The sequence below is a fragment of the Pituophis catenifer genome, unplaced genomic scaffold (genome assembly GCF_029215685.1).
Source record: "Pituophis catenifer annectens isolate HBS135680 unplaced genomic scaffold, rPitCat1.0.hap2 SCAF_4, whole genome shotgun sequence".
In the NCBI taxonomy this organism is placed as follows: Eukaryota; Metazoa; Chordata; class Lepidosauria; order Squamata; family Colubridae; genus Pituophis; species Pituophis catenifer.
The window spans coordinates 25,022,999-25,167,177 of NW_027256884.1; the positions used below are offsets into that span (position 1 = coordinate 25,022,999).

Below are 144,179 nucleotides of genomic sequence, written 5' to 3' on the forward strand. Positions count from 1 at the left end.
ATACTTGTTTGGATAGTGCCCCATTCACAGTGAATATCTTCATCCTCAGGGAGAAACCCCCATTTTCCCATATAATCTTTAGTTCTAGCCAGACTAGTACATTTTATTATGTACACTACCCAGTGTCATTTGTTGACATGGGGCGACTACAGAAACCAATTCAATCAATCATTCTGTTAACTTTATAACATTACTCCAAAAGGGGATATAAAGAACATGATCAAAACATGTGAGTTAAGATGCTCTTGAATTTCTTCTAATGTTAACAAATGATAATCCATCCTTTACCAATATTCTACATATTGTCCCATAGATATTAATATTTTGATGGATTAATTTCTGCTTTAATTCATAGGGCATAAACTTTGTATTTTCAAAACATGAATCCATTGAGTCCTTTGACAGGACCAGAGTTTCCAGTTCTTGATTCTGAGCTTCTTGTTGTACATATTTTAAACTACTTCTTTAACTTTTGACAAAAGAAAGAAGTTTGGATTCTGAAATTAATTCTTTAGTATTAATAACATATTGAGTATTTTAGAAGTTGCTAAAGCATCAGATCCATGTTGAGAGGTCAAGCATATTTTAACTGGATATACTGTTATCTCCATTGTTGCATTGATAGTAAGGAAAATATGTCACAATTGCTGAAAAGATTTACAGTAATAATTCAATAATTGATCTCTTAAAATTATACACTTTTGCCCCCATGTTTTACCCTGTTATGCTAGAGTTGATTATTCATGAGATTTCATATCAAATTTAAACTCTAACTGAGATGACCGAGATTCTGCTTAAGAAACAGTCAGATAGGAGACAGTGTGGCCTGCAACTGGAAAATGGATGAGGAAATAGGCTTAGCAGGGACCCTTCTAAAGAGAGTTGTACATTCAGACTTGCAAGACTCTATTAATGTAGCTTTACTATAAAGTAGAATTAGGTCATCTGTCTGTTCTAATTGGTAAGGACACCCTTTCTGCCTCAAATTTCTCTTTTTATTTGTGGATGCATTAAAATAGCCCCAAAGTATATTTCAGTTTGGTGCTGGCTGTTACATAAAAGTTTTGCTCATCTCTAGAAAGGAGCTGTATCTATTCAGAAATATTAAAGCTGAGTGCAATAGGAATGGGTTATTTAAGATGTATGCTAAAACTAGATACGCTTTAGAATAAACAGGTGATGAATGGAAGTGGACTAAATACAATATCAGCCAGTGTAGGAAATATGTATTTCAAGACAGTTTGCTCATACAGAGACATTGAACATCATTTCAAGAGAAAGGTATGACGAATGAGTATGCTGAATAGAGTTGTTGAGATCTAAAAACAAAAAGGTGAGAACTTTGAAAAAAAAGACATGTGCATTGTGAAAGTTGTCCAATTTAATCCACTATCCTCTATTTTCAACACACATCAGTACATACTTATGGGCGCAAACGGAGCCAAAACATAGCTCTATCTTTGCATTCTCTCTAGTTAACATTTGGCGAGAAACTAATTTGTTACTTTTCTTTTGAATGCATCTGAAACAGCCCTTAATCTTCATTATCCAACACTATAATTTTGAACTACAAGTGTATTTTCTATTGTATGCTCCATTGGGACACTCATCTTGAGAAGCTTTTTTGCTTTTTACTCTCTGACCCTGTTCCAGGTAAACTTGTGCTCTAACTGAGAAAATCAGTGTCACCATCTCATTTTTATACCCAAAGAATTCCCTCAGACCAGAGGGACAAACTGCTTCTACAAGTCTCAGCAGGAGGAAAAAATAACCCTCTTTCCCTAAAATTAGCTCAGTCTGGGCAGAAGAAAGCACAACTGGGATTACTCACTGCCTTTCAACCATGTAGGATTCCCTATGTCCCTGATCAGAATGGACAATCAAGGTAGAACTTTCCTTATAAGCAGCACAAAAACATTTTTAAGGCTGACTTTGCCTTTCCATGCAGTTATAGAAACAATAGATGGCCCTGTCTGCTGATTGGAAGCTTTGGAAAAGGCCAGAATTCTTTTTTGGATTGGTGCTAGTCTTGATAGATTTATTCACCGACTTCTAACACTTCAGGAGAACCAGTCCAGTGCTATCCACCCTGCACCAGCATTAATATGCTCTGGGTCATTGGTCTGCTATCAAAGTTTAATGTGAGTGGAGATTCTCAGCCAGGTCATAGTTGTCCCAAAAGTGCTTTTTCAAAGGCAACTGGACTATTTTTCTTTGACAAAGAAAATGTGTAGATACTGATAGGATGATGGGTGGGGGTGGAAGTATTTATTTGCAGTCATCTGCTTGTTAGTACTCTCTCTCTCTCAGAGTTGTTGAGGCCACTTGGGGGTTTATTTGTGCCCTCAGGGTCACCTGAATCAGAGTGCAATTGGTTGTGGAATCTTCTTGGAACTGCTGAAAGGGCTGCCTTGTAGACTGGAGATAGGTGCTGTCTGATTCCTCTTCTCTGTTGAAGGAGGACTGTGCAGTGCACATTAAGGAAGACAAAAGCCTTAACATTGAAGTTTAGAGAGTCCCCCCGTCCCTCCCCCCCCCAGATCAGTATTTACTATTTGATTCCCACCACCCCTAGGAGCACAAAATGGGAGTGATCAGAACCTTAAACCACCAAGCTGAAACTTTGCCTACCAGGGAAAAGAAAAAGAACTAAAGTATGTCAGAACTTGTGATTATCCTAACTGGGCCTTCATCAAATCCAAAAAAAGATCCAACTCTTCCATTATAGATAGAAAGAAAAGAACAATAAACATAGCAACATTCCATACATCGCAGGACTATCTGAAAAGCTCAGGAGGATTTTCAACCAACACATCGTACATGTACACCTTACACCCAAGAATACACTAATGCAGAAGCTTGTCCACCCCAAGGATAAAACACCCAAACACAAACTGAGCAATGTGACATATGCAATACAATGCAGTGAGATGTGCAGATCTGTACATTGATAAAACAAAACTACTTCACGAGTACATGGCAGGACAAGATTCAGCTGTCCATCTCCGTTTGAAAGACAAAGGTCACTCTTTTGAAGACAGCAAAGTCCACATTTCGGATAGAGAGGACCACTGGTTTGAAAGAAGAATAAAAGAATCCATCCATCTTAGAACCGAACAACCCTCCCTCAACAGAGGGGGAGGAATAAGACATCACCTACCTCTAGTCTACAATGCAGCCCTTTCAGCAGTTCCAAGAAGATTCCACAACCAATTGCACTCTGATTCAGGTCACCCCGAGGGAACAGATAAACCCCCCAAGTGGCCTCAACGGCTCTCAGAAAGAATGATAACAACCAGATGACTGCAAAGAAATACAATCCTTCCATCCCCACCCACCATCTTGTCAGAATCTATTCTTCCATCACCCCACCATCAGAACTGATGAAGCTTCTTGGATACGAAGCAAAATATTTTTCTTCTTCCTCAAGGAAAAACAGTCCAGTTCCCTTTTGAAAAAGCACCTTTTGGATAGCAAGCCTTAAGCATTTTTTATATTCGTCCAATTGCCAGCATGCTGTAAAACAGCAAGTCACTTACTCTACTTATTACATAAAAAAGCATTTTCTTTTTTTATAACAATATCTGAAACAGTGTTGTAAGATCTTTAAAAAAACACAAATCACAAAAATTAAAGTGTCTTCTATTTAATAACAAGAAAATCCTTCCTTTGTTTTTGCTTTTTAATCTGCCAGATAAGAATAATGATCTAACATGATATGTTACTTCCAGAACAGAAACATGGTTTTCAGCTGGTTTGATGGACTACAAGACCCTTCACTATGAGAAAGTTGGCCTAGTACAATGAAACCTCCATACTAAAAAACTAAAAGAACGTATTTGAAAACCAAGGGATTATAAGACATTTTCAATACAGAACCCTGTCAAGTCTCATTATAATATGTCTCTTTGTGTGTGTGCATACACACACACAGACACCCATACATATATATCTGTATGTATGTATGTATTCTAAAGTGCATCTTTTAAGACTTGACTAGTGAAAGGACATTTTCAATTATAAAATACTTAACACAAGATATATAATAATTGTTAAATCAGAATGTACATTTTTAAAAACTAATGTTTAAATTTTGATTCACTAAAGAATAAAAGATGTCATTTACAAGAGTGTTACATCATTCTTCAGAATTATAGAGCTTTGGATGATCTTGTTACTTGCCAATCTTTAGATTTGAAATACAGTAAAGAAAAACAGTTCAGTCACGGACCATAAAATTATGCTTAGATTTTGGGAAGCTTTGGTGCACTGACAACAGGATTGGAGTCCTGCAAGAATCTCCTTCCTGCATTCTTGTAGTCATAAGTACAGGTGTGAGTCTCTGCATAGCGATGAGTTGCGCAGAAGTTGTTTCCACATCTGAAGAAAAAAACAAAGGCTTAGAAAATATCAAGACAAAAACTAAAAGACTTTAAAAAAAGAATCTTCAAAAAAAAGAATTAAAAAAGAGCAACTCGAACTATGAGCATCAATATAAGAGGGTACGTAAGTATACAATTATAAGAACATTTTAACATTTCAAACACTCATATTCAATCCTTCTGTCTAGAACATATAATTTACTAGGAAACAATTGTTTAATAAAGCAATAGAGACCACATTTCAATAGATTATTTTCCATTGTCAATTTTTTCAAATCTTTGTTCTGTGACTTTCTTGCCCAAGCAATTCCTCACTTTTTAAATATACTAAACATTTTCTAATGTTTGAAACAAAAAACCTGTCAGATAAGAGAAACTGTAAACAAAGATTTTTAAATACTGTATTTTACTCTTAAAATGAGATTTACAAAATGTAGGCATTCTTCTTTAGCTTTTATTATGTAATCTCATCTTCATTTAAGAGGACTTTGTTATGTTGGAAAACTGGAGCAAGAAGCACCAGTTAATGGAGGTATTTTATCAATAAAGATCATGAATATTTATTTACAATTAACTTTTCCCCTGAAAATCAAAAATGATCTCTAGCTGAATTTTTGTTTGTGAAATCTATGAGCATTCTCTATGATTCTGAACATCCTAAATACAGCATGATATTTCCAGATGAAAATGGTTTTAGGAAATGATTGGCAGATTATAGCCATATTACCTGGCTATATTATATGGCAGAATATAGCCATATTACCTGGAATTTTTGTTCTGTCAAACAAGGAGAAATAATATCATTTTTGTAATTTTTTTTCTTTTCTTTGAACAGAATAAAGTGCTATTTGTACTACTCAGGTGACCCTGAGGACAGATAAACCTCCAAATGGCCTTAACATCTCTCTAAAAGGATGCAAATGACCAGCCATCTACAAAGAATATAAATCTTTCCATTCCCCACCATCCAGTCAGAGCCGAAGAAGCTTCTTGGATGAGAAGCGAAACATCTTCAAAGAAAAAAAACAAGAAACTCCAGTTGCCTCCTGAAAAAGCACCTTTGGGAGAACCATGACCTGGACGACTGAGATTCTCCATAGACTTTTTGCTATTCCAGAAATCTAGCTAAGATTGGTTTTTAAAAATTGGAATCTATTGAGATTTTCATTAAGAGAGGTTTAAATCTAGATTCATTCTGTAATAAATTACAATGAGTGAAATTGAGTTTTTAATTGTCTAGGAGAGTAACATTAAAGAAAGAATATTTATTTATTTATTTATTTCTCTCTCAACCGCCCCTCTCCCTACTCACACAATGGGGAAAAAACTGATGTTTCACTGTACCTAAGGATCCTGAAGGCAAAATTCAGTAGTTCTATCAGGAACACAAATCTAATATAGAAACCAGGCTGCCTTCCCCAAGAGCACTGGGGAACCCTGTGGACTGGAAAAGAGATGATTGGTTCCCATCTTCCAAAAAAAAAAAAAAAAAAAAAAAAAAGAGATCCAGGAAATTACAACCAATCAACCTGGCATCAAAACCTGGGAAGATCTTGGAAAGATAATAAAGCAACAAATCTGCAAACCCTAAATGCAAAAAAAGTTATAACCAGAAGCCAAAATGGCTTCATCCAAACCAAATCATGCCAAACAAATCTTATTTCATTATTTGACAGAGTGATTAAATTAATGGATCAGAGAAATGCTGTGGAAATAATGTACTTAGATTTCAGTAAGGCATTTGACAAAGTAGACCACAACCTATTTCTTGGTAAGCTAGTAAAAGTGGAATAGACAACATCATCACCAGATGGATTTGTAACTGGCTGACAAACAGTACTCAACATGTAGTCCTTAATGAACTATATCCACATGGAAGAAACTAAGGTTCCATTTTAAGCCCAGTATTCTTCAATATTTTCATAAATGATTTAGATGAGGAATCAGAAGGGGAACTCATCAAATTTGTAGATAACACTAAGCTGGCAAGAAGAATCAACAACACAAAATTCACAACACAAAAACTGACAATGACAGAAAAAACAAAATAGAGAAGTAATGCTAAAATTAGTTGGAGTGGTTGTTGCAAAAATGGCAAGAGGTGGCTCTATGTATGCCACTATCCTGAATAAAAGGCAAAATATATAACTAATAATATAGAATATAAATCCCATGACAAAAGCAATTGTGGAATTAAAAAACAAATCAAATTTACTATTATACAAACAGGCAGTCAACTCCAAACATATGACCCAAAATTATTGAATTCTGAATTAGGTAAAAATTCAAGATTTAACTGAGGACCATAGATAATAATGTTAGTGTGGTTAGTTACAGTTACAGTTAAGGATTAGGAGCAGGAAACCCCAGATTCTTCTCCTCCTGTAGGCATGGGAGCTTGTTAAGTGACCTGGGGCCAGATCCTTCCTCTGAGCTCTTATCGGTAGCAATGACAAGCCAATTGTTAAAAAACTAAAATAAAAATTGTCTCACTGCACCAGGCTGAACTCCATGGGAAGAACCGAGTGGATGAATGATAAAATAAGCAGACTCTGCATCACAAACGCCAAGAAAAACAATCTGCTAAAATTGTTGCTGTTAATGTTTACATCTCAAAACTCTTAATTAATCCTCTATTTCTTTTAATCCCTCAATTTGTTGCTGTTCTTTATTCACCATTTTATTAATTCAAAATATATGCTATCTTTTTATTTACACCACTCTGCTGGTTTCATCTCATCTCATTTATTTATAATAGTTCTCTATTTGGAAACAGTTATTATTTTAGAGGGATAAAATCCAATTCGTAAGAAAAACAGGACATTTCTTGATGTAAATTTAGTTCATGGAATTAGCAGTGAATACAATAATCCTTCAATTATAGTCCAAGCACTGCTAAATTTAAGGTCACCTTCATATTTACATACAGACAATGAAAGAGAATGATGGAGAAGAAACCTGCTTGTTAATTTTTAAATAGGCAAGCAAATTTTACAGATTGAGTTTCTTTTATTTTAGAATCTACTGGCTGAAAAGTGAAAGATTGGTCTTGGCAGTATTATTTATCTCAATACTTATTTAGCATTTATCCCAACTAATCTCTTTGTTTCACTTGAATAATGGTAAATGGTTTTAGGATGCAAATTCAACCTACCTACATTCATAGCTAGTTGCTAATCCAGTTTTCTTTCCACATAGGAAGCAATGTTTTGCAATTTTCTTTTTATGCTGAATAGAACAATTCACAGGTGGAAGATGAGTTGTATCACCTGCTTTCAAAAAAGTAAAATGTTCATAATTATTTTATACATTTGCTATGAAATAAATGATACAAGGGAAAAGCAGCTGCCAAGAAACATGGTTTTTTTAAAAAATGGCATGTTACTGATTTTTCTCAGGCAGCAGTAAATGCTTAATTTACATTTTTTAAAACAAGTTAATGTAGTATTTCAGGATGTCAAACTCGCTTTCATTGAGGGCTGCATCAGGGTTGTTTTTGACCTCGGGGGCTGGGGTGGACATGGCCAGCTTGACATCACTCATGTCAGGGGCGCCTGGGGTGGCCCGAGCGCTCTGCCAGTGAAAATGGGCTCCTGAGCTCCATTTTCGGATGCCACAACCTCCTGCAACCCTATGCCAGTGAAAATGGAGGCACCATAGGCTGGTCCTTTACTGTTTCCAGGACGGCCCCACAGGCCAGATCTAAGCGACCTGCGGGCCGCATTCAGCCCCTGGCCCTTGAGTTTGAGACCCCTGTATATTAAACAACTGTAAAGTTAAATTGCATATCTATTGGAACTATGCCTGTTAATTAAAACCTGTTCATTTAAAAAACTTGCTAAATTATTGTACTGAGAATTCTTCTACATCAATATGGATAATAGTATAGTGCTAATTTGCTAATTCAAAACCATCAACATTCAGAGTGGCTAGTAAATCGATTGATCAATATTTGATTTTTTATGAAAGTGAAACAGCATTATCTGACAGCATTATCTATTTTTGTGCACTACTTGTGGTTTTTGAGAAATCACAGAATTATACTCGAGTTTAAAAAGGCTATAAAGCATCAAAAGGTTACTTCTCCAACTTCATTCAGTTCTTCTGAATTAAGTAATAAAAAAGAGAATTAGATGGAATGTTTCCATTCATAAAGACAAGATACAGATAGAGATGGGGATAAAAGAGATAGGTAAACTGCTTCTTGCTTAGGATTTGTATTGTTAAATATGTAATTTCAGCCTGGCAGATAGTGTAGTATTATAAAAAATAAAAATTATGCTTTAAGCATTCTAAGAACAAAAACCAGGATGGGGGTTGTTGGAAACTACTATGTGAATCAAAGTTTACTGAGTGTAATATTTATGAATATTTAGTTTATCTTAATGTACTTAAAAGTTTGTGACTGCTTTTTTAATATTCATTTTTAATATTTCTGTATAAATATGAGCTAAAATGTGTCATGTGCTCCATACAAATCCTAAAACTAGATAAAGTTGTAATTAAACAAATGAGTCAAAAACAAACTGGTTCATTTATTTATTAAGAAAAATGATACAAAGCTAGATGTTTATATGTGGTGAAAGTATGAGAACTGCTAGGATTATCAGTTCACTTAAATTTAGAGTTTTTCAACAATGGGATGATAATCAGCTATAAGTGTGGAAGATTCTGCCTTATTTAAAAAAATAGAATCCTGAATATTTTAACCTTGATAAAATAAACCAATTTTATATTATTTCATTTTACTTCTAACCATCTTAATATTTAGTTCGTTCAAATCCTATCATCTAATTTGTTTTATCTTCATTTCTTAGTTGTCCCATTTAGCAAGCCTTTTTTGTAAATCCAGCAGGAAAAAATTTAACCAAAACACTCCCTCGGTTTGTCATTTGTAGATCTAGTTAATACCCTTTTCTAAATAATTCTCTTGGTCAATCAATTGTAAATCAATTTTCAATAATATTTCTATCTTGTCAGATAAAATTTGTTCTACATCTAACATTTCATAAACAATATTTTTTCCCAAAGGTCTATTCACAGCAGATATCACTACTAACACTGTTATTTTGACTACTATTTTCTGCTTCTATTGTTCAAAAGTTTATTTCAGTATTTTTACTGTCACAACATTTTGCATTATCTTAGTTTGTACATCTTTCTTCTACTTAAAATTTTTAATCTACTCTAGTTTCCATTTTTTGAACTCATGAACTTATCTATCTACAGGTAGTTCTCTACTTGTGATCAGTTGTTCAATGACTATTTGAAATTACTATGGTCAGGGAAAGGATGGTCCATAAAGCACTTCCAGCTGTCATAAAACATTATGCTACTCCACCAGTGGTCACACAATCACAATCTGGGTACTTGGCAACCTGTTTGCAGTTACAACTGGTTGACAAGCCCTCTGAAATAGTATGATCGCCATCTGCAATCTTCTCTGCCGACTTCCAGGGAATCAGTGGGGAAGCTGGCATGGAAGGTTGAAAGCACCTGCTAAGAGGACTCCTTCTTGTCCCTGAAGATCTGAATTCTGTTCCTGCACCTCACCAAAGGAGTTCCCGTCTACACATGAAGGAGAGCTGACATCCTCCTATTGGGTGGAGAAGCAGAACTGAAAAATCTGAGCTATGTTCCTGCACCCAGCTGAAGGTTTCCCTTCTTTGTGAGATAAACTTCTTTGGCAGGATAGAGAAACTGAGCTCAGAAAGATCTGAGGTTTGTTTGTACATCCCGCTAAAGGCATTTGCTTCTGCATGTGGAGAAGAGCTGAAGTCCTGCTGTGGGGGTGGAGAAATGGAGCTCAGATTAGTATTATCAATACCACTTCTCAGAAGCCAGACAGAATTCTGTTATTATGTACCAGATAGCAAACCTAAATTATTTAAATTGATAAAATGTCATAGTAATTTTAAAACTGCTTTAAGAGTATCTGACTGCTTCTCCAAAGCAGTCTAATGGTGCTTTTCTCACAGACTTCAAGAGCTATCTTTAAAGCTTTATTCTGAGTTTTATAATGACTTACCCTTAAATCATATATTATACTAGCCAACCCATGATCCTCTAAGTCATTGTTTCATAGAGATTTCCTTACCAGATTTCTCAATGCCTTCAACAGTAACAGAATTTCTAAGGTACTGTCTTCACTGGAAAAGTTGGGATAGATTCAGAGATGTATCTGCCTTGAACATAGCTCATGTTCAACTGTATAGCAAAGTCAAACATCAGCACAGGAAATGTTTTATGACATTTTGTATGTCATAAAATGTCATAGTACTTTATAAAACCTTAGTAAGACTATACCAGGAATACTGCATCCAGTTTTGGTCACCATATTACAAAAAAAGATATTGAGACTTTGGAAAAAGTGCAGAGAAGAGCAACTTCAGCACCGCAGGCTTCGTGGACGGTCTTTTTAGACCACCAGCCCTGCGTCTTCGTAAAAGCCGCTTTGACAGCGCAAACCGGCTGTCTGGTGGCTGAAAAAGCTCCCCTTCGGGAAAAGAAGGAGAGGAGAGCCGGTGGGCGAGAGTAGAGCTCCCCGAAAGCCCTCTGGAATATTTCCAGAAGCTTGGAGGGTGAGAGCTCCCCAGCCAGCCCGCCAAGAAGCTCCGAAGCCAGGACGACTCTGAGAAAGCAGAGCGAGAAGCCGTGATCCGATCCTGCTGTCAAAAGTGAGTTTGACTGATTACAAGCGCAGGCAGAACGGAAACAGGAGAACAAGCTTTAAAAGTACAGAGCTTAACTCCGGAGTTACTTTGTTTCAAACTGAATTTCATTGAGCTGGAGGCTGAAGATGGTGTCTTTGTTATGGTTTTGAAAGTGAAAGCCAGAAACGAAAGTGCTTATTGAGAACTTTGCGCTGGGAGAATGGATTAGCTGCTTATTAACTGCTGGGAAGTGAGAGCTTGTGGAGGAAAAAAAACTATCCTGCCTGATAAATTAGAGACTATAAATTACAAACATTTTAAAGTTGTTTAAGAGACTTTGTGGGGACTATTTAGTTTTTAAGCATCACTGAATATGCTTTGTCCACAGCTTGACTCCTCAGTTATCAGTTGGGAGATGAAGTAAAACTCCCTCATGTTGTCAAGATGCAGGAGCTTTGCCTGATGAGGAAAATGTACTCATCCCGCTTTTTGTCTTATCAGCAGTACATGCTCCTAATCCAATGTATGATTTTGATGCAATCTTATATATCCAAAAAAGTATGTTTCCCATAAATTGAATATATTAGAAAACTAAGTTAAAAAGAACTCAGCACAGAAGAAAAGGCAATGAACAAGACAGAGAAGGTGGTCAAAACCCAAACTTAAAAAAAGATGCATCTGCTACGGAGGATGAGAAACTGATGGGACTCCTTTGCGGTGCGTTATGAAACTGATACGGCTGAGAAGGAATGGATTCCTACTTAAAGTCTCAGCTCTACAACCTGATGAATAGGTGAGGAGCTGATAAATGATGTTTTATCTTTTATTGGTTTTATTGTATTTATTCGTTTGGTTGCTATGAGCTGCCCAGAAGAGCCAGTGTACAAGTTTAATAATTTATCATTATTCCCTGTGTTATTAATAAATTATGGATGGTCACACAGACAGATGTTTAGAATGGATGTGGCATTTTTATCCACTTATTGCGTCCTTCCCAAAGACCTGGGATATCCAGATAGTATTGTTTGATTGCAATGTCCACTATGCAGAATTTGTTCTCTTTCCTATTGACAATTGTTAAGGTGCTTTTCTGTTTGAATTCTAATGTCTCAGAACACTTTAGCTTTTTCAATTATTTTATTTTGTGGTTCCACCAGCTTGCTTGCAAGCAAATAGTATTTCTTGCAGATACCCAATGCACCATTGTTACTATTTTGTCATGTCACTGTTTATAGTCAATCTATGCAATCTTTTTGCAACAGCTAAGCAGATGATCCACTGTTTCTTCAGCTTCTTTGTAGAGGCAGCTTTTACTATCTGTTGCTCTCTTCTCGATTCTGGCTTTGTATGCATTTGTTAAGGCTTGGTCGTGCATAGCCAGAATTAACTCATCTGTCTTTTCAACTTTCCTGATTTTAGCCATTGCAGGATTATGTTATTTATCTGCTTTGCCTGCTAGTTTTCTTTTTTAAATGTACCAGCCATGTAGTACTTTGTCTTGCCATGTGACTCTTTTCTATTTTTCATTTGTCTTTCCTGTGGGCCAGTTTGGTCTTTCCTATTAGACTTCATGTTGTACTAACTCCAATGCATCTTCTTCACTGTCAGATAAAGAAGAGATTTAAAAAGATCCCTTTTTCTTCTTTAAGAATCTGGTATACTTGCAACATTCCATGCCCACTTGTGATTCTTAATAAGTAGATCTGTCAATGTTACTGCATGGATAAAAGGTATGATTTATTGTCATTGTATTTCTGGTTTTCCTATCCAGGGCACTTAGTTCACTGAGTCCAACCCTCTATTCCAGCTGTGTATCTAATGATTGGGATTGTCCTGGTTTATTGCCTTGATGGCATTTCTTCCACTGAATTTGAACTTTAAGATTTTCTTTAGTATCAAGATGTATTCACTACTAACCTTCTTTTTAAATTTTATTTTATATAAAATTTGATTTACTTTGAAAAATAGAAACTTAAAATATAAAAATTATAGCAAAAAGGGAAAGTGGGGAAAAGGATCAATAGATAATTTATAAAGTGACATCCCCCCACAAAACAAGAGTTATTTCTAATTCTCCTCAACAGTAGTTATGATAGTAAGCTTTTGTGAAAGATGCATCTCTCAATAGTAAGCTTTCCCAGTCTATCACCATTGATCAGCTAGTGTGTCTTCCATTGTGCCACTAATCTTTACTCTTTTTAAAAAATATTTCTACTGACTCCTGTTATTTCTAGCTACTTGATTATCCAATCATGTAGCAGGAGGTCAAATGCCTTCCTTTAATCAATCTAAGCTACATTAAAGTTGGTCTTCCTTCTCTTGTAGTTTTCCAAAACTATCCAGTCAATTAGGAGCAAATCTTTTGTACCTCTGCTGTTTGGACAGTTTCTTTTCTACTTAGGTGGAAAGAGTTTGTTTTCAGAATAATAGAGTTGGAAGGGACCTTGGAGATCTTCTAGTCCAACCCCCTGCTCAAGCAAGAGACCCTATGCCGTTCCTTATCAGTGGCTATCCAAGTATCTTTGTGTGAAGACAGATGCAAAGAATGGATTAAGCAGCTCTGCTTTCTCTCTACTGCCCATTACTTCCTTGCCATCTTCTCTCATTAGTGGACTAACCGTATTCTGTTATTTTTGTATTATTTTAGATGCTCAGGTATTCTTTGTTTTAACTGTTTCTCTTTTTCAGAGGGCTTTATTCTTTCTGAGAAGGCAGAGGAAAGGATGCCTTGTTTGGGAATGAAAACAATTCAACAGCTATGCTGGTTTTTTCCATTGCTGACTCCCCCAGATTTGTCTCTAAATACTCAGCTACTTTTGACAAGAATTTTATTTCTTTGCCCTGTGTAGACTTTTGCAGTTCTTCCAATTCTGCTTCTATGAATATTTCATATTATAAATCAACTTTGGTCTGCTAGTCTCTGTTCTGTAACTTTTGGGTGTTTTTTCCCCCCAGAACTGGTGCCTTCTTTGCAGATATTCTTGTTGGATTTGATTTGTAATAGATCATTATTGCTTTGCTTTTAGTTTTTGTATATTTGTGATAGGCAAGCCACCTTTCTTCCAGTGGTCTTGCAGCTGCTGGCCCTGATTCCTCAGTCAATAGTTTTGAGTCTTATAGCCTCATTTGTCACCAGATGTCCAGGAACTCCAACACCTAATGCGGAGCTTGTTGACCTGGGTGATGAGTGATCTGGTATGGGTATCTGTACACTTATATTATATTGTATATTATATTGTATATTGTTTATGGAGAGAGACACTTCATCTGGCTCAGTATGGTTGAACCTCTGGTATGTCTCATTTTCTTAAAACTTCTCATCTCTCTCTCACACACATACTCTTTCCTGGGCCTCCCTGCACTTTCATGCACTTTGTGCCTTTACAAAGATAACGGGACTGCTTGGATTGCCTTATTAAGTGATGCGATCACTTGACATCAAACACATTGCTTAGCAATAGCAATATTGAACCTAATTGCAACTGTAACTCTATAGGCTTACACTGGCTAGTTATGGAGACTGTTTTTCACACTGAATAATGAGAATTGAAAACCACGTATCTGCACTTGATGCATAGCAGCAGCTAACTGAAGGAGTCTCTACACTTGCAGATATCTGACATTTGATAAATCTATGATTTACAGAAAGTCTTTATAGTGCTTTCCTATTTAAATAAACACAGAAAGGAGAATTGTATAATTCTCATTTCTGTGTTTATTTAAATAGGAAAGCACTATAAATGGCAATTTCTGAAGATTCCAGATTGGTTACTCACCCATTCTTTTTCCTGAAGCCACAATATTTCCATTCAATCCAACTCCAGGAGACTAAAATATAAAGGGTGGAAAGAATAATGAATGTGAACATAAGTAATGAATATATGAATTAAAATCTTTTAAATAAATTTCTTCTACAAATCTGAGTCTTAAATTTTTGGTTGCAAACAACTGTATTCTAATACTAAAAAAAAAAAAAGAAATGCAAATGTATTGTGTACACAACTTAATAAAGTTCATTGTATAACATGTATGGTATAATTGTATAATACAATACTAAAATAGAGAATACAATTGGATAGGATATCACACTTTCAGCATAGCATGAAGGATTTTTAAAAACTAACACTTATATCTCACTTGTTTTTTTTTTCACAACTCAAGCTGCCTTCTACCATGGTACCTCAGTACTTATCATTAATTGGTTCTGGGAGGCGCAAGAGTACCAAAAACGATTTGTAAAATTATTTGTTATTTATAATCGTGATAATTTCTGCTAAGCAACTTATTATTTTCACAAACTCAATCTGTTCCAGAGTTTTGTCCATTATCAGCTGCAATTATCCAGATCCTCTTTTTCCCCCCCTTTCTTGGAAAAGAGGTACAATATTTGCCTTTACGCTCGACTGCTATGATTTGTCTTTATAGTTGACTGCTATGATTTGTCAAAGATGTGAAAGGTTCTCAGAAATGAATCTTCAGAAATTCTTAGATGTAATTGATCTGGTATTGAAGTCTTCAGTTCCTTTGATGTTCCTAACAATCTCCTTACTTACCTTGGATTGCCACTTCCTCCTTAATTGGTCTTCTTAGGTTCATTTGAACAGTTTTCCCTTTAGAAAGAAGACCGAAGCAAAGTAGTCGTTGAGAAGCTCTGCCATCTCATCACTTGTTACCATCTTATTTTTCCAGACAGTGGCCCCACCCCTTCCTTTTTTTCATTACTGACAGTTGACTTTAGCTTCTCTTGTGAGCCTAAATTCCTGTTGCATTCCAGCCTTTATGACTTGATATCTGCAAGTATTAACTACTTGCTATACCTTTTCTTGACAATTGTGTCAGTCTTCCATTTCCTTAAGCACATATGAGCACTTTCCATTGTTTCCTAGTTTATGCCTAGTTTTTCTTCCCAGAGGATTCATATGAGATTGTACAATTCTACACACAAAATCACAGAATCATAGGGATGGAAGAAATCTTGGAGGTCTTCTAGTCCAACCCCTTGCCCAAGTCAGAAGTCCTTATTCCATGCTGGAAAACTGATTATTCAAACATTTTTCTTGTGAAAAATGTTTGAATAACCATTTTTTTTCATTTCATTTTCCAGATTTTCATGTATGTATACCTTCATTCAGATCTTTTAGTTTTCTCTTGTTCCTCCATAACCCTTGCTATTTCATTCATTCCATCTTCCATAATCATGGCCAGACAGGTCCACAGATATTACCTTGGCATTGGTCAATCAAGGTTTTCATTTGAATCTATCCTAAGCCAAAAGAGCTTTTATTTCTATGAGTTATTTAATCAATATTTACCATATTAAAATGAATACTGATGTATTAGCTCTCACAATTGTTTGATGGGATTTTAATATTGTATTATTTTTTAACATAGGCTGGCAAATAATTTCAATTTTGTGGATCGCCAGGGAACCTCAGACCACATTTTGCTATAGTGAATGGAGTGGCCTCTTATTATTACTCTCTGGTATATAATGGCATTATCAAACAATGTGAAGGGAAATCAGCTTGATTGAGTAAAGCATTTTTAAAGCCAAATAAGGGGAAAGCCTGACTCATTATCATCTATAGTTATCCAACTTCCTTGTAATTACAGGATGTGAAACTGTTCAACATGATCACATTCTGGTGAATATGCCACAAGCATTACTAGAACTCATCTGAAATCCAGAAACTATGTTCATTGTATTCTTTGCAAGTTAAGATCATTGATCGCGGCCCTCCCAAGGTCCATTTTCACTGGCAAAGGCACTGTGGGCCAGTCCTTCACTGTTTTCAGGGTGGCCCCACAGGCCAGATACAAGCATGCCGCGGGCTTGAGTGTGACACCCCTGACATACACGATACATGAGTATCTTCAGGTAGTGGCATTATACCAAGAGGTTTTTATGTGAGCTAAAAAAACTAATAACAAAGAGTTACAGTTCTGCATGTAAAATTGTGTTATGTACTTCTTGCAGATGTGCTACAGTCATAGGCAGCTAAGAGATGGCGCATATATTATTAGTATCATATATTTTTCATGGTACTATACAGCAAGTCAACTTATGATTGCTTGTTCAGTGATCATTCAAAATTATGGTGAATGGAGTTACGACCCCTTCCTGAAATTATGGCTGTTGCAGCACCCCCACAGTTACATGATCAAAATTACAATCACCTGCAGAGGTGCTGCAACTCCTCACACTTGCCTATCTCTCTCCCCCCTCCCCAATCTATGCATTTAAAAATGCTAGGAATGCTTTATTGGCACAAGTCAAAGCATAGACACGTACACATACACACGCGCACACACACACACAAAGAGCCAAGCTTCAGAAGTCTCCACAGTGGGTCACAAAGCAGCTGCTCTGCAGGAAGTTCCAAACACCCTAGAGACTCCCACACAAACACACATGAACCCTCAAACACCTGGGAAACTCTAGCCCAGCACAGATGCATGCAATCTTCTATGTCAATTGACCTTCACCACTTTCATCTCACTATTTACCGAGGCATGTCCAGCCTGGCCCTTTCCGGAAAAAATAATAATAATAATAATTGAGGAAGGCAGCCATTCATTTGCAATGTCTTAAAATGCCCCTTTCCTCTGCTCCCAGGTGGGGTGGAACACTGGAGATGGTTTCAAGCATTCTAGCTCTGCCCTCAAAGCATGAGGCAAAAGTGGGACTGTTGTAGAGGGCCACAAGCCCTGGCACTGTGCTTTGCTTTGCTGACACTGCCCTATCCCCCCCCCCACGCCCCTGCTGATACCCCATCTGCTGCCACATTACAATCTGATCTTCGTGGGGCTTCCCTTGAGAATAAAGAATCACCTGCAGAATGTCACAGTGCCATATACTGTGTGACATGCAATGCATTCTCTCTCTCTCTAGTCTCTCTCTTTTGAGATTTATTTGGCACCCTCTGAATTTCAATCTTACTAATTACTGTGGTTCATTCTCATCTATCATTTACATCACTGTTTCCCAACCTTGGCAACTTCTAGGTTTGTGGACTTCAATTCCTAGAGTTTTCATTAATGCCCATGTTGGTGGTGGAATTCTGGGAATTGAAGTCCGCACACCTGCAAACTGCCAAGATTAGGAAACAGTGGTTTATACAGATTGGGATTTATAGAGATTTCCTGTACTTTCTTATTCCTCACCAACATTTTTTTGAGATGATACAATGAACATACACAGGAAAGACTTTTGATTTCCAACAGAAATATTTTTATTATTTAAATACTCTTTTTTAATAAATGTGTAATTGATTGTATGAATCTATTCTGTCAACATTGTGTATCTCTACCCACCATTAACCTATCAATAATTTGTATGATAATCCTATAATCCAAAGCTCCCCAACTTTTCTGGCGGAGACAAGCGAGAGGGGAGAGGGATGGTCTGGACAAGCGGTGGGCACACACACTTGTCGCTCACACAAATGGAGCTTTGCGTTCGTGCACTTGCTTGCTGCTCACGCAATGGAGCTGCGCATACATGTGCCATTTGCTTGCCACTTCCGCAGCCCAGTTCTGAATGGGCCACAGCCAGGGCATTGTGGACCTCTGCTATAGTCTAGTCCTATAAACACTTCTATCCACTATTATTATTTATTCTAAGTTTTGTTTGAGTACCTTCTCCTTCTGCTTCCCTTTCTTTTTCCAACATCCTTTACAACCTCTTGTTGATTCAGCCCAAACTTTGGGAATGAGAGAGCAGAATCTTCTCAGGTTCAATTCAAATAACTTTTGGTCAACCTTCCTTTGGATAGGCGCTGCTATTGGATGGTCTTTTATTGCCTGTTGGTACCACTGGGCCCCCTGCCAGACTTTCCAGGGCTTTCTGGCATTGTCAGAGGTTTACTGCTACAGACAGTGTTTGACTGCTGCTGCAGAAGCCAATCTTGTTGACTTGTGGCTCTGGCTGTTGCTGGATTGGCACTTCCATTCCTGGGACGATGCAGCTGCTCTTTGTATTGCTGGCTTGAATAGACTGGCTTAACTACCATGGCTGCCACTGATTGAAGGGGGCTGCTGATACTATCCATGGCTTTTCACTTTTTCCTGGACTTTCATGTCTCCCTATCTGCAGTCATGCCATTGCTTATCCTTTCTCTAATTCACATATCCTCCACTTCATCACCCAACATAATTACAAGTACCACACCGTCCTTTTTATCAGTAGCTGTGCTGCAAGCCATAAAGGAAAAAGGTAGGAAATGATGCAGGAATGCATTTTCTGCATTGTGTTTCTTCCTGCCTTGTGGCTTTTCATTGTAATTTAAAAAAATTGCTCCGCAAAATCAATAATGTAAACTTAACTGACCTCTTGCACTTACCTCACTGACAATCAGGATTATTTTATTGTGGAACGATCCTTAATATCGTTGGCTTGTAATTATGAGTAATCTGAACTCCTAGTTTTTAATGATGAAGTCATTTCTATCTCCCATTGAAGTTCTATTTGTACAATTTGTATGTTCGCACAAGAAAAAAACCCTTTCTGCTTTATTGCTTCTTAAAAATTGTTCTATCTGTGCCCTTTTTGTCTGATGCATTCTTGGGGGAAAATAGGGCAGAAGACCGTCCCCTTTCTCACAATTTACGAGTTCCTTCTTTTCACATTGGGGGCGAGGTCATATGAATTTTGCAGGCTTTTTTTTTTTTTTTTTTTTACAGATTTTGTGCCAATGGATGAATAGTGAAGGCAAGTACTAAAAAATACTGGTAGTCTTCAATTTACAACAGTTCACTCAGTGACTGTCTGAAGTTACAACAACACTGAAAAAGTGACTTATGACTATTTTTCACACTTATGACCATTGCAGTATCCCCATGGTCACGAGATTTACATTCAAATGATTGACAACTGACTCACATTTATGACGGTTGTAACATCCCAGGGTCATGTGATCCCCGTTTGCAAACCTTCTGACAAGCAAAGTCAATGGGGAAGCCAGATTCAATTAACAACCGTGTTACTAATTTAACAACTGCATGATTGACTTAACAAATGTGGCAACAAAAGTTTTAAAATGGGATATAATTCACTTAACAAATTTCTTACTTACCGTGTTTTCCCCAAAATAAGACCCTGTCTTATATTTTTTTTGAACCCTGAAATAAATGCTTGGCCTTATTGCCATGCGCTCAAAAGCCTGATTGGGCTTATTATGAGGGGATGTCTTATTTTGGGGGAAAACAGGGTAACAACATAAATTTTGGGCTCAATTGTGGTAGTAAATGGAGGACTAACTAGTTATTCTGATCAGAGGACCTCTCTGCTCTCTTACATGTGATCACCAATCACATAAATGGAAAATATATGAATAGGTTCTGTAAAATGATTCTTCCATTCAAGTCTAAGGTCAGATTATATATGAAGAAAAAACAAATTTGTGCTTTTGTTTCTTTTCATCTTCCCCCTCAAGGTGTGAGAGAGCATTATCTGGAAATTGTTACTGAATGACATCTGAACAATGTCTGTTTATCTTATAATTGGGAAGTAAATGCCAAATATTTCAACCTCAATGAAACACGTCTGAGAAACATGATTGAGACAAATGTTCAGGACATATGCATTGGCTAAATATAGGATAAATATACAAAACATATTATCAACATGTTAAAATATAAAACTCACAGTTAATGAATATGTGCAAAACATTTGAATGTAAAGCACTTTGAAAACAGAGTGTTCTAATACAAAAAATCTAAAATTGGCTTCTCAATCATTTTGGAAATGTATTACGATTCTTCTAAGGGAAGGAATATTTATATAGTAACTTCACAGTAAACTACAGTGTTTACTAATAAACCAGACATAATTTACAAATCTGTCTGTAAAAATAAAACATGACTAAATCTGCCTCAGAAAAATGGCCATTGTTTAAAAAAACTAACACATCCAAGAATGGAACATTTATTGAATGGTAACTTTTAAATTTTGAAAGCCAAAACCCAATCTTATTTAAATAGTATTGATATACATTGATGTTTTCCAATTTAACAAGTTGCCAGTTTTGATTCTTGACCAATAAATAGGGAATAAACCCTACAAGTACAAATCTCATCTTTGTAAAAAAAATAAATAAAGTATGAGTACTTACTAAAAAATATCCAGGCATCTCATTGGGAGGAGAAGCTGTTCTAAAACTTTCTTCTTGAAAATGTTGAAAGTTGGTAGTTAATGAAATACCAGAAGTCCGAAACCTGCTTGTGCCACAGGAATTCGGTAAGCCATCTCTATTTGTGCCTCGGGTAAATGAACTTAGCAAACTTATGTTATTTACAGAAACAACAGGGTCTTTGGAAGCCTTAATTGCTACTTCTGTGATATCCCTTGCCTCCACTTTAGAATGGGGATCAGGTCTTTTGCTAGGTAAATCTAAACCAATGCCATGAAATCTAGATGTTCTTGAATAAGAGGAATCTGCTAAACTGTGCACCTCCAATGACTGTAGAATATTTGGAGAAATAGTGGGCCTCAAGCCAGCTTCTTCAAAATATTTGGAGTGAGCTTGAGATTTCTGAGGACTGTAATGTGCCATCTGTGATGAACAATGAAGAGGTGACAGGCGTGTTTTCTTAAGACTAAACTCATGAGAGTTAAAAATACTATTATCTGCTGTTGCAAAAGTCAAAGTTTTTGCGATGGATTTGTTTTGATGTTCCTGTGGTAACTGAAGCGTGGTATTCCCTTCTTCTGATCCAGACATTTTGCTGTATGAGTCACTGCAAGTTGCTTCTGATACCAAGGCAAGAGGCTCTTTGTTTGGTAGAACATTTTTTTCTGCAGTGTACAGATTTACATTGGTGAGATCTGGATACAAGAAAGGACATCTTTCATTGGATGATGTACCACTTTGTGCATTTTTTTCCAAATTTGCAAGTGCAGTTGTCACTTGAGGAACTACACAGTTTTCAGAAAGTTTTGCCTCTCCCTTTTCCACAGATGATACCTTGGAAGACAGTGCCATGCTGTTAATTGAGTGAGATGGTGAAATACTCTCCCATTTATCTTTTTCTTTAAGAAAGTTTCTAGTAATAGATGACACTTTTTTATCAGTATGTGCTAGGGTTGAAAAGGCATTCGGAGATGTTCCTGAGTTATGTAAATTTTCAGGAGGCAGACAGGATTGCCCAATATGAGGAAGTGCTCGTAGAAAATTATGACGAACAGCTGCAAGCGAGCCACTAGATGGATGAAGGACCACTGGAGAATGGGGATTCACTTTGATCTTAGGCTGTGGGAAAAAATGGAAAAGTGGTTAGTTTTAACTATAGTATAGTGCAGAGATAGCTAACCTTTTTGTCGTCATGTGCTGAAAGCGTGTGTGCGTCACAGTGCATGAGCATGCCAGCACCCATAATGCAATGTGCGCCCCCAGTGCACATGCGTGCATGACCCTCGCTCCCGTGCATGCACATGCAACCCCCCCACGCTCCCCATGTGCATGCGCAGGTGACACCTCCCGTCCGTTTTTGGCCTAGCAGGCCTCCCTGCAGCCTTCTGGGCCCAAAAACGGGCCATGCATGCTCTGCCCCGCCCATGTGCACGCAACTCCATGCATCCCGAAAATCAGCTGACTGGCAGGAGGCACTCAAGCACGTGACGACTTGTGTGCCCAGAGAGGGCTCTGTGTGCCAGCTGTGGAATGTGTGCCATAGGTTCGCCATTATGGTTATAGAGCAACTACAGAACCCCAATGTATTTCATCACCAGTTTTGCACAGTAGCATTAACTCTCTTTTATATTTCAATTTGAAGAATTTCATAATACTTAAATATTATTCAATATACAGACTCAAAAAACAACTTGCTTTCCTTTCAATAGTAATTCTAATCAGTAATCTCTATCCAATTAGAGCAGGTTTTTTTCAAATTTTCTCAGGCTGTTAAAATCTATTTGGTAAAAAAAAAATATGAATCAAAAGGCAAACGTCTAGTGGTAGAAAATAGACTGATTTCAAGTGAACTATTTTTTGTCCTTGGCTCCTTGTCCAAAGTACTTGTCCAAATGGTTCTACAGATCATTTGGAAAAATACTGGATTGGAATGATGAAAATATCACAATATTTAGTACTCTTTAGGCTAAAAATGACATATGATAATAAACCAAAAATGATAGCTTCCTGACACATTGTAATTTCATGACACACTCATGGTTTTTTTAAAAGGAAAAGTACATTACATTGGTAAAATATGGCACATGGATTCTGTACAGCTTATGTAAATTAATTTTGGATATTCTACTGTATATTGAGTAAGATCTGTTATGGAACAAGTTATTTAAAGAGGTTTTTAATAGTTCTTTACTGATATCTAGAGATGATCTTATATTTTATGACTTTACCTTTTTATTAAGATTCATGTTTTCCATCTTTGCCTTTAGCATCTTCATTTTATTCATTGTAATGGAGTTCTCAATAATCTGTTGCCCAGAAGGAGATATTTCTGTATCTTCATCATCATCAGCATACAAATTATAAACAGAACCACCACTGTGGCAAGAAGAAAATTCAGATGTGTCCTAGTACTGTACATGTTAACACTTTGTAAGTCAGAATTATAAAAATATAGCAAAAGTGTTTCTGAAACAAAACAGTGATATTTTTATATTTCAAAAGCATTTTTTACATCAAATATCTTTTAGATCTAATTTTTACTTGAGAACTGTCCTTATATGTGCCAAATGAAATAGCACTTAATAAAAAAAGGGGACTCTCGATATGTGACTATATACACGTGTAGGAAAAACATGTAGAGATTGTTAAGGAATGTAACAATCTCCTTTTCTCTTTTCCTTCAGATACCATTCACTGGTCATTTTTCATTGCAAGCATATGGAGAGAGTATTTCCTGCTTTAGTTTTGATACAGAAAAAAGGCAATACCTCTGTATTAATATAATCTAATTAAAGTTACTCCTCTCTGAAACTAGACGCTGTGAATGGGGAAATACATCAGTCATGAACTGGAAATTTTACTGAAGTTACATGTAGTCAGGTAACCCCAGAAGCTATTTTTTCATTGAATTATAGGGCTGGAAGGGATCTTCTAGTCCAACTCCCTACCCAAGGCAGGATACCCTTATTGCATCATGGACAAATGGTTATCCAATCTTTTCTTGAAGACCTCCAGAAAAGGAATACCCACAACTCTGGAAGGTAAGCTGTTCTGTTGATTAAATCAGTGCTGTGGAGTCGGAGTCGGAGTCGAGGAGTCGGAGTCGGAGGAAATTTTGGGTACCTGGAGTCGGAGTCGGAGTCGGCAAACAATGCACCGACTCCGACTCCGACTCCTACTAAATTTAGATTGGAATTTTAAAAAAAGCAAGTTTAAATGTCCCAATTCACAAAAAGTTATAATTAATGACTTCTCTACTGTAAGAATAAAGACCAATGCATGCAGTGCCTCACGTAACCGCAAAATGAACACGTTAAGTGACCGTGAAGAAGCATGCTTTTCATGTGCTTCACTATAAGGCACGCAACGCACAATTAGGAGTGGCAATACTTATACTTTCCATAGTGTTGTGTTCTGCTGTTACAGGGAACGCAGCGCCCATGGGTAACCTAGCCTCTAATTATTGTTATTTATTCATATTTGTTCTCTTTTATTCTTTAAAGTTTAACAATTCATTCTTTATCTTAATATCTTTATATTTGTTTGGGGTTGGCTTTCTTCCCTTTCATCTTTTTTATTGTACAGCAATCTTTCTCCTCAAACCTACCACCTCTCTCTTTTCTTTCCTTCTTACTTTCTCTTCCTCACCCTCTTCTTCTCCTCCCTACTTCCTCTTCCTTTCTCCTTCTCCTCCTCTCTTCCTCCCTCTCTTACCCTCACTCCTACTCTAATTTCCCTTCCCTTCCTTCATCCCTCTCTATTGCTGTATCCTTTTATGTATATGGACTACTCAGAGGGCTGAAAAAGTTATTTCTGACTGGTCCTCTCCCTTTTGACCAGTCCTCGAACTTACGACTGTCCTCACATTTTACGTTTTTGCCCTATCTTGTCACCATGGTGAAGAGAAGCAGTTGTGAAATGAGTGACATGGTTGTTAAAAATGCTGCACGGGCATAAATGTGAGGATGGTCATAAGTGTGAGGACCAGTCAAAAGTGCGAGGACCTGTCAGAAATGACTTTTTTCAGCCCTCTATACACATAGCCATGGCCACCCGGTCACATGACCAGCTAGCCACACCCACCCAGTCACATAACCTCCAAGCCATGCCCACAAAATAAGCCACGCCCACAGAACCGGTAGTAAAAAAATTTAGAACCCACCCCTGGTTGGGGGTCACCACAACATGAGGAACTGTATTAAAGGGTCGTGGCATTAGGAAAGTTGAGAACCACTGGCTTAGAAGAACTTGGTGGAACAGCTTCTTGGATTCAACTGTAAGTGTTTATATTGTATAGGACAAATCATGTCTAGGTTTAGTGCTGGGATATATAGCTTATTTGTTTGTATAAAGCCATGTACGTACAACTTACAAGACTGTGTATGTTGATATTAAAAATCTAATTATATGCCAGTTAGTATAACATATTTTATATTTTAGGGAAAGAGGCATCCTAAACAATGGCAAAAAGACTGCTAACAACAAACACAACAAAGTCTACTGTTTATGAGCACTTTGCATTATCAAGTGATGGAAAACATTACGTGTGCCAATGTATTAGAAAAGATGATGATGGTGAAAAACAATGTGATGCAAAAATTAGCAGTTTCAGTGGGCCTGATAAAAATGCACCTACAAGAGCATCAAATTTGAAAAGACACTTACAGCGTTTTCATCCCAAAGTGTTAGAAGCCGTGAATGAGAAAGATAGCAATGAAAACATTGCATCTACTTCTGTGACAAAAAACGTTCAGAAATCTACTGGAGAACAATCACAAATAAGAAAATTCTTTATATCTGACAAAGTTACCATAAGGATGACACCAGAAAAATTCAAACACCACATTATTGAAATGGTAGTAAAGAATAGTGTACCACTATCCTTCTTTTCACAGACAGCCTTTTTAGGCCTAAATGGAGAAATGGCAAAAAAACTTGGTGTTTCTCTGGAAAGAGAAAGTATAAGGAAACTTATAATTGAGGAGGCCAAATGTAAAAAGGAAGAACTACAGAAAGTTATGAAAGGACGTTTTGTCTTCCTTAAAATGGATGCATGCACACGTCACAGAGTCAATTATTTCGCTATTAATGTTAGATTTGTGGATGAAAATAACAAAACAATAACACGGACCCTCGGAGTAAAGGACACTCAGGCACATCACACCAGTGATTACCTTCAGAAGTTAGTGGAGGGTGTTCTAGAAGATTTTGAAATTAAAAAGGAACAGATTTTATGTGTTGTGACAGATAACGCTTCTAACATGTTGAGCACAATTGAGAAGATGAAGGCAGATGAAGAAGGTATCAAACAGATATTAGACTTAGAGGAAGACAGCTCTGCAAGTATTAGAGAAAGTTTAGAAACTGAAGAGAATGCTGACATTTTTTTAGACAACTTTGTTGAAGAAGCATTGAAGCTTGCTACTATTCATCATATGCGATGTGCTGTTCATACACTGCAACTTGCCATAAGAGATGGATTAAAAGATCGCCATGCAGCTACATTAATTGGCAAATTACGGCAAGTAACTGTTGCAGCCAGGGCCCCAAAAACAGATGCAATTTTGAAAAGACGTGCAGGAAAAGGAGCCATTTTGGATCAAACAACTCGCTGGGGAAGCACTTATTTAATGGTGAAGCGTTTGCTTGAACTTAAAGACTTCATAGAAGAAATGGACAATGAAAATCTTGCATTAACTGCAAGCCAGTGGACACAAACAAAAGAGCTGGAGAACCTTCTTTCTCACCCCTTCACTGTCACCAAGAGGTTGCAATGTGATGATCTAACCCCGGGTAAATTCCTCTTGGAATGGAAGAGCCTGTTATATCGCCTGAACAAAAATGGAGGGTTAATAGCTGAGGGCATTGCATCTTCAATGATGAAAAGAGAGAGTCTTTTGCTGGAAAATGAAATCTTGTTAGCGGCTATTTATGTCGACCCAATGAGCCGACTTTTATTGAACAGTAAACAGATTGCTACTGGGAAAAAGGCCCTCTATGATGTAGCAGTTCGCATGAAGGGATTACGACCTGAAATACCTCCACAGGAGGATGGAGTTCTTTTAAGCAATAGTGGTAACTCAGAATCATCTTCTTCAAACGAAGAATTAGACTTTGATTCCTTCTTAGACAAAATGGAAGTTGCTAAAGGAAAGCGACGTCGCATAAGCGTTACAGAACCAGTAAATGTCCAAATAAAAAAATTCCAACAGGAGTTTTATAAAGCACTAAAAGAAGTTGAAAAGTATGATCGCTCATCAAAACTTACTGTTGAAGAAGCCATCCTTGTTTATCCAGAGATCGTTAGTGATGTGGCCAGAATAGTTACTGCAATGCCACCCACCCAAGTCAGTGTCGAAAGATTATTTTCAGCCCTAAAAATAATAAAGTCTGACTTAAGAGCCTCTATGAAAGAGGATCTGGCAGAGGCAATTCTCTTCCTTAGAACTCTACATTGAATTGATTTGCATTTGCTAAGCCTATAACTACATTTCAAGATTAATATAAACCATTTCTAGGTTTTACAGATTTTGTTTTTGGTTCATATAGATAAGCTTTGTTTTTGTTCTAAAACAACCAAATAATGTGGTTTGTATTTTTGAACTGGTAAAGTTCCTGTTCCTGATGTTTATGCCTGCTGCTACTATCCAGCAACTTGATTAATTAAATTAATAAAAAAAAATTAATAAAACTTTGTTGTTTTCATTGTGTTTGTCTTTTGCTTAAACTGTTCAATACAGTAGACTGTTGGCTTCCCAGCCAGTAGTCCTGTGGTAATGACATGTATGTTGCCTTTCTTTCCTTCAAGGAATGTATAAAATACATTCGCATATTAATACAGAGGAGTCGGAGTCGGAGTCGGAGTCGGAAGTACAAAAAACTGAGGAGTCGGAGTCGGAGTCGGAACATTTATCTCCCGACTCCACAGCTCTGGATTAAATGTTCTTATTCTTAGAAATTTCTCATTAGTTCCAAATTGGAATTTAATGACTGAGTTGCTGGTCTCAATTGTGATTCAGGTAGAACAGTTCAGTTTTAAACTCAAATGAGAAGCAGGATTCAGAAAAATGTATCCCCATACTCTTGTTTAGTTAATACTGAAACTATCTTTAATGCCTTTGTTTTTGACCAGATTGGGATGAAATATAAACTAGAATTTTGTAAGAGAATGACTACTATATTTAATATAAGCAAAATGTGTTTATGACAGAATATGATGAAATCTGAAGCAATGAAAGGTATAAGTAAGGTATACTTATGACAAATTTTAGTCAAATATATTGGGATGAATTTTCTGTAAACAGAAAAAATTTAAGAAATAAGAAAAAATAATTCCTCTTTCTACAAACAGAGCTGAGGAAATGAAACAGAAAGACCCATTAAATGTTATTGGTGCCCTGTGGTATGACAAATGTTTCAATCACCGATTCACTATAGCATTTGGTCTAAATAATAAAATATTTTTGACCACATCTGCTATGGTGCAGTTTTTTGCAGCATTTATTCAAAATTATCCCATTCCTTCTTATGATCCAATATACTGGTCTCATGTTTTTATAACTGCAAATTAAATCATTACTTAGTTGTAAGATTTGTTATTTGAGAACATGGCCTCTTCAACATCTGCAGAAAATGGGATTGAACTTTTGATGTTTATCACCCACCCCGAGCCTGGGTTTTTTTTTTTTTTGCATATATCAAAAGGTATACGCAAAAAAACCATCAGCTGCCGCTATTCCATGAGCTCATTACTATATATTTTCAAAAATCAATTTCTCTTATTTAATCACAAATTTAATGCATTTTATAAGGTTAATCAGTATAAAATTATTGGGTGATCTTTAAAAGTCTTTAGTCATTTATTTGAATCTCAATTATTTCGTGTTTAGTCAATACAAATATATTAAAAATCAAGCAGGACCAGATATTGTTATCACACAATTGGCATTAAACAATTTTTGAGAATACATGTTCACCAGCAACTAAAAACATTTTTATCCCTATGGGCTTTTACACTTTAAGATAACATTAAGCAAGCTTTAGTATATAAGAGATCGTTCTCATTCTAACAATGCTAATTGGGACCAGCTAGTTTTCAAATTTAAACATTTGCTGAACAAGTGGTTATTAAACAAGGGCCACCTATATTCGTCTTATATTTATATGCTTTATTTATTGTTTGAATTTTTATTTTATGTTTTAACTATAATTCTGCATTGTATTTTTCTTCTATTTCTACTATTTTTCTTAATGTCAGCCCATCTGATCATTATTTTTGATGCCAATATCATACATTTAATAAATACAATACCCTCTTTTAAATTTAATACACCAGCAAATGTCTTAAGTTTCACTCTGCCCTAATGTGATTAATCTCTCATTTATCATAGCAACATTTTTATTCTTTATTATGTACTTTGTTTTCTTCATTTTATATTATGCTTTTATGACTATTTTTAATAGATAAACATATAATGGCTCTGAAAACTCTTCCAGGAGCAGAATGCACTGGAACCTAACTTAATTGTAAGTGTGCTTAGATTTTTCAATAACATTTGACTATCCTTAACATTACAAATAACATACCTTAAAGATTCAGATAATGGTGTTAAAGTTCCATCTCCCCTGTCCACAACTCGAAAAAAATTCAGCTGGTCTCCTTCCTGGTAGACCAAGAATGTAACATGTTTACTGGATGGAACCTTTTCCCAGACATCATCTCGACAGGGCCCCATATATTCTGCTATTTCTTTAATTGGGTCTTCCAAAGGAACTACCAAGAAAAGAAACATGAAGAAAAAAGATGGTTTGAAAGGGACGTTTTCATCTGAATGAAAACATTCAGCTGGCATGAAGGACATGTTTACAGAAACTCTTGTTTGTAATGAACCAAGTAAAGCATTATGCAATCTTATTAAATAAATCAGATTTAGTCACAAAACCCTATTTTAAAATAGAAATAAAACTGGCTTTAGGTTGTTGAATATCAACAAACATCTCTACTGTTTTACAAAATTTAAAGTTTTCTTTTTATAATTGGAAGATCATTAACATCAAAAGCATCATGGAGCATATAAAATCTCAGGTACAGACCAACAGCATCAACGCCCTTTCCATAATTGCATAACTCTCTGGAAAAGTGTTAGCTATAATCTTCAGAGCCTGGTATTTTCTCCAAATCTCTGCTGATGTACTATAATCCACAATTCACAAGTTAGGTGTTTCCATTCAAGCATAAAAGTGACATAGTAAAATAAACAAGAACAAATTTGTTGTCACAGCCGTGAAAACATGTGGTAAAATTGTGTACAGGTAGTCCTTGACGTACAATTGTAATAACTGAGACATTAAGTTGAGCAATACGTGACTGCACTTGATTTTATAATCATTTTTGTGGTGGTGGTAATGGGTGTTTTTTGCCAGAAACCAGTGTACACCTAAAATACCCAAAAAATTGCCAAAAATCAGTACTGGGTGACTGAGATCACTTGACCATAGGTGTAGGTGTTTGTGACCACTTAAATTTTGAAAACAAAGTAGCTGTGGTACAGCTGTAACTTCAATAGTTGCTAAGTGACCAGTCATTAAGGACTGCCTGTACTACTTTCTCCTATCAATCTTGATGAGATATAACAATGTTTCATTAATGTTCACTAAAACACGTTCTCAGTATATCGGTTTCAGACATATGGTGTGAAATCTTTAGCAAAGAACTAAACCAGATTCAGAGGATGTAATAGGTTGTAAGAATAACCCTTGAGAAAGAGGAGGAAGAGCTGCAACCAAGACAATGGTCAGATAAAAAATGTAAGTAGAAGACAAAAATGCAATTTAAGAAAATTTCTCAGAAATAACCTTCCCTAGTTTTCTTAAAAATAAAGGGGAGGCACTTTCTGGTTTGCAAAATTCTGTTACTGTAATCCTAAAAGTAAAATAAATTTAAAAAATAAAATAAAAGCAGTACTAGCATTCAGAACTTTGATTTTTCTACTCTTGTCTATCATGAAGGGTTGACAGACAGAACAGATATTTATATTTGCTAAATTAGTCATTTTGAAATTCACCAGCACTGTAATATTTAATGATAAAACATCAGGGTGCTCTACCGGTACTTTTTGTTATAATTTATAAATTGCAACTTATTTAGATTAGGCTCATAGCTTGAATGGTATATTACAGAAAATACTTCAATAATGAATGGAGTAAGGGCAAAAATTAAATCTGATATTATCAATTTTAATTACACAGGAGTTGCAACTTTCCACGTGAAGAAATGATCTCAAAAATTGTCTATGCAATGATTTAAGTCTTTAAGACGTGGAGCAGGCTAAAAAAACCTTGTTGGATGGGAAGAGGTATTTTTACAATGGTTGCAGCATCTGATGAGATCACCTGATCATAATCTGTAACCTGCCCAACTGGCTTCTGACAAGCAAGGTCAATTGAGGAAGCTTAACAACTATATGATCCCCTTACCTGTGGTAAAAAAGGTTTGCAAAATTGGGTCTGATTACATGATGATTGCTTAATATCTACATCAGTGACCAAAATTCCAGAACCAATTGGGGTGGTAAGTAAGGACTACTTGTAATTATCTTCCTTGCAGCTCCTTCTTGAAACTGACAAGACCCTAATGTTTCACCCCTGTAGCTAGCATGTTAGGCCAATGTCAGCACATTACTTTGGATGTATATTACCCACTGTGTGGCCGCTTTCAAGAGTAATTCCTTCCTCTCCAATTAAAATTAACAAACATTAATTTTCTTAATAAATCATCATCATCCCAGTGCTGGGGTGAATTAGCCAACTATCGTCCAGTCTCCAACCTTCGTTTTGTGGCGAAGGTTGTTGAGAGCGTGGTGGCACGACAACTTCCCCGGCACCTGGATGAAGCTATCTATCTAGACCCGTACCAGTCGGGCTTCAGGCAGGGGTACAGCACTGAAACGGCATTGGTCGCGTTGGTGGATGATCTCTGGAGGGCTCGGGACAGGGGCTGCTCCTCTGTCCTAGTCCTATTAGACCTCTCGGCGGCTTTTGATACCATCGACCATGGTATCATGCTGCAGCGGTTGAGGGGGTTAGGAATAGGGGGCACCGTTTTGCGGTGGTTCTCCTCCTTCCTCTCCGACCGCTCGCAGTTTGTGTTGGCAGGGGGACAGAGGTCGACCTCGAGGCATCTCGCATGGGGAGTGCCGCAAGGGTCGGTCCTCTCGCCTCTCCTGTTCAACATTTATGTGAAGCCGCTGGGTGAGATCATCCGTGGTTTCGGGGTGAAGTGTCATCTGTACGCTGATGATACTCAGCTGTACATCTCCACCCCAGACCACCCCAACGATGCCCTTGATGTGATGTCCCGCTGCCTGGAGGCTGGGGTGAACATTCCACCATGAGGGAATAGAGGAAAAAATGCTAATAAGATTTGCCTTTTACCTGGCTTCCTCAAGTTCTGAAAAACTTTCTTGTAGTTTGGCCTTACCCATCTGTTTGAAGTTGTATCCTTCTATCATTCTAAAACATAGGAAAACTAAAGTACAATCATAAGTACTGTCATGGTCAGGCTTTTTTCCACTTAGTGACCACTTTGCTTATTGACTAAACTGCTGGTCCCAAATGTGGTAGCTAAATGAGAATTATCTTTATAGTGAATACAGTAGTATGTTATTAAATTAAAACAGAAGGGGAGATAAATCATATACTAGCCCCAACCTCTTTGCATTCATTAGGAAATGATAAGGATAATTTTAGATAGTTTATGCTCTCTATAAAAACACAAAGATTAAATATAAAAAAGCCTACCTCTTTTTGTATTAATAGGGCCACCACGCATTGCTAAGATCAGCTTCAAAGTACATCCTTCTGAAATGCTGTAAACAATCAATCAGACATATTTTGTAAGTTTTTCTTCTAGAAAGAGCGCAGACAAAAGATGATTAGGAGTCTGGAGGCTAAAACATATGATGAATGGTTGCAGGAACTGGGTATGTCTAATCTAACAAAAAGAAGGACTAGAGGTGACAAGATAGCAGTCTTCCAATATTTGAGAAGCTGTCACAAAGAAGAGAGGGACAATTTATTCTCTAAAGTACTCGAAGGCAAGACAAGAAGTTAGCGGGTGGAAACTTATCAAAGAGAAAAATCCTAGATCTAAGGAGAAATTTCCTGTTAGTGGGAACAATTAATCAGTGGAATGGCTTGCCCCCAGAAACTGTGGGTGCTCCATCACTGGAGGTTTTTAAGAAGAGAGTGGACAACCACTTGTTCAGAATGATATAGGGTCTCTTGCTTGGACAGGATTAGAGCACCTCCAAGGTCACTTCCAACTCTTTTTTAATATATTCAAGAAATATTCAGAAACACTTGAATAATCACATTTGAATACTCACTGGTAATCATTCAAAGAATAGTCATCCTCCAACTCCACATTATTCCAGATTAAATGCTGCTGAGATACAGGGATACCTTGAAATATTAGTAAAATTGAATCGATATATTTACTTTGCAAAACTATGACTAAAATTACTAAAATTGTTATTCATTTGGATATATATTCCTCTGAAATTAGCATATTCTAAATGAAAAACATTATTTTAATTTGTATCATGCAAAACATTCCTGATTTAAACTCCTTATTTTTAGTGCCAGGATTAAATCCAAATAATAGGAAAAATTGTCTTTAAGTAAGGCAGTTAATACCAGTTGATTAGTAGTAAGAAGTAACAGCAATCTTACATTACCTCACCAACATCAGGGTTAATTTCATTAACTACTGCCCTACAATTCCTCAAGTTGGTATATGATTGTTCCTTTCATTTTATCCTTGTAGCTCGATGAAGTGGATTAGGCTGCAAGTATTGTAAGACATTTGGTAAAATTCTCTGGGAATTAAGGATTTGAAAATATTTTTTCCAAGTCAGAATAATCCACATTAATCCCAAGTAAGGGCTTGTTAAATTAGTCCTTAGTCATTGTATTTACAATGACATGCAGTTTGTAAGTGAGGCATGAAGACAACGATCAGGTTAATGGTCAATATGCAATATTCTGAGAGAAAATACAGTAATGCTTCTCCTCACTTAATGAAGTAATTTGCAAAATACCAGAATTTTATTCTGCTTTCATTTAATAACATGAGAATACTTAAAAGAACTGTCATAAACCAAGATTGTTATACAATTCATGTACTATAGTATTTGATTGATCACTGCTGTTTTCTAACCTCCTTTCTCATTGATAAGGTAAAAATTTTGTATTTCAACGTCGCTTTGGATTCATTACATAGGAGAGCTAAAGCTGACAATGAGCTGGTGTGGGTGAAAAATGCTAAGAAATTTCTTTGCATAAGTTGGTATATGTTTAAAACAAAAGAACAGCAATCAGTTTACTAGCTGTCCAACAGGCTGCAAAAAGCAATTGTTGAAAAAAAAAGTTGAAAAAACACGACTGGTGCTTGAGAGTAACAGTAACTCAGTGAATAATATTTATTTTGCATATTATGATACTAACTGTACTTGCTGAATCCTTATCTCTAAGAAATAGTGAACAACTAGGGAAGAGGCAGATGACCTAAAACTGTCCCTATATTTAAAAGGTTAAAAATAGGATCCAGGGAATGAAGATCAACTCTACAATAAGCTTGGAAAAATCTAGAGTAGAAAATAGAGCAGTATCTTTACAAGCAGTCCTCAACTTGTGATGGAAATTGATATTGGGATTGCTGATGCTAAGTGATACAATCATAAAGTGTGACTTCATGTGGCCACATTGTTTAGCAATACAATCCAGGCAGCCCTGATTTTGGCTGTAACCTTAAGAAACACAAGATATTAAGCAAGAAACAGAGGGAGTCCCAGATAAAGTGTGGGAATGCCACACTTGTGTGGGAAGAGTGAGAGAGGAGTCCCAATGTAGGTTATGCACAAATTGGTATTGGTATTGGTGTGTGTGTGTGTGTGTGTGTGTGTGCCTCAGTGCAGCACAAACTCAAAGAAGCTGGGGAAAGAGGGTGCTGGGATGCCTATGTACGAGTGCAGTGAGGACGAGGGAAGGAAGGTGCTGGGGGTGCATTCCTGTGTGCAAACACTGGGAGGTCCAGGGAAGAAGAATGTTGGTGGATGCATGCCTGTGTGTGGGTACAGGGAGGCCAGGAAGGAGGCTGCTGGTGGGTGTGAGTATGCAAAGGGTGAAAGAGGGTGCTGGTGCATGCAAAGAAAGGATGGGCGGTAGAGGACACGTTTACCTGGGCAATTTGTCACATTCCCTGCCAGCTTCCCATTAATTTTGTTAATGGGAAGCTGGTGCAGAAAATCAGCAACAGCAATCATGTGACTGTAGGATGCTGCAACCAATCATAACTGCAAGCTGGTTGCCAAGCACTCAAAATATTGTTCATGTGACTGTGGGAGCATGCAACAGCTTGAATTTTGAGGGCTCGTCATTAGTCCCTTTGTTAAGCACCACTGTAATTCCAAACAATTGCTGAACGAATAATTGTAACTTGAGGACTACCTGCATTTCTTGGTTAATTAATTTTCTGGTGTATTGTGGAATTCTGTAGACATAATATGCAGGTAGCTCTTAGGTAATAACCATTGGGACTGGGAACTGTCACTAAGTGACAGTCATAAAGTTAAAAAAAAAATGACACAATGCAATGGATAAAAGAAATAAAATAAAAAATACTCTGTAATAATTACTTATAAATCTATGGTGATGATAAGTGCCTCACTAGAATGGAATGGTGAAATTTAGTTCATTTTCATTATATTATCTCACATTTCATGAAAGGTGGCATTTCAAAAATGAATCGATATGATCCATTGCAAGAAAGTTTTTGAGAAGGCTATTTGAAGAAGAAACATTACAGATGGATCTCGCTTATGAATTGCGAGTGATCAGTTATAATGATGCTGAAAATATAACTCTGCAACAAGGTGTACACTCAGGACCTTTGCAGCATCTTTAAATCACCTATCTGCCATTAGTTAGTTCATATACTGAGCCTGGTCTGTTTTTTCTCCCCTTCCCTCACAGAACAGAGAGGTTGGAGAGAAAGAGATTGTAAAATAGTAAGCAGGTATACAATCAGGTACACACTGAAATGAATGTGCTAGTCTGGCTGTTTGCCTAGTATGCTCGGGCCTGGGAGCATGCTGATGCTAGAACATTCCTTTGGATCTGTATTTCCTACTATGTGCCTGCTTATACTGCTGTATTCCCTTTCTTTCCAATGAATCTAAATACAAACATTAATTTCCTTTTTGCTAATTATCCCAATGAGCATCTAAAAGGGTGGGGGGGGGGGAGAAGGGAAAACGGAGATAAAATCATAAAGACAGTTGCGGTCAGTTTCCTTTAGCGACTGCATCACTTAGCAACCAAGTTGCTGGTCTCAGTTGTGATCATTAAATGAGGACTACCTGATGATGATATTCTACACAGAACAGTCATTCATCATCCTTACCTCATATTGTTGACAAATATTATAATTTGAGCTTTAATAAAAATACAAATATTTTTTGCATATTTTGACCCAAGCAATTATATATTTGTTACATCTCCATCCAAATTTATTTCTAGCTCAATATAATTAAAATATTTTATGTTCAAATTTTTGACCAGACATTTAATTCTGTTGGTATTCCTTCTAAAATATCTGAACTTTCAAATTTCAAAACTAAACTCTGATGTAAAAAGAGCATGTACCTTCCAGTCTCTGGATTTTAGCTTTCACAGAAATAACTGTTTCGAAAGGAGACACTCGCAATTCAAAGCATGTTCCTGTAAGAGTTTCAATGAAGAGCTCCATGGTCTCATAGAAAGTAAGTTTGCAGTGACATGATCCAACATTATCCTCATTGAAGAAAGGAGGTTCCTTCTTGCTGGCCATTCTAGTGTTCCTTGTGAAAAAAATCAGTTGGGCGTTATATCTCAATTTTAACTCAAGTGAGCTCTAAACAGGAAAAACTATGCTTTTGTTCATGTTTCAAGGTTAAGACCAATGGTGGGTTGCCCCTGGTTTGCACCGATTCTATAGAACCGGTAGTAAAACCGGCGGGAGGCTCCGCCCACCGACCCCAACGTCATCCAAATGCTTCTGCATATGCAGCCCCATTGCGAACTGGTAGTAAAGATAAATAGAACCCACCCCTGGTTAAGATCTGTTGTCATAACATTTAGGAAATAATATTAACATCTATTAAAGCATTCCTTAGTAACTACTAAATAAAGCAAGAAAACAAATTTCAATTAAAGGCAAAAAATGTAAATACCTGTAAATAAATGACTTCTTTCACTGTATTATTAATTTATTATAACAGAATGAGTACACTAAATTTAAAAATTGTCTATGGAGATTCTCAATCATCCAGGTCATGGTTGTATTCAAAAGGCTACTGGACTTTCTTGGTTTTTTTCCCTTGAAAACATTTTGCTTCTCATCTGAGAAGCTTCTTCAGTTTTGGCTGAATGGTGGGGAAATGATGGATTTATATTCCGATTCAGAGCAATTCTTTGCATGAAAATGAGTCTCACTGAAGATAGTTAAGATTTTCCTTACAAAAAAAGACCACTTTGGTGCAAGCAACTAAGTAGATGGAAATCTACATTATACTAACGATTGAGGAAACTGAGATCAATTTTGTAAAAGATATCTTAAAAACATTTTCTATCCCCAAATTCCTACATGTGTGAAGAACCTAGAAATTTGTAAGATTAGAATACTGCTCCTGGGAAAAGCATTTCCATTAATGTCAACAGCCAATTCCCAAGCAATGAAAATAATCAAGATTGTGTGCTGTAATGATCTATTACAATTGGCAATTCTACAACCACAGAAGATATAAAACTATTAGGTGAACCCTCTAATATTACAAATGGAAGATGTTTGTACTCCTACCAGCTGTGTACTCAGAACATTCTACCTATCCTGAATAGTACAAATTGTTTCCTGTATGCTTTTGCAAAAGCTCTTATTGCAAAATAAGATGCAGAACTGTACTAAAATGTTTGAAACACAGCCAGAATTCAGTTACTGAGCTACAATTGCCTATTTTGGTCTTGCTGATCAATCCCATGCTAAGCACTCTGGAAAATCACATACGTGATTTCACAAACAGTCAAGTAGTAGAAAACTGTTATTGTTTCCATGGAACCAAAGAAATTGATATGCTCTTTTGATCTTTCTGCCTTAAGTTAATATATAGGTTTCTGGCATTTTTAGGTGGATTATGACAATCTTATCAGTTGTGTCAAAATGATTCTTGCCCTCCACCATGCATAATCATTATTGCATATATTGCATATATTACCCAAAGGTATTGGGTATTGTCCATTACCCAAAGTTACTTATGTCCTTTACCTAATCACTAGATAGTCCTCGACTTACGACCACAATAGAGTCCAACATTTCTGTTAAGTGAGGCATTTGTTAAGTGATTTTTGCCCCATTTTATGACCTTTCTTGCCACAGTTGTTAAGTGAAACACTGCAGTTGATATATTAGTAACCTGATTGTTAAGTGAATCTAGTTTCCATTAACTTTGCTGGTCAGAAGGTCACAAAAGATGATTTAGATGACCTTGGGACACAGCAACTGACATAAACATGAACCAGTTGCCAAGCATCTGAATTTTGATCACCCAATCATGGGGATGGCTGCAAAAGTCGTAACTGTGAACAATGGTCATAAGTCACTTTTTCAAGCCCCGTTGTAACTTTGAACGGTCACTAAATGAACTGTTGTAACTCGAGGATTACCTGTATATTAACCCTGTGTGCTACCAAAAGTTACTTATGTTCTTTATCGCTAATCCTCACTACTGTGTACGCCACACTGAAAAACAAAAGGAAAAAAAGCTCCAATGTTTGAGTGTACACAACTATGGAGCAAAACTACAGAGCCGTTTCTTTACTCAACCCTCCACTCTCCCCTCTGCAATTACAGAGAATAGGCTAAGGTGCAGAATAAATAAGAGCCCCCAATGATTATTTAACCCAGGTGCCGACTCCACTGGGAGAAACAGCCAAGCAGTCAACTCGCCTTTCCCCATAGGATCGGGAAAATCAAAACTTGCTAGTTTGCGCCCTTTTCCCTTCTTACGGTCAAGGGCGGGAAAAAGGCCCCAAACCCAGGAAACTATAAAAAAGGACGCCAGAAACAAAAGCTTCAAGATGGAAGCGCTGAAATGGAACTAACTGTCTTTTATACAGGGATGGGCTCTTTCGGCCAATTTCGGCCCTCCTTTTGCCAGCAGGCCCTTCGCGGGGAGCCTCTGGATTTCCAGCTCGCCCCGAAGGGAAGAAAGCGGCCTCCCTAATCTAACTCCCAGGCCAAGTAAGATAACAGGCCTCACTTCGGAGCCTCCATTGAAGCTTTGTTGGCCACGACGCCTACAGGGACACCGGCTCTTGGGGAACGCTGAGGGGAAAAGAGGAGAAACGGGCGGGCGCGGCCACGCCTGCTTCCCCTCCCCGCCCCCCCAAGAGGCGGCCAGGTGTGGAGACCCATCCTCCTCACCTGCCGTTTCCCGCCACGCAGGGCCCCGCGGGAGGGGCCGACGCGTCGCCTCCCACTTTCAGGGAGCTGCCGAGGCAGCCATGGAGCGGAGAAGACGATGGCGAGCGGAAGACATTCAGCCCCACGGGAGGGCCCGTTCCCTCCGCCCGGCGGCGAAGGGGCGGCGCCTGAACCCGTCCTCCCGCCCTTTGTGACGCGATAAACGGGCGAGTCCGGTTGCTTAGAGACGCGGGGATCCGATCCTTGTGCGGCTCGGAAAATGGCGGGAAAAGGCGGCAGCGGCTCTGAGGGGGGTTAGGCGCCTCAGCTGAGGCAACGCTTCACCGGGGATATTGCGGTATCGGAATCCGGTGCCATCCCTACCGCCTCTCCCTTCCCCACACCTTCTTAGGCCCGGGACGCCTTTCCACCCTTCATTCGTTCGTCGGCAATCCTGAAAGAGGTCTCCAGACCTCGTGCCTGTCCAGAGGGCGACCGCCAATTCGCCTGGCCTTGATGGCTCCTCCGATTTTTTTTTTATTTTTTTTTTAGGCTTTTCCAGCCATCTGATTTAGTGAAAAGATGAACCAGCAGTATGTGCTGAAGCTGCCAAAAAAAGCCAACCCAGTCCTAGGCTGCATTAACAGAGGAATAGAATCAAGATCATGTGAACTGTTAATACCGCTTTATAATGCCTTGGTAAGGCCAGGCTTGGGATATTACATCCAGTTTTGGCTGCCAACTAACTAAAAAAACAACAAACTAAAACAAAAACTAAAAAAAAGATGTTGAGATTCTGGAAAGAGTGCAGAGAAGAGCAACGAAGATGATTAGGGGACTGGAGGCTAAAATGTGTCCGGTTGCAGGAATTTGGATATGTCCAGTTTAATGAAAAGAAGGACTAGGTGTGACATAGCAGTGGTCCAATATCTGACGGGCTGCCACAAAGAAGTCAAGCTATTCTCCAGAGCAGCTGAAGGCAGGACAAGAAGCAATGAGTGGAAGCTAATCAAGGAGAGAAGCAACCTCGAACTAAGGAGAAATTTCCTGACTGTTAGAATAATTAAATCAGTGGAACAATTTGCCTCCAGAAGTTGTGAATGCTCCAACACTGGAAGTTTTTAAGAATAGATTGGACAACCATTTGTTTGAAATGGTATAGGGTTTCCTGCCTGAACAGGGTGTTGGCTTAGAAAATCTTCAAGGTCCCTTCCAACTCTGTTACTCTATGCCAGGGGTGTCAAAATTCAAGGCCCGCAGGCCAGTTCTGGCCTGCGGGGCCGCCCTGGAAATAGCAAAGGACTGGCCCACAGTGCCTCTGCCAGCAAAAATGGAACTTCGTTTTGGGCCCTGTGTGCCCCCCCCAGCTCATTTTTGCTGGCAGAGGGCTGCAGAAGGCTATCACAGCCTAAAATGGAGCTCGCGAGGCTGTGGGCCACCCTCCCGAGCCCTGTTTTCAGTAGTAGAGAGTTGCAGGAAGCCATAGCAGCTGAAAACTAACCTCAGGAGCCCTTTTTTGCTGGCAGAGTGCTCGGGCTACCACAGGCACCCCCAACATGAGTGACATCAAGCTGTCCACCCACCCCAGCCCCCCAAAGTCAAACTCAACCCTGATGTGGCCCTCCATGAAAGTTTGACACCCCTGCTCTATGCTATGTTATGCTATATTATATTCTCTATTCCTTTCTATTCCATTCCATTCCATTCTCTCTGGACCCTGGTCCATTTCTTCTCAGTCACTTCTTTTCTTTTTTTTTCCCCCCTGCAGCTGCGAGCACCCAAAATACTGAGCCTCAATGATACTTCTGCTTGCATCCCTGGAAAGTGATCCAAGTGCCTGCAGGTGTGCACGAGAAGCACCTCCACTTTCCAAACTGAATCCAGAAGTTGTAGGGGAACCTTATGGACAGCAGTGGATGGGGCACTTTTTAAAGTTATTGGATAAAATGAAAATAGAATTGAATGCCTAAAAAAGTATCTGTCCAATGTTGTAAAAATAACATACTATGGTTTCAGTTGATGTAGAATATCTTGCATATTATGTGAAAACCGGGTAATCTTAAAATGTACAGTTTTAAGAATGTTCATAACCTAAAACTCCAATATGTATACACTATAACTCAAATTTGTTATCTAATGTATAAATAGCATTTTCTCCAATATATAAAATAAGTAGGTAGCAGACTTATAAATTAGCAAAAGGAGATCCAAATGATCTAAACTTATCTAGGATATTAATGCGAAGCCTTTTATATCTTCAGAATTTTAACAGAATACAGGTAGTTCTCGACTTATAGCCTTTTGTTTAGTGACCATTCAGTTACAAAGGCACTGAAAAAAGTGACTTATGACCATTTTTCACATGACCATTGCAGATTCCTCACGATAATTAATCAAATTTTTAAATTTATAAAACGAACAAGCTATGATTAGTACACATCTAAAATAAAGGTCAATGGTATGCTTTCTGCTGTTTTCTCTTATTTAGAGGAAGTAAGCAAGGATGCCACTTTTATCCTTGCTTTTTAATATTTGCATGGAATCCTTGGCTTGTACTTTTAGACAATTTAGGGAGATTTATAAGGTAGTATGTAATTTACTCAAACAAATTGATTTTATTTGCAGATGATACCTCACTGTACTATCCCAGTGTTGGTGCAAATAATATATGCTTTTAGTAAAATAATAAGATATTATAAGTGGTCCAAATCGGAATTGATGCTATTAAGTGAAAATTTGGCTATCAATCCAGTTAAGGAATATCAATTCCATATTTCTACCAAATCCATTAAATATTTAGGTATATACATATTGAAAGAGATAAGGTTTCTCTTCATATACCCGTGTTTCCCCAAAAATAAGACGCTGTCGTATTTTTTTGAACCCTGAAATAAGCGCTTGGCCTTATTGCCATGACTCAAAAGCCCGATTGGGCTTATTATCAGGGGATGTCTTATTTTGGGGGAAACGGTACAGATAAATAGGAGTAGCTTCACCTTTGGGAAAAGCAGAGTCCTCAAAATGAATATTATTCCCAGATTCATTTATATTCTGAGAGGAATTCCTGTTTAAATGGAAAATATTTTCACAAAATAAATTGTTATATAAACTGAGATCGATCGATCTTTGGTTGGATGGATAGTATTAGGATCGAAATATAATAGTATCCTAATATACTTTAGTATCTCTGGAAACAAATACTAAATACTATTTAGAAAGCTATGGAACGGAATGTCTAATAAAAACAATTTGATCCTTTTTCCAATGCTAAATTGACTTCAGGGGGAAACCCAGCATGAAAAATTGGGAAAAGGATGGTGATGTGGATATTGACTTTGGACTTCAGTAATAGATGATGAATTTTTAACATGCACTCCTCAGAGTGAACCGTTATCTGAAAGTTGTACTCTAGTGACAATATTTACATCTACATTAACATTGTTTTAACATTAACATTAAACACCATTTCTAGCTACTGAGATACCAGGACAACCGGTTAAATCCATTAAAACTAAAAACCTATTTTTGCAGATATTTATCAAATCAATTTAAGATTGGTGGAATAAAGAATTAGAGATTTCTGTATTGTCTCTAAACAATGGGAGTGTCTTGATTTTGTATGGAAAGAGTGTCAATGGACCCTAAACTACAACTTACTTATGTAACAAAAACAAGAATTTATTAGACTCCATTACATTGGTATAGAAAAAATTGTCTAGGACAGCATTTGTTGGTGATATGACAATGCTTCTTTAAAATACATTTTTATAATGACTTATACTCGCTTACTTTTGGGAGAATGGACCATATAAATGTATGACAGTAGCTAAAATTTTCAGAGAATATTTTCTGGGTTACTTTTACTATGGTTAAAAGACTGTTATTGCAGTATTGGATTGGAAGCCTTGGGTGTGTAGTTTCGGAATCCGGGATGATTAACATATTTAATTCTTGATGGGGTTGCACTGCCCCAGACAGACCAAAGGCACAACTTTGGGGGTTTCTCCTGGACTCACAACTACTGCTCAAAGAGCAGATGGATGTTGTGGTTAGAATAACCTTTGTGTAACTTCGTGTTGTGTACCAGTTGTGCCCTTTCCTGGATCAGGAATCTTTGCGCTCAGACACTCAAGCCTAGTCATCTTACGTTGAACTATTACAATAGTCTCTACATGGGGCTACCCTTGAAGAGTATTTGGCAGCTATACCTAGTGCAGAATGCAGTTGTGCAGATAGTTCTTAGGGCCCCTAGAGTGGCCCATGTTACACCACTGTTCTGCAAGCTGCACTGGTTGCCACTTTTGCTTCTGGGTCCAATTCTAGAGGTTGGTTCTTACCTTTAATGCCCTTCATGGCATGGGTTCAGGTTATCTGAGGAACTGCCTCCCCCAGTGGGATTGGCCCACCCAACTGCGCTGGAGAAGTAGCTGTGAACTCTTAGTCAAGGAATTCTGGCTGTTCAGGAAAAGAGCCTGTTTTGCAGTGGCCCCTGCCCCCAAGGTGAGATTCACACTCACCCTTTTGGCCCTTGAAGGGGTCTGAAGACCTGGCTCAGCCAATTGGAGGTGGTTAATGGACTAAGATAAGATCCCACTTCTTCCTTTTATGCATCTTGCTCCCTTCCTATCTTTGCCAATTTTAAGCTAATGTAATGTTACTAGTTATTGCTTTAATATTTTAATTGGTTAAACAAAATGATTTTAAGCTGCCTAGAGCCACCTCTAGGTAAGATGGGCAGCACATAAGTTAAGCAAATACGAAAGATAAATGTGTGGCCCCATTTACACAATAAAGTGAAGAACTAATTACACTTGCTATTTAAGAGTGGGCTGCTTATTGATGTGGACTTTATATGAATAAGTATAATGAAATATGGGGCTCATTTGTACAGTATGTAGGTTAAAAAAAACATGATACTCATATAAGTGTATTAGAAACTTATATAAAACATTTCCTTCTTACCCCTATGGGTGATATATGTTCTTCCACAATTTCTGGAATATGAGAAGCTGGAGAAATAACAGGGCCTGAAAGGAGGAACTAGAGAGGATGTGGAAGACCAAAATGATCCCAAAAGTAGTAAGAGCACTCTGGCTTATGAGTCTTAAGTTGGGAGAGTGGCTCTAAGACATCCCAGGAACAACATCAGAACTTTCTGTCCAGAAGAGTGCAGTGTTTTAAGAACAGCTAAGTTACTGTTCAGAACCCTCAAACTCCCAGACTTCTTGTGGAGGACCTGAGATTGCGTGAGTAAGAACATCACCTGAAGGTAAGCAGCGCATGGCAGATTCTGGGGAACACTTGGCTGTGGGGACAATTGTACCCTTCCCCAAGGCTTGGCTCGTTGGATAATGGCATGATGCAGCCTTTTTGAGTGACAACGGTGACACTAGGACTCAAGTGGAAACCCAGAGTTCCACTTCATGCCAGCCTTCATGCTTTTAGTCCAGCCCTTTAAGCCACTGGTATGGTTTCCCAGTGTCTGTCACCTCAGTTATCTGTCAATGGTACATCCCATGCAGAATCTTGTCTTGCCATGGCACCTCCGTTTAATCTCAGCAGTTCATCTTTGGGTGCTTTTTTACAGATCTACTCCTGGATGCTCTGGGTTTCTTCCAGGACAGTAGCTATGACACTCACCAAATCCCACCTGCCCTCATTGAATCAGAGAGTGTCATACAATAACTTGTGTTTATTAATTTTATTGTATACTGTTCTTCCTTCCAAGGGAAGGCTTTAAGGAATAAAAGTTAAGTGCTACATTGTGGGGATTTAGGGTTACACATAGACGGACCCAGCTTGTTAGTTTTCTACAACTGCAAGAACTTCAGATGTAAGCCAGTATAACAACTCTCATTGCAGCTTTTTAAGTGTTATTCATCCAATCAATTCAATGATAAATCATCCTCCTTTTCCTTCAAAGAACGATTTGAATGCATGTATCCTGCTTTTTTGAACAGACTGAATAGTGGAGAAAATGCATAGTGCTTGACATGAAACAATATCCAATAATTGGTGTGAACAATACATTCAACCTAAAATGTGCATTTTTATCACTGCTTGGTGGCGATACTACATTAAGGTAAACTGAGATTCAACACGAATGGAATTCTGATACGATGCAAAATCAAGTGATCACTCCCAGTTTTTGATGGTTAATTTTATGCAATCCCATACATCTAAGACATAATTTTCAGGCTAAAATTACTCACCAGAAATTGCTAATGAGGGTATATGTGTAGGAAGGGAAAGCAAAATAGCAAACAGTTAAAGCATATATCCGTGATGGCGAACCTATGGCATGGATGCCACAGATGGCACATGGAGCCGTATTCACTGATGGCATCTTTTTAAACTATAATTTGGTAAAAAAAAAGGGGGGGTTTACCTTATTGAAGAAAGGGCTTATCCGTAAGTATATATGGTAGTGAAAAACTCCATTCCATCTAATCCCTTCCCTTCCAGCACAATGAAGTAATCTTTTATCAGTAACCAAGGATATACCCAAAAGGAGAATTCAGATTCTCATAACCATGAGTTATAATCATAAACTTAATTCCAGAAAGTGAGTTTGCTTACAATAGAGGAGATCAGAAAATATTGATTTTGTAAATGCCATTTATCAACATTAAATGTTCTGTAATTTTGATTTATATTATATATACATATTACATTACAAGTAACAAGCTGATTAGGACAATTATTGTTTGCTCAAATAGCTGTTATAACATTTTTTTTTAAAAAATGTCATGTGGAGTAAAATAGAGTGAATGAGTCCAGGAATATTCTGTTTTGTCACACTGAGTATTTGATTAGAGAATAAAGGAATTAGCGTTCAGTGACAAATTGAAAATAAATTGTCCAGCAGTCTCTTTATTAGTGCTCTTTAAATGCATTGAGAGGGTCGTCAAAAGTGCTTGCTGTTCTAGGTTCACACTTACTTCCCGAGACTGACTGAACGGTGGTCTTTTTTGTTGATGTCTTAGACTGACTAGCAGGGGAGAAGATATCATCTAAAGAGAGGGAGAAAAATGTTAATCTGTACTTGTGCGTGACCAGAATTGTTTCACAGACATTTTTTAAAAGAAAATGATGAGTTACATTTATATTAACAAGAGTACAGGGAAGGATGTTGATAAAAAGTCTGCTGGCTCCTAGGAACATTCTTAGCAAAGACATCAATAATGCATTGCTCACAACATGTGGTAGGTCTGAAATAACACAAATGGGAAATCCTAGTGTTGATTGAATTGAAAGGACTCAAGGGTGCAGGAGACTCAAAAGCTCTGAGTGAAGCCCCTTCAAAACAGTGCCTCCAATTTTAATTTCTAATGTACAGAAAAATACAACTATTAAACGTGTTAAGAGTATATCATATTATCTATATTGATTTTAAATCAATATATTATCTATATTGATTTAAAAACTAGTATTTGTTCTAGTATTGTATTTTCTGAGAAGTGTACCCTTTACCATGCCAAATCAGAAGCCAGCTATACCAAGAAAGACAATGTGCCATAGATATAGTCATTCTTACCAGGGTTGGCTTTTGAATTAACTGAAAAGGCTTTAACAAACTGCTACAGGCTCAATAATTACACTCCCCACTGGATAGAATATGAATTTTCAAAAATGTGAATTTCAAAGATACACTGTGGAATCTAGTTTGAACCAACACTATTAAGAGAACAAGCCCACATTAGGTTCCTGAAGCACAAGTGTTTTTCCACCTCTTTCTTGGCATATATCGTACTCTTCCCTGATGGAAGAAAGTATCTTCCTATCGAGGCTCAACATTTCTAACAAAAAATAGGATTTTGATCATGATCCTTCTGTGTATCTGAAGAAGTACATTAAATATTCTGACATTCCCCAATCCTCCCAATCCAAGGGAGTGCCCTTAGCCTAGTGGCAGGCATTTTTTTTTTAAATTTACAAAATCATTACCTAATTCTTTCTCAACTTATTTCTATAGAGATATACTTGTCAGTGAATTGCAGATCTTTGTCCAAATATTACAATTTTTTTACCTGTGTCCTCATCAAATATAGATACAGCTTCCATTTTCTTTCTGGTACTCTTTTCCTTTGATTTTACAGCAAGATCAGCAAAGATATCAACATCATCATCAAACAAATTGACTTCCACCTCTTTTGTTTTGTCTGGCAGCTTAACAGTTTCTACTGCAAATATATCATCCTTGAATAAAGAAAAGGATTACTTAGTATAAAAATGATATTTGGAGGCATATATTTTCTCTGGTTAGTGCTTGTAAAATAAAATACAGGTAGCTCTCATTTTCTGCATCTAAGCTTCAGAAATCAGTTCTGCTAAGCAGCTAGTTCTATGTTGTTGTAAATCTGAATATGAACTATTCTAATTTGAAACTTGGAAAGTATTTAGGAATATGAGTGGTAAATAAGAATATCATCTCTTCAGCCTGCCAAATATGGTTCCATAAAATGATTCCATTCATTTAATTCATTGAATTTAATTCCATTAATTCCTCACCCCACAAACACATCATTTAAGATTAAAGCTAACACAAACTAATATAAAGTAAGAAAGAGAAGAAAGAGAACAAAATCAAAGAAAAAGCAAGAAGTGTAAGAAATGAAAACAAGTTGAAGAAAACTAAAAAAAGGAAAAAGATATAAAGAAATGGCTCACAATATTATTCACAGCAGTTATAAATATAAATATATTTTAACTTTCCTCTTGAAAGTTACATCATCTTATGCTTCTTTTTATAATTTATCCTATTTAATCATCAAAAGCATAAATCATAACTTCATTTTTTTTATTTTTATGCATAAAGTCCATAAGAGGCTTCTAGTCGTCAATAAGGCTTGATTTCTCATGAATGAATAGCAGGTATATCTGACTGTTAACTGGGAATCTTTTTGGTCTATGGATTTTGAGGAAGTGGACAGGACATCCCTGCCACTTTTAAGCTTGACCAATGTCCTTGGATGCTTCAGGGAATAGTGGAGATGTGACAAACTGGATTCAGGAGATTGTCAATGCCTTCCTTTGGGTAAGGCTTTAAGTCTGCAGCCTTGACGCAAACTGTAGTATGCCCCCTCAAGATACCCTTTCTGAATCTAACTCTGAACATCTCTAATCTTTCCTTTTTAGGAAACAATATTGATATGTGGTTAGAAGCAGCTGATTATTTGTATCCTATTCAGGACAGTTTCAGGCATTGTTTGGAGCTTTTTAAAAATGATTTAACACAACTGGAGAGGTTGCTAATGAATGATAAAAAAAATCCAAACCTATCCCATCTTTCCTTATTCACTTTTTGGTTACCATTTAAACAACCATATTCATCCCAAGTGGTTTCCCCCATCACTCTAACGCCTGTGGAATAAACAAAAACAGCACAATACAAAGTTAGAAGAATCCAAGTCTGAAGAGAAAAACTTTCAAAATTACCTCAAAAATGTCTTGGATTGGGAAGTTTTGATGTAATTGAGACGGGAGCTCCTGTTCTTTTCTCTTCACAGTTTTCTTACTGGTGATGAAGACATCCTGTTTTTCGTCTGGGAAAGGCACCGGACTTAATTTCCTTAATGTCTTTCTAGAGTGAAAGAGGTCTGTACCCTCTTGAGCAGCAGGAAACAGCTCCTCCCTTTTTGCAACCTGGCTTACAATGCCCTTAGCTTCCAGTGTTGCTTTAGAGTTGCTATCCTTAGTGAAAAGGTTGTTGGACTCGAAGAGATCATTCACATCGGAATAGGCTGTCGGTTTTAAAAGAGGGCTACCTTTTGACTCATTGGATTGGTTGCTGCTGTTGGTTGATGGAACCAAGCAAGCTTTTTCAGTATTTTTCTTTCTACGCAGTTCGCTATGATGTAATATAGTGGGTGGCCCAGAGTTCCCTTTTATGATAGACAGACACTCGTTCTCTGCAGTATTTGTTTCATTTTTGTCAAGTTCTTCAACAGCTAATCGCCTGGCAGTTCTGGTTGGTGGCCTTCGATTCCCACTCACTTTGATTCTTCCCTGTAATTTGAGTTTATAAGGATGCAAAGTAAGAAGCAGTACAAATTGACAAGCAGTAAGAGCAGGCAATGCCACATTTTTTGGCTCCCAGTGGTCTTCCGGGTGCGCTTCAAGGTGTTGGTTACCACCTTTAAAGCGCTCCATGGCATAGGACCTAGTTATTTTCGAGACCGCCTGCTGCTACCGACAACCTCCCATCGACCCGTGCGCTTCCAGAGAGGGCCTCCCCAGGGTGCCATCACCCAAACAATGTAGGCTGGTGACCCCCAGGGGGAGGGCCTTCTCTGTGGGGGCACCTACCCTATGGAACCAGCTGCCCCCAGAGATAAGGAGAATCCAAGACCTCAGTGCCTTCCACCGTGCCCTTAAAACTTTCTTTTTTCAGCAAGCTGGGCTGGTTTAACATATTTTTAAATATTGTTAATTGGTTTGTCATTTTAAACTGGGGCCAAATTAATATATATTCTTTTAATTGTTTTTAATGTTTGTATTGTATGTTTTTATCTGGCTGTACACCGCCCTGAGTCCCTCGGGAGAAGGTGCGGTATATAAATTAGAAATAAAATAAAATAAATAAAATATTTTTTTTAAAAGAAGCACTACTATTTTCAAATTGCTATTCATCACCTTCAGGCAAGAGAGGAAAGAATCCACCTAAATGAGGCTATAACATCAGAATACGATAACTGAGGGGGGCCTAGGGTGAAGTACTTTTCTTCACAATTTCTCCTTTTGATTTCAGGTAGTTTTGAAATGAGAGAGGTCTTCAAAAATTCTCTTCTTAAGAAAAGCATTTCTTTATTAAGATGAGTAGCCTAGCCCCGTGAACCTATGGCATGTGTGCCACAGGTGGCACGCAGAGCCCGCTCTGTGGGCATGCCAGCTGTCGCCCCAGCCCAGCTGCACTGCGCGTGCATGCGTGCTTCCCACTGGCCAGCTGATCTTTGGGTCTCTGCCACGCATGTGTGGGGGGCGGGGTGCATGCACAGGGGGTGCTCACATTGCATTTCAGGGGTTCATGCACGTGTGCCCTTCCCGCACCCCGTTTTGGGCCTGGAAGGCCTGCACCAACCTGGAAGCCAAAATGGGACGCTGTGCGAGGCCTCCCCGTTTTGGCTTTCAGGTTGGTGTAGGAGGCTTTCCAGGTCGAAAATGGGGGGTGCTTACATTGCATTTGGGGGTTCAGGCACACACATGTGCGTTTGTGCGTGTGCTTTGGGCACTCGGCACCAAAAAGGTTAACTATCACTGGCCTAGCCTAATAATTCTTTCTGCTCTGCTCATTGTTTAATTTAAATTAACCATACTAAGTTGAATATAATATTTCTCCCCTTTCCCTGTGAAAATGTGGAAAAGAAAATCCTTATACGTTTATTTCATTCACTACATTTTTTTCTACATCAGTAAATACTTTGATACCATCTGGCAACTAAAATAAGTCCAATGCAGTTCATTAAAATAATCATCTTTATAAAGATTTTTTCATTATCAAATTACCTTGTTGACATTTTGCAGCGTGTTGGCTTTCATAGGGTTATCAAAACTAACTCCCAGCTCTGTAGCATTTCTTGTGGAAGCTACTTTGGTATGCTTTGTGTCATCAGGTAAGTGAGATGGTCCCTTTGATGGCAGTTTCACGGTAGTTTTCTTGTACAGTTTGTCTTTTGGGTTAATTTCCAATTCTCCCTTACAAAGTAAAATCAAATTTATTATTTGTGGCAGCAGGTCAAGCAAATGCATATTTGGGGAAAAGATTCAAGAGGGATCAGTAAAAATGAAGGTGGCAATGCAAAATTACCTTAAAAGTAAATAAAGTACAGAAAGGGATAACTTGCCATGGTGCTTTTTACTCTTACAGGACAATTCTTTTGCCAGCTTCAGTGAAATCTTAGATATATAAATGTTGTTATGAAGACTTCATGTATACAATCCGTCTGTATTCATTCTGCTTGTGTGCAAATGGTGATCCCATAACTGTGGGATACTGAGATGGTCATAAATGTGAGGATTCGTTACAAATTTGTTGGTTTTCCTCCCCTCAACTACTGTAACTTTGAACAGTTGCGGCACAAGAGAGTTGGTAAGCGAGATCTATCTATATGTTCAAGATGTGACTTACATGGTTTACAAACTGTCAGTCCGGTTAGGTAGACTTATTAAGATAGGCTAACATAATCCTGCTGTTTCTAAATATTATCTTGTTTCTCAGCACTTAAAGAACACTTTAGACCATTCTTGTAATAGTTTGCATGTTTCTATCAATGTCACCTCTTTTATTCTCTACAACGTACCTGAAAAGAACACGCTTCATTGACAAGAAACTGAGCATGAATTAGAAAAGTGAGACTAGAAGAATTAATGCAGCTCTGGACTCTATAAGAAGCATCATACCAAAGAGGCTTATTTCTCTCTAGTCAGCACTAGTGAGGCTACACCTGAACAATTCTAAGTACTACATTTCCAGGATTGATGGGTGAGAACAGATTCAGAGGTGTGCAATGAAGAAAAAGTGAAAGTTAGAATATTTTGGACATGTGATGCGACATCCAGAAAACTACGGCATCCTTCACTTAATCCTCCAAGGAAAGATTGAAGGCAAACAAGGTCCAGGCAGAAGAAGAACATCATGGCTTCAAAATCTAAGGGACTGGTTTGGACAAAACTCAACAGCACTTTTTCATGCGGCTAATGATAAAAATACGATCGCCAACATGATCGCCAATGTCTGATGGCGGATATGGCACAAGAAGAAGAAGAAGAATGAAGATGAACCTTCTTACTGTGTAAGTAACGGAGAAAGAAACAAATAAGATAAAGAAAATAGCTGATGAGTGAATGAAAATTAAAAAGTAAGTGACCAATATGAATATACAATGCTGATATGATTTTGGTCACCTAAAAGAACTGAGTGAGCCCCACACTGCAAAACAATTATATGAAAGAAAAGTGAATGAATTAAGAGGAAAGAGAAGATGAAGAAGTAATCATGGTGATGGAATTACTGAAGCACAAAAAGATATTTGAAATGCAAAGAAAAACAATCCATGAAGAGACATGAATGCAATTGAAGTATTCAAGGATAGAAAGATATAGGGAAGTATAACGAACCAACTTACTATTAGTTTACCATTTCTACTCCAATCTGCATTGCAAAATGGGAACAGTACAATTGGCATTAGTGAGTGTGTGTGTTTCCATCTGAAGATACCCTACTTACTAATGATTATGGAACATCCAAATGCCTTTCCTTGTTAAGATATGTAATTTTCCTATATTCAAACTTGTAATACAAAATTATACTTTACAAACCTCAGTGGCCTGAATTTTTGATTCTCCTTGTTTGTCATATTGATTATTCTGCAGAACTTTACTATGTTTTTCCAAGGACGACACGGGGCTGTCTTTCTTTATTATCGTTTTCTTTTCCGGTACCTTCCAAAAAATAAAATTAAAGTAACATATTAAAGAAGCAAGGTTATGCTTTATGTTAGTTACGAAAGCAGTTGCAAGTTCATTAACATTTAAAAACTGAAATATGTAACTCGCTCTAAAAAGAAGATATATAACTACAAAAACAGAATTTGGCATTCTCTTAGAATAACTTAAAGCCAACTTAATTTATTTTAGTATACTGAATTTATTAAGTTTAAACATTATAAACACGGTAAAATTAATACTATTTATCCCAAATATTTGTCAGCTTAAACTTTTACATGGTTAGAGGTAAAAGCATGTCAAATTAACAAAAAAGGAAATAGAGATATTGACCTACAACTTCACCCCACTACTCAGCTTTTTTTCTTTTCAAATAAAGTTGAACTGTAAAATGAAAAAAAAAAAAATGCCAGTCAACCTGAAGCCTTTTGCTATTATGTAAACCAACTATGACTTTTCTTTGCCATATTTAAAGTTACAAGTTTAGATTCTGAAGAAACTTTATGCAGTACTAGTGGATCCTGATGCAATACTATTTACATTCTTTACTACTGCTCTCAATCTCTCTGTCTGTATATGTGTGTGTGTGTAAATTACATTGAAGTATCTAAATATTTTAAACAAAAAGGAAATACTATAGTGTTGCATGTCAAAAGTAGCAAAAAGATCCTTATGGCCATCTCAAAAGGTTCTTCAAAGTAACATGTTGCTTCTGGCAATTATCCCTGAGTATGTATTCATTAGCTTGCTCTTAGGAAGATCTTTCATTGTAAACTGTAGAGTAGCAAATATTGTGATAGCCAAGCAGCACTGGTGCTCTTAAAAGGAAGGCAAAAATGTTTTGTTCCAAGCTTAGATCACTTAGAATAATTTGCATACATCTATTATCTGGTTTAAACAATCTCAAGCAATCCAAGCAAAAAGCAATATTTGAGGCCTTTTTAAATATTAATTACAACATGATAAGTACCAAGGGCTTTGTGGCAGAATTGCTAAAGAGACCATCATCAGCATTGTCATCAGTCCCAAATAGCCATTCCCCAGATGATGATTTTGCTTTAGGGCTTGAAATCTGAAATTGAAACAGAAATATACATACGTATCATATACATAGGATAAATAACTATTTCCTAAATATCTATGGAGATTCTCAGTCATCCAGGTCATGGTTGTCCCAAAGGTGCTTTTTTTCAAGAGGCAACTGGACTTTCTGGTTTTTCTTTGAAGACGTTTCGCTTCTCATCCAAGAAGCTTCTTCAGCTCTTCCAAGAAGCTCTTGGATGAGAAGCTCTTGGAGCTCTTCTTGGATGAGAAGTGAAACGTCTTCAAAGAAAAACCAGAAAGTCCAGTTGCCTCTTGAAAAAAAAGCACCCTTGGGATATTTCCTAAATACTTTTTACTCATTTCTAACAAATCACTAATTTTATAGGAAGGTAGTATCAGATTGTGGTTCACAAGCTAAGTTTCCACAATCTAACTTACAACTAGAGCTAAAAAGGCATTTCTTATGTACTTCTTACAATCAGAAGTGAATCCTTCAATGATGAAATGACTGTGTAAAAAGAATTATGCCCACTTGTTCGCTTTTAAAAAGTTATATGCCTATTTAAAGTTTATACTCCCTCTGTTTCTCTGCTGTCTGGGTTGCTAGAGTTATCATTTAGCCGTATTTGGAGGTCCATAGCTTCCTACACTGTCATATTCCATCCTTATAATTACTTATAAGTACTTTAGTCAATTAGCAGATCCTTTATAACACTTTTTAAAGCTTACATGCAATCCATTGAATCAACAGAAATGTCCAACTTTTGCTTGTTATTTAACAATTTGGAAATAAAACAATCTGTGAACAAACAATGAAAGCATTTACTATTGACTGACCACTTTTTTGTTATCAAAAAGGTCAACTTCAGGATCATTGTCTTCCTGCAGTTTACGGCTGAAGAGAAGTTCTTCATCTTGAAACACACCTGTGCTCTTCTCTGAAGGCTGGAAAAAAACCATTGAATTGTTTTCAAAACACAACGTCAAAAACTGATAATAAAATGTAACAGTTAGAGCAGATCAGCTACTTGCTGAGGAATTCATCTGTATGCAAAAATAGCCCAGTCCACTCATTTTGTGTGGTGGGCAACATATAGGTAATGCTTATTTAGTGACCATAATTAGGATCAGCAGTTCTGTTGTTAAGCGAAGCAGATGCTGAGAGTGAAATGACATGACTACAACTCAACTTTTGTTTTCCCCATTTCCCTACTCTTTGGAATATTCACTCAGGTGCTGAGATTAATGGAATTAATGTTTGTACTTTCAGTCATTGGAGAGGAAGGGATTACAAGAGAGTAAGCAGGTACACAGTGGAGGAATACTGTACATACAGAAAACAATACAATGATATAGGCAGCGTGTGTATCCTGTACTAAGTACTTTGTAATCTCTTCCTCTCCAATCTCTCTGCTGTGGAAGAGGGGGAAAGAAGAAAAAATAAGTCAAGCACAGGAGAAACTGATTAAAGAGATTGCTTCTGGTTTTCTCCCTTGCATAGTAGAAAATGCTCAAACTGGAAGGGAAGAAAGTGAGGGAAGTGGTCTCTTTAGCCAATCTTTCCTGTGCCTGGTGTATTTCCTTCCCTCACAGAGTGGAGATACAAGAGAGAAAGGGATTACAAAATAGTAAGTAAGCACACAATGGGGAATACACTGACAATATGTTGTCAGTTTTAACATATATTATAGCAAATTGGGATTCTTTGGGGAAAAGTGGAGTGATACCAGTACTATAACTCCTAAATCTATTCCGGACTAAAAAAAATAAAGTTGTCCTATAAACTGATAACAGAGGAGGCAAGTTATATATTTTGATTACCCCCTGCAGGGTCTATGATGATTCACAGCGGCCAGGTGAGTGTGAGTGAATGTGAAGGAGTGGGCATGGCTGGGTTGACCTGGATGACTTAGTACAGATGACTTCACGTGACCAAGTGGGCATGGATGGGTGGGTATGGGCAGATGGGAGTAGATAGGTGGGTACAGTGGCTGGGTGGAGTCAGGTCAGCAACAAGTCAACCTGGCCAACTGGATGTGGGGACAACGTGATGCCCCACCAGCTCCTTGCCTCCTGGACTTGCTGGCAGCCAAGTGTGTGCCTCCTGGAGCCCATGCTAAAATACCCCTGAAGGGTGTACACAGGCAAAAAAGAAAAAAAGGGGGGGGGTTGACACTTTCCCATGTGGTCTCCCACTCTGCACAGTGAAGTGGCAAACACATGAAAAGTGTTAACCCCCACTTTTTTTTGCTTGCGTCCAGGTAAGGCTACAAGAGTGCCGGCATCACCGCAGAGCTTTTAATGCAGATGGAGATTTGAGCAATTTCAAATTCTCCCCTCCCATCATCTGAAAGGAAGCTTTTCTGGGGGAGGCAGTGGACTGACTGGGCTCCAGGAGGCACGTGCTTGGCTGCCAGCAGTTCGGGGAGGCAAGAAGCTGGGGGGGGGGGGGGCGGGAGGATCGAGTTGTTCTCAAGTCCAGTGGCTGGGGTGATTTGTCCTATGCCGACCCAGTCACGCCCACCTGGTCATACCAAGTCCTATGCGTCAACCCATCTGTGCCCATTCCTTCATGCCCACCCATCCACGTCCACATGGCCACTGTGAGTCGTACCGTTTCACCCTCCGCATGTTACTCACCTTCCCCTTTCCAATCTGTTTATTCTTACTAGAATCCATAACTTCATTTTTCTCCTCGTCCTCAAACAAACTGAATACAGTTTTCATCTTTCTCTTGGCATCTTTCTCCAAAAAGAGCTGGAAGTTCACAGACAGAAGTTATTGTTTGGGCCTGTGACAAATGGATTAAATAGCTTGATTTTATACCACAAATGATTTGGTAATCCAGAGTTAGGGAACCTCAGTCCAATAAGGCACTTTATTCTTCATCTCATGTGATATGTAAACCTTTTTGTCACTGAACTTGACAGGATGGTTCTTGTCAAGATTGAAATGGCTCATGCTGGAACTTTATTATGGTTAGATGCCCAGTCAGCCAGATGTTCAGAATGGATTTAATATTTTTGTCTGCTTATTCAGTCCTTCCCAAGGACTTGGGATAAGCAGATGTGGATGTTTGATGGTGTTACTGATATTGTCGCAGAATGTAAACTGTTCCGAGTAAAGCTGCCTTTTGCAATTGACTGATGGTGAATGGTCAATGCTGATGGTGTTTAAATGATACTCTATTGTTTTGGGATTGTACCCAAGGCACCTATTACTATTGGTACTATCTTTGCTTTCTTTTGCCACAGTCAGATTAGAATTAGAATTTTGTCAAGGGGAATTTAAAATAAAAAGAAAACTGGTGGCAGAGAGATATACCTATCAATCATTTTCTTATGTACAACTATCAGAAAGGTTTAGAGTAGGAAAATATACTTTGAACAGCTTAAGATGAATTTTTTTTTTAAAAAAATTGATTTATATGCCACCCTTCTCTGGAGACTCAGGGCGGCTTACAATGTGCTCAGCAATAGCTTTCATACTTTTGTATATATTTATACAAAGTCAGCTTATTGCCCCCACAACTGGGTCCTCAATTTACCTACCTTAGAAAGGATGGAAGGCTGAGTCAACCTTGAGCCTTGGTGAGATTCGAACCTGCAGTAATTGCAGGCAGCTGGTCTTAATAACCAGCTTAATAACAGGGTGCCTTAGACCACTGTACTACCAAGGCTCTTGGAATTTGAAATAGAATTGTGTATAAATGAACATATAACAGTTGAAATAAAACATTTACTGAAATTTGAAACAGTGAGATAATGTATGATAAAGTGGGCTAAAAATTGGTTATAATATGCATATGGAACAATGAGAAAATATGGGGTTGAAAGGACTGAAATCTTAGGAGATTTTTTTATAAAATGTTGCACCATTGGTACACAGCAACATATGCGTATTATATATAAAGTTTTTCCTCACTTTTTCCTTCCTTTCTTGGTCCAGTACATTTCCTCCTTCTCCAAGATTATAACCATGATGTCTACCAGATTCTTCCGAAGGTCCTGTCTTCTTTTCTACTAATTTCTTCTGAGATGTTTCCAAGAAATTTTCCTGATGGCCAAGAAGTAAAAGATGAGGATTCTACCCCTTTCTCTGGAAAACTGTACTTTTTACAAGTATAAGCACCCATACTTAACTGATGGATACACAAATATATCTTTTGTATTAAAATTAGCTCAGAAATTATGGAATTCCAATTGGAGGGAACTGCTAACTGTTTACAGAATTTATCTTAATCTGCTTCACTAGAAAATCCAGTCCTAACAGTTGCCTTTGAACATCAAAATAGCCAATGTTTTGTATTAAAAAGTTTCTATTATTATTTGTGATTTATTATGTTAGCCAGATGACAAATAGGAAGCTACATTATAACTGGGATTTAAATTAGGCGACATAGTAATGAAAATTACTGTTTTAAAAGATCCACCAGATACATCATTTATAATATTTTTAAAAAAGAAATAATTTATTAGAAGTAAGATTTTGTGGATAGAGCCAATTTGGTCAAGTGGTTAAGGCACCATAATTGAAAAGGGGAGATCATGAGTTCAAATCCCACCTTAGCCATGAAAGCCAGGTGACTTTGGGCCAGTCACTCTCTCTCAGCCCAACCCACCTCAGAGGGTTATTGTTGTTGGTAAAATAGGAGGAAGGGCTGTGTTGGATAGCTTTGCTACCTTATTTGTAAAAATAAATAAAACAGATTTCATCACTTCATTGTGTATGTGATTAAAGCAGAATTCTAATCCACAAACTCTCATAATAGATTTAATAAGCTGACAAATTGCTATATTCTTACATATGATCTAATATTCCCAGATTGGGATCCCATAACTGATTATTATTAAAAGGAATGAGATTCTTCACAAATGTCACCTTTTTTTCGTCAAAGCTTCATTAGATGCATCTAACTGGCTGTAACCTCATTAGATGGATGCACTGTGCAACAAGTTGGTATCATGTGAATGAGAGTGCTAAGCCTTAAATGTTTACAAAGTCACAATTTGGATTACTGCTTACTTGATCTGTACGCACTGTTATAATTTGGGCATCAGATGACGCTGGCTGAGGCCTGGTTAAGGTTGGTTGAGAGCTGCCGTGCAAGGTACCATCTTCAAATAGAGCAGTACTTTTCTGAGGTGTTTTTTTACTGCTGAAAGAAAGAAAAATGTTTGGTCCAAGATGGATCTGTTATTACCCTGTTATCTTTTACAACAATGGTATTTTAACAATGTATCTGAGATTTCGTTAATAACTAGAATTCTGTAATTATTTCTTTATAATCATTTTCACAAATATTTTATCAGCAAGGTCAAATTAAGAGCTAAGACAGGTAAGTATTAAACTGTCTATTTAGAGATTGTAAAATCTTTAAACTAAGAATAATTCCTGAGGTTTTCTTTCTTTTTTGTGCCTTTGTCGACTCTTGGCGACTGCCTGGACTAGTCCTTAAAGCTTTTTGGGCAAGATTTCAGAAGCAGTTTGTCATAACCTTTTTCCTAGGGGAGAGAGTCACCCAGCTGGCTTTGTGCCTAAGGTGAAAGCTGAATTTACTGCCTCCCCATTTCTACACTGATGTATTAATCACTGAATTGGCTCTCCAATTCCTGATTACAACATGGATATAATCATGCAGTTTTATTGGTATTTCCTCACTTCTTTTTGGTATGTTTCTCTGACTTCCCATGTAGCTTCTAGCACTAATAAAACCCTGGTGGCAACTCTTCCAAGTATTAGACCCAACCCTACCATTATTTGACTAACATAAACTGAGAACAGTTATTATTTTTTAGTCACTAAAGATGGAAGCAAGAAGAAAATTACAGTAGCAGACCCAGGAAGGGTTGGTAGAGATTAAAGAATCCCATGTAGCACTGTCAGGGTTCTGATGGATGCCCTAATTACATCATGAGCCTCAAGTCAAGCTTCAAAAAGAAATCCAGTTATTTATTAGGAGCTTCATGTTGGCATGTTCCAAGTGAAGCCAACTCTGACCCCAAATAATTTACACCCCAATCATGACCCTGTTTCTCCCCTTCCCCAGGGTGTGTCATCAATTACATTCACCAATGGAGCAATTTCGCAGCTTGTAGAGATCACTCCCCTCCGGCCGCTGTGGGTAACCCTAGGAGACAGCCTTGAGAGATATGTCTGGAATGTGCTTCTATTTTTGGCTGCTGTGTTGCTTCGTCAGTTTCCCATCCCCCTTGCCTATGGCAACTTGAGAGCAGGCCAGGGATGCTTTGCGAGTTGACAGCACATGTGCTCAAGACTACTCTATGGAAGCACAGCTATTTCTCTTACAATGTTTAAATTTTAGATTTAATTCTGTTTTAAACGTATTTTAATTGTTTATATTGTATGTTTTTTAACTTTGGCTGTGCACCGCCCCGAGTCCTTCGGGAGAGGGGGCGGTATAAAAATCTAATAAATAAATAAATAAATAAATAAAGAATTACCTTGTTCCATTCAGATTGTTGCTCTATTAATGACTATTAAGACCCATGCTACTAAATCTGACCAAATGAGTTGTGACCGTTACAGCTGCTTCTTGTTGAAGTGCTTCTTGTTGCTGGTTGAATACACCAGAGCACGGGTGTCAAACTCACAATGACACGTTGTCGTCACGTGACACATCACAACTTTTTCCCCCTTCGCTAAAATGGGGGTGGGTGTGTGATGCATCTGGCCCATGGGCCGTGAGTTTGACACCCCTACACCAGAGCAATCCATCCAATCTGATTAACTGTTTCTGATGGATGGTGTTGACAGTTGAATTAATGAGACCTTTTTAATGCTTCTGGTGTTCAGCTGAAGTTTGTTCTTCCTATGATCTCATTGTTTTTTTTTAAAAAAACAGGTCCCTGCAGTCTTTTTTTCCTTCAGTGCTTACTTTATTTTTCTCTCAATGCTTAGCACAGCAGTTTAAGAAAGTGATAGGTGGCATAGCCTCCATATGGTAGGTATGTAATTTTTTCCTACTTTTTCTAAAAAGAATCCTTTATCTGGCCCTACGGGTTGCTTGAGAAAGAACACAATTTGTTTCAGAACTTTTCCATTTTTATTGTTTGTTCTTATAGTAGCTATGATTGAGGAGATGCTGTTTCTTCCACATGTCCAAAAAGCATTTACTATAGTTTCTCTTCCCTTTTTGTAGAAGAAATGGAGTTAACATTTTCCTATCAGCTCTATCTTTGATGACTGAAAGTAACACCTTTTTAGAAGACTCTCAGAATATGGGGAAGCTGGAGGTACAATTGTCCTGAAGAGATACCAACAGTTTTTGTGCTTGAGAATGCACTAACTATAAAAAAAACTTATGCTGCCTTTTCTCAGAAATAGCACCTCCTGGAGACTGTCTTAGATAATCAGGCATTTGCACTTTAAAAAAAAAAATTAAATAACAATTTGACTCCACACAATCTTAATTTTGACCAGTCTCCAATGCACTTTGTCTTCAACATTTCCCAATGCTCACAAACAAAAAAACCCAATAGATTCAAAATTCGTAGTTTCCAAAAACAATGCAGAACAATTTAGTGACAAAATTTGAGCCAATTATGTTTTTTTTAAAATCTTTTTTGATTAAAACACACTATTAATAAATGAACATATCATTTTCTTTCTTGTAGCTAAATCTTTTACCTGTCTTTTGTGGTAACAACAAAATCATCTTCTCCTTCTCCTCCTTCTCCAAAGAGGCCTCTCTTAATAGCTTGACTGGCCCCATATGCAGACTTCACAGCTTCCTTTTTTTTACTTCCTTCAGAAGTAGCTTTGATCTCTTTTTTATTATTACAATGGTCCTAAAAATATACCAGTTGTTACGTAATTATTCTTCAATTCGTTATTCAGATACAGAGGTTCAAATCAAAGTACATCAATGAATGTACAATAACCAAGATGTCACCAAAATAGTGACATACGAACCCTGAAATAAACCCATTTCACCATGTAAGACAATTTTTTTTTCTCAGGAGCATGAAATCAAAATAAGATTAAATATTAGTTGTAGCTTTAAGGTAGCGCCCCCCCCCCAGCTTACAACTTACCTTTACTACCGGTTCGCATCGTGCTGCGCTCGCTTTGCTTGCTCTTCTGAGCATGCGCAGAAGCTTCTGCATATGCGCAGATCACTTATGATGACGTCCGGGTCAGTGGGCAGAACCTCCCACCAGTTTTACTACCAGTTCTTGTGAACTGGTCTGAACTGGGGGCAACCCACCACTGGCCCCCTCCCCGGCAACCTTTGGGCACCAGAGACTGTTCCGTAGAGAGGTTTTTCCATGGACCAGAGAAAACCACCAGGGACCACCGGGGCGTGGTTTTATGTGCTGCCTTCATCCTGTGGATGGGGCTTCACTTGTTTGTGCGGCCCGGTTTCTCGCATGCCGTGGACCAGTGCTGTTTGATGGACTGGGGGCTCCCTGTTTTAGGGGATCCTAATGAAAAGCAGGTTATGAATATGATCTATGAATATAAGTCTTTTTATAAGTCTGCAATTAGGGATCTTTCTGATAAAACATGCATAAAGCCCTTCAGTGACTCATGGCCTAATTTTTCTACATACTGCAACATCTACTTGTTAGAGTAGCCCTAGAAGACTATGCAGAAGTTTTAACATTTCACCACAACGGAGTGGTGAAGACAGTGATGGACATGCCTCAATATGACCATATAATAGCTCTGCTTTGTGAGCTTCCCTGGTTTCAGTGTGCTTTTAGGTGTGATTCTAAGGTGCTGGTTGTTACCTATAAAGCCTTATAAGCATATTGCCTGTTTCACATAGTATCTGCTGGCTGATTCAATCAGGAAGGTTTGTATGCCAACAGTAGCTAAACAATGGTATCTGCTGGGACCCTGTTGTAATGTTGCCTCTGTTGTAATCCCTGCCCTCTTCTTGAGATCTGTGTGGCTTCTTCCTTGCTGGTATTTAAAGATAAAGGTAAAGGTTCCCTCGCACATATGTGCTAGTCGTTCCCGACTCTAGAGGGCAGTGCTCATCTCCGTTTCAAAGCTGAAGAGCCAGCGCTGTCCGAAGACGTCTCCGTGGTCATGTGGCCATCATGACTAAACGCCAAAGGCGCATGGAACGCTGTTACCTTCCCACCAAAGGTGGTCCCTATTTTTCTACTTGCATTTTTTATGTGCTTTTGAACTGCTAGGTTGGCAGAAGCCAGGACAAGTAACGGGAACCCACTCCGTTATGCGGCACTAGGGATTCGAATCGCTGAACTGCCAACCGTTCGATCGACAAGCTCAGCATCTTAGCCACTGAGCCACCACGTCCCTTTATTGGTATTTAGGAGGGCCTTAATGAATTGACTTCGCATCTAGGCTTTTGGTTATTTTGGATCCGTTTCTTGTTGCCCAGTTTTTACCATCTTTTGTTACTTATTTTTACTGCTGGGTTGCTTTTATATACTGCCCAGAATTTCTTGTAGTCATGTGATGCACAAATTTAAAACAAATTCAGCCTCCCTGATTCAAAATTCCTACTGAACACATAAATCTACATTCTGAAGAAAAAGCAACCCTGTAACAACGTAAGATATTTAATATAAACAGTTGTTCTATGTTTTTTATCATGTTTATTTCTGGATCCTACTCCTTGTATCTGCAACCATCAGAACTTCAGAGGGTGGAATAGGCTCTTTTGGCACTGCATATGTTCTATACAGGCTTAAAGTAGAACAAATGAAACCATCATGATATGTAAACAATTCCTAAGCAATGAAGGTTCTACAGTAAACAAATTTGGCTTCATGTTGCAGACCCACATTTTAATAACCTCTGAACATGGTACCTCTTCATCGCTGCTGAGAAATAAGGTGGCTGTTCTCTCCTGAGAAGATTTTGACATCTTTGGCACAGATCCAAAGAGGTCCTGGAAAAAAAAACAAGAAGAATTTAATTTACTACAAGCAATGAAAAACCAATCTCTACCAGTCTTCACATTTCACAGAAGGAAAAAATGGGAATTTAAAACAAACTTTGTGAGTTTAGAACAAACTATTTTCATACTGTCTGCCCTGCAATCCTAGATAAGCAATGGGCAATTTCTGTTGAATCTATAGCAGATACGTTTGACCTTGATGGTTAATTTTGCATTTTTGTGATGAGAAATATCTCATATTTCATATTAAACTTGCTTTGTTTTAAAAAGTTTTCAGTTTTACTTCTGTAAGCTGCTGATATTAAAAAGAAGCATCAACTCAATAGTCAAGAAGTATATTTTTACATTGTTCCTGACTATGGTGAAGTGAATACAGGATTGCTGCTTCTTTGTTGGCTATTTTGTGGCTGTTGATGCAATGAATTGATGACTTCTCGTATAGTAGGACAGGAAAGTAGGGGTGTCACATTCTGAGCCTCCAGCACCAAGAAACAGTAAGCAACACAGTTTGTTCAAAGCGTTTTATCTTGGAAAGCTTGGAAATCTGGCACGGAGTGACAAACAAAGCCAGCACTACCTGCTGCTGCTCTTACACACTTAAAACCCCTGAGTGCACCTGCCCCACCCATGAGGCTTCTGGGTGCTGCGAAAGGCCAAGAATCTTCAGCCACACCTATGCTGTCATTCAGCTGCTGATCTGCTCTCTGCCCTCCAGCTGACTGGCGCTTCGCTTCCCAGCTGATCAGCACCGTCCAGCTGCTTGACGACGCGCCGGCTTGTCAGTGGAGCAGCATTATGGCCTCCAACTGGTCCTCCTGGCCCTAGCTGATTGCTGGTGGGTTCTGCCACCACCACCCAGCTGATTGTTGCTGTCATGGTGAGTTCTAGTCTGCAAGCCTCCCCTCCCCAAAATGGCAAGCCCGAGACGGCCTGTTGGAGACTTGCCGTTTCGGGGGTTGAAAGGGGGATTATAGCTGAGCAAGCAACCCAATACAAGGGTTGGAGGGAAAGAAAGGAAGACTGTGGCTCAGAATAAAAAAAAAAAGCTCTGAGTGAAACACTGCTACAGAGGAAGATGGTTTTAAAGAGAGAAAAACACCTGAAATTGAAATTACTATGTATATTAAGAGTGTTTCTGGAAAGCTTTGTTTTGGTGGCACAAAATGAGACTGTTACACACGTGACTTTGTATTTTGAATTTCACATCTCTTTTCTTTCAATCCATCCTCTAGTGGTCTTGACAAGTTTGTTGCATTTTAACATTAACAATTCATTGCTTGTGAAATAAAATTCAAGATCATAGATTACATTAGATCTGTTTTTTGGGTCTTAAGCAAATTGACTTGTGAAAGCAACTATTAAGTTTCAAACACAGATGAATAAAAATGGAACGTTCTCAGTTTTACAGTCATCCTAGCACCTTTTATTGTAAAATGTTGTTTTCAGGTTTCACATACCTCTTCTTCCTCATCTTCAAACAAAGACAATGCAGTTTTTGTCACCACTTTAGTAGATGATGAAGTTGAATTCTTCGCTTCTGTAGGCTGATGTGAAGCAAACAAGTCCTGTTGCATATGAAAGAAAGCCATATGTAGCATTTTTAAATATATGTATTTACTCACTTGGAACATTTCAAGCAGCCAACAGAATGGTAGAAGACAACAAAATGGTAAATGGGAGAAAGGCTAGGACTTTGAGGCCATTTCTTTCCTTGTAGAAATATAGCAAGGGATCATTATGTTAAAACAGCTTTTCTATCAAAATTGTAATTACTAAATAACTATTCTTGCAATATGTGCTGTCAAACATTTTAGTGAAGATACTGAGCCCAAGATTTGACTCCATGTCTAGCAGAAGATGAAATAATGTTAAAAGAAAGCACTCCTGAAACACACTTCCACAATCACTGTTGTTCAGGTGCTTTTCTGAGCTCTGGCAGATATAGTAAGGGTGGGCGGGCTAGTTTCTCCACTTGATAACCTATTAATCAAGTTACACTTGGTGGCTGTGGGTACCGGCATCTCGGTTCCATGGGGATGCTCCACTGCTGGTTATAGGGGGTGAGGTGTTGCCCCGTTGACAGGGCGCGCAACTTAGGCGTCCTCCTGGATTCACGGTTGTCTCTGGAAGATCATGTTACGACCGTGACCAGGGGGGCATTTGCCCAGATTCGTCTGGTGCGCCGGTTGCGCCCCTACCTGGACCGAGATGCCCTACGCACGGTCACTCATGCGCTGGTCACTTCCCGGATTGACTACTGCAACGCTCTCTACATGGGGCTGCCCCTGAAGACCACTCGGAGGCTTCAGCTGGTGCAGAATGCGGCCGCGCGGGTTGTGATGGGAGTGTCCCGACGCTCTCATGTTTCACCCCTCCTGCGCAACCTGCATTAGTTACCGGTTGCCCTCCGTGTGAGATTCAAGGTGCTGGTGATTACCTATAAAGCCCTACATGGCTTAGGACCGGGGTATTTGGCAGACCTTCTGCGGTCAGCAACAGCTCCCCATCGCCCGGTGCGTTCCCACAGAGAGGGCCTACTTGGGGTGCCATCGGCCAGACAGTGTCGGCTGGCGATCCCTAGGGAGCAGGCCTTCTCTGTGGGTGCACCTACCCTCTGGAATCAGCTCCCTCTGGGACTCCAGATGGGCCCTGACCTTCATTCTTTCCGCCGCGAACTAAAAACGTGGCTATTTCGTCTGGCTGGCCTGGACTGATGGGGGTTTTTAAAATGGATTTTAATTGGTTTTAGGGATTTTATGTGTAACTTTTAACTCGGAGTTTTTGTTTTATTTTTCTGTTTTATTGTTGTGAGGCGCCCTGAGTCCTTTCGGAGAAAGGGCGGCATATAAATCTAAACAAACAAAAAACAAACAAACAAATAAATAATACACGTCAAGGCAAATAGTAGAGACTTGAGTTGTGAGCCTCTAGTTTGCAGCAGATATTTGATTGTGCTAGAACGCAACATGTGCCCTTTTATCCCCACCCCAGTAAACAAGAGACTGGCATCTCACTGTTTATAGTAGAACATTCTCCTACATTTTTCAACTTAACAGAGTAACAGAGTTGGAAGGGACTTTGGAGGTCTTCTAATTCAACCCCCTGCTCAAGCAGGAGATCCTATAGCCGTGATGGCGAACCTATGGCACATGTGCCAGAGGTGGCACACAGAGCCTTCTCTGAGGGCATGTGTGTCATCACCAGCTGCTCTTCTGGTTTCAGGCACGCGCATGTGTGCTGGCCACCTGGTCTTCGCGTATGCTGGAGCGCCAGAAACCCGAAGACCAGCTGGTTGATGCGCATGTGCGCACTGGAAACCCGAAGACTAGGTTGCCGGTGCAAGCATGCGCACCAGCCAGCTGGCCTTTGGGTTTCTGGTGCTCCAGCATGCGCGCACATGTGCATGCACACATACGCACATTCCAGTTTGGCCACTCGGTGCCGAAAAGGTTCACCACCACTGCCCTATACCATTCCAGACAAGTGCCTGCCCAGTCTCTTCTGATGGAGCACCTACAACTTCTGAAGGCAAGCCGTTCCATTGGTTAATTGTTTTCACTGTTCGGAAATTTCTCCTTAGTTCTAGGTTGTTTCTCTCCTTCATTAGTTTCCATCCATTGTTTCTTGTCTAGCCTTCTGGTGATTTGGAAAATAGGTTGACCCCCTCTTCTTTGTGGCTCAAATATCGGAATACTGCTGTCATGTCACTCCTATTCCTTCTTTTCACTAGGCCAGACAAACCTCCTAATCATCTTTGTTGCTCTTTTCTGCACTCTTTTTTACAATGTGGTGACCAAAACTGGATTTAGTATTCTAAGTATGGTCTTACTCAGTGGTGAGTTTCCAAATTTTTTACTACTGGTTCTGTGGGTGTGGCTTGGTGGGCGTGGCTTGGTGGGCGTGGCAGGGGAAGGATACTGTAAAATCAACATTCCCACCCCTCTTCAAAATCCCCATTTCTTCCCAATCAGCTGGGACTTGGGAGGCAGAGAATAGATGGGGGTGGGGGCCAGTCAGAATTTTTACTACCGGTTCTCCAAACTACTCAAAATTTCCACTACCGGTTCTCCAGAACTGGTCAGAACCTGCTGAAACCCACCTCTGGTCTTACTAAGGCTTTATGAAATGATACTAATACCTCTAGAAATTGATTATTTAATCTCCATCTTGTATTTCTTCTCTTGTGCGTATATTCCCATTTAACCTCTAATGGATTATGGTCTGCCCAAATGTTGGGCATGATTTCTGTTGACTTAATATCTAACCCTATATCTCAATTTCTAAAGGACAAGCAAAATGTTGAGAAAGTAAAAAAAGAATTAAATTTATTTTTTGAAGTAAATGAAAAGGAGGCAACATCTCGAGGTATCATATGGGATACAATGAAAGCGTATGTAAGAGGACTAGCAATATCGTATAGTGCACACAGGAATAAGGAAAGAAGAGAGAGGCAGAAGGCACTGATAGAAGAATTAGGGAAAGCCGAGAGGGAACTACAACATAAACCAGATAATAAGGATGTTAAAGAAAATTGGATGGTTATACGGCACAAATTAAACGTAATAGATCAAGAGGAATTGGCATACAAAATGAAACGAACCAAACAATATTATTTTGAAAATGCAAACAAACCGGGCAGGTGGCTGTCCTATAGGTTAAAAAAAGAAAAAGAGAAAGGCATAATTCATCAATTGGAAGACCCGGAAGGCCACCTCAACAATAAACAAGAAGATAAATTGGAGATTGCCCGAGAGTATTATGCGGCTCTGTATGCGGAAGAACGAATTCCTAATGAAAAGGTGGTCCAATACTTGTCAAAAGAAAGTCTTCCAAAAATCGGGGAAGAGGATAAAGAAATACTTAATAAAGAAATAACGATGACAGAATTAAGAATGGTAATATCAAAACTTAAAAAGAACAAATCCCCAGGCCCAGATGGACTTCCAGGGGAATTTTATAAAAATTCGGATTTGGGAGAAATTTTGTTACCAAAGTTGTTAGAAATTTATAATGAGGCCCTAACAGAATCCAAAATTCCAGAATCATGGAGAGAGGCGTATATTACTCTCCTCCAAAAAGAAGGAGAAGACCCAAAATTAATTAAAAATTACAGACCGATATCCCTCCTGAATACGGACTACAAAATCTATATGGGTATTTTAGCAGGAAGGCTAAAAATAATTTTGAATAAATTAATACACAGTGACCAAAATGGATTCCTCCCTGGGAGGCAAATTAGGAATAATACAAGGATGATAATAGACATATTGGAATACTATGAGGAACACCCGAACAAAGAAATGGCATTGGTCTTTGTCGACGCCCAAAAGGCATTTGACAATCTTAATTGGCAATTTATGAAACAACAAATTATCCAAATGGAATTCGGATCAAATTTTGTCAATACGATATCCACAATCTATCAAAAACAAAAGGCTAATATATTACTGAATGGAGAACTAACTAAGGCTTTTCAAATTAGAAAAGGGGTCCGACAAGGGTGCCCTCTATCCCCACTTCTATTTATCTTAGCACTAGAAGTATTTTTGAGAAAGATTAGGAACAATAATGAAATAAAGGGTCTGACAATCAGAAAAGAGATATATAAGACACAGGCATTTGCAGATGATGTGGTATTAATCATGGAAGAACCATTAGAATCAGGCACTAAAATTCTGGAAGAATTGGGCAATTACGGGGAGGTAGCAGGCCTTAAATTAAATAAATCCAAAACTAAATTATTAACAAAAAATATGACGGAGGCAAGGAAAAAAGTACTGGAAGAATCAATGGAGATCCAAATCGCCAAGAAGGTAAAATACCTGGGGGTCTGGATTTCATCAAGGTGCTCGGCCCTCAGAGAGGATAATTATTTACCATTGATTAGAAATATTAAACAGGATCTGGAAAAGTGGGGAAGACTACAGATATCATTATTAGGCAGAATCGCGGCAATAAAAATGAGCATATTACCCAAGTTATTGTATCTATTCCGAACGGTCCCTGTTAAATTAGATAAAAAATTCTTTCTGGAGCTCAATAGCATCATCAGGAAATTTATTTGGGAGGGAAAGAAACCAAGGATAGCAATTAGGAATTTACAGGACAAGAAGGAAAGAGGGGGTTTCGGATTACCTAAATGGGAGTTATATCAAAAAGCTGCAAACCTAGTATGGCTGAAAGAATGGGCAACCCTAAGAAATAAAAGACTGTTAACTCTAGAAGGGTATGATCTCCAGAAGGGTTGGCATGCATATCTCTGGGATACTGGGAAGAAGATAAAAACTTACTTCCATAGACATAAAATAAGGGAGATCTTGATACAAATATGGGGAGAGATGAGACAGAAGCACTATAGGAAAATTCCGAGATGGCTTTCCACCATGGAGGCTATAATATATCCAAATGTATTAGAAATGGGTAAAACGTTCAGATACAATGAATTATTAGATGGGGGAGGGAACCTTAAAACAAGGGAAGAATTGATGGAACAAGGTATTTCTATAGACTGGTGGCCATATAACCAAATTAAATCCAGATATAAAAAGATAAGGAGGAATTTGGCATTGAAATGAGCATAAATGGATTTGATAAGATATGGATGGGTACGGACGACAAAATTTTAGCTAAATTATATAATTACTTATTGGAGTACGATATGGCAGAGGAAGTAGTTAAAGAACCGATGTTAGCATGGGCCAAAAATATAGGACAGAATATAAATTTGAACGAATGGGATTCAATATGGAATAATAACCTTAAAATGACAAAGGCGACGGCTTATAAGGAAAACCAATACAAGCTGTTTTATAGATGGCATATGGCCCCAGCCAGGATAGCGAAGATCTACCCCAATTCGAGCCCTAAATGTTGGAAATGTGACCATCAGCAGGGTACTTTTTATCATTGCTGGTGGACATGTAATCAGGCACAAAAATTCTGGAGGATGATATGGGTGTGGATTAGAGAAATAATAAAAGAAAATTTTGATTTTGACCCAAAAGCTTTTCTCCTGGGAATTTTGAAAACTGAATATGCAAAAAAGAAAAAGTATTTAATTATACATATTCTGACAGCCGCTAGAATTTCCTTTGCCCAGTATTGGAAAGAAAAACAAATACCACCTCAAGAACATGTTATTGGAAAAATATTGGAGTGCGCCGAAATGAACAAATTGACTTCAGAAATTAATGACAGAGAAGATTCAGAATTTTATAGCGTGTGGGACATGTGGTACGAATGGATGGGGGAAAGAAATAAAGAAGGTAATAGAGATTAAATTTTAACTAATTAACAAAATCTATATGAATAGTATTAGATTTAGTCTTAGGGAGTTGAGCACTATTATTTTTAAGTGTTTGAAATTAAATCTAGCTTCAAGAAACAATATCAACAAAAGACAAGCAATAATGTATGTAGATGTATATATGTATATAACTGCACCAATGAACCGAAAATGTACCGATTGTATCACTATATGTTATAATAAAATCAAATAAAAAAAATAAAAAAAAATGATACTAATACCTCATGGGATCTTGATTCTATCCCTGATAATACAATCTAGGATTGTGTTGGCTTTTTTGGCTGCTGTTGCACACTGCTGGCTCATATTAAATGATTGTCCACTAGGATTCCAAGATCCCTCTCTCAGTTACTGCTATTGAGCCAGGTTTCACCTAATCTGTATCTGTACATTTGATATTTCTTAAGTATAAAACCTTACTTTTCTCTATATTGAATTTAAGTTTGGTAGATAGGGCCCAATGTTCAAGTCTGTGAGATCCATCTGGATCTTGAGCCTATCTTCTGGGGTGTTGGATATTCCTGCCAGTCTAATGTGGTTTGTAAATTTGATGAGTTCCCCTTCTATTCCCTCATCTAAATCGTTTATGAAGATGTTGAAGAGTATTGGGCCTAAAATGGAAACATGGGGGTAACCCACTGCTTCCTTCCTTCCATGTAGATGTAGTTCTCTTGGGGACTATACATGGAATGAGTCAACTACACTGAGTTGCATGCTGAGTGCAACTTAGCTATCCCATTTCTAGAAATATTAGAATCTTAGTAATCTGAGTTCCGTGGCCAGTAATCATAACAATTCATTATACTTGTGGCCTTCAAGGATTATGCTAACATTGCAATGGAGACATAGTCATTCCCAGCTACAGTATTTCAATAAGGAGGTGGTGCATGCAATATTTAATTGTAATTGAATGATTAAGAACTTACTTCAGAATCCTCTTCATCAGAGAATAGGTTTTTCTGACTCGTGAAAGGTGTTGGAGTTAAATTTTTAAACTTCTCAGCAGAAGAATGTTGACTCTTAAAAACACACAATACGCATACATATTAATACATCTGAAAGGTGTCAAATGTAAGCAGTCTATTTTTGAAATTGCTTCCCATCGTTGATTTGTGATTCCACCCCCCCTGTAAATTTGGTTTCTGATTATCAGCAATTTTCTTCCTTTCAGGCTGCTTTCTGGGCATTTATTTTTTCCTTTCCTTTTCTCTGAACTTTCAGTTTTGATTGGGCGCCTAGTGAGGACAAGGAAAAACAAAATGCCCTTGTTTCTTATGCTTTAGAATTAAGCAAAAGAGCACAATCCCTCTTTAACTACATGGTACTATATGAGAAAGAAAACAAGGGCTTTATTGCTAACTCTTAAACCTAGATTATAACTGTGCACTAGAAGTTCAATTACCGGTATCATATTTTTGCAAATAATTATCTAATCAGATAATTTATTTACATATGCTAATTCAGCATATTTTGTTATATCATGCATTATTCCTGTTTACCAATCGCTTTATGTCATAATTAATCAAGACTTTTCTTTTTATATGATCAAAGAGCAGGTTTGCTCCCTGTGTCTTAATCAGACAATCAGATTTTGTCCACCTGCAAAAAAGAGAGGGCAAAAAATTAGGAGTTAAAAGGACAGAAAATATTTTAAGGATTTTGGGCCTTTGTTGGAAGTAAATTATCCTCCCTCACCTGTAACATGGAGGATTAGATTGTTGTTGGAATAATGGAAGACAAGAGAAATGACAATGGATAAAAAAGTAGGCAAGAAGGGAATACCACCAATTGTGAGCAGGATTGTCAGGTCACATTAAACTGTATTTGGCTTGGGACTGGTACTTATTAATATAGAATCAAAGATAAATACAATATCATTATGTGTAATTTAATTCCAATGTAGTACAGAAACCTCTGTTAAATTAGCTTGTGTTTTCATTACATATCTCAATTTTTTTTATTTTGGAGTTTATTTTCCAACTAAGATAATACTGAGCCATTTCCAAGAAAAGTTTGGCCTCACAACCACCAAAAATGTACCTGTTCTTGATGTAAAAGATGAACAGATATTTCCAAGTATCATGTGCTATTTCTGTGAAGAGTTTCCCCTTAACCTCTGGCTCTTGAGCTGTTCAGAACTGCGCTGTGGAAGTGGCGGGCGAGCGCGTGCACATCCCCTCTTGTATGAATAGCTGGCGAACACATGTGTGCAGGCTCCATTTGCACGAGTGCTTGCCTGCCACTCGTGCAGAACCATCCCCTCTCCCCCCTCACCAGTCTGCAAAGCCAAAAAGGTTGAGGAATTCTGTTCTAGAGCAAAGGAGCTATCTGCAGCTGCCACCTTATACTTGGCTTTTGCTTTGCTACTATGCAGTGACAGACTGCCATGAACTGTGGGGAGGGGGAATGAGGGGAGAATGCTTCGGGGAAAGTGCTCTATCTCCTTGACACTCTGCCTCAAGGTCACCCAGCTGGAAGGAGCAGGGGGCCACATACCATACTGTGCTTGGACTGATCTTACTTGAGCCTGATTTGTTACACTGGGGTAGAAAATGAGAGACAGTTAAGAGAGGGAAAAGGAAAATTTAGGGATTTTGGCATGCAATTTTCAGTTCTGGCTTTGCATTACTGCAATGCACTTGATCTCTAATAAACTATATCTTTCTCAACAAATGGCATCAAGGATCGTTTTCATTTAGAGGTTTAACTTGTGGCAGGTCCGACACTATCTGCTTTTTACTAACTGCAAAGTATTTGGTGGATTTGGAAGCAGGGGGTTAAAGTAACTCACATCTAAGTTCACTGGATGTTGAAACTGAAGCAAGTCATTACAAACTAATTCTCAATGTAGCACTTTTTTTAAAAAAATCTGTTTGAAAAGAAAAATTACGTTTTTTGCAGTGTTGACAATGTCAGGCTTTTCCTTGAATAGATCCCCATCAACATCAAAGAAATCCACAGAAGATTTGGCTATTTAAAAATAAGACACAAAGAGTTCACTTTAGGATCAGATTTATCAGCAACAGAGGAAGTCAATTAACAAAACAGTAATATTGGTAAAACATTTCATACATATGTATATAAAAATAATTAAGGGATCTCTCACTAATTAAAATACTTTATTGTGTACTATATTGTACTGAATACTTCCACACATCATTAAAGATATAAATTAAATGTAATATACAATAGTTTTATTAATGTGACGGACACTACAGAAAAATAACTTATATTTCACTATCAAGGGCACCGTCACAAACTAAGATACATTGCCTAGAGAGATTCTAAGCTCTTTTAATTATGATAAAGGAGAAGGAATTAACACGTACATGTTTTAGAAACTTACCTGTAACGCAACTACTTTTACTGGATTCAAAGTTGTCATCTTCCTCAAACAGACCAGGAGCTTCATATAGCTTGGAAGATTTATCTGTGATTGATTCTGTCAACTTTTTATTTTCTTTTTCCAGTGGAACTGAAGAAGGACTAAATACATCATTTATACCTATGAACAGGGTTTAAAAATAGTCACCTGATATCTAGAGCTGGAATCCTACAAATTGTTTTGCTTAAAAAACATTTTCAAACTCATTTGAACAAACACACTTAAGAATTTTCCTGATAAATCATTAGGCATAAAATTCACTGTTCAACTTCCAAATATACTGTTACTTGACTTCTTTATCAATGGACAGTACCATTTTAACTAGAAGAATCTTATTCTTTAACAATATTTCTAGGAAGAGGTTTCTAAAGCAAAACAGTTCTGCCAAAAGTAGCAATGACAAAACTTTAAAATGTATATTCAGATCTATAGCACTGTTAAATCAAGTTTATTTTAATCTCTCTGTTGGCCAGCAGGAAGTATTTAGAGTGACAGAACATGATTTTAAATCCAAAACAGGTATTCTTCTCCAAGTATAAATAACAATTCCTGGTAGAGTTCTTTCAGTGTGCTTTATGCCCCATTATCACCTAATATGCAATAACATTTTGCTAGCTTATGAGACACAGTTGAAAGTGGGCCTCCTTGAAACCATTAAGATAGGAATCTTAAGAATTCTTAATATTCAAACACATTTCAATCTTAAGATTCAAGTTGGGGATTTATAGCCATGTTGCTTAGCCTTTATACTGCAACAGCTATGATATAAAAGATGTACATGATGACAGTTTTTTGCTTCTTCATTCCTGCCTTCTGCCCATTTTCTGCCTTTTTGTTGTAACAGAATAGCAGAATAATAGAGTTGGAAGAGACCTTGGAGATAGATCTTGTTTAGCAAACACAGTTGAGACCAGCAACTCAGTCATTAAATGAAGCAGGTGCTAAATAAAACATCACATGGCCACTTTTGTGCTTATGATCTTATTTCAGCTTCCCATTGCTTTTCAGATCTGCGAAGGAGGACATAAATGTGGGCATTTGTCATAACGTTACTTTTTCATCATTGTCATAACTATGAACAGTTGTTGTCTGAGGTAGTCGCTAAGCAAGTTTGAAAAGTAACAGGAGTGAATGATTACAGGTAGTCCTCAATTTACAACAGTTCATTTAGTGACGTTTCAAAGTTACGTCACTAAAAAAAGTGAGTTATGGCCATTTTTCACACTTACGTCCATTGCACCATCCCCATGGTCACGTGATCAAAATTCAGACACTTGGCAACTGACTCACATTTATGACCGTTGCAGTGTCCCAGGGTCATATGATCCCCTTTTGTGACCTTCTGACAAGCAAAGACAATGGGGAAGCCAGATTCATTTAACAACTAATTTAACAACTGCAGCGGTTCATTTAACAACTATGGCAGGAAAGGTCAAAAAATGGAGCAAAATTCACTTAACAGATGTCTCACGTAGCAACAAAAAGTTTGGGCTTAATTGTGATGATTAATCGAGGACTATCTGTAGTTTGTTAAGTATGTTTAGCCAAGGCATTTGACAGAATTTTGCCTGAAGAAAGGTTGCAGCTCTGCCTTGCTGGTGTGGACAGAACAGATATTTTGGAAAAATCAGCCAAGCATCGTCCTTTGAAAAGTTGTGTTGCTGGCATCCTTCTAGTTCTCAGAGTAGAGAAAGTGCAATATTAAGCTATTCCTAGCTTAATATTAACCATTACAAAATACTTAAGAGAAGGAAGTGAAAGTAACAGAAACTTGGTAAAAAAAATGCCCATATAATGCTGATTTTTATTTTATTTTAAAAGACACTAAAACTGAGTGAATTCAAATATGCAGCCTAGATTCTACAAATCTAATATTGAAAATATTGAGTAACAATAAATAGAATTTCATAACAGGAAAAGTAATAGGAAGAAACACATTTTCCTTAAAGAGAAGGTAATAAAAGAGGAAATGTTAACAAATATGAAATGTTAACAATTCCAATGAGGAAAAATAGAGGACAGAAAAAGCCAGTGTAGCCTCTTTCAAAAAATAAAGCCAGTTTTTTTGAAAGAGAAACACAAGTTAGAAATGTTAGTATGGTTACAAAAAAAGTAAATGCAGGAACAAAGGCACAATTTCTAAATTCCAGATAATAACGATCTCATTTTATTATGTGTTCATCAGACTTCATCTTAAGTATTATGTCCAGGAGAGCAATAAGATCTAAATGATTGGAGAATGAATTACAGTAACTATATAACATTTCCAGATGAGAGCTGTTCAATCTCCAGAAATGTTATAAACATGCAAGGGCTGTGGCAGCACAATGGTTAGAATGCAGTATTGCGGGCTAACACTGCCCTCTGCCAGGAGTTCGATCCTGAACGGCTCAAGGTTGACTCAGCCTTTCGTCCTTCCAAGGTCGATAAAAAGAAGACCCAGACTGTTGGGGACAATATGCTGACGTTGTAAACGTTGTAAAGCACTATGGTGTGGGGTATAAGTCTAAATGCTATTGATAATAGCTGTTCAGTAGAGGTCTCTGATCAAATTTGTATGTCTAGTTAAGCCATCTTTTGTTTGCTTAAACAAAAATTTACTGAAAACACAAAATGGTTCATACAAAATGAAAACCAAAAATAAGATGACTTTATTTTTAGCATGATGTGTAAAGCTGAATCTATTGTATATACAGAAAATGCAAATGCCACTTGTTTAGATCAACTAAAGCAGCAATGTTAGCTTGCTTATGTAATAAAGCTGATTAAATAATTTGAAGGTTTCATTCTACAGACATATTTGTGAATTAGTTTAAGGTCAATTAAGTAAAGATAAAAAAAAATTGCATATCATTGGTCAATTTTTTTATTATCCATACCTGGAAAGAGAGAGACTGCTCCAGGAGGAACTTTCTTTACTGCTTTTAATGATGGTTCTAAAAAGCACAGAAAATGGATAAAAAAAAAAAAATTGAAACTATCCTAAAGTCAACTTCCTTTTCTGTAACTATGCCTTTAAGTATATATTTGCCTTACTCCTGACTGTTCAAGGGCACAGGGATGGCATCTTACACTGTTACAGGTGCGGCACTTTACAATATTACAGTTGTAAGATGATGACATCTTACAATGTCTGCTGGGAGCCATTTTGCCTGAGGACTTTGATGAAGTGGATATGCTGCTATCTAATATGATTCCTATCACGCATGCCAGAGGTGGCACACAGAGCTCTTCTTCCTGAAAAACGGCCTGAAAACGGCCTGAAAAATAGGCATGCACGCGCCGGCCATCTGGTCTTCGGGTTTCCGGTGCTATGGCGTGTGCACATGTACGCACATGCACGAGCATTCCGGTTTGGGCACTCGATGCCGAAAAGGTTCACCATCACTGGTGTAGAGCATAAGGAAGATGATCCTGATGGAATTATGAAAGCTCTGTTGCCAATGCAACAGATGCCAATCAAGTGTGTTGAAGGTAAAGTTTTTTGTATACCCCATGAAAATAAACGAGAATCAATGAAAGACTCTTTGGGGGGTAACCACATTTTATAGTTACACTTGGAAAAATAAAGCTGCATTCCAGAATATTTTTTACTAAACATGGGGAGGCTTAAATATATCCTCATCTAGGATCGGATCATGTTTGTATCAATATACTTTCGAAGGAACTTTTAAAAAAAGAGCATCTTTCCCAAATAAACTACAAAGTTTTCTTGTGTTAATCTATTAAATCATTAAGTTTTATAAAAATTCTTACTATCATTTATTGGGATTCGTGCTTCTTTTTCCTTTTCCTCTTTTGGCAATTCAGCAAAAAGATCCTTCTGGTTGAAAATAGAATAATATATCTCGTAACAGAATGAATTTTAGATTCAGAAAACAATAATAGACTATAAATACTGCAAAAAACACTAGAAATTATTTTTCATACAATTTTACATATTAAAAAAAATCAGTTTCTGATTTATATATATAGTCTGACTATTATATATATATATATATATAGCTTCTGTGTATACAAAGTTACAGGTACTTAGAGCTCACAATGAAATGCAGTTTATAATGTGAAAAAAAGCAGTTATCTTCAGATTTCATCAAACTTTGGTGTGAGATGCCTCTAGAATCCAAGGCACTATAAAACATATGTATAATGTTGACAAAAATTCCTATGTAGTACAAAGCTAAGATTTTTTTAAAAAGTCATGGTTGTTAAGCAAGTCATAATGGCCTAGTTTGCACACAAAGAATACCACAATGTTGCTTATCATTAGAGTTACTTCCTGACTTATGATTTTCATTTTGCACATTCACCACTACACCAAACTGACTTGCCTAGATCTTGTGGACCTCATTAACCCTAGGGCTAGGTCCTGGGACTTCAGGAATAACAGGCCTGCCCTTTTTAGCTGTTCTGACCCATCAGATTTGGTAAAACTGTCTAAGGTATAGGCAAAATATTTTTTCCACATACCATCCTCTACCCAATTCACACTCCTTCAGTTATGTTATCTGATTTCTGATCAAGGTAATAACCCAGTGAGAAACATGCTAATTCTTTCCTGCTTAACTTTGTTCAGAACAGGATTGTAATGTTCTGAAGCAGGGGTGTCAAACTCGATTTCATTGAGGGCTGCATCAGGGTTGTGGTGGACCTCGGGGGGGCTGGGGTGTGTGGCCAAGGGGCGTGGCCAGCTCAACGTCACTCATATTGGGGGGCCCTGTGGTGGCCCAAGCACTTTGCCAGTAAAAACGGGCTCCCGGGCTCTGTTTTCGGCTGCAACAGCTTCCTGCAATTCTCTGCCAGCGAAAACGGAGCTTGAGAGGGCCACGTGTGCTCCCCCCCGAGCTCCGTTTTTGCTGGCAGAGGCACTGAGGGGCGGTCCTTTGCTGTTTCCAAGGCAGCCCCAGAGGCCAGATGTAAGCACCCCGCAGGACAGATCCAGCCCCTGGGCCTTGAGTTTGACACCCCTGTTCTGAAGAGTAGAAGACCCAATCTATGGAAACCAAATCTAAAAAAAAAAAAAAGACTGTAGTACAATACAGATTGTATTCTTTTGACACATAACATAGAAGAGCAGAGGTTCCATCAAGTCTTTTTGTCTAGTTCTAAGGACATACAACTATTTAGAAATGAAGTGGGGGAAAAAGAGGCCTTAGAGGGTATAAATGCGCTCCTCTCAACCCCTCTTGAAAGAAGCCATGTCCCTTTCCAGACTTACATGTTAGCTATACGATTCCAGGGTGATATGTGCCTGAATTAAGTAGGCATCAAAGATGGCAAATTAGGCTGCAGTGATTATGTTTGCATCCTACTACGGAAGTTTATCCTAGAATCTTTTGGGGGGCATGGATGCATCTGCCTCTTCATGGAGATACGTGCACCTAGGTTCAAAGTAGCTTCCTGCCTTGCATCCAAATAGCTGCGTGTCCTTAGCTAGTTCCATAAAGGAATATATAAACCATATATTAACCTCATCATCATCAAAGAGTCCTGTTCCACCACTGAAGAGTCCATCTTTAGAACCAAATGGTGAGAAATCTTCATCAGTTAGCTTGGGAGGTTTAAAGATATCGTCATCTAGAATAAGATAAATGTTTTCATCAAAGGAGCTAAAAAAGATAGTTATGAAGTTCTCAGATAGATAGTAAGATAGTATGATTAGGAGCAAACTTTCCCTACTGAAGTTTTCCATCGACTATACCTACTAACCATTCCACAGAAGATTAGGCCAAAGGAGCCATAGAAGCTGTGTTTGTACCATCTCCTGGACAATTTTGGGGGATTCATAACTCAAATTTCTTTCTATCGAATTAATTGAGAATGTAAGAGCGTCAATATTTTTTTTTGTTTTTCAGCTTCTAGTACAATTTCCATAGTACTTAAAAATGCACTGAAAAGGATTTTATATCAGAGAAAAGACTTTAAAGCCAACAAAATAGCTAAAATATATGATAACAAAAGGCATGCAAGCCTCTCACACAACTTTTTCATACAACCTGCCTTTTTCTGAATATAAATAATAAAATGAATGCACAATATTTCCAAGGCACAGTACTATTCAACAATAAGGACAGTCAGAACTTAGAAAATGGCTGACTCAGATTTAGTTTTATCTTGCATTTATTATTATTTTTAGAACTCAAGGTGGTGAATATCCCTAAATCATCCTTCACCCTCCTAAATGAGGTTGCTCTCATGTCTTTCTCTTCTTGTAGGAAATGCAGCTCCTAAAGCCAACCCACCCCCACCCCTCAACTTACCATCTGAGTCATCATTAACATCTTCCTTAATAGGGACTGTAGTCTTATTTTTCGTATCTGTTCAGGAAGAAAATATTTATGATCATTTTTTCTTCTTCACGACTGCATTATATATGAAACATTTAAAAGTGCAATGAACAGAAAAATTGTCATCTGCTGGGATTTTCATTTTTTCTTATAGATTTTTAAGCTCTCCTTTTTCTCCCCCACTGGCTTTGCCTCTTTAATTATGATTCCTTCCTTCCTATAGCCGAGGTGCTGCAGTGATTAGAATGCAGTACTGCAGGCTACTTCAATTGACGGTTAGCTGCAGTTCGGCGGATCGAATCTCACCAGCTCAAGATTGACTCAGCCTTCCATCCTTCCGAGGTGGGTAAAATGAGGCCCAGATTGTTGGGGGCAATATGCTGACTCTGTAAACCGCTTACAGAGGGCTGTAAAAGCACTATGAAGCAGTATATAAATCTAAGTGCTCTTGTTATTTATTCCTTCCTTCCTTCCTTCCCATGGCAAACTGCAATTTTATGGCTTTTCATGGCCAGTCATCACCCTATGATGACTATGGGCTATGATCACATACACTATCTGATCTTAAAATAGGCCACTGACTTAGAGCTGCAGACTTATTGATTCTACCCAGAAGCATCTTCTTGACCTACTCTGAACACCTTCTTGAATTAGCCAGAATAACTTAGCCACATCACGATTCCAAAATTTGGAATAGATTTATCCCTGGCGAGATTTAATGCCCTCCCAACAGCTGTTACTGAAAAGATATACTGAAAGATTCTTTCTGAACAGAGACTGGGTCTATGTGATAGAGGAGTAACTGAAATGATAGAACGTGCTATTTTGTATTGTTATCATTTTTCAGATATTCATCAGGAATCACTATTCTTTACTAAATATCCTAATCATTCTGACTTGTTTTATCTTATTATTATCAGATCAATCTGATTTTATTTCTTTCTCCACAGCTAAGTGGTGAATCGCAAACTTCTGGAGAAAAGGTTGGGAGAGGTCTTGCCTGATTATCATTTTCTTTTTAACTCGAGTCCAACTAATCTACAATTAGTGGACTTTATTACTAATCTACAATTAAGTAATAAAATAGCCTTTGCTAAATCTTTGCCAGGGGAAAAAAAAACTTTTGAACTTGGATGTATTGGATATATTTTTAACAAAAGAGAATTACATTCAACTTTGGACAAAGAATATTTTTCATAATAGAAACAGTTTATTCGAATAAGTAATTTCTTGATCTAGTATATATTTTAAAGTGTAAGATACATTTAAATAATTCTCCCTGATTCCAGTAAATATCTTCCTTTGTGCCTTAATTAAAAGACATTAACAGCTAGGTTGTAGTATAATAGTCTACTGGAAATAAAGATTGTTTTAAAAATATCATTAGAAAAACTTTTTCTATCATACTTTATGCAACAAAAGAAAAAAAAAGATGTGGAATTGCTTACATGATTGTTCTTTCTGTTCTTTATTTAGCTCTTCGCTTTTGATTCGGGCTGCAAGCTCATCAGTAAACGATGTAGGTCTCTTCTTTTGAGTTCCAAGTAGGGAAGTAGAAATGGGTAAGAGGGAGAAAAGACACACTTTGTTATTTTTTTAAAAAAGTTTATTCATAAATTAGTTAAAGCCAGACATATTATAGGCTAGGAAATGTCAGAGGGAAAAACACAATTTTCAAACTAATAAGAGCACATGGAAGGAACTGCGAGAGGGATCTAGGATGCACAACTGGATGCACTATTCCAAGTGTGGTCTTACCAAGATATTATAAAGTGGTGCTAACACTCCATGTGATCTTGAGATTATACCATGGTTAATGCAGCCTAGGGCTGCATTGGGGTTTTTGGTCGCTGAAGCACACTGCTGGCTCATATTTAAGTGGTTGTCTACTAGGACCCCTAGATCCCTCTTGCAGTTACTGCTTTTGAGCCAGGTCCCACCTATTCTATACTGTATATTTGGTTTTTCTTGCCTAAGTGTAAAACTTTAATTTTTTCACCATTGAATTTCAGTGTTCAAGTCTGTCGGGATCCTTCTGGATCTTGAACCTATCTTCTGGGGTGTTGGCTATTCCTGACAGCTTGATGTCATCTACAAATTTGATGAGTTTCCCCTCTATTCCCTCATCTAAATTGTTTAGGGTTAGGGTTAGGATTCACTGATCCCATGAATGTTTTGTACTTTTAAGTGCTATAATTCATGCTATAAGGATATTACTAATATGCTTCGTTAACACTTTCTCATAAAACCGGTGATGCTATTGAGCAGCAATTCCTTACCAATGTTGTATTTTCTTCTAGGTCACCGTCTTCCTCTTCCCCCTTTTCATAGTCACCAAAAAGATCTTCATCTTCATCACTCATTAGTACTGTTCTCTGGAAAAATAATGTATGTTTTACTGCACTTGAGAAAGAAATTTCATATAGTGAAATGGATCTAGCCAGCTTTTAACTTAATGTCTTCTCTTGTTTGCGAAAGAATATCCAGAACATATTGCTCTGCCTTCTTCTCTTATTGAATGCTTCCGCTTATTATCCTGAAAGTCTCTTCAAAACACAATTAGCAATAATGCTTAGAATCAAGTTCTGATTTCATCAATAAGCTACATAGGTTCTATTTGCTGTCTCTGGTCAAAATGCAAATGATAATTTCAAAGACAAGGAAGTTAAGTTGCAAAGAACAGATAAAAACTGATAACACTACTGGAAGGTTGCATGGAGGCAGAAAAATAACTGCAAAAGGTATTGCGATAGTAAACATTTCATCTTGAAAAATGATGCTAAAATAAGTGGACATGTATTAAAAACAAGTGTTGAAATGACCTCAACAGACCATAATTTTCAATCCGGGGGCCTAGAAATAGAACAGTCTGGGGACAGATTGATGTGGGGAAAAAGAAATGCACTTCACACTTTTCTCCTCTATCCAGTATGGAGTACAGGGATCACTTAAAACAGATTCTTACACTTTACAAAGAGGAAAACTTGCTTTTGTCACTGGCATCTTATCAATACATTTTCTCATGCTACTTATTTTCTCAACCCAATGATTAGTTGCAAAGAACTGAAACTTGACAAAATGCATTTCTTACCTGTTTCTGATCTTCATCACTTATAGTCCCAAATTCTTCCAGTTCCTGGAAAGTAAAACAAAACAAAACAAAACAAAACAAAACAAAACAAAACAAAACAAAACAAAACACATATTTAAGAAAAGTGACACTCAATTTGACAGCATGCTATCAATGCTCTATTGGACCTGTTCTATGTAACAGCCTTTTAGATGGCAATTCTTCTGAAACACTATCTGAATTGTTTTAATCTATGACAGGGATAATAAGTTCTTAATTTAAATTTAATTTAATTAAAAAAAATCCTACCACTATAATAAACTGATAAATATCTAAACTTTCCAGAACCTTAGAAGTTTATATTTAGATATGTACAATATCTCAAGGGATTGTCTGCTCACCTCTTCTTCTTTTCCTTCACTGTCTATCAGGCTTCCATGGTCACCATCCACTGAACCTTTTGTTCCATAGGTGAAGGGAAAAGACAAGATTTGTGTATTGTTTCTTTAACTGGTTATACAAATAGTCCTCAACTTATAATCACAACTGAAACCAACGTTTTTGTTGCTCAGCAAGGCAGCAGAGTTTTGCCCCATTTTACAGCCTCTCTTTCCTTAGTTGTTAAGTGAATCACTTCTCCAGTTGTTAGACTAATAACACGGTTCTTAAGTGAATTTGGCTTCTCCATCAACTGTCAGGTTGCCAAAGGTGATCACATGACCCCGGGACAGGGCAACCTTCATAAATACATGCCAGTTGCAAAATGTCCAACTTTTGATCATGTGACTACGGGGATGCTGCAATTGTAGTTAAGTGTGAAAAACGATCATCATTCACTTTTTTCAATGCCATTATAACTTCGAAAAGTTACTAAATGAATGGTTGCAAGTCAACCACAACCTATACCCCAAATGCCTTTTTGTATTTCAGGAATTTATTTATTTATTTTTATTTATTTGTATTCCACCATTAATATCACGTATGTTTACTTTTATTTCCGGAAATAATAACCCCCAACATTCTATATAGTAATTATATAAACAGCTGGTAGCTGAATATACCTTTTCTCCATCTTTCTTAATTTTTAAAAATGTTTTGCAATATGTCTTTTGAATTATGTTTTTTTGATTTAAAAAAATCTTACTCATAAATATGTATGTATACCCAAAATTGTCTCCCTAGACCCTAAACCAAGCCATCTCTGTATTAAATTTCCAAGGTTAGTTCTTTAGACAAGACAAGAGGGTTCAGTGGAAGAAGAATAGTCAGCAATGTTCTGAGATTGCCGGCATGTGTTCTGGGTGGCTGTTCCTCCTGAAGACAATGCAGAATGGCGGTCTCCCATGGTTTGAATGTTGGGAGGTGAGGGAATCAATCATCAAACACAACCACAGTGGAGCCTTTTAAAAGACACTAAATTTCCTAACCTCACTTCTAATCACTTTTAGAAATGAATCTAACCATCTTAAAGCTGTCAGAGATCTATGAAATGACAAATTTAAGAAGTCAACTGGTGCAGAATGGGACAATTGGCTGTGGCCACAATGCCATGCCAACTTTACCCTGGCCTCTCTGCCACAGCCAACCCAGCAATGGCTGTTCATCCTTGGCTGACCCTCTGCCAGTGCTCCTCCTCGTTCCCTCATGCTGGGCCATTTGCTGAAGGTCACTTGTTCATGGCCAATTTGCAATGTGAGACAATTAGTCATGTGTCCTAGCAGACAATTCGCTGTTGCAATCTTGCGAGATCCGGCCATGAATGGTGTACATGGGCTTTTAATGTTTTTAAAATGTTTTTATAATGTTTTTAAATAATTTTTCTATGTTCGTTGTTCGCATTATTTTTGCTGTAAGCCGCCCAGAGTCCCTCGGGAGTTGGGCGGCATAGAAATGCGATAAATGCATATATCCCCAAGGGAAAAGAATAACTCTAAATAACTCCGTCAGGACGCATGGCTAATTGTCCTGTGCTGTGAATTGGCCGGGAACAAGCATCTCTTGGCAAATTGCCTGGCACAAGGGGGCAGGGAGAAGCAGCAGGGGACCAGTGCTGGAGGAGGAGCACCGGTGGAGAGCCGCTGTGATGGATTGGCTACGGCAGGGGGATGCAACCAATTATCCTAGACCTAACTGATGAGCCAATCTTCATTTCCAAACAAAAGAAAAAGTATTTATAAGGGTAATAATTTGAAATAAACAGCAAAAAGTTAACTATCTTAACTGCTGAGCCACTGCACTGCCCCTAGTGAATAGTAAGTGGCCTATAATAAGCCTTAAAAATTAATTAGCCTGCAAAAGTTTATTACTAATTCTTTCACCTACCTTCACTGGAAGGATCACCAAGCCCAACATCATCTTGTTCCATAAACAGTTGGGAGCCAATTAAGTACGGCAAAGGTCGATCAACATAAAGATCCTGAAAAAAAAGTTAAATTTAAAATGCTTTTTAAAGATTAAACTTCAAAATATAACAATCTGCACACAACTCTACTCTTGATGGCTAATTGCCAATTCCCAAGATTTCAATTAGCTACCTGCCACATTACCAATAACAAGTAAAAATTATCTGAAGGTAATCTGCAACTCATATTTTACTTCAATTGGATTCTTCTACCTCACCTTGTAACCTTTAACTTTATTCATCATTCTTTAATGGAAGGAGGATACTGGGCTTATATTTTACACTAAGCAAAACAACAACAACCCACATAGCACTAATATTTCACAGAACTTTCTATAATCATCCAGAATCGCAAGACAAGAAAATAGTTTTGAGACATACTCAGCAGTGGTGGGTTGCTCCCGGTTCGCACCAGTTCGCAAGAACCAGTAGTAAAAATTTGTAGTAGTTCGGAGAACTGGTAATAACATTGGCTGGCCACGCCCCCGAACCGATCCCCAGCCTAGTCGCAGCTTGCTTACTCCGCCCACCTCATCAGAGACTTTTTTTTTACTTTTAAAAGCATTTTTTCTACAACCTCTTCGGCCAAAGAGGTTGTAGAGAAAAAAATGCCTTTAAAAGCCTCTGGTGATCCCAGCTGAGTTGCCTGATCGTCAGAGGGTTTTAAAATCATTTTTTTCTGCAACATAGAAAAAATGCTTTTAAAAGTTAAAAAAAAAAAAAGTTGGCCACACCCACCGTCACATTACCCCAAGCCACGCCCACAAAATAAGCCACACCCACAGAACTGGTAGTAAAAAAATTTAGAACCCACCCGATACCCACCCTCTACCTCTATAAATAGTCCACTTAATAGTATTAGGAATTGGATGAAAGGGAGCCTATGGTTGTTCTTTCGGGAAACTGTACAGATTACAAACAAAAAGGGATGCTTTGTCCGCTACATGGAGGGAGTTTAAAATTGACAAAAAAATAAATATATCCCAAATTGGGATCATGTGACTGTGGGACACTAAAACTGGTTGTAAATACAAGCCAGTTGCCAAGTGCTGAATTGTGATCATGTGATTTGGAGGCAGGACAATAGTTTTAAGTTTTAATTTAGGTCACAACAGTTTTTTTAGAGGCCAATATTAAGTAAATGGTCATAAGTTGAGGACTACCTTTAGTTTAGCTCTTACAAGCAAAGAAAATCTGCTTCCTCAAACAACCCCAAGAGCTGGTTTTTATTTGTTTATAAAAATGGGAAGGTATGGTTTACAAATACAATTATTGGACAACAAACAAAGGGAAAGCGAACCAAGGAAATACTAGAAAAGTACCACATGGGCATACAGTTTCATTAAAGATTGGTGCCTGCCTGAGTAATACATTAAGAAGTCAACATGCATTGATTGAATAGGGTAATTTGATTTAAACCTATGAGATTTAGAGTCCCTCTCTGAGGGAGATCGGTGGCTCACATAAATGAAATTAAACTCTGTCGCAGAGTTAAGATGGAGTTGTAATCCCATTATTTTTAAAAAATAAGATCCAAGAGCAGGGGTGGGCTGCTGCGGGTTTGCAGGGGTTCGGGAGAATCTCTAGCTAAGATTCTGTGCAGTTCGGAAAACCCTCAAATCCCACTCCTGGCTGGCCCCGCCCACCCCTCCCAGGAGTCCCCACGCAGCCCGTTTTGGATGCAGGTAAGTGCAGGGCCCATGCAGAGGCTCAGGGAAGGCGAAAAACGGGCCTACCAGAAGTTTGGGAAGGCCGGAAATCGGCCTGTTTCCAGCCTCCAGAGGGCCTCTGGAGCCTGGGGAAGCCATTTTCACCATCCCGGAGGCTCAACAAAAACCTCCGGAGCCTGGGGAGGGCAACCTCCCCCCCACCCGCCGCCATGGTGCAGGAGACCGACTAGGTCATGCCCACCCAGCAACTGGGCAGAGAACCCCTTGCTAAAATTTTTGAAGCCCACACCTGTCCAAGAGTATATAAACATTACTGACCAACAGATATAAGCCAGTTTAAGCAGGACTCTCCTCATTTGGCTTTAATGTATCAAGAGATTATCATTGGCCTGAGGTCATTAAATAGCTTTTACTACTGAATAAGTTAAACCAATAAAACCGAAATGACCAGAAATACCAAGTCCCATTACCTTAGGCTCCAGTATTAGTTCCAGCCTTTCATTGGTTTCTTCTTCGGAGTCTGAGTTCCCTGCTTTGATGTCCAGTTGTTCAAAGGCACTGTCTAATACCTGCAGCCCAAAATTGATGGCTTCCTGAATCTTGGGAATCAAATCAGCTTCTTTCTGTTCACGGGTTTTCTCCTACAAAATCAAAATATGCCGATCCCATATTTTTCATATGCAATGGAAGAAGTTCTAATTTTTGGTCATCACTGAAATTACTTTCAATAAAACTGATTTGCAATGAGGGTGAATATTGAAGGCTGGAAAGTGGGACCAATCTCAACCATTATTCCCATTATCCTTGTGAATGACCCACCCTCTGATTCCCGTATCTTCCTCAGCCCACCACCTAAAGTTTACCAATCCCCAAAGGCAAATACTTTAGTCCCCTAACACTTAACTAGTAATCCCATCAATTCAGAAGCTGGAAATAAAAGTGTAGCCTCTGATAAAAAGAATTATCCAGTTAACTAGTATTTAATTAATGCTACCTCTACAAAGATGTAGTGAAAAGATTGAGCCCATAGGCAAATCTCTATCTCCTCCTAGAAGCTCTCTGGATTTTCATACCTTGATAAGGCCTCCTATTTTAAGACAATTTAGTAACTCTTGTACCATTACATGCTTTCCAGGGAGCACCTCACCAGGCCTCTCTTTCCTATTCCCAAGAGAGGAATAATAGGAAGAAATAGGATACATACAACCCATCCTATTTTTTCTGATTATTAAAAGGTCAAAATATAAAACAAGAAAATGCCACATTCTGGCTGTATACCATAAAGAAATGCAATCAGAACATTCACTCCTTTCTCCTTTCCTTGGTAGACAAACCAATCTCATAAATAAAAAAAATATTAAAAGTACATGTAAAATATAAAATCTCTTTTCAATTTTAAATTAAAAAAACACAAACATCCAACGGAGGAGAGGACAACTTGCAAAACTGTGCAAATTATTGGTCACTAAAATAAACAGAAGAAAAATTCTGGAAAAAAATCTACTCAATGATCTGAATAGAGCACAAAATAGCAATGCACGCGCTCTGCTTGGAATATTATAGATCACAAGCTAAGAGTACAAAATATTAAAGAGCAAGAATATTCCACAGAATAAAAGGGCGCGTCTTTGGGCACATCACAATGTGTAAAATGTTGAGACTTTAAACAATTCCTTAACTTGTAGAGAGAAAATTTAGATTTCAGTACAACACAGAAACAAATGAGGATCCTAGTGCAAATTAAGTGCATTGCCTATTTTTTGTAAAAACAGAAACTCTTCAAACAAAGCAGACGTTGTGGGGAGCGAAGTCACTTTTTCCCAGCTTTGGTCCAATGACTTCTTTGGTGTTTTGCCCACAAATTAAACAACAATTTTTCAATCTCTAGCAGAAAGAGAATTTCTGGTAATCTCATTCTGTGCATGACTCAGCACATATGCAACTCTCTTGGGGATGTGTATACGACTGAGCCTGCCTGGCAAATGATGGTTCATCGCACAGCCAGCCAGATTGGATTTGGCAATTTTGTCCACCTATCAAGTCATTTCCAAGGACGTGGGCTAGGCAGATGTGGATATTTGATGATGTTATTATTATTTGTTAAATGTATTTGCTGCCTATCTCACTGCTACTCTAGGCAGCTTGCAACAATAAAAAGGAAGAAATGAAAAGAGGGTGAAGAGAAGATACAGAACAATAAAAGAAACAATGAAAGAAAACACAACAAGAAACACAACTATATGATGACGACCAAAAAAGAAAGATGGGCAGGTAGAATATAGAGAACAAGGTGGGAAGTGGCGTCTGCCATCAACCCAGCAGCTTCCTCCAATGTGGAACTTTCCCATTTAGACGCCAGGTCAGCTGGCTTTTATATTATATTTTTATATTATTTATAAAATATAATTTATATTTATATTATTTATAAATATTGGTTACATTCACAACAATGAAGGCAACATTCTGATTAAAGTGTGGGCTTTTGCTTGTTCATATCCTTTCCATTGTTCCCTTATAGCATTTTAAACAGATTGGATTTTACCCAAAAGGACATTATTTTAATGTATTAAACTTGCCTGTTCTAATTTCTCTCCTCCTTCAGTTTTGGATACGAGTTCATCCATTTCATCATCATAAACTCTCTATAAATAAAAACAAAGTAATTCAAATGAAGATTTGGATACAAATTCATCACTTCATCAAGTGTTTATAAACAAATAATTTCAATTAATACTTAATATCAATTACACATACTTTTCATGTGGCAGAGAAATAGGAGGAAAGTGACGTCCTTCAGTTTTAAGGAAACCTAGTCTAGGTCTGGCCAGATCTGGCAATGATTGTCGGGAGGTCCAACCTGCCACTGGAAGGTGACCAAAGATGACTCCTTTGTCTCACTCTCCATGTTAACGGTTATAGCCTGTTCACTAACCAGATACAACTAATAAATGTGGGGTAAACTCTTTCCCTAAAACACAAACTCACCTTGATCATACTTGAAACCAGTAGTGGATAGTGGAACAAGTCAAACTTTTATCAGTCCCTATCTTACGACACACATTGGATCAGATGTATGTATTATCCCTGGCTCTTACTATGAGATTCTAAGCGACCACTAAGGCACGGGTGTCAAACTCGCCATATCACGTTGCCATCACGTGATGTTTTGCAACGCTTTTCCCATTTGCAGAGCTGGGGTGGGCGTGGCCTGCCCATGAAGCATCTGCCCCGCAGGCCACCAGTTTGACACCTCTGCACTAAGCAAAGCTCATGTTGACAAACTCCTTGTTAGTTTGTGTACACCTGAGTTCGAGTGGGATTCATCTGTCATTTCTACTGCAGCTCCTCAAAATCGCTCAATCTCACTGCCATGGCCATATATTTATGCATACTTAACTATTTTGCTGGACTGTAATCCCTCACCAGTACCCTATCAAGGTACCCTATCTCTGCCCTATCTCTATGCATTCATGGATATATACATAAAGCATGGAGGTGATACTCTGGCCAGTGGGAGACCATTCAGTCCAGAGAGTAGAAAATCAGCAATTTAATTTTTAAACAAAGCCAGTTTGGTTAGTAGTTAAGGTGCTAGACTAGAAACTGGGAGACTGAGTTCTAGTCTTCTCTTAGGCATGGAAGCTGACAGATTATTTTGGCCCAATCCTGTCAGGAAATTGAAAATTATTCCTATCAGGAAATTGAATTTAACATGGGTTAATGCATGATTTTCAACAGAAAATCTCACAATACTAATGGCTCCACTAATCATAAACTCGTTTATTTAAACCTTTAGTTTTCTATTATTTGATATGCAGCTATTTTAAATTGTATAAAAAGTTTTGCAATAATTAAAGATGCATTGTATGATAAATAGAATAACTATTTTAAATAAACAAATAACATGTTAAACTGCAACTTCTTTCAGATCACTTTTCCTTATCAGAGCTGAAATCTGACATTAATCTTTCTCTATTCATAACACAATATATAAAAGCAACATACTCACATTTTCAATGAACTGCATATTTGAAAGCATGAGGAAACCATTGAAGACATTATGCAGGCGACAATCTATACTTTTAGTTTCATGAATCAGTCTGTCCATCTGCTTCTTTATTTCATGGGTCTTGGAGATTGTTTGCTGGGAGAATTCTTGCAGAAACTGCAAAAGCTGCCAAAAATGTGTACAGAATTTAAATCACATTGTGGAGGGAAGGAGAGGGGGTGGGGGGAGACTCTAAAAGGTCTGCCATGTTAAGTTTGAAAAGATATGGAGCATCAAACCTATTTTTTTTTAATTTAAGAAGCCTTTGGATGCATTTCCAGAAAGTTATAACATAAAATGATGAGGCGAATCAACGACTAATAAAGGGGCCTAAAGAAACAATGGATGGAAACTAATCAAGGAGAGAAGAAGAAACTTCCTAACAGTGAGAACAATTTACCAGTGGAACAGCTTGCCTTCAGAAGTTGTAGGTGCTTCATCACTGGAGGTTTTTAAGAAGATAATGGGCAGCCACTTTTCTCAAATTGTACAGGTAGTCCTCGATTTACAACAGTGAACATTCAAAGTTACAACAGCAGTGAAAAAAGCGAGTTATGACCATTTTTCACACATACGTCCATTGCACCATCCCCATGATCACGTGATCAAAATTCAGACACTTGGCAACTGACTCATATTTATGACGGTTGCAGTATCCCAGGGTCATGGGATCCCCTTTTGCGACCTTCTGACAAGCAAAGTCAATGGGGAAGCCAGTTTCCCTTAGGAAGCGTGTTCCTCATTTAACGACTGCAGTGATTGATTTGTGTTGCAAGAAAGGTGGTAAAACGGGGCAAAAAAGTCACTTAGCAAATTTTTCACTTAGCAACCTAAATATTGGGCTCAATGGCGGCCGTAAATTGATGATTATCTACACAGGCAAGCCTGAGGAGAGTGGGGTGCAGCCAGTACATTGTTCCAGGGCTCATGAAGGGGAAATTTTTTTTAAAAGAATTTTTACAAAACCAAATTTTTAAAAAGAAAAACAATACTGGATATATATATACTTCATATTCTATATTTTGTGTGTATAGCAAAACCGCCTTGTTTGACATAACCTTTATTAATCTGAAACTCAGTGATCTATTGAATTTTAATTTCACTACTGAGGACCCAGATTGTTGGGGGCAATATGCTAATTTAGTATACTGTCGATTGTTGTAAGCCACCCAGAGTCCTCGGAGAGTGGGCAGCATAGAAATATGATTGATTAATAAATAAAAATACTTATTTATTTCAGCTCGCAAGTTTAGTTTCATTTCGTTTATGAATAGAGATCATGTTTCATTTTGGTTTAGGGATGGTTCATGAAATGTACGGCACAGGGTCTCTTGCTTGGGCAGGGGGTTGAACTAGAAGACCTCGAAGGTCCCTCTATTCCAGGGGTCCCCAAACTTGGCCGCTTTAAGACTTGTGGACTTCAACTCCCAGAATTCTCCAGCCAGCGCAGCTGGCTGGAGAATTCTGGGAGTTGAAGTCCACAAGTCTTAAAGCGGCCAAGTTTGAAGACCTCTGCTCTATTCTGATCGGTTGGTTGATTGATTGAACAGAGCGACCGGCAGCCCAACTGGACGGCTCCCGAAAGGGGAAGTAGGGCTCCTCCTTTCTAAATCGCCAGAGCAAGGAAAGCTCCAGCACGGTGAAAGGAAGCTGCCGGGGGAAATGGGAACGCTGGACCCTCTTCCCCTGCAGGCGCCCATAGCCTTGACCTTGATTCGGGGCTCCCCCAACCCAAACCACCCCAAGCCCAAGCCGCCTGTGTCTTACCCCCGCGTCGGCTGCCAGGGACCAGGTCTGGCTCCTGGAGCGAATCTCTTCCAGGGACCAAGCGCGCTCCCAAAGCAGCAGCGCCACCGCCGCCGCCGCCTCCTTGGTGGCTCCGGCTCCGGAGGAAGCCTCCGTGTCATCCGAGGCGGAGGAGGACGAGGTGGGAGAAGACATCGCCGCTCTGGCAATAGAAGCGTCCGCTCTCTCTCCCCCTCCCTCCCCCTATGTCTCTCAAAAGCCGCGGCAATGGCGTCCGTCAGCTGACGCTTCCCACGTGACCCGCGCCTCGGAAGCGCCCTAAAGTGGGCCGCCCCGACGCCCCCGTCAAGTGACTTTCGGCTGGAGACGCTTCCGCCAGAGCTGTGCGTGAGAGCTTCAGGACTGGCGGAAGGACGACGGACGAGGAGGAGAGCCCGGGATAGAATAGAATAGGATGGGATGGGATGGGATGGGATGGGATGGGATGGGATGGGATGGAATAGAATAGAATAGAATAGAATAGAATAGAATAGAATAGAATAGAATAGAATAGAATAGAATAGAATAGAATAGGAGTAAGAGTAAGAGTAAGAGTAAGAGTAAGAGTAAATTTAAGCATAAGCGTAGGACTAGGACTAGGACTAGGACTAGGACTAGATCCCAGAGCTATAATTGCACTCAACAATGAACTAAAGGGCCATCATCAGTGATCTGGGATAGAATAGGCTGGGATGGGATGGACTGGGCTAGAAATGGAATGGGATGGGATCATAGAATAGAATAGAATAGAATAGAATAGAATAGAATAGAATAGAATAGAATAGAATAGAATAGAATAGAATAGAATAGAATAGTAAGTAAGCTTAAGCGTAGGACTAGGACTAGGACTAGGACTAGATCCCAGAGCTATAATTGCACTCAACAATAAACTAAAGGGCCACCATCAGTGAGCTGGGATAGAATGGGATGGGATGAACTAGGCTAGAAATGGAATGGGATGGGATCATGGGATGGGATGGCATGGGATGGCATGGGATGGCATGGGATGGGATGGAATGGAATGGAATAGAATAGAATAGGATTAAGTTTAAGCGTAAGTATAAGCATAGGATTAGGACTAGGACTAGGACTAGATCCCAGAGCTATAATTGCACTCAACAATGAACTAAAGGGCCACCATCAGTGAGCTGTTGGACAGTATTACTTGGTCTGTTGTGTGGATGTTTGGGTGGTTTAAGGGTGGGGAATTGTGGTGGGTGGGAGTGTGTTTGGGGATTGTTATGTGTGTTGGACCTGGTCTTTGGGTGTTAAGTGAATTTCGTTGTATGGGTATACTGTGTATACACCGTACAATGACAATACAGTTATTAAAGATTAAAGACTAGGACTAGGACTAAACTTTATTGTCACTTTGAACGTACAACTAATTGGCATATATTAAAATGAAGTTTTGTTGCACACAGCTCTCAAGGCTATGAAGCTCCAGTTGGAGGTTGTCCGGTGGCAGGCAATAACCATATTTTTCTTATATTTCAAGAAGAGGGTGATTAATAGGGGTGAACCCAAAGATGCTTTTTTTTTTCCAAAAGGCAACTGGACTTTCTTGTTTTTTCTTTGAAGACGTTTTGCTTCTCATCCAAGAAGCTTCTTCAGCTCTGACTGGATGATGGGGAAGGGAAGAATTTATACTCCTTGCAGACAGCTGGTTGTTTGCATTCTTTTGGAGAGTCCTTGAGGCCACTTGGAAGTTTGTTTGTGTCCTCAGGGTCATCTGAGTAGTGCTGCTTGGATGAGAAGAGAAACATCTTCTAAGAAAAATGAGGAAGTCCAGGTGTCTCTTGAAAAAGCACCTTTGGGACAACCATGACCTGGAAGACCGAGAATCTCCATAGACAATAGAATAAGGTGACCAGATTTTAACATTGGTAAAGAGGGACATTGTGGGCGTGGCTTATTTTGTGGGCATGGCTAGCTGGTCATGTGACTGGGTGGGCGTGGCTAGCTGGTCATGTGACCGGGTGGCCATGGCTATGTGTATAGGGAAAGGTGAACAGATTTTAACATTGGTAAGAGGGACACCATTGTGGGCGTGGCTTATTGTGTGGGCGTGGCTTGGAGGCCATGTGACTGGGTGGGCGTGGCTAGCTGGTCATGTGACCGGGTGGCCATGGCTATGTGTATAGGGACTACTCAGAGGGCTGGAAAGTCATTTCTGACAGGTCCTCACACTTTTGACTGGTCCTCACACTTATGACCATCCTCACATTTATGCCCGTGCAGCATTCTTAACAACCATGTCACTCATTTCACAACTGCTTCTCTTCACCATGATGACAAGATAGGGCAAAAATGTAAAATGTGAGGACAGTCGTAAGTTCGAGGACTGGTCAAAAGTGCGAAGACCAGTCAGAAATAACTTTTTCAGCCCTCTGAGTAGTCCATATGCACAAAAGGACTAACCAGAGGGCTGAAAAAAGTCATTTCTGACAGGTCCTCGCACTTTTGACTGGTCCTCACACTTATGACCATCCTCACATTTATGCCCGTGCAGCATTCTTAACAACCATGTCACTCATTTCACAACTGCTTCTCTTCACCATGATGACAAGATAGGGCAAAAATGTAAAATGTGAGGACAGTCGTAAATTCGAGGACTGGTCAAAAGTGTGAGGACCAGTCAAAAATAACTTTTTCAGCCCTCTGAGTAGTCCATATTCATAAAAGGATACAGTAATAGAGAGGGGTGAAGGAAGGGAAGGGAAATTAGAGTAGGAGTGAGGGTAAGAGGGGGAGGAAGAGAGGAGGAGAAGGAGAAAGGAAGAGGAAGTAGGGAGGAGAAGAAGAGGGGGGGAAGAGAAAGTAAGAAGGAAAGAAAAGAGAGGTGGTAGGTTTGAGGAGAAAGATTGCTGTACAATAAAAAAGATGAAAGGGAAGAAAACCAACCCCAAACAAATATAAAGATATTAAGATAAAGAATGAATGGTTAAACTTTAAAGAATAAAAGAGAACAAATATGAATAAATAGCAGTAATTAGAAACACACATACAAACATACAATTTATTTTCTTTGAACAGAGTATTTGGCCGGTTCACAAATTTAAACAGTGTTTAGTCACTTCAATTAAATTTACAATTTCTATATTTCCTTTTTGCCATATTTATTCCTCATCTATTTTTTTAAAAAAACCAATATTACCCTTCATCCTCATCTCTAATCTTAATCAAATTCAATTTTTCCCTTCTATTCTATATTATACCCCTTTCCATTGTCATCTATTTTTATATCCATCCTCACATTGTTTAATTATGTAATTCTGTAATACAGTTGTTTAATACAAATTCAACATTTTAATATAAATCAATTAGTTATAAAACTATCTTTTTTGTATATTAATCAATATGAACATGAATATTCCAATTATTTCCATGAAATCCAATTTCTTACAAATCAATTAATTATATTTACCAATAATAATAAACCAAATAATTTCCCCCCTATATTCCTCTGAACCACAACTTAACCATTTCTGCTTTCAACACAATATACAATTAATAGTATCTCAATTATTATAATTCCCTAGTTAAATACAGCTTTTTTTTCTTTTGTGTTTTAAAATCTTGAACTCTCCTCCTAAATTTCCCATTGTTTGCAGTTTTTCACCTACCTTTTTTGGGGAGGAAAAATAAAAATAAAAATAAATCTCTCTCTGCCTCATTTTGTCACGTTGCACCAAAGATCCTGGTTTCGGTTTCGTTTCTGCAGCTTAGCTAGGGGAAAAAAAAACTGCTTCAGGAACTCTTTACACTGATTGCCTGTAGGGCGGCCCTTTGAAGCCCCGGGCAAGAGTTTAAAGAGTTTTTTTTTCTTCTAGCCATCAGCTGGGGCTCAAGAGGCAGCGGGACTCGGGGCAGAATGAAAAATCGGGACTTTTTTGAAACGCCGCGGGACGCGGGACAAATTGCTAAAAATCGGGACTGTCCCGCCAAAAGCGGGACGTCTGGTCACCTTACAATAGAAGTGAACAATTCCTAAATTGTTCTTAGCATTCTCCCCTCCCAATTCCTATATTCCTTTGAGTTCTCTAGGGTAAAAGTGTCATAATTTGGTAGCACAATATTCCCTCTTGGGATGAGGGGACATTCGAAAGACCCAAACCTAAGGTAGAATAACCCAGCGTGCTTCCATTCTCATCCCTGAACAGAACAGAACTTTAGGTATATTGCTGTCTGTTAGGAAGTCTAATAATCTTCCCTTTAATGCCTGACCAGATCTTTAAAAACTGAGATATCTGTTTCACACAATATGCTATATCGCAATAACAGAATAACAGAGTTGGAAGGCACCTAGGAAGTCTTCTAGTCTGACCCCCTATCAAGTGGGAGATCCTATTCCATTTCAGACAAGGGGCTGTCCAGACTCTTCTTAAAAGCTTCCAATAATGGAGTACCCACAACTACTGAGGGCAAGCAGTTCCACTGGTTAATTGTTCTCACTGTTTAGGAAATTTCTCCTTAGTTTTAGGTTGGATGTCCTTGATTAGTTTCTATCTTTTCCTTCTTTTTCTGCCTCCAGTAGTTTTCGAGAACAGCTTGACTCCCTCTTCTTTGTGGCAGCCCCTGAGATATTGGAACACTGCTATCATGTCTCCCCTAGTCCTTCTTTTCATTAAACTAGACATACCCAGTTCCTGCAACTGTTCTTTATATATTTTAACCTCCAGTCCCCTAATCTCCCATGTAATACCTCTCCTGTGCGAGCTGCACTGGCTCCCGGTGGTCTTCCGGGTGCGCTTCAAGGTGTTGGTGACCACCTTTAAAGCGCTCCATGGCTTAGGGCCGGGGTACTTACGAGACCGCCTTCTGCCACCAATAGCCTCCCACCGGCCAGTACGCTCGCACAGAGTGGGCCTCCTCAGGGTGCCGTCCGCCAGACAATGTCGGCTGACGACTCCCAGGGGGAGAGCCTTCTCTGTGGCGGCGCCCACCCTATGGAACAACCTCCCCCCAGAGATACGTACAATAACAGACCTCCGGATTTTTCGTCGGGCCCTGAAAACCCATTTATTTCAACTAGCTGGGCTGGCTTGAGTTAAATTTTAAATTGATTTTAAATTGGGTTGTTTTAATTTACGGCCAAAATATTTAATTATTTTAAACTGCTTTTAAATTTTGTATGTATTGTTTTTTACTTTGGCTGTTCACCGCCCTGAGTCCTATTTGGAGAAGGGTGGTATAGAAATAAGAACAAATAAATAAATATAAATAAAATAATAATCATCTCGTTGCTCTTTTCTGCACTCTAGTTTCTAGAGTCTCAACATTTTATAAATATCTGTTTTTAGGTTTATAAGCAGCTTTCTATAACCAGCTGACTGAAGGCACACATGGCAACTGAGCAGAGCAGGAGCCCACTTGGCTTCTTCTCCCACCCCCTGTGCTGTGCTTATTTACATTTTATTTTTTAACTTCCAATTGACCTGATGCAGGCCAGATCGGGACAGCCAAAGGGCAGGATGCAGTCTATGATATAGGATGGTCAGATGCAGTTGATGCTCTAGGATTCAGACAAACAGGATTCATATCATGATCTCTACTTACACCTTTTTAATATCTTTTTTTAGGTGCGTCTGGTGTGATGTTGTTTGGAATTTCCCTTTCAACTTCTGGTGGTACTAAAAATATATAAATCCGGCTTTTAAAATTTGTTGCATTCAAGTATGAATCATTTTTAAAAACTGATTTACAACAGCGCCACCTAATACCTTGTGGAAAAAGTGATCCCACCAGTTTATTACGCTTCCAACACTTTCAAGAAAGAATTGCCCATTTTGGCAATCAAAACTGGAGCAATAAAACATACTGATTTTCATAGATACATACATAACAATAAAACATACTGATTTTCTTTAATATTTGGAGTAAATTTAATATTTTTCCTTTGAAAATCCTATCGTTGCATTCTAATTGCATTGCATTTAGGTTATGTGTCCATTTATCTGACATTTTCAGCTTCTTCACCCATGATTTGATCTATAAATCAAATCCATATTGCATATTACAAGGTTTCAAAATTCAGCCAAGTCTCAATAATAGCACTTGTTTCTGTAATTCCTAGAATGTTATGCTACTTATTTAGAGATCATGAAACTGGACTATTGTGTTTAATAGAATTGCAGTGCTATGATACATCCTTAGCTAAATACCACATAACAGCACCGCAGTTGGGCTTTAGCTGCAAATAACTTAATTGCAGTTCTGTGTCTAAAGCAAAATGATAAATTTTAGATAAATGAAGCTGATTTATGAAAATTTTGAGATGCTTAAGATAAATGTTAATAAGACAAATGATAAAAGACAAAGATAAAGCTTTGTTCAGCTTTATTTCTAGGATAATTTATAGTGGGTTTTGATGGCGAAATGAGTGGAATGGTGGCCTAGTGGGGAAGATACTTGGCTCCCATTCAGAAGCTTGAGAGTTCAATCCTAGGTAGCCTTTCTTAGGGCAAAAAGAAAAAAATATCTGCTCCGAACTCCATATAGGCATTAGGAAGGGAATCTGGCTAGTAAACTGCTCAGCTCCATCCAGTCGCCCCAACTCTACCCCAAATAGAGACTATAGCAGTGATGGCTAACCTTTTCCAGACTGAGTGCCCAAAACGTGCGCATGTGCACGCAAATGCGCATCCATACACCTGAACCCCCAAAATGCAATACATGTGGGCCCCCCCACATATGCCTCAACCCCCATGCATGTGTGTGCGCCCCCCTCACGTGCCCCCCCTGCGCATGCACAGCAGAGACCCAAAGACCAGCTGGCTGGCGGGAGGCATGTGCGCATGCACGGCGGAGTGGAACTGGGGCGACGGCTCACGTGCCCACAGAGAGGGTGCTGTGTGCCTCCTCTGGCATGCGTGCCGTAGGTTTGCCATCACGGGACTATAGGATCTTAAAAATGGGAGGTGCTTTTTGATGGCCAAATGATATGCTGGACCCCAATTAAATACTGAGATAAGACCATTTAATTTATGATTTATTTGGAACTTTCCAAGATAAAAAGGATTCTGGTTTTACAAGAGAGAGAGAGAGAGAGAGGAACATAGACTCATTTCTCTTTATAGTTTGCACAACAACGTAAAAGTTGATTGGTTTAGGAAAAATCATTTGCCCAGTTACATCATCAAAAATTAAACATCCAATAATATGTCAACATAAGAATTGAAAAGCACGTTGTATTAAAAGTATCAAAAGTAAAATGTTAGCATGGGAAAAGACATCATGAGTCCCATAGAATCCGTTGTGAATAGATACAATTTCAGCTAAGTTGAAACTTCTTAACATGCACAATTGAAAAAGAAAGCCTTTTGTTATTCAGCCTGAGAAAGTTCTTATCTTGCAGTTAGTTACAACAAGTTGGTTACTAAAGGAAAACTTGAACATTCCATTCCCACAAGGTTATGCTCAAAATGCGAGCTAAATTAAAAAAAGGAACTCCATGTTACTTTGCCAGTGCAACAGTAATACAAAAGGAGCAGATTGTTCTATCGCTGCCTCATCTCCTTTGCTGGCTGCTCATAAATTCAGGAATTGACTTTCCACCAGTTGTCCTAGACTCTTCACTAATCAGACAGTCACCCACGATCAGGTAAAAGAGAAAGGCCATTCAGAAGTAATCTTCTCAAGTGCTTCAGTCCCCTCCTGTTGCCAATAGCTAGTCAGGCATTCAGTGAAACTGCCCGTAAGATATCTAGGGAACTCCTAAATGCCTGCTGGAAAATATTCAGATCCATAAAACACCTGAGGTGATCCTTCTGTTCTTTCCATGGAGGTTCTGTACGGCACTCAAACCAGTGGGTTTCTACCAGTTTAGGCGAACTGGTAGCGGCGGCAGTGGGAGGCTCTGCCCACCCATCCGGACGTCATCACAGACACTCTGTGCATGCGCAGAAGGTTCTGTGCATGCGCATAAGCGCTGCGCACGTGAGAGTGAAGCAAGCGAGCGTGTGCGCGCGCTCACAGTTCCGAACCGGTAGTGAAGGTAAGTGAAAGCCACTACTGACTCAAACTCATCTGAACCAGGAAATAATCTGGCAAAGGCAAGTAACTAAGAGGAATGTCCTTCATTGCTATTCAATTACTCTCAGACAAAAGTAATATCCAGTATATGGCACCTATCAACTGCCACCTTATGTTTGCTTGTGCTTCGCTGCTATGCGGTGGCAGAGGGGAAATGAATGGGCGATGCTTTGGGAAATAAAAGTAAATGCTTTATCTCCTCGAGATGTTGCCTCAAGGTCACCCAGCTGGGAGAAGGAAAGGGGCCACTTCACGGACTACACTTGGACTGACCATTAGGAAAACGTCTTGCCTGAACCTGATTGGTTACGCTGGGGTGGGCAATGGGAAACCGTTAAGGAAAAGTAGAATTTAGGGATTTTGGTGTGTAATTTTCAGTTCTGGCTTTGCACTTCTGCAATATACTTGATCTCTAATAAACTATGCCTTTCTCAACAAATGGAGCCAAGAATCATTTTTATTTAGAAGTTTAAATTGTGCCAGGTACAACACAGTCTTTATTTGTTGGGCTCAAGATTACTTAGGACAAACCCATGATTATGATGGAATCCCTGCACTCCTAAGCATTATCGAACACAGCCCTGAAGACAGGATGATTAAACTCATCCAACACAAGCATAAGGATTCCAACCTCATGCCTGATCCCACTTCATAGAAGGATAGCTGGCACGCTAATTGTTTTTTGTAACTTTGCACATCATGCTCACTATGGCAATACGTTTTCCAAAAATATATCTGGCTTAATGATACTCTGGATATCTAATATTGATACGAGAAACAAAATGATTTCTCAGTGTTTGAGCCAGATATGAATCTGATCATGAAGAAGTGGTTCTCTGATTAGGTTGAATACGGCTCTGAAAATCTGCTACTTTAGTGTTGTTGTTTTTTAAATCTGTGATCAATTATGGATTTAAGTGGTTCTCTGATATTTGGTGAGAAATTATCCATAGATTTGGCCAGCAATATTCAGAACGTAGGGAGTTGGAGCAAAAACCTCTCTAGTTCCCAGGCTGGTTTACCAGATGGACTTGGAGAGTTCACCAAACAGGGTAGGAAGGTAATATTTCAGGCAAACCACCAGTGAATCCAGTTTGCTTTTAATTGATGAGCTTTGGAATCAGTGATCTAGAAACAAAAACACTTTATTGTGGTGACTATTTTCCCCGAAAAACAAATTGCACACGAAACAATGAAGGCCCTGCCTGGGATCATTTGGCATTCATTCCTCATGACCTATTTTACCTTGTAGCAGGTCAGTGGAACAAAACACATTGTCACGTATGTCCTTTTGTACATAATGCTTTGATGGATTGGTGGCATACAGACCCCCCCATTTGGCTCAAAAGTAGAATGATTGCTGCAGTAATCTGGACTTCGTAAAGGAACACCAGTGATCAATTCTCATAATCATTTGGCCAAGCGTTTAGTTCCAGAAATTATGTCGAAATACACCTGAGCGGTTATGTCGAAATTACACCTGAGCGGTGACTAGGACAAGTTAGCAAATTTGTCAGTTGTCAAACTCTGCTCACATGGCAGTACATACATAATGCATACATTTGCATCTACCTATAAATTTGCAGAACAGTGCCTGCAAATTCTCAGAGCAGCCCATGAAAGATAGATGATTCCGTTATGGTGAGTGCCTATAGGATTCTTATGTTTCTGCTCTTATCTCATGAATAGCCTGATTGGAGAATATTTAGTTGGAAGTAACGCAAAAAAAGATTTGGTTATGATATTCTGGTTTACATCTTTTTAGCTTGGTAATGCTTAACCCTTTTCAGGCTGACAACCGGTCTGATTCCTGGAACATCTCCAAAAAAATAAGAGATAAAGCAATAACAAAACAAGAATCATATTCAAAATTAAACTAATTGAAATTCTCCCCCCCACTTTCTCAAAAATAGCTTTAAATGTTTGAGGTGTTGTAGGGTGTCCACAAACAGTTCCTAAAGATGGGGGGGAAGATTTTCCTCCACCAACTAGATAAGGTAAACCTAGAGCTGGACTTTGTCCCAATAGAAGGATAGACAACCTATGAGGAGTGCTAGAGAAGGGAAGGCAAGAGATCCAGACAGGGTGAATGTCTGGTAAGGAGGAAAAGATGTAGGGTGAGGAGTTCTGAGTGCTGGACCAAAATTAAGACTGGAAAGAAATGGGGACTGGAAAGGGCTAGGCCTTGTATCAGTGGTGGTATTCAGCCAGTTCTATCCGGTTCGGGAAAACCGGTAGCGGCGGCTGCGGGAGGCTCCGCCCACCTGCCCGGACATCATCACGTCCCGTTTTTGATGCTCTGCACATGCACGGAAGGACCTGCACATGCACAGAGGTGGCTCACATTTGCGAACTGGTAGCGAAGGTAAGTGAATACCACCCCTGCCTTGTATCCAGTACTTACCAGCTTTCTCTGAGGAAGCCACCATACTATCTTCCCTTGCTGTTCAATTCCATAGACAGAATCGCTAAGGAAGGAGAGAGACAATATCTGTGTTCTTCTATGAAAGCCCCTGAGGAGACCCAGAAGGGAAGAATGGTGGTCCTGAGGTCAGGCTCATGTGCAGCTATGGCTAGAGGGAACCAAATCCTAAAGGAAGGATTGTGGCCAATGGTTCTCAATTTATTTGCATTTTCTTGCAAGAATTGTGCAATACCTAATGTTCAAATGCAACTACTGGGTTAACAGGTTGTGCCTCCGTTAATATCCACCATAATTACCCACTAAATTTACCTTTTATTGCTTTCCTACTGTTTTTTTTTCTTTTTTTCAGAGGCACGTTCTGGTTTTCCTTCTGATCCTTGCCCTTTTAATAAATTTATGTGATGCTCAATGTTCTGTGAAACCAGTCGGTAGAAAGGGTAAGAATTTTGTTTTGTGTTCAAAAGAAAAGAAAAATTGACATAGTGGTAATCATGGTTATCCAGATCCTCCTACTGGTTTTTCTCAAAATTCATAATAAAGCAGCACCCAAAGAGGGAAGGCAAAGTCTGATTTCAGTTTGATGAAAATAGTATCACACAATTTCAGTGCAGCTCTGCTCTTTTCAACATGTGCATATTTTATTTATTTATTTATTTATTTATTTATTTATTTATTTATTTAATTATTATTATTATTATTATTATATTTCTATACCGCCTTTCTCCCGTAGGACTCAAGGCGGTGTACAACCAAGAAGAATATAGACATACAAACATCATAAAATTGCTAATTAAAATTATTACTTAGTTTGGTCAATTAAATAAACCCAGAATTAGATAATATTTAAAAAATCATTCATATGTTCATATGTTTAGCCCCGCCTGTTGGAACATCAGGGTCTTGAGGGCACGGCGGAAAGCACGGAGATTAGGGATATTCCGTAGCTCCGGGGGCAGTTCATTCCAAAGGGTTGGAGCCCTCACAGAGAAGGCCCTCCCCCTGGGAGTTGCCAGTCGGCATAATTTGATTGACGGTACCCTGAGTAGTCCCTCCCTGTGAGAACGAACTGGGATATAATATAATGTTGCTTTCACGAGAATGACTTGTTTAACCCATCCTGGTGAAAAGTAAACTATATTCTTGATGCCCCCATAACTAAGCACAGTACAAATAATAAAATATAACATACAAATGTAATACAATCTCTTATTAAAGTTGAGTAAGATAAAAAAAAAGAATCTCAGTAATTGGAATGGCCTACTACATTAAATCATTAAATCCTATTTCTAAATACCAATACATTCCTACATAAAAATATGTATTTTTGAAATCAGTTTAAAATTCTGATAGAAGTGTTTTGCAACCTGAAGACTCATAGAAGTGGATCTTAATGATTCTTCCCAAGTGATCAGAACTACAGTAACAATAAAATATAATGTTCTATGGAGCTCTCTGGGAGCTGTCTTTCCTTGGTTCAGTTAATTCCTCCGACTCTTCCTAAAACTGTCCCTTTTGAAAACTTGTGAGGTGTTTGAGCTGTTGGCTTTTTCTTCCTTTTCATAGCAAAAATGCCCTATTCAGGAATAAAGATGTAGTTTTAAGATGTTCTAGAAAGAAGAAGAAGGATTAAAAGTGGGCTATATAGTACAGGTAGTCCTTGATTTACGACCACAATTGAGCCCAAAATTTCTGTTGTTAAGTGAGACATTTGTTAACTGAGTTTTGCCCCATTTTATGAGCTTTCTTGCCACAGCTGTTGAATAAATCATTGCAGATGTTAAATAAGGAACACGGTTGTTAAGTGAATCAGACTTCTCCATTGACTTTGCTTGTCAGAAGGTCGCAAAAGGTGATCACGTGACCCTTGGACACCGCAGCCGTCATAAATATGAGTCAGTTGCCAAAAGTCTGAATTTTGATCCCGTGACCGTGGAGATGCTGCAATAGTCATAAGTGTGAAAAATGGTCATAAGTCGCTTTTTTCAGTGCTGTTGTAACTTTGAACAGTCACTAAATGAACTGCTGTAAGTCGAGGACTATCTGTTCCTGAAATTTTCATTACTTAAAAAGATCAGACATTTAAGATTTTTCATTTAAAGAAATAAACTAATAAGTTAAATTATAGCTAAGTGTTGTCCTTAGTGGTCCAGAAGACCTCCAAGTCCCTTCCAATTCTGTTATTCTGTTATTCTATATATATATATCTACCAGGGATGAAATGCTACTGGTTCAGACTGGTTCAGTCGAACCGGTAGCGATGGCGGGTGGTAGTTCGGAGAACCGGTAGCAGTGGCAGCATGAGGCTCCACTCACCTGCCCGGTCATTGTTACTTTCTGGTTTTAACCAGGAAGTAACCTGTTTTTTTACCCTCTGTGCATATATAAAGTTATCTGTCATTTTATTGAGCAGTTTTTGAGTTAACAGACAATAGCTTTTCTGAGCCACTAATGGAACGGAATAGGACTTTTCGTCTCTTACCCTTGGCCATGTCTCCTTCTCCCCCAGCGTTCCTCCTCAGCGTGTCTCCTCTGACTTTTCTCCTCAGTTGACATGCCCCCATTCATTCGCCCTGGGCAATAGGCTACAGCCCCTCTATCCCACATGCTAATGGAATGGGCAGCATGCAAGTATATAAATAAAATCTATCAATGAATCTATTTGGTGTTAAATCAAGGCTCTCAGTAATAATATTACTTTGACCGTCACATCTATAATCAATGTGAGTGAATTTAACATGTGGTAGGAAATTCTATTTGGGGCTTCCAGAATTCCCCAGGGTACTTGTCAAGTTTGTGATAAAGGAAACTCTAGAAGCAAATTGTGTCTGTTCTGATTACATGATAAGAGAACATGAAAAAGGATTGGCCGCTTTATGAAAAATTGTCTGCTCAAATTCATTGAAAAGTTGCGGGGATGATATCCAGAAATTCAGAATTAGTTCTACATTATTTGTGTTCTGCATCTTGCAGGCTGCTTTCAGAATGGAAAATGGTACCGTGCTCCTGCTGTTTGGAAAACAAACAACTGCCAAAGATGTGAATGTAAACCCAAAGAATTAATATGCTGCAGCCTGTAAGTTCAAGCCTTGTACTATCTCGGATTTGCTGAATTGTTGTGTTTAAATACTTAGATGACTATAAACCTCTTCCAAACTTGCTATATTTTAAATGTCCATTCACCTCACTGAAAAGACATCAGCTTTGTTGGCACTTTCAACTCTATATACATAGATATATGCTCTGTATCTATGTCTATATATCTATATCAGGGGTGGGTTCCACTTACATTTACTACCGGTTCGCAGCAGAATCACGCACGTGTGCTCGATTCCTTTGTGCATGCGTGCACTCTTCTGAGCATGTGCAGAAGCTTCTGCGCATGTGCAAATCACCAATGATAATGTGCTGGGTGGGTGGAGCCTCCCGCCAGTTTTACTCCTGGTTCTATAGAACCGGGAGCAACCTACCACTGATCTATATCTATGTACCTATATCTATATTTCCATGAGAATGGTTATCAAATCCTGGTAATGTAAGATCCCGGCTGGCACAAAAACTTATGCAGGCGTGGCATCTAGTCAAGGTGCTCATAGGATAGAATTTACTTAATCAAATACATGAAGCAGTTTCCTTCGTGTATATAGATTGTATGCGGAAGCTTTGGGGGCAGTTCATATTTGACTGCAAACAGTTTGCTGTTTTTTTTTTAAAGTAATGGCGAGAATATTGTCCTTGGCCTTCTTGTTCTAAAGATCTTCCAAATCTTCCTGTTTGATTCTCAAGTGTCTGCAACGTATAGGGTTGCCAGGTCTGCTTCAAAAAAATAGCGGACAAGCAGGGAGGGGAGGGGGTTAAGTAGTAAAAATATAAAAAAAATTTTTACAATTAAATTATATATTTTCTTACAAGCATTTTAACAAGTATTAAAATAATCACTTCAAAACTTTACTTAAAATTCAAAATATCAAATATATTATAATAATATGTAAAATATTAAATTACATTTTACTTTGCTGTCATGTGTATTTTTTATTTGACTGCGCAGCTTAGATCAATTCTTTGTGTTTAAGGAATAATTCTTTAATTTCAGTACAACGTTGAGAAATATTAAAATATTAAAAAATATACAAAGTTCACTTCGAACTGATGGTCAGTCGACACAAGCTACAATACATTTTAAAATGTATTTTAAAAATGTGAACTGTACATAATTTTATAATATATTTTTATTTTAATCTCATTATTAATTTTTTCAGAGAATCGAGTTCAATGGATATTCGATCTTTGTCTCATTCTAACTTATGAAAAAAAAGACAAAACACGATTCTCCTATCCTTATTCTCTTAGACTGTACATCTTTAGATTACGTACCATTTCATCATAAAGCTTTTGAATAAAAAAAATGTCCACTATTTTGTGAAAAAAAATAGTGAACATAATGTGAAAAAAGCGGACTGTCCGCTCAAATAGTGGACACCTGGCAAGCCTATCTTTTGGGTTGTTGATTCTAGACCAGAGGTCCCCAAACCCTGGTCCATGGATTGGCCATGGTCTGTGGCATGCCAGCAACCGGGCTGCGCAAACAAGCAAAGCCCGATCCGTGGGATGCAGGCAGCACAGGAAACCACACCCCCTCTGGTCCGTGGAAAAACCTTTCTTCATGGTACTGGTGCCTGGCGCCCAAAAGAGGTTGGGGGCCATGGCTCTAGACCAACCTGTGTCCTGAATTCCTGCAAACTCATTTATTTATGCTTACAAAATTATTTATTTTTATTTATTTGTTAAATGTGTTTGCCACCTATCTCGATAGCTTAAACTTTATGAATAATAAAATTCAGGTTTAATAAAAGTTAATAAACTGATGATCTAAGCAACTAACATTTCTTAGATCATTATATTGTCTTCTCATAAAGATCTAAGCAACCTTAGATTTTATTAACATAAATTAACTTTTATTAAGCCTGCATTTTATTATTCATAAAGTTTGAGCCATCGAGATAGGTGGCAAATAGAGACTTCCTGTTTGCTGCTGGCCGCCGCCAGACGTTCCTTTGGGATCGTCAGCTTCCACTGCCTGTTAGAGCCGCCTTCACAACGGAACGGCGGCTCGAAAAAACTCCGTTTCCATGAGGAAACGGAGATAGAGCCGGCAGGGGTGGGTAGAACTCTCTGCAGAGTCCCAAAAGTTTTTCTTTTTCTTTTGGGACGGAGCGGATGAGATGCCCCATATCCCCAGCCGTTGCTCCGGGCTTTGGGAGACCTCTGCTAATGCAGAGCCAGGCGTCAAGAGCAAGCCTGTGAATCTAACAGATTACTCAAAGAAAATGTGAGCTGGATCTGTAATACTGAACCGCAAGTATTCTACTTATCTTTTAAAAAAATTACTTAAGAGAAAAGAGGAAAGGAAAGGGGGGGAAAAAGCCTTTTAAAATGGCGCTTGCAGCAGCTGGAGAAGAGGCAGAAAGGAGATAGGTGGCAAATAAATTTAACCAATATAGAAAAATTATTGTACAAGAAGTTGTACACTATTTTCACACAAAAAATTAAACAGTTATTATTCTTTTATCTTATTGTATGTAGTGACAGGTTTTATAGGGGTTTGCAGGAGCCTATTAGCTTGTATTTATTTATTATTTATTCACATTTGCATCTTGCCTATTCCTATCACTCTAAATTGTTTACAAAGCATATGTGAAAATATGATAAACTATTAAATATTGTTTATGCACTGCTGCCTCTTACCCAAATGCCCTCTGAAAGAGAACTGTCTTTGCCATTTATCTAAAGGACATGATAATAAGGACATATCTAATTCCAGGGCAATACTGTTCCAGAATGAGAATGTCATTCTTGAAGTGCCAGCTCCCCTGATAGTCTTCAGTCTGAGCACCAGTGATGGGATTCAAATTCTATGGGCGTGGCTTGGTGGGCATGGCATGGCTTGGTGGGCGTGGCTTGGTGGGCAAGGCAGGGGAAGGTTACTGCAAAATCCCCATTTCCTCCCAATCAGCTGGGACTCAGGAAGCAGAGAATAGATGGGGGCGGGGCCAGTCAGAGGTGGTATTTACCGGTTTTCCGAACTACTCAAAATGTCCGCTACCGGTTCTCCAGAATTGGTCAGAACCTGCTAAATACCACATCTGCTGAGCACCATAAGTGTTCAGTACCAGCAGTCGGTCTATCTTGCTAGTTGATTGGTGTCTTAGGCGATTTCTTTAATGTACTGGTAATTTTATATCCTTTTTGCAACATGGCCTGAATATCTGTCTTAATTATTTAGAGTTTTCAGACCTATCAACTACGATAAGAAGAAATGCATTGCCATGTTTCACCGCCAAAGTTGCTCCATCCGTGTGGTGAAGAAGAATGACCCTGCAGAAAGATGCCACGTCTTTGCTGGGGTTGGTTAAAAATTTGTACTCCAAGATGGTTTTTTTGGAAATCTGGTATTTTTTTCTTTCTTCCATTCCCAGTTTTGATCTCAAGTATTCCATCTCTGTTACTAAGCAAACTTTATTTACAACAATTTTGTAGTTCTGACGATGACCAAGTTCAAGACTGAAAAATTGTTGTTCCAGTCACATAAAAAAATACATATTTAATGGATTCTTACTATATGAATACATTAAATTAATTACATTACTATAATGAATGTTGCCTTCATAAAGCCGTTAGAACAGGCCCAGTATTTAAGATTCCTATTACAAAAATGTGTATTTTGGAAAAATGAGACCTTGGCCTAAATTTAATTGAACTTTAAACTGAACTTTAAAGTATGTATGTTAAGAGGAAGTTTAAAAAAGATGTATTAGAATGTTTTGATTTTTAGAAATGTTTTTAACAAAAACTTAGTATTTTAAAAATGGCTGAAAAAAAGAAGTATTTTCCCTTTAAGGTTAAAGAATTTGAAAGAATACAGTGAATATTGTTAATATAAATGGTGATAGTTTATAAAGATTATTAAGTGCAAATAGAAATACATATTATTTCATCAGCAAGGAAGATAAAGCAGAAATGGTTAAACTGATTGTTCTATTCAAAGAGGAGAATGTATTTATGTTTTTTATCTGGATATCACTTCTGGATCTTGTGCTTGTGATTAAAAAAATGAAACTTTGACTTTGGTTTTGCTGATTAGATAGATTTGTTGTTATAGAAATGGCTAGTTATATTCTAATGTGTAAAAGTAAAAAGTTGAGACTGTAATGTTACCTTGTACTGTGCTAAAAAGAGTCGGAAGTAAACGCCTTTTCCTTTCTTCCCTTGGACCTCATATTTTCTTTTCCCCTTTCTTTTTTCTTCCTTTAATTTCCTATTTTTATTTTTCTCTGTACTATTCATTGATAAAACAATAAAAGTCATAATAGTCAAAACAACCATAACTGTTACTGAAGCCGTAGATCTAGCTGTAGTTATAACCATATTCAAACCATAATCCGCACTTAGTACCCAGGCTAAAACTCATCCTAGCCTAAATCCAAATATTTTTACTACTGATTCTGTGGGTGTGGCTTGATGGGTGTGGCGTGGCTTGGTGGGCATGGCTGGTGGGCATGGTAGGGGAAGGATTCTGTAAATTCTTCATTTCCACCCCACTCCAAGGGAAGGATACCGCAAAATCCCCATTCCCACCCCACTCTGGGGCCAGCCAGAGGTGGTATTTGCCGGTTCTCCGAACTACTCAAAATTTCCGCTACCAGTTCTCCAGAACCTGTCAGAACCTGCTGGATTTCACCCCTGCCTAAGCCCTTAGTCTAATACTAACCTTAACCTTAACCCTAACCCATTAACCAAAACATTAACCAAAACACTGATAGTTTTTTGGCTGATGAGATCTCCAGCATACTCAATCTGTTGAATCAATTGGACAGGTAGAAACTTTTTGAAAAAGATGGTCTTTTGGGTAACCCAGTCCCAAGTCATATAGGTGTTTAAAGGTGACAACCAGCACCTTGAATACACCTGGAAACACACCGGCAGCCAGTGCAGCTCATGGACTAGTGGATTACATGTATTATGTAGCCGGCACTATTTATTACCAGTTCAGTCACATTTAATACAAATAGAGGGTCGTTGAAGCACTTGGAGGTTTATCTGTGTCCTCAGAGTCACCCTCTAAAAGGATGCAAATGACCAGCTGTCTGCAAGGAATATAAATCCTTCCATTCCCCATTATCCTGTCAGAGCTGAAGAAGCTTCTTGGCTGAGAAGTGAAACATCTTCAAAGAAAAAACAAGAAAGTCCAGTTGCCTCCTGAAAAAGCACCTTTGGGACAGCCATGACTTGAATGACTACATTCAAATTTACAGTCATTTAATAAATGTTTCACTTAGCCATAGAAATTTTGAGCTCAATTGTGGTCGTACATTGAGGACAACCTGTAGGTAATCACAGTTAAATTAATACTAGATTCTAAATTATCTCTAAACAAGGTTATTTATTTATTTATTTATTATTAAAGTTATATACCGCCCTACTCCCGAAGGACTCAGGGCGGTGAACAGCCAAGATAAAATACACATAATACAAATGTTAAAAACCATTTAAAATATATTAAATACCATGGCCCGAAAACAAATTTAAAACACCCCAATTTATAAGACAAATTTAAAATTTAAAACGATTTAAATTTTCAACGGTTCCAAAAACCGTCATCAAGGTAGGCCCTTGATAGAGTGGAGGGCCAAACCCGCGAGAGGGGGGAATCTCGCAGTGCACGGAGCTTAGTCGCCGAATACATCCGGTCATTGGGAATGAAAAATAGTCTATGGTCAGGGGGACCACTTCGGTGATTTAAAGTCCAGAGGAGAGAAAATGCCAGTCTTGGGTACAAGTAAACCGGACTCCACTGCCCTCTCACAGCAGTGGGAGGAGACAAGCACCTTTCGACATCCAGGAATAGTTGACCGAATCACCCTCTCACAATGACTGGCCGACAAGGATAGTCCAAGGTCTTGGTAAAGTCGGAAGCGAAAAGACAGTCATAAACCGACTGAGGTTAGTTCATTTAACTTGATTCTTCTCTTAAGATTGTTTGGCAAGTCCTCTAATGTTCAGTCCAGGGGTGAAATCCTCCCGGTTCAGACCAGATCAGGAGATCCGGTAGCAATTGTGGCAGGTGGTTCAGAGAACTGTTAGCGATGGTGGCGAGAGGCTCTGCCCACCCACCCGGGTGTCGTTACTTCCTGGTTTTAACCAGGAAGTAATGTGTTTTTTACTGTCTGCGCATGTGCAGAAGGTTTTGCGCATGTGCAGAGGGGCTGCACACGCATGTGATACGCGTGCGGGGTGCATGCACTTCTGAACAGATAAGGAAGGTAAGTAGATTTCACCCCTGGTTCAGTCTAATTTTGTTATTTTAACCATTCAGTCGTGTCCAACTCTTATAGGCAAGTGATCTCCATGCTACCCTGTTAAGCAACTTCTGTCAGTTGTTGGATGTTCATCTTTGTATCAGTTTTGATGTTATCAAGTCAGTCTCTTCTTTGCTTGCCCTTTCTTCTTATTCCATGATTCCTAGCATCATTGACTTCTCCAATGAATTTGCACTCATGACATGGCCAAAGTAAAACAGATGTAGTTTTGTGATTTTGACCTTTTCATCTAATGTAATACATGTGGCAAATTAATCCAAAACATATTCAAGTTTGTTGTTAAGCTTTAAGCTAGGATAATTTCCTGGAATACAGAGTGCAGTTGATTTCTTTATATTATGCTTAAATTGGCATTACTTAAAAGGACATCAAAGAACAATGCACATTTGCTTTCTTGCATCTTAGGATCCATCTAGATTGACTTTAATTTCCTGTATTCAGCACATGGATAAGTAGAAATAAATCCAGCTCATTATTTACTACTGCACTCTCCCAGCTGTTAAGCAACGGGCTGTTTTAATGGATTTAAAAGGTGCTCCTATAGGGGATTTTATGGGCTTTTCATTAATACGGTATAAACTGGGTTGCATGATGCGCAACTTCCAAAATACAAATAGCATTCTGGATCAGAACATTTCCATATCTTTGGTTCATCTCTAAAATATTCATCAGCATTAACGCCATGAAAATCACCAATTATACTATCATTTATAATGTCATAAATTTTCACTGATCTATGAGTTCTGTGAAGATTGATACATACCCAACTTTGATCATAGACCAGGTCCTCTTAATCAACAGCTGCCTATTAAATGTATGTTAGAGATGTTCATCTGGCTGGCAGAATCCACAAAGCAGGTCAAATCAGGCAAGATAAATGGTCACACCAGCATGATCAAAATCCTTACCCTTGGTATATGCGTGAAATATCAACAAGTGCAAAAAGGAACAGGGCTTTGATCGTGAGGATGCCACCACTATCTGTGTCGACACTTCTGCCTCACGCCCTTGCAATAATCCTTTTTTTGGAAAACCAGAGGTTGACTTAGATTAGATGCTTTTTTGCTAGTACGAGCAATGCTGGTTATTATTACAAACAGTAACTTCTACAAAAATGAAGAACCTGATTTTGTGTGGGTGTGCATTTGTGTACACATACACACAAGCTATAAAATGTAAATTTTGAGCTTCTTTCTTTTGCCCCTTTGTAAAGCACTGCTTGTAATCCATTTCTCATCCTGTTTGGTTGTCTGCAATGGGCCTGTGGTTTACAAAATGGTTCTGGTTATTCCTATGCCCCTTAACTTCCCATCTTGCTAGGGGTTTAGAATAATTGGCAACAGCCATATTGCCATGCCTACTTCAGGGTCCCCATCGCAGCCAACAACTGTGGGCTTTCATCTGCAGGTGGGCTTCCAGCAGCATTCCTCCACCAGCAATGGTCCACTGGTGTTCTTCCCAATCCTGGGCAATTTACTGAGAGACACTTGTCTGTGCGGGACAATAAACCATGCCTCCTAGCAGCTGGGAGGGGTGGGCAGTGGCCTTAGGCGCCAGGCTCTGAGGTAGACTACGTAGCACCTCCAGCCAAGGGAGGAGCAGCTAATTCTCCTGTGCAGCAATTTGCCTGCGGACAAATATCCCTCTGTGAATTGCCTGGGAAAAGGGGGTGGAGGAAGAGTGCCGGTGGATCATTGCCAGGGAAGGAGTGCTGGCGGAGGGCCAGCCGAAGATGAAAACCTGCGAAAGGACAGCTGTGGTAGAGGGCCTGTGAAGTGGCAGTGGCAATGTAGCTGCCGACAATTGGCTATTGCCAATTGTCCCATTCTGCCAATTGTCCCATTCTGCTTGCTAGAATCCAGAACAATGCCACACAAGTAGATGCATAATATATACTTATGCTTTGCAACATGAATCACATTATTGGAAGGACTTTCAGATTTCTCCCAGTACTGTGTGAATGGCTAATGTATCAAGTTTTTCATTCCTGGCCCTGAAGTAAATCACAGGTCTCCATTAACTCCTTAATAATCCATCTTGACTTAATTCTCAAGCATGACTTATTTAGAGTTTTTATTACAGGCACAAATGAACCTTTAAAATATTGATGACCTATTGTACTACCAAGAGATCAGAGACTTTATACATCTACACTCCAGCATTTAAACTCCAAATATTTCCTCATGCCTTTCCAAATTAACGGATGCTTGTGGCCCCATGTAACGGATTTCAGAGGAGATTGAGATTTGTCTATGTCTTTCTCTACCTGGGCTCAACTGGTCCTTCCTCATCAATTGACAGCCCTTTCAATCTCCATCCTTACAGTACCAAGACTGCACAACATTTTTCCTTTCAAGAGTTACACTGGATTTTAGCTGAGGGATTAAATTTAGGTGAGATTAAATAAATTTCCACAATAATTTGATTGAAATGAAGCTAGAGAATATTGCAAGATAATTCTCAGAGGAAAAAGGATTGAATATTCAAGACTGTAGGTTTTTTAATTACTCTGTAAACCGAGGACCATTCCATTTGACCAGATAAATAATCCCAACTGTTTGGGATTGGTCTGAGTTTATCATAGCAATCATCTCGCTAATTATCAATAAATCAAACTGCTATAATGCGATCTATAATTGACTGACTTTGAGGACAGAACCAAGATGGCAACTGGTGATAAAATGCTGCAAGGAAACAGAAAAATTGGAGCACGCAAAACTTTTTTCTACCAGATACTGTATGCTCGATCTGTAAGTTTAAAGATCCGGATAGTACCTTTAAAACTGTACAGGGATGGCAGCATAGACCTAAAAAGTTGGGCACTTAGTATAAGGATCATGTTTTATGAGATGGGCAATGATATAAATATGAAATAAATAAATATACAAACTTGCAAAATGTATACATAGCCACTGAGTTAAAAGAGAAAAAAAAATCTGTGTGGCCTTTTTAACAGAATCAGCGATCAACCTACTAATATCAGACAAATATCCTAAATCCTAATTTTACTGTCCCTAAATATGTTGTGGTTCCAGCATATCTTGAAGTCATCAGGCTGGGATAAGCTGCCTGAATCACGATACAAAATATTCCATTACAGTTTGACAAAGTTACAGACAGTGGTTTATTTATCACAGCTCCCACCCCAGCCTGAAATGATATCTCCTGGGTATTTCAGACTAAAAGTTCTATATTTACCATGCTCAGGCATTTTCATTTTTTTTCATTTATTTAAATTTATATACCGCCCTTCTCCCGAAGGACTCAGGGCGGTGTACAGCCAAAGATAAAAACATAAAAATATAAAATTTAAAACAATTTAAAAGTAAATTAAACAAATTTGGCCCATATTTAATTAAAAAAACCCTTTTTTAAAATACGAATTAAAAACAATTAAAAGAGCTAAGCCAGCATGTTGGATTGAAGTCCAAGTGGCTAAAGGGATAGATAATGAGGGCTGTTATGTCAGTTGTACTGACTCACAACTGCACTGTCCTTAGTTTAATATAGGTGGGCCATGACTTCCGACCACAATTGAGCCCAAAATTTCTGTTGCTAATTGAAACATTTGTTAAGTGAATTGTGCCCCATTTTATGACCTTGTTTGCCACAGTTATTAAGTGAATCACTGCAGTTGCAGTGCAGTACAACTGCAACATAACAGGGTTGTTAAGTGAATCTGGCTTTTCCATTGACTTTGCTTCTTAGAAGGTTGCAGACCAGGGGTGGGTTCTACTTACCTTTACTTCCGGATTGCAACGGGATCGCGCATACGCTCCCTTCACTCGAACGCACCTTGCTTCTGTGCATGCGCAGATTGCCAATGACGACATCCGGGGCGGTGGGTGGGGCCTCCCACCAGTTTTACTACTGGTTCTTGTGAATCAGTCCAAACCAGGGGCAACTCACCACTGTTGCAGCCCATATGATCCTGGGATACTGCAATTTTCATAAATATGAGCAAGTTGCCAAGAGTCTGTATTTTGATCATGCCGCAATGGTTGTAAGTGTGAAAAACTGTCATAAATCCCATTTTTTCAATGCCATTGTAACTTGGAATGGTCCTTAAATGAACTGTAGTAAATTGAGGACTACCTGTAATAGCAAAAAGCAATTGAGGATTGGCAAGGAAGCCTAAAATACCATATCTTTGTAAATTAGAATAACGTCGTTCCTAAAGTCATAATTCAATTAGTAAGATTACATAATGAAGATGCTGAAATTTAAAAAGTGTGTGTTTTTTGCTGAAGTTGAAAGAACTAAAGCAATTGCTGATGATAAAATGGGGCCCAATTAGTCATTTAATTTCAAATCTGTGGTTTTGTTTATAAATATATTTTAATTTAGAAACATACAGATCATAAGTAAATCTGGAAAATGATTTGATTTATTTGGCTAGCTTTGACAGCATAAATATGAGAACTGAGGCTCAGACAGATGTTCAAGCAACAACTTCTAGCAGCTCCAGAAATGATGTCAGAATATTGCAAAATACATGAGCATTTGTAAATCCCTAGAATAAACAGCCATACGCGTAGGACATGCATTAGTGCATGAAATCTATCTAAAGGCTAATGTATTATAAACCAAGCTGAACTTTATATCATACATCTTATCTTATTAGAGAACAAATGAAAGTATATGTTATCATCAAGACGGTAAAAGAATTGAAATGGAAATGGGCTGGTCACATAGCAAGAAGAACTGATGGCAGTCGTAGAATGGATTCCACTTGATAAAAAGGATCCACAAAAGAGACCTAAAACAAGATGGATTGACGACATCAGCAAGTATTGTGGGCCCAATTGGCTAAAGAAAGCTCAGGACTGTATTGGTTGGAAACATGCGGAAGAGGCCTTTATCCTGCAGTGAATAGACAATGGCTAAAATGATGAGGATTTTAATCTTATTAACATTAACTAGTGTCTGCTTCAGTGGTGGGATTCAGATTTTTTTACTACTGGTTCTGTGGGCGTGGCTTGGTGGGCATGGTTTGGTGGGCGTGGCAAAGGAAGGTTACCGCAAAATCCCCATTTCCTCCTGATCAGCTGGGACTCAGGAGGCAGAGAATAGATGGGGGCAGGGCCAGTCAGAGGTGGTATTTATCGGTTCTCCAAACTACTCAAAATTTCCACTACCGGTTCTCCAGAACTGGTCAGAACCTGCTGAATTCCATCTTTGGTCTGCTTTGTTTCGCCAGACTCTCATGACCTTCCCCACATGTTGATGAAATGAGCAGGTAGAATGGCTTTCAGATTTTTGACATTGCTATTTTGCGTACTCTTACATTATGTGACTTATTGGGGGATGAAATGCCACATGTCACAAATTTCAAAACAGCATCTGTTAGACAAACTATCTCCAGGCACACAGATCTGAAAAACCTAGATAATTAAAAAAAAAAAAGAGAGAGAGAGAGAGACCATTATTTGTAATGATTATGGAAGGAGAAATGAAATAAGTGTGATGATCTGCTCACTACCAATCAGTAGTGGGTTGCCCCCAGTTCGCACCGGTTCTATAGAACCGGTAGTAAAACTGGTGGGAGGCTCTGCCCACCGACTCCTATGTCATCAAAATGCTTCTGCGCATGTGCAGAAGCTTCTGCGCTTGCGTAGAAGAGCGCACGCAAGCGAAGCAAGAGCGCATATGCGGCCCCAATGCGAACTGGTAGTAAAGGTAAGTAGAACCCACCCCTGCTACCAATCATAATGAATTTCCTATCAATCATAGACTGGTAGTTCTTCTGCCAAACGCTCTTCAGAAATCGATCTAACAAACTAGAATTGTTTATGTGATTCACTTTTTTTTCTTATCTGTTTGTAAATGAGCAGATGGGATAGACATAGTCGAAGGAAGTAAGGTCTATGAGGATAGAAAGGCATGGGAAAATATTGTGAACAATCTGTTCCCTTATCATGAAAAGGAAATAGCATTATGATATCTATTGTGTATGTATGGTAATCTTTTTTCTAAAAAAAATCTTTAAGTCTTTTGTTAAGGAAGAACTTTTTTAAATTTTCATTTCTGGGGTTTGCATAAATCCCTCTCTAAAGCATAATTATTCTCCATTCTTCTTTAAACTGGTTTGAATGGGTAAACTAAAAAAAATCCAAAATATTTAGAATAAACTCATGAATATGTTACAACAGAAGCTAGAATGTACATATAGGAGTATATCAATTCAATCATTGAAACTAATAATACCCCGAGATGGCAATAAGTTTAACTTTCTCTCATCTGTCCCTTTTCAAATCAACTCACAATGAACACAGAAACCCTGGGAAAAAAGGAGGAATAGGGGCAGTGGTGGGTTGCTGCTGGTTCGCAGCGGTTCGCAAGAACCGGTAGTAAAAATTTGTAGTAGATTCGGAGAACCGGTAACGCCTCCAAACTGGTCCCTGGCCCGGTCGCTGCTCGCTTACCCCACCCACCTCATCAGAGGCTTTTTTTTTTTTTTTTACTTTTAAAAGCATTTTTTTACAACCTCTTTGGCTGAAAAAAATTCTTTTAAAAGTAAAAAAAAAAGCCTCTGATGATTGCGTGGCTCAGCTGGGATCGTCAGAGGCTTCGGCCGAAGAGGTTGTAGAAAAAAAAAAGCCTTTAAAAGCCTCTGGCAATTCCAGCTGAGTTGCCTGATCATCAGAGGCTTCTGAAAGCATTTTTTTCTGCAACCTCTTCAGACATAGAGGTTGTAGAAAAAAAATGCCTTTAAAAGCCTCTTAAGGTTGAAGAAAAAATGCTTTTAAAAGTTAAAAAAACAAAGTTGGCCATGCCCACCCAGTCACATTACCTCCCACCAAGCCATGCCCACAAAATAAGCCACGCCCACAGAACCGGTAGTAAAAAATTTTAGAACCCACCCCTGAATGGGGGGGGGGGCGAAAGGTGGCAGAAACAGGAAAATGAGAGGATCCATTCATCACCGTTTTTGGCTCCACTAACTGCTGCCTTGTATGCTACCTAATTGCTGATATTACCCCAGAGGAAATGTGGATCTTGACAGACCTTGAAAGCCTGTTCAGATTTTAATATCACAAAAAATGCACCAATCATAACAAATCAAGCATTGTTTATGTGTTCCTTTATGTACTCCAGTCAGTCCAGGGTGCCTCAAATTTCTTCTGACCAGTCAAAATATACCACTATTACATCAGACAATACCAATAAACACTGAGCCTGCACACATGAACATACGTAACAGTGACTTCAAGAGGCATTGAACTCTGTAGAATTTATTTCCAAATAAATCTCTGTGTTTGTACTGCTTAAGTGCCAAGTAAACACAGAGCTTCAAATGTAGCATCAACAGATAAACAGAGTGTAATGTATCAGCCCAGATTCATTTTAAAGAAATGGGATCACTCAGAATCCTGGTTTGTTCTTGCATGAGAGACCTCCAGAGAGTACCAAGCAGGGGTGCTATTCAGCAGGTTCTGACAGGTTCTGGAGAACCGGTAGTGGAAATTTTGAATAGTTCGGAGAACCGGCAAATATCACCTCTGGCTGGCCCCAGAGTGGGGTGAGAATGGAGATCGTGCAATATCCTTCCCTCAGGAGTGTGGAGGGAATGGGGATTTTGAAGTATCCTTTCCCTGGAGTGGGGTGGGAATGGAGATTTTACAGTATCCTTCCCCTGGAGTGGGGTGGGAATGAGATTTTGCAGTATCCTTCCCCTGCCACACCCACCAAGCCATGCCCACCAAGCCACACCCACAGAACCGGTAGTAAAAAAAATTGAATTTCACCACTGGTACCAAGGCTAGATTGGGAAATAAAAAAATAAAAATCTTGGATGAAGGTAATTGCTAACCACTTTCCTACTGATGCTAAAAATGGAGAGAGAGAGAGAGAGAGAGAGAGAGAGAGAGAGAGAGAGAGAGAGAGAGAGAGAGAGAGATGTCTATGAAATTACCAACTGAAGCAAGATTAGTTTCTTTTTACTATTTGTTTCAAAATAAACTGAAAAAAATAGTACTTTGGTATATTTATGTTATTTACAAAACCTACATTTGATCTTTGCTTAGTGACACCAAACTTTCCCATTTCTCATAGCAATATATCACTTTATTCACATATACTATTATTTGTCTGAATACTTGGGGAAAGGTTTCACTCTGTATTTATATATGTAAGATAGATCAAATATAACGTGAGCATACACCTCAAGATGTTACTGTTATTTTATATTATCATTAAATGTAATATGGTATCCATAAATTAATATTTGGATGCTGTGGCGGCAGGAACTTCAACCATAATACAAAAAGAGATTTTAATGATAATCTTTGATACATTAAAACAAAACAAAAGCTTTCTTAGAAATGTGCAATGAACTAATGCTCAGTTTTCAGAAATCATTTTAACAATGAAGTTTGCTGGAAACTGAATTCCAAAGTTGTTAGCATCTGTAATACCTTACTTCACAAAACCAGTCCAGTAGTCTGGAAACTCTTTTGGGTTGTTTCATCTGAGCATATCATCATAAAATTAATATCTTCATAATAGCTGCATACTATACAAGGTCCATCCATTTTAAATATGTCCTCTGGGTTGTGCTGTGACTACATATTTTGGCAGATAGAGTCATATAACTCATTCAGATTCTGTTCCTGAGGAACAACCTGTGAAGGATTGTGGAGAGGCGGAGGTGGGGGGGAATGGGAGAAACGACAGTGAGTAAGTAACAAGACTACGAAAAAAGTGGATTTTACACATGTACAACAACCCATCTGCCATTTTGTGTCTGATTGGAAAGCGGAAGACCCGCTCCAGAACTATCAATAGAAGATAAGAAACAAAGATTATTAGGGGACTGGAGGCTAAAACATATAAAGAACGATTGCTGGAACTGGGTATGTCTAGTTTAATGAAAAGAAGGACTAGAGGAGACATGATAGCAGTGTTCCAATATCTCAGGGGCTGCCACAAAGAAGAAGGAGTCAAACTATTCTCCAAAGCACCTGAGGGCAGAACAAGAAGCAATGGGTGGAAACTAATCAAGGAGAGAAGCAACTTAGAACTAAAGAGAAATTTCCTGACAGTTAGAACAATTAATCAGTGGCTAGAAAAAATAACACAGATACCAATAAAGGGAGAACCAGAAACATTCTTGCTAGGGATTTTTACAGAAAACTACACAAAAGAAACAAATATTTAATAATACACATACTAACAGCAGCCCGCATACTCTATGCGCAAAATTGGAAAAAGGAAAATCCACCAACAGAAGAAGAGTTAATTAAAAAAAATTTAGAATGCGCAGAGATGGACAAACTGACAAAAGAACAAGGAGAAAGAGGACACAGAATACTATAAAATTTGGCATAGGTAGTATGAGTGGTTGGAGGACAGGAAAAATGAGAAAGAGGAATAAAGGAGAGAGAAAGATATGTCTAAATCAAGGGGATAAATTGGCAAATTACAATATAAATGACTGGAATGTAAAGATCAAGTAAAATGTAGATGAAATAGAGAATATAGATAGTAATATGGAATAAGATAAAGTTAAAATATGTATAAATAGTAAATACTAAGATAGGGTCAGTATGAAAAAGCTGTAAAAAAAGGTTTATGGATATAAATGTTGTATGTTTGTGTTTTGTTTTAATGTGTTTATAATAATTTTTTAAAAAAACAACAATTAATTAGTGGAACAACTTGCCTCCAGAAGTTGTGAATGTTGGAAGTTTTAAAAAAGAGGTTGGATAACCATTTGTCTGAAGTGGTGTAGGGTTTCCTGCCTAAGCAGGGGGTTGGACTAGAAGACCTCCAAGGTCCCTTCCAACTCTGTTATTCTATTCTATTCTAGGTTCTGAAATATATTTCCAAAATTATTTCTGAAGAGCTTGACAGTCCTTTAAAAATATGAATGACCCTTGGCAAGTTGTACTCTTCAGTCTATACTATACAGCTAGTCCTTGACTTACAACCACAATTGAGTCCAAAATTTCTGTTGCTAAGTGAGGTTTTCCTCATTTTACAACCTTTCTTGCCACAGTTGTTAAGTGAATCACTGCCATTGATAAGTTAGTAACCCGGTTGTTAAGTGAATCTGGCTTCCCCCATTGACTTTGCTTGTCAGAAGTTCTCAAAAGGGGATCATATGGCCACAGGACACAGCAACTGTCATAAATATGAGCCAATAGCCAAGCATCTGAATTTTGGTCACATGCTCATAGGGATGCTGCAAAGGTTGTAACTGAAAAACAATCGTAAGTCACTTTTTTTCAGTTCCGTTCAGTGGTGGGTTGCTCCTGGTTCGGCCCAGTTCGGCCAAGCCGGTAGCCGTGATGCTATTTCGTCACCGAATCGGTTCTTTTTCTTCGGGAGCTGGGCCCTCCCACCCGCTCCCACATTATTCCGACCTTATATTTCTTCTTTTTTCAGCCAGCTGAGAGGTGCAGCAGTGCGGATTGCCGCACCTTAGCTGGGCAGATTCGCAATGCACTTGCGCAAAGCGCAAGTTTCGTGCGCATGCGAGTGAAGCGAGTTTGCGTGCGGCGATCATGTGCAAAGTGTGCAACCGAAGAGGCGATCATGCGCAAAGCGCGTGCACAAAGAGAACCGGTAGTAAAGCCGGTTAGAACCCACCCCTGGTTCTGTTGTAACTTTGAACAGTCACTAAATGAACTGTTGTAAGCCGAGGACTACCTGTATTATTCAAAAGATCATTACATGTACATAACCTTTGCTTTTTGCATTCTGCAAAATCTTATTTCAAGACAGAAAAATAGCTGAACCATGAATCCATCCCGCTACATCTAATGTATTATGTTTATAATCAAATTTAGAAAAATCACTTTTTTTTCTGAAGTAAAATATTTTATATAGTATGTTGGACCAAGCTCTGATTCCTTCTTTCATAAAGGCAGTTGTGTGCTTTATTTCACGTTCTCCACGAATCAATGAATTGAGTGAAAATAGAAATGCTTAAATGATAACCCTTGGATTTTGACCTAGCAGTTTCCTGACCGTGGCCTCTCTTATATCTTTAAAACACTGAATTGGCTGACCTATTGTATTGTTTTCTAACGTCAAGAAGAAATATTTATCAGAGGAAGAGGAACCAAACCCAAACTTACCCATAGTTTCAGCCTGGGAACCAGAATTTGAAGTTAAATATAACTCCAGCTGTACCTTAGAGCAGCGGTTCCCAAACTTTTTCAGTCATGGAACTCTCCAGAATTTTTTTTTACCTCAGTGGAACTCTAACTCTATCCGTTCCATATCAACCATTGTGAACGCACAATGCTCTTCCTTCTTTCATCTACTTGTATTGCATGAGTGTTTTGCATAACTAGTAGGTTTGGAACTAAAGAGAAAGCATTTGAAATCTAACCACAAACCTTTATTTTGGTACAAGCAGTGGTGGGATTCAAATAATTTAACAACCAGTTCTCTGCCCTAATAATTTCTTCCAACAACCTGCTCAGAAAGTTAACAACCGGTTCTCCCGAAGTGGTGCAAACTGGCTGAATCCCACCACTGGGTACAAGAATATACTGGATATAACCATATTGTCATGGCTGCCATTCTGCTAAGCTAAGCCTTGCAAACTGACAGCTTGACATTAATAACAGGGGAGGGAGCAGCGGGGTAAGGATGCATGGGGGGAAAACAAGAGGAATTAAAACCAAGCTATGCCGTCCTGTGAGAAACACCAGCGATTTCAAGATCACACCAAAAGAATTAGGAATCGGTGAGCTTGCAAAATGAGGGACCGTTTCCCAAGCGATTTGTTAATGCCTAATTGGACAGTCAGTGATAACCAGGGGGTTGACCAATAACAAGGGAAAGTTAACTGTATCTTTTGCACACGACAAACTCAGATCCAGCTTTGCTTCTTCTGTAACCACTTTGGCTTTAGTAAAGTATACTTTCGGTTAATCATGGACCATCAGCACAAGGGCTATCTTCCATTGCAGTTGTGCCCTAAAATGAATAAAATAATAAAACAGAGAGGTCAGACTCCAAGCTGACTCAATTTGTACACAGAAAAAACTAATTCTAATATCCTTGTATTTTTACTTATCAAATTGCAATGAAGAGCATCCTCTCGAATCTCATCAGTTCCAGATGGCAGTGTTCTCAGTAGAGCTAGAGCTAGAATTTCCACGTTCTATCTGAAAGCCTACTCATCTTGAGATAGTTATCCATGGTGTTAGTAACTTCTTGCAATAGTAAGTAAATTGTAAGTATATAGATATATAGATTCTATGTTATTGGCCAAAATTATACACTAGATTTATTGCAATTTGTTTAATCAAAATATATTTTGGATCATTTTTGTGCTAGTTCTAAAATGTCTTCCAATTTCCTATATAATGTCTAGTTTTCTTATGTGGGAAATTGGCATCATAAATGGGAAAGAGCTATTTGTGCTTGGAACATCTGCTTGCTTGCATTTTAGGAGCTCCTAGGACTATTCAAATCACTCATTGTTTCTTCATGGATGCAGAGGTGGTACTAATCAAAATACTTTTTTTTTTTTGTAAAACTAAAAATTCCAGCAATACTTCTAGGTAGTATATCCCCAACCATGGGCACACAATATAGTGTGGTAACCATTTACACATGACAGGACCGCAGATACTGCCTTCTTCTTAGTGATATCCACAGCTAGGGCATATTTTCCTTAGCTACTCCATATTTAACATACTATTTCTTCTTCTAACATAATTTTTGCTATAAGGACAATCCTCTGCAGCTTAATTGATATGATTGATAGCAGTCAGAACTGGAATCTGCCCAGCAACCATTGACTGTTTTTGACTGCTAAGGCACAGTTCCTTCCTTCTGGTTAATGGGCACTGGCCTCCATAAACATTTTGGCTTCTGCAAAGACATCTTTCCATAATGCTCAACCAATGCTTTCCAAAGCTGTTCTCCTCTTCAGTGCTGCCATCTTTGCAACACTGAGATCAAGGAGTAAGAAATCAACTCCCTGCCTCAATCTGCTGCTAAAGAAATTCTTTCCCTCATTCCATGCAAAAGAGAACCAAATAGTCATCTCTACCCAGTCACATCCCAGGTCTGTATAAGGGGCATTTCCCTGCTTGTACGCATAAACAAAAGACTACAAGGTTTCTATGAATGGGAGGTACAATTGTTGAAAGGCAACACTCTCTGAAGGGTTAATACTAAATACTATGACTTTGGAAGATTCTGACCTTTAAACCGTCATCATGAATATTCCATGCTCAAAACAAAGACATCCATTGTTTTCGAGTGTTTTGTTTCAAGGCGAAACCAAAACATGTGACTTTCTTCTCATCTTGGAACAAACCTTGGCCATTTCAGTCTGTGTCCAGTAGAATGTTCAAACTGCTTTGAGACTAAGGTTAGGGTGTGTGTCTGTGTGTCTCTCTCTCTCTCTGTGTGATGCGATCACATTAGGTTTTTCCCAATTTTTTCCAGTCTAGCCAATATGAAAAGCAGGGACTAGTTATGATACTGTTTCTATTGATTTTGTGATGGTGTGGAAGTGTGGGAAGAGAGAAAAGGGAAGAATGTCACAACTGCAGATCTCTCAGTTATTAGTGATCTATCTATCCATCTGTCTACCATCTACCAATCTCTCTCTCTCTCTCTCTCTCTCTCATCTACCAATCTCTCATCTATCTATAACTCTCTCTCTCATCTACCAATCTCTCTCTCATCTACCAATCTCTCTCTCATTTATCTATCTATCTATCTATCTATCTATCTATCTATCTATCTATCATCTGTCTGTCTGTCTATCTGTCTATCATCTATCTATTTATCTATCTATCTATCATCTATCATCTATCTATATCATCTATCTGTCTATCTGTCTATCTGTCTATCTGTCTATCATCTATTTATCTATCTATCATCTATTATCTATCATCTATCATCTATCTATCATCTATCTATCTATCTATCTATCTATCTATCTATCTATCTATCTATCTATTTCTATCTATCTAACTAACTATCATCTATCTATTTATCATCTATCTATATCTATCTATCATCTATCATCTATCTATCTGTCTATCTGTCTATCATCTATTTATCTATCTATCATCTATCTATATCTATATCTGTCTATCTGTCTGTCTGTCTATCTGTCTATCATCTATCTATTTATCTATCTATCTATCATCTATCATCTATCATCTATCATCTATCATCTATCATCTATCTATATCATCTATCTGTCTATCTGTCTATCTGTCTATCTGTCTATCTGTCTATCATCTATTTATCTATCTATCATCTATTATCTATCATCTATCATCTATCTATCATCTATCTATCTATCTATCTATCTATCTATCTATCTATCTATCTATTTCTATCTATCTAACTAACTAACTAAGTATCATCTATCTATTTATCATCTATCTATATCTATCTATCATCTATCATCTATATGTCTATCTGTCTATCTGTCTATCATCTATTTATCTATCTATCATCTATCTATATCTATATCTGTCTATCTGTCTATCTGTCTATCTGTCTATCTGTCTATCATCTATCTATTTATCTATCATCTATATCTATCTGTCTATCTGTCTATCATCTATCTATCTATCTATCTATCTATCTATCTATCTATCTATCTATCTATCTATCATCTATCATCTATCATCTATCTCTTATAAATTCTAGAAATAGTAGAATACTGTTGCATCTTCCCTTCCCTTCCCCTTCCTTTCTTTCCTCCTTGGATTTTTTTCATCATTTTTGTTGCCGTTTCCATTGTCTTTTATTTTATTATGCAAACCACCAAGAGTCATCTGAAGTTAGGCAGCCTTTAAACTTAATTAAATAATAAATCTATATTGATCAAAGTCCATGCAAGTATTTGCCTGCAGATGAGCAATTTACTCTTCCTGCCGTTAATACAAAGATCTATAAAGTGCAAGGGCATTTAGAAGAATGTTGTCACATTTGTATTTCTTGCATTTCTTCACAGCAATTGCATGACTAGATATATGATTTGCATACAGGCTCACCTACAAGCCACCTACTCAGGCAAGCACCTGCACAGGTTCATAAATAAACAGAATGAAATTTTCTGCTCTAATAGCAGAAACTTCTGAGAATGCAGCTTTGAAGTTGTTCATACCTGTTTCCCACAGTTTTCCTAGAATGTTATTTGAGAGTAGTTGGGGGAATTCAATATGGCTTTGTTAGCACATGCAGGATGGGGTGAGATGATGAAAGTTTGTTTACCTTTTCTCAATGAAAGCTAAGGAGGAGCTTTTAAAGGAAACAGCTGTAGAAGCTTAGATAATAAAGTGAGGTTGCCCATTTCATCAGATGAAGCACCTCAATCCTCTGTATTTACTCAGCTAAGAAAAGCAGCATTCTCAACAACGGATTTTCATTATTCTCACAGGGGAAATGGACTATTTCAACTGCAGAATGTTTCCTTTATTTTGTTTTTTTTCCCCACTTGTGTCCTTTCTAAATCCTAGGAAAGTCAGAGATGGCTAATTAACTCATGATCTGGAAACATTTACTCCCAATTTTATGAATGTGTTCTATGCGAAAAGGCAAAAGGAAAGAAGGTTTCTAAGGGAGTTACTCAGGGCCAATCTACCGTTGGACTGAGTGAGTTTCTTGCCTCAGTGTTGAGGCAGGATCTGAGAGATGGTGGAGCAGGCCAGTAGACAGGCAGCATTGCAACCATTTCCTCAGACTTAGCCCTCTCTTTGCTACAAAAGCATTTGTTTGTTTGTTTATTAAATTTATTGGCCGTCCATCCTACCATATCAGAGGGCAACTCTCTACGGCTTACAATGACATTTTAGTTAAGTCATAAACAGTTAAAAACAAACTTTACAGTCAAAGGAACATGGGGGAGGGCGGGGGCAGAGTGGGGGAGGAGGTGGGATCTGTTATTATTCAATCAACCACCTCCATTGCACTGATCCTCCACCGGTGCCCCAAGCCGACTGGCAAAGCCACATCTTTAGGCCCTTATGTAAAGATAGGAGGGTTGGGACCAACCTTACATCAGGGGGCAAGATGCTCCAGAGGGCAAGAGCAACAGCAGAGAAGAGCCTCTTCCTGGACCACACCAGCAAGCTGGAATACTCAGGCTGACGGGGCCTGTAGCAGGCCGCCTCTGCCAGCATGAATGCTACGGGCCAATCCCAGTGGGGTGAGATGGTCCCTCAAGTAACCTAGACCCATGCCATGAAGGGCTTTAAAGGTGATTACCAACTACATTCAGAAGCAAACTGGTAACCAGTACAGCTCACGGAGCGGAGTGGTGTTACAGGGACCACTCTTGGGGACCCCAAGGGTCCATTCTTGGGGTCCCCAAAACTACCTGCACTGCCACACTCTGCACTAGATGTAGCTTCGCAATGATCTTGAAACATAGCCCCATGTAAAGCACATTACAATAGTTCAGTCCTTAACTCTATAGACTTCCTCCAATGCCTTAGGTCCGTGATGGCGAACCTATGGCACGCATGCCACAGGTGGCACACAGAGCCTTATCAGTGGGCACACGAGCTCAGTTCCGGCATGCACATGCGCGCTGGCCAGCTGATTTTGGGCCTTCTGGGCCCACCAGAAGTCATGAAACACACTGTTTCCGGCCTCCGGAGGGCCTTGGGGGTGGGTAAAGAAGGCCCGTTTTTTTTGTTCTCCCCAGACTCCAGAGCCTTTCTAGGAGCTTGGGGAGGCCTGAAACAGCACGTTTCCCAACTGGGGAGAGCGAAAAACAGGCCTATTGGGCCCACTGTGGCATTGCGTGCCAAAAGCGGGGTGAGCGTGGAGGGGGTGTTGCACGCATTCACGGGGGGGGAGGACGTAGAATTATGGATGTGGTCATGTGTGTGTGTGAACCCCCCTTGTGCTCCCTACACTTTTGGCCCCTCGATGGCAAAAAGGTTAGCCATCACTGCCTTAAGTGCTGTAGAAGATCAATTCTATCACTATGTTCAGTTTTGTACAAGATACTTGTTATAAGTACCAGAAAGTGGGAGCAGGAGGGCAAATATTTTTCTTCACTTCCAGCAGCAAAATATTTTCAGCAGTTGGTATGGTTTTATGCCTTAGAACTAGCCAAACATTCCTAAGTTACCCATCACATTCAGATGCAGTAGAAGATGTTGTCCTATCATTTGATTGAAGAAACTTTCAGATAATCTGAGAGAACTTTTATACATAGGTTGGTTGGAGGAACAGCATTTGGTCCTTCAGTTTGGCAACAAAATATCTTACATCAATCCTGAAATACTTGCTAGGAGCAATGCATTCAAGAATGTGAAGGAGCACCCTATGATGTTTGAAAGTGTATAACTCTATGCCTGCTAAAAATCAATACAACTCACATATAGGTAGACATGTGTAGAGTTACACCATGAGGGTTTATTATCTGTGAATGTCACTTGTCTTTCATTTCAAAAACCTAACAGTAGAACTGTATTCATGCTTCATTTGCTCTTACTCATTCAGTCTGAACAACATCTCACTTACGTATGCCATAGAAGTTAAGAGTAAGGTTTGAGTCACTGAATTTAGAAGGGAAAAATACAAATGAACACTAGCGATAGATGCAAGATAACACCATGGAAATTGTTGGAAAGTATGTGTCATGCCAAAAACGAAAGAGAACAAACAAGTGGCTATCTGATGACAGGTAGAAAGTTTAGAAAGGTAGAATACAATTCAATAAGAAATCACTTCTCAGACTCAATCCATATATATGCGACAAACTGTATCAGATCCATTCTCTTCAGTTTAGGTTGACAATGATTATTATATTTATATTAAAAAATATAGCATTGGTAGCTCAGTGCAGGATCTGTGAAAGCACTCAGATGGTTGTCCAACCTATTTCAATAATGGAGAACATGACAATTCATGAGACAGGCTATTTCACTGGTTTGCAGCTCTTACTGTCAAGATTTTTTAAAAAAACTTACTACAGCCAAGTCAGGTTTTCCCTCATCCTAAACTTGTGTTGTTCATTTTTTTCTCCAGAAAGACAACACTTTGTTTCTTCTTGTCCATTTCATCCCACTGTTCAAGCCTGCTTAGATTTTTTTTTTTGAAAAAAAGTTTTATTTTAGATTAAAAATAAAAAAAATAAAAAAAACAACAACAACATAAAAATATCATCCTTACAAACAATTATAGACAGCATCTCAATCGGTTGAAATCATTTCGTGCTTACAATTCTCCAGATCTCCTCATATAACACTTATTCTTTACTTAAACTGAAGATAAATATTTAAACATTTCATATATGCTATCTCATCTCCATACTTTTTTGTCAAACCATTGATAAAATATCTCCCATATCAAATAATATTGTTTATCTTCCTGTTCTCTTATTTCAAATGTCAATCTATTCATTTCAGCACAGTCCAACATTTTCATAATAGATTTTTGCTTAGATTTTTTTTTAAATTCTTATTCTCTCCCAGAATGCTAGCTGCATCTCCTAGTTTTATATTATATGTAAATTTATAAATGTCCCCTGAACCCCTTTATACTGATCATTAATCAAAGCATTGAACAGCACAGGATTCATGAAAGAGGCCTATGATAATCCATTTAATACTATGCTCCAAGTTGATATTGACTCAATTATGCATACTTTCAGGTTCTGTCATTCGGCCACTTAAGTCCCTGTGTAATAGCTGAATCATATTCTACCTTTTTTATTAATAATGAGAGACTTTGTCACATACTTTCTTGAAATAATCCTTTCACGGGTGACAAGGTTTTATTCTTGCTATTCAAATCAGGTTTAATTGTCTTTGAATACATCTGATGAATTTCAATAAATCCCTTAAATCAGTGTTTCTCAACCTTGGTAGCTTGAAGATGGGTGGACTTCAACTCCCAGAATCCCCCAGCCAGCAGCGCTGGCTGGGGGATTCTGGGAGTTGAAGTCCACCCATCTTCAAGCTACCAAGGTTGAGAAACACTGCCTTAAATCAACAGGTGTTTCTTTGAGAATGTAAGATCACATGTAAAGATCACATGTAAAACTATTAGAAGCGTATTGTCAGAACTGACATCTTCAGGTTTAGCCTGGCTTTGCTTGATGCCAGCCTGCCATAAATTATGGGGGGAGGGAATCGCTGGAATTGCGGAGAAAGGGGAAACCGAAACTACTCATTGTGCTGACCCACGACATCAGTCAAGGCCACAGAGGTGGGAGGGGAAGCATAACATGTAACTACCTATCCTGCCAATGCAGGGACCATTAGCAAAACAAACGTTTTGAATGTAACTGGACAATAGAGAGATAACGGGGGGGGGGGGGAGGAACAGGAAAAGGGAAAATTAACTAGGGAACCTTTGTGTCAACTTCAGTTCTGGCTTTGCTGTACTGAAATCACTTGGACTTTAGTAAAAATATACCTTTCGCACAGTGGCGAAATCCAAATATTTTTACTACCGGTTCTGTGGGCGTGCCTTGGTGGGCATGGCAGGGGAAGGATACTGCAAAATCTCCATTCCCACCCCATTCCAGGGGAAGAATACTGCAAAACCCCCAATCCCTCCCCACTCAGGGGCCAGCCAGAGATGGCATTTGCCAATTCTCCGAACTACTCAAAATTTCCTCTACCAGTTCTCCGAACTACTCAAAATTTCCGCTACCGATTCTCCAGAACCTGTCAGAACCTGCAGTATTTCACCCCTGCTTTCACACAAATGGAGTTGAAGGGTTTTTTCTCCTAAGGAACCAAGGTGGGACAGGTGTGATACATATTTTGACACAGGAGAATTTTCAGCTGCCATTTGTGAGGGACTCAACTGAGAAAATGTTTGGGGCAATTTATTTCTATCAATAAATTATTCTTCAGGATATATTTGATTTCAAACTCTTGTTAGCTTCCACCTGTTTTGACAGTGTCCTTTAAATTTCTTGCTGCATTCGATCAGAAATAATATCCAATAAACCTCCGGAATGTATCAGTATAAGATCAATTCTGTATTTGTAGTTTTCATCTCTGCTATTGAATTAAATACATACATTAGAGGGGGAAAAGAATTGTTGTGGTGAAAATTTACAAGCAACTAAATAATTTTTAATATTTGTAAAATTACCCTTGGTTGCTTGCAATAATCATCTAGATAGAGAAGTTGTTCCACATTGCATAGGGATGTTTTTTTACTGGAGGGTACATACAAACTACATTAATCCTCTGAACTCATATTAACAATGAAACATTTTGCTAGACTACAACTGTAAATCTATGTCCCTTCAACTCAAATTAACCTTAGAAAGTAAATTTAGGATCATGAAACATCACTATAAATACAATGAACAAAGTTTGACATCTTTGACCCTAGAGTAGTTTGGTTATAATTCTTCCTCAAGAACAGACAGTTACATTCCCCCCCCCAAAAAAAATGGAAGAGGGGGACATTGTGCCACCACATGAGACACAGTCAGCCCTGACTACTGACAAAGGATTTCTTTCAGATCGCTAATTGAATAACCTGGAGCCATGAATGATGCTTTTTGATTTTTACAAATATTGAGAGTTATGATATGGTTTATGTTTTACTTGTTATATGATGGATTCATAATATAACTCTTGAGAAAATTGAAGTTATCCATGTGTTTATATGATCACACATTAACACACAGACACACAGAGAGGGGAGACTTGGGGTATGTATCTATAAAAGAATGATTCTTCTCATTCCTTTCATTCATTCAGATTTTATTTGCATTCATGGAATTTTATTTTGTAGGGTTCTTGTGACACTGATATAAGTGTCAATACAGGTAGCCTTCCGCTTACAATAGTTCATTTAGTGACCGTTCAAAGTTACGGTGGCACTGAAAAAAGTTACTCATGGCTTGGTGAGTGTTTCCTTTTTAAGACAGTTGCAGTGTTCCTGGAGTCACATGATTCCTTTTTGTGACCTTTTGACAAGCAAAGTCAATGGGGAATCCAGATTCACTTAATAACCATGTTATTAACTTAATAAATGCAATGATTCACTTAACAACTGGGGTAAGAAAAGTCGTAAAACTCACTTAACAAATGTTTCGCTTAGCAAGAGAAAGTTTGGGCTCAATTGTGGTTGTTAAGTTGAGGATCACATGTACTTGGTTGGAATTCGATCAGAACAACAAAGCTGCCTTTTCATCTTTCATTTATTCCAGGGTGTTGTGGCCCGCCAGCAGCCTGCGCTGATTGTGGCTGATCCCGACGACGAGGAGGCTGGTGTGGTGTCGCGCCAGCAGCCTGTGCAGTCAGTGCTCGAGTCGGATAGCGAGAAGGCTGAAGAGGATGTGGTGCCAGAGGCAGAGACTCAGCCAGGGCCTTCAGAACCTCCAGAGGCTCCTTCAAGTGAAGAGAGTGAAGTGGAGGAGCCTCTTCTCAATGCTCGAGCACGCAGGGCTGCCCAAAGGCAGGAGTGGCTACTCAGGAGGAGGTCTCCTCGAGAGTAAGGCTTGGGGTTCATTGGCCACTCCCTTAGCCTATTTAAGTTCACACAAAGATAGCAAATGTTGCTGGAAACAAGAGTTTGGTCCTACCCAGAGCAATTTGAGAGTGAATTTTTTGGTTTCTGGGCTGATTGCCAACCCTTGTCAGACTTTGTTTAATCTCTGTAATTCATAGCAGGCTGATAAGGATATTTGTGGTTAAAGCCTGCATTTTGAAAGGGGTCTGTTTGTATTAAACAGAGTTTTTGGAGCTGTGTGATTGTGCTACACTTCTTGGGACCTGTAGCTGGGGCAGAACACAGGGGTCTCCAATCTTGGCAAGTTTAAGACTTTGCTGGCTGAGGAATTGTGGGAGTTGAAGTCCACAAGTCTTAAAGTTGCCAAGATTGAAGACCCCTGATTTATTCACTTGCTTTTTCCATAAGCTATATGTTACTCATTTCTAATCTATGGGAATTACGTGGTGTGGCATCTCCATAGTTTAGAGCAGGAGTGAAATGTAAAATTTGTTACTATGGGTTCTGTGGGCGTGGCTTGGTGGGGGTGGGTAATGTGACTGGGTGGGCGTGGCCAACTTTTTTGTTCTTTTTTAAAAGCATTTGTTTACAACCTATTCGCCCGAATAGGTTGTAAAAAAAAATGCTTTTAAAAGGTTAAAAAAAAAAAGGCTCTGACAATCACAGCTGTGGTGCGCGATCGTCAGAGCCTTTTTTTTACCTTTTAAAAGCAGGAAATAACGACACCCGGGCAGATGGGCAGAGCCTCGTGCCGCCATCAGGTGGGCGGAGTCTCATGCTGCCAGTTCTCCGAACCATCTGCCACAATCGCTACTGGATCGCCTGATCCAGTCCGAACCGGGGGCATTTCACCTCTGGTTTAGTGGTTGTACACTTTTGATTTTGATCATTCTGTCTTCAAGTATTATCCCCTTTCAGGTAAAAACAGGACAAAAATAAGACTGTTTTATTTTATTTTTATTGATTAGATTTCGAGGCTCTCCATCTCCCCTACATGGTGACTCTGGGTGGCTTCGTGACTGCAGAAAGGTGATATCATCTGGAAGCTCTTTCAAACTGTATGGAAGAATACATGTTGCATATTAAAAAAATATTTCTGGATGCTGCTGCGTATACAACATTTGTTCAGATGGAATGCACCACACAGTAAGCTTTCTAAATTAAAAAAATATATATTCAAGAACCAGGCTCATAATAATAATTATAATACCAGATCCATCAGATTTGGAAATGTTCCTTAATCAAATCCATCAAATTTGGCAGTGTTCAGGCATTTCTCCATAAATGCTTTCTCTGTATTCTTCAGGATTTTGATATTTTTAATCTAATAGATATATAAATTTAGTTTTTCAGCAAACAGCTTCTGTTTTAAATCTGCCTATCCAGATTTTTGCAAAGGTTGCTACAATACAAATGTAAATGTATGCCCTGGGAAACCAAAATAATTCATGCTTTCTTTTATTAAGTGGAATATCCTTGGCATGCCATCCTGCCGCATCAAATGCTTGTAATAGTCCAGAAAGGAGGGAGGAAGATAGGAAGAAAAACATAAGTTTACAAATAATTGCAATTCCGGCACTGGCATTATAGAAGAAAAAGGTGAAACAGGTTGTTTTAGATCTCTCAACTGTAAGCAAAAGAAGAAGATCCTGAGGACTGGCTGATGCTATTGTAAAGATAATTTGAAACAGTATTTGGAAGGATTGAAAGCTTGGCATTCAAAATAAATTCCAGAAAGAGATATGGGACTTACTCCGAAGAGCTGGAGCAGTAATAAATTGGATGGAGTAACAAAGTGCTAGATTGCCAGACATTTCTGATGTTCTCCTGGCTGATTCTGGCCAGGCAAGGATTGGGGGTGATCTGTCTTTTTTCATTATATGTTCCCACAGGTTTCAATAGGAGGACATAGTTCTAATCTGAATCAGCCTACACAGAACCTGTTAATTGATAACTTAGTGAGTTAAAACTTTTAATCAGTTGGGTTTCCTGCCAGAGGTATTATCATAGCACTGATTGGTCACTTTGCTTTTCTTCCTGGTTTTAGACAATGCAACACACCCAGTTGTGCACTGCAACACACCCAATTGTTTCCTGTAATTAACTGGAGCCCATACATGTTTCCTATTTGGATTACAAAAATTAACAGCTCCCCCAGATAGCGGGAAGAATGAATAGTCTGCACACACAACTGCTGGGAAAAAAATGAAATCAATGAATAAGGCTAATACAGAGGCTTCAAGCTTCAGCCAATTACTATCTGGGTTGAATCGATGTTTAGTGATTGTATCTGCCCCTGTGGTGATTGCATTCTACTCAATACAACTGCAGGCACAGGAGAAAATGTATCATAATTTTGATTTAGAAGAAAAATGATCATATCCTGTTACCTAGAGCCTTGGTAGTACAGTGGTCTAAGGCACCCTGTTATTAAGTTGGTTATTAAGACCAGCTGCCTGCAATTACTGCAGGTTCGAATCTCGCCAAGGCTCAAGGTTGACTCAGCCTTCCATCCTTTCTAAGGTAGGTAAATTGAGGACCCAGTTGTGGGGGCAATAAGCTGACTTTGTATAAATATACAAAAGAATGAAGGCTATTGCTTAGTGCATTGTAAGCCGCCCTGAGTCTCCAGAGAAGGGCGGCATATAAATCTAAATAAAAATAAAAAAATAAAAAATAAAAAAATTCTACCACCTCCCCAAATTTAGCTTTTAAGCTGAGCTTGTAAAAGCTATTGAATTTTACATGGAAAAGGCTATATCTTCAATGAAAACTTTCTTAAGACTGTTATGAAATCTGTCAGTCACATCCATTATTGATGTCATGATTATAATGCTGTTTTGCTGTATAAATACACATCTTGTTCTTAATTCAAGTGCAGCTGTCCATAATTACTCATATACTATCATTTCAGCCAAATTTGTCACTCTTGGAGGACGCTAACTCAGATGGGGTATGGATCCAAATTCATTATCATGTCAATATCTAAGTCCCCATTGATATCAACATTTATAAAGGTGTCCCAAAAGTGCTTTTTCAGGAGGCAACCGGACTTTCTTGCTTTTTCTTTGAAGATGTTTTACTTCTCATCCAAGAAGCTTCTTCAGATCTGACAGGATAGTGGGGAATGGAAGGATTTATATTCAGGGTCATTAAAGCACTTGGAGGTTTATCTGTGTCCTCAGGGTCACCTGAGTAGTCCTCCTGATTCCTATAGTCTGCAATTTTTTTCTCTGCAAAATTTATAAAGGTGATATAGGCCAGAATTTGCAAGCATTAAACAAGATGACTACGGTTTATATCCTGTATATAAATATCATTGCTGCTAGCCTCATCTTCAACAATCTCTCAAGCACATAACCTCATTAACCCAGAATTTCCCATGCTGGTTGGGAAATTCTGGAAGCTGAAGTCCGCACATCTTAAAGTTGCCAAGTTTGAAAAACTCTGCTTTAACGTATCACTTAGAACCGATTTGGAAGCATTAGTAGAGGCTAGACTTAAACAAATTTAGGAAATGGAGCTCTTTAAAAGAGCTGGACAATTAGAAACAAATAAACAAAGAAAAATTGGCTTATAGGATCCATTTTCCCCTTTAAGTCTAATACGAGGCACAAGGAAACAAGAATTAGCAAGACTTGCTGGTGTATAAGTTTTCCACTTATAAATCTGAAGCAAAAGGAATTATAGTAGACCTGGCCTTTTTGTCATTGTTATCACTCCATAACTTTGTATTCATTTCTGATTCTGATAATCACTTCAATTGTTTAACCTCAACACATTATGCTTATTAAATTTAGGACTTTTCCTTACTGCTTAATTGAAATGCTCTCTGCCTATCCTTGAATGAGTTTAAAACTAAGCCAGCATAAAATTTCCTGAAGCCATCATTCCTATCTTGCCTCATTGCAGTCCCCTGGTTACCCTCCTATCTAATAAGAAATACAATCTAGATTCTAGAAGATGTTACATACTTATTTGTTGAGGTGGCAACCTTATAATACCCAAGGGGAGGCGTCAGGGGTGAGGTGAGGTTAAGGGGTCTTGGTCTTGGATGGTTTAACCCTTGCTAGACTGGTATGGGAAGCTGCACAGGAGTTAGACATTTTAACTGACATTATTTATTCTTGGAGAGTGTCAGAATCAAGAGGAACATGCTGGCAGGTCTGAAGGCCTAGTGCAAAAGATGGCTTCGAGACTTGACAGCTACTTTGACACTGGTACTTAAGAATGTCTTATGAGCCAAAAAAAAAAAGATGAAGGACACATCATAGGGACACAGTAGAATATATATTTCCAGACATATTTGTGCTATTAAGTGCTTGGGAAGTGGAACAGGGAAAGAGAAAAGAGCCCCTCTGCTTTTAAGCTTTATCTGTGCAGTCAAACTTATGCAAAAATAAAATAAAATAAATCATTTGTTTTTGTAATGCATTTTCCAAAACAAAATTCTAACTGTTTCATTCCAAGACACAGTTAAGAAATTGATTTATAATCCTATTCACTGGCTTAGCTTAGCAGTGCTGTCTAATATTGACAAATGCTTGTTTCATCTTGTAATAGATCAGAGCTAGGGATCCAAATTCAGGTGACATATATGTGGTAAGTACTAAGTTGAGAAAATAAGACAATTAGTACTTTCACCAACATACAAGATGTGTCTTTGAATGTACTTGAACAGCTGCAGCCTGTCTGAGTTTTTGACAGCCTTCTGACCTCATAAATTATGAAGCAGGGATCTGTGATCTAGAGGTCATTTGCTGAATTTTGTCTCATGACCTCCGAACAGCCAGATGTCTTGTCCTCTTGTAGGAAATAAGTAAAATTGGACTTTGTTCTGAGAACAACACTCAATTAAATATTCCAATCATGGGACAGGCTGTTCTGAAAGGATAGAATCAGTGATGTCAAGGAGATACAGGGCTTTTTATTGTTATTATTACTGAGGTTAATTTTCTACCAGAAATGGAATAAGGAGAAAGGGTTGATAAAATGGTAAGCATTGTCCAGATAACTGAGAACATTTCCAGTCAAAATGTGTAAGGAAATGTGTAATGCCTATCCTTGTTCATTCAAAAGCATTATTGGCAATATAGATTAAGCAACCCTAAATAGAATGTCAGAGTATAAAGATCTCAGTTGGTATTTCTTTGCCCCAAACTTAATTGTCAAGAATTATTTCTCAAAGGGGGTATTATCAGTACGTGTATATTTGATGTCATCCAAAGTACATTCAACTCTCTTCGAAGTAATCTTTAAAAATAAGTTCTTGCTTAAACTAGTCTTCTTTTATCTATGTGCTTGTTTTTAAAATGTGCGTGCTTCTTTTCAAATCTAGTATATTTCAGATATACTATAATTTCCTATAGTCTCTAGACTAGGGGTGTCAAACTGGCGGCACGTGGGCTGGATGCGTCATGTGCAGGCCACGCCCACACCAGCTCCGCAAATGGGAAAAACAGCGAAACATCAGGTGACGGCAACGTGACGCAGTGAGTTTGACACCCATGCTCTAGACCAGTGATGGCTAACCTTTTTGCCATTGTATGCCAAAAGCGGGGGTCACGTGTATGGGGGGGTATCATCTGTGCATGTGCCCACACCCATAATTCTCTGCGCCCTGCCCCCCCCCGTGCATGAACGCATGACCCCGCCCCCCGCTCTCCCCGTTTTTGGCATGGTGGGCCTGGTAGGCCTGTTTTTTTTGCCCTCCCCAGGCTCCAAAGGCTTTCTAGGAGCCTGGGGAGGGTGAAAACAGCCTTCCCCATGCCCCCAGAAGCCCTCTGGGGGCTGGAAACAGCCTGTTTCCCAACTTCCGGTGGACCCAGAAGGCCCAAAAATCAGCTGAGCTCGCGTGCCCACCGATATGGTGGCACGCGTGCCATAGGTTTGCCATTCTGTGTAATTTTGGCCATTCTGTGTAATTTTGCATGGGTTGTTTTTTTTTTTATCAATTCTCTGCGAGAATTGTGAGAACAATTCCATGTTCTCACACTGTTACGGAATGTATGGCCATAAAGATGCCATCAACTGTCAGACAGTTCTCACTCACCAGCATCAGAAGTTATTTCTGGTCATTGGCTTTTACCAAGCAATGTATAGTGTAGTGATTCAAAATGCCAGTTATTCAGAAGCTACATGTTTTGGAGGACAATAAAGGATATTTTCATTTTGGGTGTTGTGAACTGCCCAGGGTTTCGTGGAAGCAGTTCATCACACATCTCATAAAAGTATAGATTTGACTTAACGATTGTTACAGAACTCAAATTGGATCAGAGCTACTCCACTGGGGAAAATACTTGTGCAATTTCTGAAAATGAAAATTCCATTTTCCCCCATCCCATCCCCAATTCTATATTTTATTAATACTGGTGCTATATACAAGGAAAATGGCACTGCTGGTACTTGTTTTGTGTATTCCTGCTGCTTTAAAATAAAATAGAAAACATTGGGCCATTAGAGACATTACATATTGCTTCAAAATCTTAATGTACTAAAAAAAGCTAGAGTGTAGCACTTTAGTAGTGCAAAATAAAAAATATATGTTACAAAGCAATAATTACGTTAGCAATCATTCAGCCTATTCTATGAAGGTTTATAGAATGAAACTAAACAAATAGATCACTATAACTCATGTTGATCTTTAAAGCAATTTCATTAAAAATAAGATGTAAATAATACTTTATAATGTATGGAAGACTTTTAGCTTAATACCATATAACACTTCCAAATTTGGAAAGAAGACCATCCTTTTGAGCCATGGTGGCACAATGGTTAGAACACAGTATTGCAAGCTAATTCTATTGACTGCCGATTGCCAGCAGTTCGGCAGTTCGATCCTCACTGGCTTAAGGTTGACTCAGCCTTCCATTCTTCTGAGGTCGGTAAAATGAGAACCCAGATTGTTGGGGGCAATATGCTGACTCTGTAAACCACTTAGAGTGGGCTATAAAGCACTGTGAAGCAATATATAAGTCTAAGTGCTATTGCTATTTTGAAGTAAGTTATGTAATCAAAGGAAGGACACAATCCATGCAAAATTAAACACTTATTTATTCAAGGCACATTACAATTAAAGGTGCCTTTATTACATCACTAAAATGATAGATACTGTGTATTACTAAGAATTATCAATATGTCATAAAATAGCAAACAAGTTTTTCCATACTGTAGAATTATCCAGACGACATTATACACAAAGAAACCCACTCCTTTCGGTGAGATTTAAGTTGTATAAATTCACTCAGCCTGGATTCAGTTCAAAAATTTTTGTCATTGACTGCTAGTTAACTTGGCAGATTTTGTAAATATTTACTTATAACTATTTTTTTTAAAAGAACTAACTTAAAATGTAGATCCCGAAAGTAATGAGGGCAGTTAGAGTTTTACAATACAGTTAAGTTTCAATCTTCTGCAAAATTACATAGAAATGTATGAATCCCATTAAACTCAAGGGAAATTTAGTTCTGAGGAAGAATCCCCCTGCTTAGGCAGGAAACCCTATACCATTTCAGACAAATGGTAATCCAATCTCTTCTTAAAAACTTCCAGCATTGGACCATTTACAACTTCTGGAGGCAAGTTTTCCACTGGTTAATTGTTCTAATTGTCAGGAAATTTCTCCTTAGTTCTAGGTTGCTTAGTTTCCACCCATTGCTTCTTGTCCTGCCCTCAGGTGCTTTGGAGAATAGCTTGACTCCCTCTTCTTTGTGGCAGCCCCTGAGATATTGGAACACTGCTATCATGTCTCCCCTAGTCCTTCTTTTCATTAAACTAGACATACCCAATTCCAGCAACCGTTTTTATATGTTTTAGCGTCCAATGCCCTAATCATTTAGAAACACTCAGAAGTGATTTGTACAAAATGCAATGGAGCAACCTCATTGAAATGTTAAGAAACTTGTTTTGTCAGAAAAGAATGAAATACAGTTTCTATAATAGTACCTCCTTAGATTTTTCATAGTTTTCAAAATGTAAAAAAAAAAAAAGAAAGAAAACTATCTACATTTTTATCTTAAGTCCTGAAGCTCACTACCACAGGAACAAAATAAACATTTTGAGTCTGACAAACGTTGATATCAGAATAGACAAGATGACACAAATGTCTGCCCTATAAACTTGCAAGTGGAGACACAGCCATGCTGATTTCTCTATTTCAGATACCAATCATATAGAACAAACTAGGTATCAGGTCTTCCCCTCTCCCCTGAATTCCTGAGACTTGATCCTTTATGTATTATTGAATGTCAGCTTGAAAAAGCTTACCCAAAAGAAGATTAGTAGCAGCTTTGAACTATGCACGTCAGGGATCTGATTCCATCACCAAATAGGGGTTTTTCGGTTGCCATTTCTCGGTCTGTAAGGCAAAGGCCATTGTCTGGGTTTTTGCTTTACATTACACTGTTTACATTACTTCACTGGTATGGAAAAGTTTTTGAAGCAGATGTACGTTTCAGCTGCGGTCTTTCTGCTTTTCATAGCCATTTATGTGGAAACCAAAGATAAATATGCTTAGCGGAACAAAGCTGTGATCCATATAATAGAGCTTTTTTGGAAAAGATAAGACAGTGATGAAAAGGGCTTGGTTGCATTTTGTTGTACAGATTAACCTGGGCTGGTCAATGTTCAGTAGCATCCATTTTAATTTAAGCTTAATTCTTGATTGTACACCCAAGCAGCATTTTGGACACCTAAAAAAATAATGCCCTTCCAACAAAAACCTCTTGCAAGTATTGGTTCATCCAATTTCATAGCATGCATAATGAAAGCACTAACTGTTGAAGCAGGTCTGCAGATGCTAGAAATCATCCTTAATTGGCCAGAGTCGCCGGACATACTACAGCTGATATTCAGCTAGCATTCACACATCATGCTTTACATGTTAAGCCATGCTTAACCATGGTTTAATAG

The 144,179-nt window shown here is 38.5% G+C and overlaps 2 protein-coding genes across 13 annotated transcripts; both read right to left on the bottom strand.

Annotated features, from left to right (window-relative positions):
- Positions 1 to 3,630: 3,630 nt before the first annotated feature.
- Positions 3,631 to 39,816, bottom strand: ZFAND4 (zinc finger AN1-type containing 4). 9 transcript variants are annotated; one of them, XM_070943344.1, is made up of 10 exons: positions 39,683 to 39,816; positions 36,871 to 37,064; positions 33,552 to 33,627; positions 32,965 to 33,032; positions 29,752 to 29,938; positions 23,394 to 23,541; positions 21,148 to 22,284; positions 14,812 to 14,863; positions 7,541 to 7,651; positions 3,631 to 4,380 (listed from the first exon to the last, which is right to left on the bottom strand). In XM_070943344.1, exons 2-10 carry the CDS (start codon positions 37,052 to 37,054, stop codon positions 4,220 to 4,222), a joined length of 2,124 nt encoding a protein of 707 aa, XP_070799445.1. In that variant the 5' UTR covers positions 37,055 to 37,064; positions 39,683 to 39,816; the 3' UTR covers positions 3,631 to 4,219. The 9 variants fall into 9 exon arrangements, with proteins under 9 accessions (XP_070799445.1, XP_070799443.1, XP_070799444.1 ...); XM_070943342.1 differs by having other exon boundaries at positions 7,541 to 7,654; XM_070943343.1 differs by lacking the exon at positions 39,683 to 39,816 and adding an exon at positions 37,437 to 37,521 and having other exon boundaries at positions 7,541 to 7,654.
- A 5,531-nt stretch (positions 39,817 to 45,347) lies between these two features.
- On the bottom strand, positions 45,348 to 94,200 carry LOC139316509 (WASH complex subunit 2-like). 4 transcript variants are annotated; one of them, XM_070943252.1, is made up of 29 exons: positions 93,984 to 94,200; positions 92,178 to 92,342; positions 90,745 to 90,810; positions 88,639 to 88,809; positions 86,420 to 86,513; positions 84,499 to 84,554; positions 84,119 to 84,163; positions 83,307 to 83,402; positions 82,476 to 82,557; positions 81,001 to 81,057; positions 80,211 to 80,317; positions 78,497 to 78,563; positions 77,620 to 77,676; positions 74,702 to 74,860; positions 74,246 to 74,325; positions 72,282 to 72,374; positions 65,507 to 65,614; positions 63,960 to 64,040; positions 61,799 to 61,959; positions 59,174 to 59,303; positions 58,073 to 58,204; positions 56,789 to 56,905; positions 54,986 to 55,093; positions 54,075 to 54,176; positions 52,979 to 53,101; positions 51,167 to 51,355; positions 49,100 to 49,669; positions 47,692 to 47,860; positions 45,348 to 46,674 (listed from the first exon to the last, which is right to left on the bottom strand). In XM_070943252.1, exons 1-29 carry the CDS (start codon positions 94,155 to 94,157, stop codon positions 46,538 to 46,540), a joined length of 3,696 nt encoding a protein of 1,231 aa, XP_070799353.1. In that variant the 5' UTR covers positions 94,158 to 94,200; the 3' UTR covers positions 45,348 to 46,537. The 4 variants fall into 4 exon arrangements, with proteins under 4 accessions (XP_070799353.1, XP_070799352.1, XP_070799355.1 ...); XM_070943251.1 differs by having other exon boundaries at positions 59,174 to 59,306; XM_070943254.1 differs by lacking the exon at positions 93,984 to 94,200 and adding an exon at positions 92,617 to 92,659 and having other exon boundaries at positions 59,174 to 59,306.
- Positions 94,201 to 144,179: the final 49,979 nt, after the last annotated feature.

Bases quoted from the DNA above. Each gene is read 5' to 3' on its own strand.
- ZFAND4 (XM_070943342.1), bottom strand. From the start codon at position 37,054: ATGGCCAGCAAGAAGGAACCTCCTTTCTTCAATGAGGATAATGTTGGA. The intron at 23,542-29,751 runs GTATGTTATTTG...TTCTTGCCACAG, and splicing joins CCATTATCTGAATCTTTAAG to TGGTGGTTCTGTTTATAATT. The intron at 7,655-14,811 runs GTGAGTAACCAA...CTTTTTTGAAAG, and splicing joins GGCTTCAGGAAAAAGAATGG to CAGGTGATACAACTCATCTT.
- LOC139316509 (XM_070943251.1), bottom strand. From the start codon at position 94,157: ATGTCTTCTCCCACCTCGTCCTCCTCCGCCTCGGATGACACGGAGGCT. The intron at 80,318-81,000 runs GTAAGTTGAGGG...ATCTTATTCTAG, and splicing joins TGTTAATGATGACTCAGATG to ATGACGATATCTTTAAACCT. The intron at 64,041-65,506 runs GTATGTGAAACC...TTTTTTTTCCAG, and splicing joins TTGAAGATGAGGAAGAAGAG to GACCTCTTTGGATCTGTGCC.